General features: G+C 44.7%; 6 protein-coding genes and 1 long non-coding RNA gene across 13 annotated transcripts; 5 read left to right on the top strand and 2 right to left on the bottom strand.

The window, feature by feature from the left end:
* The first annotated feature begins 1780 nt into the window (after positions 1–1780).
* CSGALNACT1 (chondroitin sulfate N-acetylgalactosaminyltransferase 1) lies at positions 1781–38358 on the top strand. Its single transcript, XM_054824831.1, has 14 exons — positions 1781–1865; positions 7164–7210; positions 8589–8842; positions 10487–11408; positions 18837–19053; positions 20269–20370; positions 21161–21339; positions 21750–21844; positions 24341–24422; positions 24784–25850; positions 25934–26696; positions 27447–28168; positions 37594–37808; positions 38248–38358. The coding sequence occupies exons 4-10, from the start codon at positions 10775–10777 to the stop codon at positions 25065–25067; spliced, it is 1593 nt and encodes a 530-aa protein (XP_054680806.1). The 5' UTR covers positions 1781–1865; positions 7164–7210; positions 8589–8842; positions 10487–10774; the 3' UTR covers positions 25068–25850; positions 25934–26696; positions 27447–28168; positions 37594–37808; positions 38248–38358.
* SH2D4A (SH2 domain containing 4A) lies at positions 28214–39871 on the bottom strand. The gene is made up of 9 exons (XM_054824832.1): positions 39128–39871; positions 38185–38344; positions 37520–37679; positions 35390–35455; positions 34986–35124; positions 33509–33725; positions 33010–33140; positions 31965–32185; positions 28214–30430 (listed from the first exon to the last, which is right to left on the bottom strand). The coding sequence occupies exons 1-9, from the start codon at positions 39300–39302 to the stop codon at positions 30338–30340; spliced, it is 1362 nt and encodes a 453-aa protein (XP_054680807.1). The 5' UTR covers positions 39303–39871; the 3' UTR covers positions 28214–30337.
* A 3921-nt stretch (positions 39872–43792) lies between these two features.
* Positions 43793–46363, top strand: LOC129206412 (uncharacterized). The gene is made up of 3 exons (XR_008577125.1): positions 43793–44058; positions 44642–44694; positions 44997–46363. It is a non-coding gene; the product is annotated as an uncharacterized LOC129206412 (long non-coding RNA).
* A 4311-nt stretch (positions 46364–50674) lies between these two features.
* LOC129206411 (sulfotransferase 1 family member D1-like) lies at positions 50675–52735 on the top strand. The gene is made up of 8 exons (XM_054825500.1): positions 50675–50751; positions 51055–51280; positions 51361–51486; positions 51592–51689; positions 51786–51912; positions 52012–52106; positions 52191–52371; positions 52498–52735. Exons 2-8 carry the CDS (start codon positions 51136–51138, stop codon positions 52608–52610), a joined length of 885 nt encoding a protein of 294 aa, XP_054681475.1. The 5' UTR covers positions 50675–50751; positions 51055–51135; the 3' UTR covers positions 52611–52735.
* Positions 52736–55691: 2956 nt separating this feature from the next.
* LOC129206214 (sulfotransferase 1B1-like) lies at positions 55692–60879 on the top strand. 2 transcript variants are annotated; one of them, XM_054825076.1, is made up of 12 exons: positions 55692–55789; positions 55895–56021; positions 56108–56202; positions 56281–56461; positions 56536–56955; positions 57762–57910; positions 58135–58263; positions 58365–58462; positions 58641–58767; positions 58854–58948; positions 59027–59207; positions 59282–60879. In XM_054825076.1, the coding sequence occupies exons 2-12, from the start codon at positions 55984–55986 to the stop codon at positions 59392–59394; spliced, it is 1626 nt and encodes a 541-aa protein (XP_054681051.1). In that variant the 5' UTR covers positions 55692–55789; positions 55895–55983; the 3' UTR covers positions 59395–60879. The 2 variants fall into 2 exon arrangements, with proteins under 2 accessions (XP_054681051.1, XP_054681052.1); XM_054825077.1 differs by lacking the exons at positions 55692–55789; positions 55895–56021; positions 56108–56202; positions 56281–56461; positions 56536–56955 and adding an exon at positions 57096–57285.
* Positions 60880–67196: 6317 nt separating this feature from the next.
* On the top strand, positions 67197–85132 carry LOC129205595 (UDP-glucuronosyltransferase 2A2-like). Of its 5 annotated transcripts, none has more exons than XM_054823329.1 (7): positions 67198–68034; positions 69854–70502; positions 76270–76418; positions 77488–77619; positions 78039–78126; positions 78880–79099; positions 80394–85132. In XM_054823329.1, exons 1-7 carry the CDS (start codon positions 67306–67308, stop codon positions 80668–80670), a joined length of 2244 nt encoding a protein of 747 aa, XP_054679304.1. In that variant the 5' UTR covers positions 67198–67305; the 3' UTR covers positions 80671–85132. The 5 variants fall into 5 exon arrangements, with proteins under 5 accessions (XP_054679303.1, XP_054679304.1, XP_054679301.1 ...); XM_054823330.1 differs by lacking the exon at positions 69854–70502 and adding an exon at positions 73858–74246 and having other exon boundaries at positions 67210–67655; XM_054823326.1 differs by lacking the exon at positions 69854–70502 and having other exon boundaries at positions 67204–68041.
* Positions 85133–86554: 1422 nt separating this feature from the next.
* On the bottom strand, positions 86555–106726 carry YTHDC1 (YTH N6-methyladenosine RNA binding protein C1). 2 transcript variants are annotated; one of them, XM_054823324.1, is made up of 17 exons: positions 106592–106726; positions 102655–102756; positions 101702–102030; positions 101215–101569; positions 99886–99975; positions 99329–99382; positions 98650–98744; positions 97206–97314; positions 96989–97106; positions 95840–95924; positions 93823–93989; positions 91213–91295; positions 89699–89735; positions 89567–89606; positions 89400–89462; positions 87680–87814; positions 86555–87028 (listed from the first exon to the last, which is right to left on the bottom strand). In XM_054823324.1, the coding sequence occupies exons 1-17, from the start codon at positions 106617–106619 to the stop codon at positions 86804–86806; spliced, it is 2115 nt and encodes a 704-aa protein (XP_054679299.1). In that variant the 5' UTR covers positions 106620–106726; the 3' UTR covers positions 86555–86803. The 2 variants fall into 2 exon arrangements, with proteins under 2 accessions (XP_054679299.1, XP_054679300.1); XM_054823325.1 differs by lacking the exon at positions 99329–99382.
* Between the last annotated feature and the right edge of the window lie 34111 nt (positions 106727–140837).

Genomic DNA, 140837 nt, shown 5'->3' on the forward strand with positions numbered 1-140837 from the left:
ATTTAACACGTTTCTAGCTGAAAGGCTGGCTTTTGAGAGCTATTGACAACTGTGTAATAACCGCAATTAAAATCTCCATAATAAACAACAGTTTTAATCCCAGGTACAAATAGAGTTCATTGCGGGAGCTGAAATTTCTTGATGACCAATGAGAATTTAAACTATCTTTATGGCTGTAAATTAGTATATCAGACAGCGGTAAACTAGTGTATCAGACTACTTGTTTGAATTGAGGTATTTTATACAGAAATTGAAAGCATAGATCCCATTTTCAATATGATTTGAGGATCAGAGATGAAATCTTAGAAACCAAAGTAACTGTGAGCAGGTGTCTCATTAATACTTGAAAATGTGGCTTGGATTACTTAACTAAAGGATATAGAAATGTGATGACATTTTTCATAAAATTAAAAAAAAAATAAAAATTTTCTCATAGCCATTTGACCAAAAGCCATGTTTTCTGTGGGCCTGTGTGCATTCTGTTATTTTCAAAGAAACCCACAAAACCTGACATGAAGTGGAAATTTGAAGCACTGTGATTTGTTAAGTTAAAACAAAGTAGACATTCTCAACCTATTGAAATATTTTATTTAAAAATAAATCCATATGAGTGATAGAGTATCATACAAATATAAACATCTTCATTCTCTTGAAATCAATTGACCTAAGTAAAACATTGTAGATAAATGTGTTTTGCAAGATAGTTCTTTACTTTTTGGTTGTCTTCAGTTGTTTGGGTTTTTTTTTTTTCAATTCTTTTTTGGAAGAAGTATTTCATGGTCCAGTAGATAGACCGTACAATATGAAATATAGAAAGCCTTCCTTTCTTTTTCCCCTCTGCCTGGATCTTTTCTGCAGTGATTTTTTTCTGCTGTGATTTATCTTTTCAAGTTCCCATAATAAAGAATTGGCTAGTTTAATGATAAAAGTGAACTCAGTGAGATTTGAATACTATGTGAGCCTCAAATAAAAAAAAAAAAAAAAGAAAAATATATTTGGAAACTTTCCCTAGAAAGAGAAAAACTGTTTTACTGAAACAACCAAAAAAGCTTAGGCTTTTCAAAGAATTACTAGGAGACTCTTTTCTGATATAACAAGGAAATCCTAGGTCTTTGACCAAAACCACATATCAAAACAGTGATGACGAGCTACATGGAACTCTGTGGCACGTGTTGTTTCATGGTAAGGGCTAACCTGGAGCAGGAAGGAAATGGGGGCTGAGTCAGGGGACTGGCCTCTTCCTGTTGGCCAGTACTGACCAGGCTGATAGGGAGATGCAGATCAGCAGAGCTGGGGGGTCGGTCTGTGAGCTATGAGAGCTATGGACGCTGCATGTTTTAGGGCTGTGTGTGGAGCTTGGGTAACCTGTCTCGATACTGAACCGGGTTGCAGTTATTTTCTGGACTCCTGGTTATTAGTTTGTAGTCTGAAACTTGATTTTCTTTTGTAATGTAAGCCACAGCTGAACAGTAGTCCTGGTCCCTATCCTGATAATTCTTGCTTATGCTAGATAACATACCAAGCCCTTTATACTTTGTCTACCAAAATGTGTTTTCTTTTGTCCCCTTTACTCAATTATTTTGTTTAAAGCAATGTCTTGATACCACACTACCCAGCAAATTTCATTTGAAGTACAGGGAGCACAAAACTTAGGGCTCTGCATTACCATGACAATGTAAAATTAGACATGTGGGAGCCAGATGTCTCTCCTCAGGTCCCACATGCTGGACTTGGGAGGGAGGAAACCTTCTCTGCTCTCAACTCTACCGGAGTTAATGAAGTTCAAGTCCACCATCTAGCTTGGTACAGGGGATTCTACCTGTACCAAGGGATTCCTGGCAAGGAGAAGAAGAGAGAATCTCCAGGTCAGACCGGATTGTTCAGACATCTTAAAACTATATTGCTGCCTTACAAGGACTTTGATAGAATAGGGACCTTAAGTCACTGTTATTGTACTTTATCACTTAACAACTTTTCTCAAAGCAATGGCCTTTCATTGTGTCACTGAAATTCAGGAATAAAAGAAAACTCCTTAACACCAATTTAGCATTAAGAAGCAGGCATTTCCTTTTATTGCAGCGCTGGGTGTCAGGAGGATAGTTCCTCTAATCAGGCACACCTAATGCTGGTTCTCTTGTCATATTTATACACAAATGTTACAAAGATTACAAAGTGGTACACTCCCCGTTACAATAATGGGTTCATATTTCTTTGCCTAGTATGCAAACTAGAACGCATGCTCAGTTCCTTTCGCCACCTCTATCTTTTGAGTAGGTGGGATAATTTGGGTAGGGGGCTTATGGGTCGGTGGTCGTGGGGACCCTGGCCCAAATTACCTTTCCCCTAGTTTCTCAATATTTCGGTGTTGGTAATTGTTTGCTGTACGCCTCAGCAAGATAAGGATGTGGCTGGAGGCAATTAATGTCCTCCCTTTCTGAAAAGTATGTACATAAGGACCCTGAAGTGTCTTGTAGCTCCTCCTTTTTCTCATGATGTGCAGCAGGTGCTCATTCTAGGAATCGTTAGCCTTCTACCTAAAGTAATAATGAATAGTTTCTTATCACCTATAATACAAGTAGGCCTTCATTACAGGCCTTTCTTCTTGGCTACGTTTTCTTATTATGTATAATATAAGCAGGCCTTCGTTACAGGCCTTTCTTTTTGGCTACAATCACACTTTGCAGGTGCAGCTGAAAGGCTGGTCTGATGGCAGCTAACCATATGAGTGCTTATATAGCCCTGACTAATGCAGTCCTAGATAAATACTGTGACATGCACAAACTGCTTTGCACTCTGAAGTTCAGCCTAGCTAGGTTTCCCTGTTTCTGAACACAACTTAGTTGTGCATGTTTGCACATTTTTATCAATGGAAAAATGACTCTCCTGCTTAATTAGTTACATACTAAGCCATTCACTGATTCATGACCTGTGTCACAGGTTTGTGTGCATGCACTGGGCTCCAGATTTCATCAAAAGTCTGTCTGTGGTACTGTGTGATGTACATCTGGCAGAAGCCTTAGGACTCCTGGCATAAAGTGACATTAGTATCTACTTTGTACAAAAAATATTTTAAGTAAAAATCATGTGACACAATCCTGAAGAGGGGGGGTATAAACCCACAAGCATTCATAGTGTTTCCCTACTGGTATTGTTTAGCCCCAGCCGGCAGCTGAGCACCACGCAGCCACTCACTCACTCCTCCCCAGCAGAATGGGGGAGAGAATAGGAAAAGTGAAAGTGAGAAAACTCACGTGTTGAGATAACAACAGTTTAATAGGTAAAGCAAAAGCTGCACACACAAGCAAAGCAAAACAAGGAATTCATTCACCACTCCCCATGGGCAGGCAGGTGTTCAGCCATCTCCAGGAAAGCAGGGCTCCATCACGCGTAACGGTTACTTGGGAAGACAAACACCATCACTCCAAATGTTACTGGCCCCCCTCCTTCCTCTTCCCCAAGCCCCTCATATGCTGAGCATGACGTCATATGGTATGGGATATCCCTTTGGTCAGTTGGGGTCAGCTGTCCCGGCTGTGTCCCCTCCCAGCCTCTTGTGCACCCCCAGCCTCTCGCTGGTGGGGTGGTGTGAGGAGCAGCAAAGGCCTTGGCTCTGTGTGAGCACTGCTCAGCAATAATGAAAACATCCCTGGGTTATCAACGCTGTTCTCAGCACAAATCCAAAACATAGCCCCACACTAGCTACTGTGAAGAAAATTAACTGTCTCAGCTGAAACCAGGACACCTACATAGGTGTAAATCCCTCCATTTTTACAGGCCCTGCTGCTGCTGACCTGAGCTACTTTTGTCAGACTGTGGTCATCTTTCTTTGTTCTTAAAAGGAATGACTGTTCATTCCTGTGGTGGCAGTCAGTTTTCTTTTGCTTGTGTAAATCACTGAGCATGCATCTGTAAACATTTCAAAGTGAAGTAACAGCATTTTTTCCGGGTCCAGACTTAAATGGATAAGCAAAAATTATCCTATTATTTGTTTTAATCAGGATATACTAAAGGATTTTGTGTTCTATCCATCTTATTATGCTGACTCTCAGAGCCATTTCAGAAGCTGGTATAGCTTGGTGTTATGTTAAAACTGAGTTTTGTCTTTCTGGAAGCCCTCTGTATGCAGAGCAGTTGTTGAATTAGATCTTAAAATGAAGTAAATTAGGGTAGTATCTTTTAGCTGTTCCCTGGCTGTAGCTTGTCCTTGTTTTGTTAGCTAGTTTCCTGCAAAAAGAAACCTTTCTCCATTAGCATGCTGTTATCCTTGATGTACAGGACTGTTGCAATGTCACGTGATTGGAGTAAAGTGCTCCTCTTTGACACATCTACAAAACCGAGATGACATTTACCTAAATGAAATTTAATTGAAGGTCATGTTCAGAAGGTGCCGGTCTTCCAGCGAAGTTAGACATCTCAGCTGTCCAGCCCAACCATTAATTTTTAGGACTGGCAACTATGATGGTCTGTTGATTTACTCTTAAAAGACCAGGCTGAACTCCAGGTCAACTCAAACACATATTTTTAATCTCCATTTTAGCAAAGTTCAAAACACTTTTGGAGCAAATGAATTCGTAAAACTTCAGGTCAGAGCTTGCTAATGAAAAATGGTCCTTTAGAGAAAAGCGTCATTGTTTCTTTCCTGCGGTAGCATGGGTCGGTCTTTGTGAGTCACAGAATCTTTGAAGCAGCATGCTTGTCATCTCCTCTCTGTATTTTCTCTTCGGAGCTTGACAGGGCATGCATCTGTCACATTGCTTGCTGGAGGATAAACAGAGTGATGGAAACTTCCAGGAAAGTCCTGTAAAGTCTTTTGGAAGTCTCCTATAGTACCCCCAACTAACAATTGTACTGAGGATGTGCGGGTTGATATGCCTACAAGTCAGTGTGTTTAGCAGAGAGGGGTAGTGTGTTGTGGTTATGAGGTGGAAAACTGAGTGTCTCACACAAAAAACAACATTCCTAATACAGACACCTGCAATTGCTGGTTATTGATCTGTGGAAAACTGCCAAGTCTGTTCTGGGGGAGAGAAAGCTGTTCTGGGAATGTTGTTGCATTTACTTAATGTAATAGTTCTTTTTTATAATAATGATGTTATTGGTGTGTGGAGATAATTTTAGATGTTACCTTGATTTTCAGGTGTAGTTAGAACTTAATTTATGTTTAACTTTTGTGGGTCTTTTACTTTAAAACTAGTTTGAGTTACAGTGGAGAGTGGAACGCAATGGCACTTTCACTCTTGTGTGTGTATCCACTTGGATACACTCCCACACAGAATGTGTACGTGCTGGGAGGACAAAGGGACCCCAATATTCCTTTTAAGTGGGTTTTTTTTTTAAATAGAAATAATGATACTGTAAAATAAATAATTATTACTGGATTTCTACTGTAATAGCAATAATGGCTACTGTAAAAGCTGAAACAACTCTGGCATGTTTACTGCACAGTAGAGCAGAAGGCTTTCAGAGTGCCTCTTGATTTCTGTTCTGGACTGTCTTTGGGAAAGTCACCTTCAACAGCAGTGAGACTGCCTGTGAGTGGATGGTCTGACACAAGTACACACGGACCTCAGAACTCCGCTGAAGTGGCGTGGCATGGCAGACAGAGGAGCTGTTAAGTTACTGATTTACCTTGATAAAAGGGGACCAATTAAATTAATAGCACTGGGGTCCAAGAGTACTAATGAAGGGAAAAGTAGTAACTTCTGCATTGGTTTTGTAACTTTCAGAGCGAGAAGCCTACAGCAGTATCTTGAATGTAAAACCAGCCACTTCTCAGTTCCCTCACAAGAAACAAAAATAGTATTTCCAGGAATGTTAATGCTTTTGAGGGTTTCTTGTTTTGTTTAAGACTGCTTCTAATAGTTGTTGAAACCTATTTGCAAGATGATCAGATTGTAATTGTTGATTTAGAGAGGAACAGTGTAATTGTCTTTCTGTGGGCAAGGTTAGATACTGAGACTTTTATCTCTGAGAGTATGTGTGGCAATGCAAGTAAGATTTTCTGTTGAAGATGGCTCTGGAATCAAAGATTAGGAAATGAAGATTTTTACAGTAAGTTGTATACTGTCTTCAAGTATTGGCATTTAGCATTTTGATTCTGGATGCTATTTTTTAACAATCCCTTATTTCTGTTTCAAGTGCTCTATCAATTGCAAAATAGATGTTAGGATTTTAAGTGGTTTGTTTGGGATGTGTGTCAACCCAAGAGGGAGCAGTGGTGTGGTTTGTAACATGGGAAAATACAGGAAGACTATGAAGGTGTACCCAGTCAGTTTATCAGACAGGTTCTTTTCTTTATCAGGCCTTTTGTTTAATTCAGCCCTGGGCAGATGAACTGGGCTGCAAAATAGTTGAGAAATCCTGATTTGGCAGTAAGGAGAAATAATTTCTTTTTCCATTCCCTCCACATGCACCTTAAACACTTGTGTAAGACTAGATTTTAATCCCCGTGACATGTGCCATTGTCCTGAGTGGCTTGAATTTCTGTCTGGGGGCTAATGGGGCAAAATCTTGTCCCTAATATTTAAAGCAGACTGATTTGTCTGCAGTGCTATGTGCAGTCCTTGTAATTAAAAAGTTCAAGGCAACTGCCAAGAGGCCGCAGAATGTCTTTTTTTTTTTTTTTTTTGGTAAGGCACTTAAAGTCTGGGTGAAACATCTGTTTCCGCCTCCCTGCAGCTCATTTGGGAGATTAATATGATTCTAGTGAAATCTTACTGCAACATGCGCTGCTGTTCAGTGAAGATGTTTCAAACACCTACACAAAACCTAATTGCAGCTTCTGCCATTCACTGCCTCTATTAAAAAAAGAAAAAAAAAGGGAAAAAAAAGGAATTTCAGAAAGTTTTGTGAGCTAAAATGGTAGTTGCCAGTCTCCGTTACACCTGCAATAGGAAGCTGTGGCAGAAAGTACTTGAAAACATGGAATTATTTGGCATTGCCCATGCCATATGTGCTGAGACATCGCTGCCTCTGCAAACGTGACTGTTCTTTTGCCATCTATTTCTGTCCTCAACATGAAGAGTGAGGAGAGTGTAGAGCTCAGAGGGGAGACACATATACAGGGATAGATTGGTTGGAGTCCCTTTCTTCTGCACAAATTCACAGTTTGGTGTTTGGGAGTCAATAATTCAGGCTTGAAATGAGTTGTCTTTTCTGTGCAGAAACAAATTTCCTGTATCTCTACACCCCATCAAGAATCTGGATTCTGGTGAGTAACGGTGGTGAGTGCATACCATTTAAAATTTCAAACCAACCAACTTTCTTAAGTTTTGCCACTCCCTATGACTGGGTGCAGCACCCTCCACTACACAGAGCCATTTGCACAGCACTTACAGCAATGACAGAACCTCTTTCTGTGTTTAGATCATTTTTGGGCCCCAGGCTCCTTGAAAACAAGTGAAAAGCACCTCTGTGAGCTGGGCTGACCTCTGGCTGGGCTAACGGGTCAAGCTGAGGTTGAAGATGTTTTTGCAAACAGAGGCTTTTTTAGAATTAATGTCCTTCTCCTCAGCTATCAGACTAACCACTGCGTACTCGTTAAAGCTTCTCTTTGCAAATAGACTAATACTACTTGATGCAGCTGACCGCAGTGAAATACAGAGGTGGTTTTGTCAGTTCCTGGAAGAAACTGACATTTCAGTTTTTCTCCCCTTCATCTCAGGCTCTCTCAGTTGGTGTGAAACTGTGTAGGTCTGGTGAAATCAACAGAACGGTTGTTAGGAGGAGTTACCATCCCTAGCTTACTGGTACTGTCTGTGCGGCTGAGATGCCTTAGCCATGACCACCTTCAGTGTTGACTTAAATAACCTGCTTTTTTTGGCACTGGCATGGATTGGGACTGCTTTCACAAGCATGTCCATGAGATACTAGTACAGTGGCAACTGTATATTTAAATGCCAGTCACTGTAAGGCAATGTCACCGAAGCCGCCGGTAAAATTTAATCAGACAGATCTAGCAACAGAGGGCAAGTAATGAGTGTTTGTTGTCAGGATGCCTCCAGTTGTGGTGGTAAAATCCCCGTGAAGAAGGTGGAAATCCCCATGGCTTGAATTTCCTTTTATGGGAATGGTGGTGCAAAGGACAAAGTAGCTCAGTTAATTTACTGTCCTGAAGTGTTTTTAAAGATGCATCTTTGATGGGTGAGATTACAAACCAGAAAACTAGATAGGAAAGAAAGACTACCCTGAAGAGAGACCCAGCATGTTTTATTGAAGATAGCTATATATACACACGTATATTTTAAGGTCAACATTTGAAGAGCTCTTTACCCAAAACTCAAATCTGTTGCTGCTTATAGAAATGAAATTGTGTGTTTATCTAAGCCATTGAGATGTAATTTCAGTTTATACCGTGTTAGCACAACTAATCCTTTCAGTGATGTTCAGCTTCTGCCAATTCAGTCAATGGACTAATTGTGTGAAGTGAAGCATACAAGCACAGCAGTGTTTTATGTACTACATCTCACCACTTCCTGACCCTGTCTCACTGCACACTACCTTCTTGCAGTCTTCTAGCCAGATCTGTTGTAGAGTTAGAAACTCTCAGATTAATTTTCCCTGCTTTGACAAGCTCCTTTACATTGCAGGAGGCCAGCTTTTATAGCGCATCCATAGGAAGCGTCTCCACTACAGCCTTTCACCACACAGGAGACAGACTGAAGATGTAGGCAGCTGGCAAATGTGAAAGCAATGAAGAGGTGTTCCGAGGTTGACAGTGCTTTTTATAGTACGCGCGTTTTCTGGGAAAGGCATAAGAAGGGAGATAAACAGGAGATGATTGTGGCAAGCTGAGAAGTAGCTGTAGCAGACCAAGATGTTCCAAAGAGATCACAGCAATAAGGTAAGGGCTCCAACTTCATCCTGTGCTTTTTCCTGCTGCTTGTACATTTTCTTCAGCATCAACAATTCTTCCTTTGAAAACGCTGACATTTTCTGGAGAATCCTATAAATACTATAATAGCCATTCAGCGTTAATTTGACAAAAATACAGTAGTATTTTTATAGCTCACTCTAGCCCCCTCAATTCCTACTCTAAAAGTATTTTTTTTTTCTAGAAATTCTGCAAACTGATAAAATATTTTTAACAGTTTGATGATCAGAAATATCTCTGCATAACTGCTGTATACAGCGTAATAGTCAACCAAGACACAGGGAGGGGGAAGTCATGTAGCAGTTGATAAAAAGTCCTACAGAAGACTTTGACTCAGGACTAGAAATAACTGAAAATTACTCTGAAACTCTTATTCTTAGATAAACTGTTTTTACTTAAGGGTCTGCCAGCAAGGATGTGTAACTAAAAGGACTGTGAATCTCTGTTGTCAAAAGCAGTGTCATAATGTCATGCTTGCATCCCAGGGGAGAGCGTCAAGGGGTTAATTTGATTGTGTTTACAGTGCAGCGTAACAGTGTAATCTAGGATGTTACTCAGCCTTGGCCTAAGTCTACTGTCAGCTGAGTAAATGATGAAGTTCCTTGCATTGGCATGGGTTTGGGCCAAAACTGAGGGATTTCAAAAATCCCACTGGTAGTGTTCTCAGCTCAGTTGTTTCAATGTAGCTTACAGCTAGATCAATATTCATGTTCAGTCATCTAATTTTTCTTTCCTGTTTCTAAGTATACTTGAGGAATTCTTACTAAAAATTATAGTGTTCACAGTTTAAACTTCTCTTATTTTAAAAAATACCTAAGCCAGATTTCCCTAAACCTTCTCTGTGGTCTTCGCTCCTGGGCAGAGAGCATATGTGGAAAACACAGTAGTACTGTACATTGTTGCAAGACTTTTTGTAAAGTTATGAAAAATAGAAAAGGACCTTAAAATGATAACATAGTGTGCAATGATGACAGCCTCCTAGATGGAAACAAAGCTTCCCCTGATTTTGAGTAAGACTGCTCCTGAAAAAATCTTGTCTCTAGTTCTTTGGGCTTTATGGGAGCATCTGGTAGGATATCTCAAACAATGTTAGTGGCAGAAATTGGCCTTGATAAATTTCTGGTTTCTTGGTTATCAAATTTCTGCTCCAGGTCAGGCTTCATTTGCCACCTAGTGTTTTGGAAAAACATACCTGGAAGCTGAAATGTATGCGGTAGCTATGGGACTGACTGCCTTCAAAATTTGGGTGCTCGGAGAGTTGAGGACGCTTGAAGGGCCATCGTTGCTCAGATGAACTGGGCGCCTTAACATCTCACCAGAAAGTAACAGATGACAACTTGTTAATATTTCCAAAGCATGGCAGACGTTGAGGCCTGGGCTAGTTTTTCACTGGCAATGGGCCAAATCATGTTATTAAAATTAAACATATGCATACAGGATTTCCTGCGTAAGGGTCTTGGCACCTTTTGGGTCTTAGCACAAGCACTTCACAGCTCTGAGATCTACTAGAGGAGCTGAGAAACAAAATAAATTCTTAGAACACTCTCAGTGGTCTGGACTGAATGACCAAATTCTAACATGCCTGAATGAGTGTCCTTGTCATTTGTCTTTCAGATCCTCAGGCTCCATCAGCCACCAGCTGATCACATTGCAGCAGCGTAGGTGTTGCCATGAGGATCAGGAGATGTCCTGTCTGCTTCGCAGCTTGTCTTTTGGTCCTGCTGGGTAAACACCAGAGAGAGCCCAATATAGAGGCAGAGCACCCATTTTAAGAGAGCTGACAAGCCAGTTCCTGCACATACATGCATCTGTGTAAGAGTCCTCCAAGTCCAGGGGCCTCAGTGGCACTGTATGGATGTAAGAACTGTTGCCTGTGTGGGGTTAGACTCTGCTTTTTGAGAAATGATGCTCCGACGAGGATTTATTCTATTTCTCCCCCGACTTGTAGGCCTGCTGGTGGTGGCCTGTTGCTCGGTGTCTATTGTTTATATGTTGGCTTGCACACCCAAGGGTGACAACCAGCAGCTTGCCTTGCCCAGGGTGCACAGTCTGACTGTGAAGGAGGGATATGAAGCCATTCTGCAAGAACGAGAAGAGCAACACCGCAACTACATCATCAGCTTGAAGAAACAAATTGCCCAGCTGAAGGCTGAGCTCCAGGGCAGGAGCGAGCAGCTTAAGAACATGCAGGACCAGTACCCAGACCCCTTGGACATTCAGCTTGACCACAGTAACCCAGAGAAGGCCCAGGCTAACCTGCTGGCTTTCCTCCATTCCCAAATAGACAAAGCAGAGGTGCACAGCGGTGTTAAGCTGTCCACGGAGTATGCGGCCGTGCCCTTTGAGAGCTTTACCCTGCAGAAAGTGTACCAACTGGAGACAGGGCTGACGCGCCACCCAGAAGAGAAACCTGTAAGGAAGGATAAGCGAGATGAGTTGATAGAGGTGATTGAGTTAGCTATTGGGAGTTTGAACAATCCAGAGGGGGCCGGCAATGCCAAACACCGTGTATACACAGCCTCCGACTTCGTTGAAGGTTTGTATGCAGACAGCAGGTTGGAAGGTCCACATAGTGCTGGTGAGGGGTTCTGGTGTGACTGCGTTGCTGAGGTAGATGGGTGTCACCTCAGAGCACAGATGTCTGGGACGGTGTTAGTGCTGTGACCCAGCGACGCTGTCTCAGGCACAACTGCAGAATGGCAGCTTTCCTGGGGAATGGGACTTTGTGACAACAGAGCCTGCCAGGCTCTCGTAGTGGCCATCAATGTGTGCTCACAGCAAGTCATGCGCTTGCCTCAGAACTGACAAAGCAAGGAGTGAATGACCAGGCTGCAATCCCAGATCTGGTACTAGTGTTAAGACTGACAACTGCAGTTCAAATCCAAACTCCAACATTACCCTTACTTCCACCTGCACAGTTCTGCCAGAGTCAGAGTGGCAAGATAGGTTTTGAGGACCACAGCTAAGGAGCTCAGTAACTCAGCTGGTATCACCTATAACTTCAAATGACTAGGAAAACTTAACCTTTACAGGGTATCTCCTATTCCAGGAATGGTGCACCTTAGCCCTTGGATTCTAAAATGAGCTAAACAGTCTTTACCCTCACATGTAATATTGAGGCAGTAAGTGTGGATTTTTAAAGTGCCACTTTTAATGGCAACCAGTTTTACTTCACATCTTCTGTCACTAAATCCAAAATGCTCACTCGTTTCCAGTCAGGCTGCTTTTTCCCAGCCAGGCAGAGAAACCAGATGTATTCCAGGAGTTGTGATGTCTCTGTGGTTGATATCTGTTCAGGTTACCCCTGCTGCACAGCAGCTCTGAGTTAAAAGGGCAGGAACATGTGCAGCAGAAACATGACATGAGGCAAGATTTCACAGATCTGGTTTCCAAGGGCTCATGACTGTTTCCCATTCAATGAGAGCTACATTTTTACTTTTAATATGGCTGTTCTAGTTTCACTTCACAGGAAGTGGCATATTCCCTGCTTGTTGTTCAATAGCGTTGCCTGTAGATGAGATTTAATCCACAGCTGACCTAGCTAAATTTAGTATAGGAGGAAAAACTTGTCTTCCTCATCCTCAGGTGCTTGTGCTGCAGACTTAGAGGGTATGTGGGTAAGATGCCTACCTTTTATGGAATGATTGCCCTAATGTGCTTATCCCAAATCACTAGTGATTATACTGTGGATTGTTTTCTTCATCTAACATTTATGAATAGAGCAGAGCTAAATGCATCCTCCATGTGATGGGGACAAACTATTGCTGTTGTGCAATGGCCAGTTATTCATTTCCACTCTCCGTATATGTTTCTCTGGTGATCATGGTGAAAAGACAGTAGGTTCTTGAGGCCATGCCAGGATATACCTGCCAGTTGGGCAAGTACCTCCCACAGCGGGGACACGAGTTGTTCAGACTGTGGAGACCTTGTTGAGGCAAGTCCTGGCTGCCATCTGGTCCAGGCACTTCTTCCACATCAAATTCCTCTTGCTCAGACATGGGACCAGGGCATGGGCAGGGAACTGGGAAGTGCTGCTGGCTGCCAGCATTTGAATGCATCATGCAGCTATGTGCTTCCAGTCTCCTCCTTTCTGTTGTTGTTTGGTTTATCATTTCAAAATATATTTCTACTCTTTATTATAGGAGCTGAACAAGCATGTATGACTGTTTGGCACCAGCTTTTTCATGGGGAGAGGGTGAGGGGAAAGGAGGAGAAGTTTCCTGCCATACAAGCCTTTAGAGCCTGCCTTTATACACAATCAAGAGTCTTTTCCTGGGCACCAGTGCTGTCCTTGGGGAACAAGGCAGAATCTGATGTGCAGAAAGGCATGGGGAAGGGATGCACACTGCAGTGCTGGTTCTGTGGAGGTTCTTCATGCAGTAATGGCCTTGTTGGCTTTCACATACCATGGCGAAATAATCCAGAGGCAGGAAGCCCTGCATGTGACTCAGAGCTCAAGAAACTGGAGCCCTGCATACAGCTCATCTGGGTTCAACAAACCTTCTTTGTGTCCTCCCCTGCAGGGCAGGCCCTTGCTTCTGTAGGTCCAAGGTAACAAATTCTCATTCTTACTCAGCAGTGAAAACCAATTTGCAAATGCAGGGATCCGTGCATCAGGACTGGAAACAAAGAGCTGACTTGGCAGAAGATTTCCCTGCAGAGTTCCTCTGGAAGCCTCTGACATCTCTTGGCAGTCCCTTTTCCCCCATCCTCCATTCTCCAAGACTGGCAAAAACTGCCGATCAAAGCACAAACAAATCCATTGCTCTGTATAACTTGAGCAGGAGAAGGGAGAACTGATTTTTCTGTTCCAATTCTGCATTTCAAGTATGGTTTGGACTCAGAAATTGTTTTGGAGACAGTGTTCTGCAGGTGCCACTGCCTACACATGAAGTTAGTAACAGGCTGGATTCCATGGCTGCTTCTGGCAGCTTTGTACCAATCCAGCAACACAACAACTGTGAGTGGCATTACCCAGCCAGCAAAGCCAGCTGTTTTCATTTTCTGGAACTGCCCAGGGTAGCTGGAGCATTCTGGGAGAGGTGGCCCGGGTCTGCACTGAAAGTCATACCACTTAACCCCGTAAGCTTTTTATCTTCCAGCTGCTTTAACAACAACAGCACACAAAAGCTGTACGCATCTCTTACGTTAAAGGTGGGGCTGCTGCCTTCATCTTAAGGTTGAGCAGGAGGGATGTGCTGAAATAAAAATCAGGTAATGAGGATCAGAGACAGGATTCGAAACCTGAACTGCTGCTCTTGTTATGTGAGAATTGTGTCTTTGTTTCTGCCCTATACAGCAAAGCCTTTGACACCGACTTCACTCGAGTGTGTTGCTGATCCTGAGTCTTACTAGCATATCAAGTGGTGCAAGTTAATCTTGTTTGCTTGGGCCTCTTGTGTCAATTTTTCTATTCTTGTGGGTCACATGTGGTGCTTGCTATCACTAGTACTAGTTCATTGCTAACATATGCCAGCAGGCAGGGTGGTCGTGTGGCACAATAAATTTGATTAGGGTCTGTATCTCTTCCTCTTTTCCATTTCATGCCTTTATTCTTGTCTTTGCAGAGGAAAAATGCTTCTTCAAACACTTCTTACATTTAAGGAGAAATGTTTTGTCTCCGTGGCTGGGATCTCTTAAAATAAGTGTTGCATCCTCTGCAGTTTCTAGACAGAACCACTTGTGCGTGGGAATTAGACTGTGACCCTAGTACCTTACATCTGAACTAAACTTCTCAGCAGATTTGCTGTTACGTGAAATTTGGATAGGATTCTCAGACAGTTCTCCTTCCAGGAGTAATAGCTGACACATGGTGGAACTTTCCATTTTTTCTTATTCAAAACCAAGAGAACCACACCTTCTCCCTGGGGCCTGAAACATATCCATCTGGCTGCTGCTCTGCTCTGCTTCTCTCTTCATGAAGGCACTTGGGTTGGTTCAGCTGCTATAATCCTCCCCTCTCCCCCTTATTCCTCCCACTTCTATACCAAGTTCACTGGTTTTCTGCCATGAGGAGTTAGTAAGAAACAATGTGGAAAAGATCAGGAATTTCTGTGTTTTATAAGCAGGCAAAGGACTGCTCTGTTTCCAATAGAAAGCCAGTTGCTCAGTGGGCAGTATAACAGGTCTGGTCATTAATTTATATAAATGGAGGCAGAGCTGAATAGATTTGGAAGTCATTCATATTCTCAAAGATGGAGATAATAATTTGGAGAGTCTGACAAGCCCAAGCAGTGTGTTCCAAAAGTGAATGTAACCACTGTCTGGTGATACTCATTCCCAACAGGAACAGTTCCAGAAAATCCCTGGATTGCTTCAGAAATGCTCTGCCATAGCACTGTCAAATATGCTGTATCGTAAGTTTTCCTACCTGAAGTACGTGGCTGTCTAGTGACTGGAATTTTAAGGTCTCAGAGACAAATGAAAAGGAGTAGCTCTGCTTTCTCAAATTGCCAGCTACTGGTGGTGGGCTACCTGCTGCAGTTTTGCCCTGGAAGCTTACTGGGAGAAAGGATGATGCTCTTCCTCAGAGGACAAGATGCTGTGTTTTACTGCATGTGAAGTGGGAAGACCACTGTAATATTGAGTTAAAATGGGGACAATGAATGCTCATAAATCCTAATAGTGGTTCCTACGACATCTAACAGAATATAAGTAATGAGCACGGGTCCAGGGAGTGTTTCTATTGACAGTGGAAGCCCTGAAACCTATGCTCTGTGGAACTGAGGCTAAAATTGTCATCCACTCAACAGCCTTTTGTTAAGGTTGTGTGGCTGTTCGCTAGTTACCAGTTCCATGTAGATCTCTGAAACTTGTTTGCCTGCCCTGCTGAGTAGAGATCAGGCATTTTCCATTACTTCAGAGAGCCTTGGGAATTGCTGCTCTGAAGACTGGACACTTACGGCTCTTTAGTCAATCCTTCAGCCCAGGTCTTTTTTTGCTTCTCACTTGTCCTTTTCCTTCATTTTAGGGTCAGTTTCTCTGCTGACCCAAAGCTCCTGTTCACTTTTTTACATTGGGATTCCAAAGGCTTTGACTTTTGTCCCTGCCTCTGAAAGGAATGGTGCATATTCTGAAACATAGCTGCTGTAATGGGAGCAATAGATGATCAATTAACCTTCTTTTATCCATAGTGAACATCCAGGCTTTGCATGCTTTCCAAGGCTTTCGTTTCAGTAGCAACCTTTTCAGGAAAAGGGTTTTTGTTTTACTTTTTTGAGACTACTTTTTCCCCCTCCTCGTAGCTCAGCTTTTACAATTGAGGCTGCTTGATGTATCTTTCTGAATCACGTAAATAGTCCTGATGACATGAATGAAGTAGTGCCTTCAGAAATGGAAGAACCTTGTGAAAGGCAGGATGTTCTGCTAGGTGAGTCCCCAGACTGACTCAAGACATTCAGGCTTATTTCCAAGGCTCACTGCCTGACCTTGAGCAAATCACTTTGTTCTCTGCTTCTAAAATGAAGATGCTTAAAAATGGAAAGAAGATGCTTCAAAAGGAAAACATAGTTCAAATGTACATCAAGAATAACCATATTTAATTGCTTGCATATAATTCTCTTAAAGATAAAATGTTAGGATTATAAATTATTGGGTTACCATCTTGCCCAAGGGAACCTTGCCTTCACCTAAGGTGCTTGTTTTTAGCTGTAGTAGAAGTCCTGAACAAGAACAAAACTGCAGGTTAGAAGCAGCTTCTGTTGATGTGTGTATAGCACTAGGAGGGAGCCCCTGAGTCACAGCATGAATTCTTCTTTAAGGTGCTTCTTGCTTATTTGGGAAAGCTTTCTTTATTCTACAAAGGTAGTACATATCTCTGGGGAAGTCATATTTGTGATGTCATTGTTTCTTCACTGTGGTAGAAAAGGATGTAGAAGCAAAGACTTTGAGATGTTGTGTGGTAGATATTATTAAATTGGTTAATTTAATTTAGATCTTTGTTATTATGAAAAATGTCAGTGCACTACGTCAAACATGTGAAACAGTCCTATCTATTTCTCTCTCGAGAAAATGCAAATCAGATTTTATTTAATTTTTTTAGCTTAATGTCAAAAGGCTACCTTAATGTTCCACAATACAAACTTCCTTGGCAATACCTATGTTCAAAAACTGCTTGAGTAAATGAGTGCACCCAGCCACACACTCAGATGATCAGCAGGCCTTCTGTGAGAATAAATGGGTCAGCACAATTCAAAGCCCCGGATTTCCATTCTCTGGCCACTAGGAGGAGGAAATACAGGCACTATTAGGTGATCCCAAGTGCAGGCTCAAGTTCAATAACAAATGCAGTTCATGGTCTGCACCTTGGGCAAACTATATAGAGAAAGCTAGGGAGAGTCAAGGGCAAAGCTTTAAAAGATTGGCAGTAAAAGAATGATGCAGCTGCTATCTCACTAGATTCATCTGCTATGCTGGAGGGAGGATTGGAACATTTGTTGAATCAGCATATATTAAAAATAAAACACAAAGTGGATAACAGATCAGTAAATCTGCATATAGTATTAACCAACTGAAGTGTTCATTACGATTAAAACTTTTACCCAATGACAGTGAAGATAAGACAGTCCACAGAACTCTGGCCAGATAAAATCACACCTCATTAATCTTTTGGAAGTTCTGGACATACCAATGTAAAAGCTACAATACAAGATGAAGAGCTGATGTCACTTTGGTGTTCAAAGAAACTTTTGACCCAGACCTTCACAAGAAATACAGACAGAGCTGACAGTCTATGGGTCAGATGCACAGCAATGCTACGGATCAGGGAATGACTAAGATTTAAAAAAAAAAAAAAAAAGGCATTCTTTTGGTCAAACTGTTCTTCATAACCAGATAAGGAGAAAAAAAGAAGAAATAAGTGGAGGAGTTTTCTTCCAGACATGTTTTCCTTGTCTCTTGAGTTTCTGCAAGAGGTGGAAGGCAATGCAATTATACTCTTCTACTGATGAAGTTGTTAGGGTATTTACAGTGGCTTTACAAGTAGTTAGAATTAACATTTAATTATTCCTTCTTAAACCTATGAAACTATGAAAAAATTTCATTTCAGTATGCACTGTAGGGACTGAAGTGTCATTTAGAGTGAGGAAAATCTATAGCCTTTTTGCTAACTTTATCTCAATTAAGGTATCAGAATAGTGTTTCAGTGGGGCATGACCAAAACTTTTATAGTTCGTGCAGCCCTCAGCATGGGACCAATTTCACCCATCGAGTATGTTAAAAGTTCACTCCATACAGGAAATCAATACATGCTTGTATGAATTAAATATCCTTGGAGATTGTCTAATGCAGTCTCCAGGACTGTGGCCTGGGTCTAGCCTCTGACAAACTCCACAGTGTCACCCTTGCAGACCATTACTCGGCCAGGAGTGGGCATCACTGACACAAAGAAAAGTCTCTTGAGAGTTGAGCAACAGGAGAATTATGTCCTGACTTGCCATGGGTGAAGTCAATGGCTGCTGGGGCCTGGTTGTGTAGTTTTATTAGGGGACTTTCCAGAGAATCTCCCAGAAAGGAGAAAATTAATGTGCCCATCAGGAAATTGCTTTTCTGGGAGATGGCCTAATCACTCATATTGCAGAGAGGCAGGCTGCCTTTTGCAGTCTCTCTGCATCACCATTACCATGCATGCCTGCAGTGTGCAATTGGAACAGTCTGAAAAATAAGGACAGCGTGTCTGCTGGGTTATACTGAGTGTGAGCAATTGGTAACCTTCAGGGGTTTGTAACTCAGCCAAGCCTAGGAATGTGCCTGTGAGAATACCAAATAGCTCCTGCAACCCAGGGCTGTGTCCCTGCCAAAGCGACAGCCTCCTACAAACGACGGTCGATTGCGTACTGGTTTAAAAGTAAATATCTCATGCCTCCACTGCCTTTTTAGCTTAGTTGTAATACATGAAGACTGTATCCTTTTTTTTCCCCCAGGAGCCCAGCTTTAATCCAAAATCTCCTCTCTTGTTTTCATGCAGGGATCTACCGCACAGAAAAAGACAAAGGCACATTGTATGAGCTGACTTTCAAAGGAGACACAAAACATCAGTTCAAGAAGATTGTTTTATTCCGGCCATTCGGTCCTGTAATGAAAGTGAAAAATGAAAATGTCAATATGGCTGACACACTTATTAATGTCATTGTGCCACTGGCCAAGAGAGCCAGCAAATTTCGGCAATTCATGCAGAATTTCAGGTGGGTTTCCATTCCAGTGCTGCCTTTGCTTTTTCTTACTTGGAAAGTAAGATGCAACTTCAGCAGTTATCAAGGCCTCAACTCAGTAAAAAGCATGCTACTTTTACTTAACATTTCATTGTGCCACTAAAGTAATTTTTAAGATTACAGAGACCGAAAGGCATTTGGCTGCTTAATGCATTGTGATTAGCAGTAAAAGCAGTTATATTCCGGTCATCAGGGTTTCTGATTTGCATGTACCTGGCTTACGTGTCTCAGTCTGTTTTGTTGGGGCACACTCAACTGTGGCAACATAAGAATTTCATGCCATTAGTTGCAAAGGAACATTTCTAAGAAAAAAGGGAATTAGTGCCCCCAGACGCTTTGCCAGACCCTATGAGAGAAAAGATTAAGGCAATAAGAGGCAAGAAGGAAATGTGTTTGAACTTTCAGGGTAGTTACTTTTAAACTTCTTTTATTTTTCAGCACAGAGATGATGTTTGGAGAGAGATTTTAACTAGAGATGTAGCTTTAAATAGCTGCCCAGAAAAGACTTTGGTAGCAACAGGTACCGACTCTTACAATGGGATTTGTTTTGCCCAATTACAGCCATCTAAAAATAGGCTCCTTGTCTATCTGATAGATGCTTGGTTTAGGATGGGAGGAATCACCCTCTGGTCATGCTGATCTCTCTGCTGATTATAGATGAACTCTTGCTGACTAAACCTTGTACAAGTGAGGCATGATGTCTACCATTAGTTCAAATTAGTCCTACCCTTAGGCTACTGGCTTGATCGCCAGTTGATACTTAGATTTTAGTAAATGTTTCTCACCAAAATGCCAAAAATCTGACGTCTGGAATATCTGTTACAAAAAATCAAGGTTAAGAAGTAGGGTATGTATCGCTTCTTTAAAATCCCTCTTCTCATATTCTCCTAAGTGATGGAGTTATTGCCTGCCTGATCATTCTTCCTGGGGCTGGATGGCCTCTTTTAACAGTGTCCTCCTGTTAATATAATGAACACCACTTAGAGAGTTTTTTCCTAATCTGCTTGAAAGACAAATTTTCTGTCCCATCTAACAGAGGCAGTGAGCTCCTTTGTCAGGACAAGGATCTCTGTCAATGAATCAGGAGTGCCTTCCAAGGTTCACCCTACTCTGCCTTCTCCAGTGGGTGTAGGTTATTGAAGAAAGCTAACTTCTGGGACTACTCACAAATCTGTCTCTCTTCTCTAGGGAAATGGGCATTCAGCAGGATGGGAGAATTCACCTCACTGTAGTTTACTTTGGAAAAGAACAAATGAACGAAGTCAAATCGATACTTGAAAATACCTCCAAGTAAGTACCTGAATATCTGATGTATGCTGTTCATACACAGCGATCGTACCATAAATTGGAGACTAGATAGCTGTCCAAACTCGTAGTTGTGCCAAAAAGTTCTGAAGTGCATTGGAGAAAATGTCTTTCTTTCCTTTGTATCAGATAAAAACGGTGTTACACTGACAGTCCCATATCTGTGTTTTTATGATGTTGAATCACAAAGCAGATTTTACTGCATTTACCTCAGTGCAGCTTTTTTTTTTCCATGCTGTTAATTTCTTTAGTGCTTTTGAAAGTGTCTTTAACTGCTCGGACTGAAAGTTGACTTCTAAAGGCAGGTGCAAACAATTTCAGTAGAGCACACAGGAACTAGATGCTTTTGGCCAGGTCTGGTGTATTGTGTTTGCTTGCATAGCTGTGTTTGTCAAGATCATGTGGCAGTGTAGCCTTTTGTTATCATCTCCATGTGGGAAGAAGACCCTTGTATGGATACAGTAATAGGTCCACATGTATTTTATTTTTGTCTACTAAAAATGTTTTTGTCCATCTAAGCATTGTTGGGATTTTTGTGAGGTCTGCCCAGAGAATGTCTGTGACAAGAATGCTACCTTAGGAGTACACAGCTCAAGCTCTGAATGTGGACATAGTGGAAATCTCCTCAAGACTCAGAGAACATCTTTTCCCTCAAACTGCTCTCAGAACTGTGATACTACAGATTTCTAGGTTAATTGTTTCATATTGGGTTTCTGCCCCGGCTTGTATTAAGAGCCGGAAGGAAAGGGTAAGTTGCTGATTACTTTCCTTCTAGGTCAGCCAACTTCAAGAACTTCACGTTCATCCAGTTGAATGAAGAATTTTCCAGGGGCAAAGGATTAGATGTTGGTGCTCGATTTTGGAAAGGAAACAATGTTGTTCTCTTTTTTTGCGACGTGGACATATACTTCACAGCTGAATTCCTGAACTCCTGTAGACTGAACACACAGCCAGGTACTGCTACTCATGAAGTGCATTGTCTTTCAACAGATTTTTACCCATTATGTAACAGCCTTCACCAGAGTATTCTTGCCTTTGAATTGGTAATGAAGCTGCTGTAAATCATTCTTGAAACTTAGAGAACTAATTAAGACATGTATAAAAATTCCATTGCTCGTTGGCTTTTGAAAGGTTTTAACACTCCTGCTCCCACTGTGATTGAATTTCTTCCCCTCAGCACCTGGCATTTCTGGAACAGGATCTTTTGCTTAATTATATCCTCACATTCTCATCAAAAATCATAGGCTCAGTCCAAAACTTGTGTGACACTGTCTGGATTTGGTCTGGCCTGGCCAGCATCTTGTAATAGAGAGAAGTATGGTTTATACAGCTTAAAAAAAACCAAACCCCATTGTCATTTCCAGGGAAGAAGGTGTTTTATCCTGTTCTCTTCAGCCAGTATAATCCCAGTATAATTTATGGCCACCATGATTCCATCCCATCTTTAGAACAGCAGCTGGTAAGTACATGCTTCTCTGAATGCCTGCTTTTATATGGACAAAGCATTTTTTAAAGCTGTATGTGCTCTTGGGTAGCATTTCCCTATTCCTTGTGCACAGCGACTACCACACAGACAAAACTAACTACTGCAGTCACCTTACTGTGAGTTCTGCAGTTAAGCTTCACAGGGACGTATCTCGGTACCATTTATTTTAACCCTTGTTTGATGTTTTATATGTGGAACCTAAGAATTTAAACCATGTCTGCTTCTCTACCAGAAGGGATTTGCTAATTAGTGAACAATTCCTCCCTGGTGTGCTGTCTTGTGGTGAAAGTCCCTGATCTTGCTCTTATTGTTTCTTTGCTTGCATCTTGAAGAGCTGACATTTGTAAAAAGCATAGATATCTGTAGATGAGTCAGTGAAAACAGAATTCCAAAGGCTGTCACAGTTATTCCCCCACTTACTTGAACACCTACAGTGGCTTTTCCCATCCCACTGTTCATGATTAAACTGCCTGTGAGCAGACAGTGTGTTTCTGAAGTGTATGACGTTGTCTCAGTCAAATTACGTGCTTGGAGCTGTCCCTTCTGGCTTTAATCTGGCACTGATAAACACCGCATAACTTCACTGATTTCCATCTCACCTGCATATTTTTGGTGTGAGAACAAAGCATTATTTTTAAAAACATTGCCATAAGGCATATGATTAAAACATGTAGTTAAACCCAGGTGAATCTCCTTGATGAGGAGGAAGCTGTTGTGAGGAAGAAGCAGAGCATGCAGATGAGAGGTTCACTGTGTTTTTTTTTCTCAGAGGAAACTTGTTCTGAGAATACCATGGGATTCATGTTAGCTCTTCTCTCTCTGGTGAGAGCCCATCAGGGATCCTCAGGCTTGTAAGCACTGTGTTTAGGAAATGAAATAGAGTTTAGCTCTCAAGCTAGCATAAATTCCACAAAGTATGTTGAAAGGATTGTGCAAAAATTTGTACCTAACATTTGAATCGTAAAATGCGATGCTTATGTCAGAAAAGCTTCTGGATTTAAAGAAGTACTGCCAATCTCATTTTGATGTAGATTTTTATATTTTCAGCCCACATTAGCTCCTAGGCATGAGGCCAGATCTATGCCATTAGCGTTAGCTCTCTGTCCTGGTACTCGGGCTGCTGAGAAAAAAAAAAGCCTTCAGAAATCTTTGAAAGAATTTGATTTGTGCAGCAGCAGCCACTTGCACTAATGGGAAATAATAATGCTAATGCATACGAGTAGCTTGCTGTAAGGGCATCGTTATGGACATTTCTTGTTACAGTGCAGACCTGACAGATACAATCTTGTTTCCTTTTAATTGGCTTCTTCAGTGGCTTGATTGTTTCAAGGAAAGGAGAAATGAGAAAAGAAAGGAGAGTAACATGAGCAGTAAAATAAAAAAAAGAATCCATTGAAGTGACAAGGGTTATGAACAAAAAGGGGAGGCATGAGCAAGAAATCAGGAGAGACTGTTTTGGAAGAGGATTTTTTGGTAAAGGAAATGCTGGGATTTGTAAATGCAGAGATGGAAATTCTGTCTCCTCATTTTCTGTAACTTTGTCACAAGTGAAGCCAAAGTTTTAAAAAATAGCTGCTAAGGGGTAGGTTTGTAAACATACCTTCAAGAGTGAAGTACTGCTGACTTGCTTAGAGGATTCAAATACCTGTCCCACTCCCTTGAAACTCTTGGATGTCTCACCAGACTGGGGTAGGTCACTCACACACATGAATTATCACCTTAGGGATCTATACTTGGATATCTGCTTTTGAAAATGATAGCCATGGTTTCTCTCTGCTCTGATTTTCTACCCATAATACATAAAGTTGTCATGGTCCGTCTCAGTAGTGTAGACTGCATGTTCGTTATTACAAAGGCTTTTATGGGATATATATCTACCACCTAACAGTTCTGGACTTCAATTTTAGCTGGATTTAGCAGTTCTGCAATGGGAAACTATTCTTACCACTTTCCTAATTTTTGTCAAAAATTAAGGTAATCAAAAAGCTGTCAGTTGTGTGATCAGATTAGAACCACTGTTTTCTTCCAGACCTCTTGTGGTCCACAATCCAGATGCCACCATCTGCTTTACAGCAGAGTCTGGCTTCCCTGGTTTGCCAGTGTGTTTCTTAAGTCAGATTTGAATCCCCGAGAAACTAACGATTTTGAAGGATGTTTTGCCTGTGAAAAACCAAACTCCAGAGAGTGATGTGATATTGCTCCACTTGGTCTACAACAGCAGGAGTGGAGCGAAACCTGATCGTTCCAGATCAAGGGGTTTTTCCATGATAGCTAATGACATGGCTGTTCTTTTGGGGCAGAAACATACAATGGGTATCTACAAAAACTGGTCCAGGATCAGCCATGGATTTATGTGGGGAAGAATAAAAGGGCAGTTGCCTCTATCTCTGACCACATTCAGGGAGTTTGCTGCTGCTCACATGGAAAGCACTTCTGCTGCCATATAAATTTTCCTTTCCCTCAATGCAGATTATTAAAAAAGAAACTGGATTTTGGAGAGACTTTGGATTTGGGATGACTTGCCAGTACAGATCTGATTTTATCAACATAGGTAAGAAAAATATACTCCAATACCTCTGCCTTTTTACTGAAACATAGAAGATTGTGATCAACTTCCCTTTCCTTGGCCAGTGTGTCTGTCTCTAATTTGCAGCAGTGCTCTGGATAGATGTTCAGACTATTCCTAAGTGCCATAGAAGTTACCAGTATCTAAGTGCTGCTCAGTATAAATAAAGCAATTTTGCCTGATAATGAAAGATTTGAAGCTAGGAAATTTGGACGCTTTGATGTTGGCAGAACGTATGGCTGGTTTAAAGGGCTGACTGGAGCCAGAGAACAGCTGTAGTGCAATTAATAGCATCGAGTTTGCTAGTATATATTTCTAGTTTTATTTTGGATTTTGTTTGTGTCAGGTGGCTTTGATCTGGACATTAAAGGCTGGGGTGGTGAAGATGTACATCTGTACCGCAAATACCTTCACAGCAACCTCATCGTGATCCGAACACCTGTCAGGGGTCTCTTCCACCTGTGGCATGAAAAGCAATGTCCAGATGAGCTGACCCCAGAGCAATACAAAATGTGCATGCAGTCCAAGGCCATGAACGAGGCTTCTCATAGCCAGCTCGGGATGCTTGTTTTCAAGCAAGAGATTGAGACACATCTGCACAGACAGAAAGTGAGCAGTAAGAAGACATGAAGCCAGAAAGGGAGGCAAAAAGCCTCTGAATTGGACTACAGGGTGTTTTGGAAAAGAGTTTCTAACAAAAAAGACAGTATGAGTCTGAAAGAGGATGGAGATTCCAGCGGGATGGCAGCAAAAGAAGATGAGAGAAAGTGCTTGGCCTCCTTTCTTCTGTTTTGTTTTGGTTTTGTTTTTTTTTTTTTTGTAATAAGGATTTTAAGCACTCCTTTAGCCTGACTGTTCAGCACTTGCTTCTGGGGGAGACTTGAACACTTGGTGAGATTTAAGGTCACAGAGACAATGAACATTACATAAATGCCAGTGTGGTATTCACAAGAACAAATGGATGTGCTCTTCCGCTGAAATGTTTATAATGTGTACAGTTATTTAAAGGATTGACCCTTTGGTTGGCCAATAATAATGAGTTATTGCCTATATCTAACCTGACATATCTGAAAAGGGTTATTTTTGAATAAGTACAGAGCTCCTGCTCTGAGAAGCACATCTGATTGTTAACGATGGTTAAGCTGGAGTGACCAAAAATCTTTTTCCCTTCAGGGGCTGGGGTGGGGGGACAGCAGCAGTGCACTAACAGGGTATTTCTGGTTCATTCAGAGACAAGAGGCATCTCAGAAAGTGCTTTCTAAAATTCCAAAAGAGAAAGCCCTACCGGTCAAGTATGATGTTTCAAAAATGCTGGAGGGTAGCGTTTGTTGTCTTCTGTGGACAGTGAACCAAAAGCAATGAGCCATGTCTGTATTACATGAATCAGATGGTATATTTCTACTTTAGAATACTGTAAGTATCTCAAGATTTATTTTTAAATGAAGTTGGTTTTGCTTGGGAATTATTATGTCATACTTCAGGTTTTCTACTTCTAGCCTTACTAGGAAATGGTACAGCCTTCCAACACTTGGAAAATGCTCTGCAGATCTGTGTTTCCTGTGGATGAGAACTGGGTTCAGATAAGTGAAGTGATTTTTCTACACAACCTGGGTGCTGGAAGGCAGAAACTTTACAATGCTGAAGAAAAGGAAATACCTATCAACTTGCAGTACTGATTTAGCAGGAGGCTTTAAACTCTGAATGTCAGATACCAAAATTGATGAACACTTTCTGACTTTATACCAAAGTATTCCTTCTAAACCAAATCTACAATCTTGCCGAGGGCATAGCAAGCTTTTTGTAATTAACAAAATAAATTTTTGTGATGGATTACTGGGCCCTGCAAATTATCTTCTGATAATTATAGGTGCATCCTAAAAATTAGTCTCCTTCTTAATAGATTTTTTTCAATAGCCCAAAACTGTTGAAAGCATGAGTTACTGCTCTTATAAAGCATTTTCTTTTAATGCTGACTGCTGTTTATCATTTTAATATATACTAGTCAACAAAAACTGCGTGAGCTTGGAAATCCCATTTGTTTACCTAAAAACTGTTTCTCCGAGTGGTCTCTTTGTTTTATAGCTTCAGATTAATTCAAGGCAGTCTGAAACCAGATTCTAATTTGGTTTTTGGCTTGTAAAAGCTGGGGGAAGAAATATGCAAGATGGCACTGAACAATGAATAAAACGCTGTTTGTCATGCCACTGTGTAGTAGGAAGAGTGCTTATTGCATGCAGAATCTGCAGAGACCATGCTACTGTAAGTACCTTCTCCCTTGACACATGTTTACATGTGTTTATCTTTTGTTGGATGCAAATGATCTGCACTGCACTTCCATTGCAAATCACCAAATGTCCAAAACCACTGCAAAAGTACAAAAAGAATGGAAACTCTGTATGCTTAAAAAAACCCAACCCCGAAATAGATCACTTACCATAAAAACTTCAGCAATAACTCCAGTAGGTCCTCCAAAGAATTTTTGTGTTCCCAGAATATATGATAAATTGTTTATAAAGGGCTTTGTTTTGATGGAGTAACTTTACAAATATGCAGTAGGAGGAGACAGGCATGGCTTGTTGAATGCATCTGACAGCTATAGTAACTGAGCTGCTCCAAGGTGATAGTTGTTTCTACAGTCCCACTTAACCTGAATTTGAAACTGGGTGATGTATATTATTAAAGTTTCATAATCATAACCTGCCTCAAGCTGAGCCTTAACTATTTCCATGATGTTTTTTGGTTATCTTCCCTTAGGTTTCCCTAAGCCCTCAGCAACTTAATGGAACTTTGAGGTTGGCCACACTTGTAGGGCAGGTCTAGACCAGATGATCTCCAGAGGTCCCTTCAAACCTACATTAGTCTCTAATTCTAAGCACTGGGCACCTGTAAATTCAATACTTTGTTACTCTGGGTACCTTAGCAAGCAAATGATCCCACCCCTGTCAGAGTTTCACAAGTTATGTTTTTAAATAGCACCTTTGTGATTCTCTTGCATGTCCTTTTCCACAGAGATGCTGTTCCTCCTGCCAGGAATAATACTGTCTTTGTAGTTCCTGTTTCTTGGCTGCAGAAGCCAGTTTGGCAAGAGGTGAGATTGAATCAATGATGGAGAGAGCCAGCCCACAGTCATTGGCCACCTCAGTGATGTGCAGGAGAATCTAATCACAGCAGAAGTCTGGCAGGGCTCTCTTAAAGGTGGAGACTGCACTGATATGAGAGGTGAAGAACAACATGAGAACAGGAAGCTGCTGTTAGCTACGTTTCTAGAAGCTAAGGGGAGCTGTAACAGGTCTTTCAGACCACTTAGAAAAAGGTGGAATCCAAAGAGAGCAGCCAACAGAACCATAGCTTTTGCCAGGCAGCTCTCTACCTTCCTTGTCCCAGAAACAGCTTGTGATCTTTCTCAGAATGGCAACTGACTGGATCTCAGTTGGGGTGGGAAGACAGATCACCCTGTGTAGACGGGGAGGCCGTATGGGGACTCCTTGCTTTAATTTTTGACGATTGTTGCATGCTCTGGCTAAAGGCATACAGGCATGGGGCAAAACAAATTTCCATATCCTTCCAGGTGTCATGAATTCCAGCAAGCAATTTTCAAATGTGATTATTCCTGTAATCCTTGCACAGCATCCCTTGAAGAAAGAACGATTCTACAGAGAAGCTCCCCAAGACAAGCCAGCGCCCTTGATTCCTGACCACTGCAAGTCATCCTTGCTCCACAGACTTTCAGGGTAACTAGATTTCAGAGCAACAGAAGACCCAGTCTGGAGGGCATCTGATCTGGCAAGGGCATCTATTCCTTTGCAGTCAGTGCAGTAGTCTAAATATGTAGGTATAAAACTTCAGGTTTCTTCCCTCACAGCAAAGTGAAGCTGGGTGTCTTTAAAAAAATGAGTCATGATTTTCAAACACGTGAGGTAGGTGTGAACACTGATAGTGGCTTTCCCTGGGCTCTAGTGAGCCAACATTTGCAAATAAGTACGTATACTATAAAGGTATGTGAAGCTACCCATCCCCTGGTCAGCAGGTCAAACCCTGAGGAGTTCCACTCTAGATTTGGAGCTAAAATTGATAACGTCCTGCAGTCCTGCTGTGTCCATGACAGATCAACCTGCACCTTATTTCTGCAAGTTAACACCCTGCCTCTCAAACTGCCTTTTTAAAGGGGACTTTGTCTCCTCTCTTTACCAGCCCATAGGTATACAAAACACTTTGTGATCTGTCTCCAGCAGGAAAACAGCTTTGGCATGCTCTTCACATGAGAACAGATGTTAACTTTTCTCGAGGATCTCTGAATGACCTTTCATTTTGGCCATATTTTTCACAAGAAACAGTTCATGAAGAGGGAAGGAGGGATTTTTTTTCCCCTACAAATAATCTAGCACCCCCTCTCATGATTGACGCACATTATGTTGAAAATATCTCTTTGACACATGTGATACAGTGCTCAAGAAGCTCCTTAGGTCATTTGCCCTGCCAGAGTGTTGTTACTTTCAGAATGTCACTTTACAGTAAGGTTTTATCTCTAGCAAGTTAAACCTGCTGTAACTGGAGTGCAGTTAACCCATCTTTCCTTGTATGGAAACTACCTATCAGCATAGCTGTAAATTTTAAGACCAGATGATTACAACAATTTCTTTTAATCTGTATTCTGCAAAATGCAGATCAATAGGAGGCTGAAGTTTTTGACTGCTTCCTCAAGTTAAGCAGAGTAGCCCTGGTCCAACAGAAAGAAGGGAGCAGGTAAACAACTGAAACAAGATCAACTCTTGTTCACTATTTGAGGATCGCATCTCTAAAAAAATGATGTTAGCAGATTCGCACCACAACCCTCAGCTGTACAGTTTGTCACGTGCAACAACATGAGGTGAATCTGGGTGAGGATTAATTTGTTATGTGATTCTGTCCCACCTCTCCTCCAATATTCTGAATTATGTATTTAGAGAGCAGTGTAACAGATACAAAGAGAGAACATTACGTTGAAAGAACAAGTTCTATGTTAAAGTTTACACCAGATGCATCTCAGTAATCTGGACAAAACTTTCAATAAATAGCTCCATTTTGGAAAACAGCATTCTTTACTGGCAAACACACTTCTGTAAACTGTACTAATACTGATATAGGTGTTGCTTCTTACATTTGTTTAGGCTCTGTGCATGTGGTAGTCTTTCATACAAATTCTTGTATCCCTTTTCCTTTCCCTTTCAAAAGGTTAATCCATCTCTGTGCAGAAAGGTCAGCGTGGGATTTAAATACAGGTGAAAAGAGTGAGTTACTATATTCAGAGGCTAAAGGAGTTTAAAAAAAAGGTCTTTTCATGAAAAATCTCTCTTCACAGAGAACACCTTTCACTGAAAGGCACTGAGGGTTTGCTTGGATGTTTGGCTTGGACATCCTTAATTCTGAGGGCACAGCATTTTACAGGATTAAGCTTCATATTATGCAAATTACTATATCAAGATCGATTCATCTCTCCAAGTTATTTTGTGCTTTCTGGAAGGTATGATCTCATTCAACTGTAGATACTAATCTGTTTCCCAGATGGCACACAACCTTGCATTCAACAACAAAAGGCAGCTCAAACACAGAAGTCCCCCAGGAAATCTGCAAAAAACCCCACTGAAAATACATGGCAATATCTCCCTGTTCAACTGATTACTTCATCACCTCATTCACTCCATTGCATGGGAAACATCCAGGTGCTTGCAGCTTGCTGGGCTGATGCATCCTTTAACTCAGCTGATAAGCCCACAACAGTACTTATCCTCCCACTGCTTCGTTGTGAAGGATATAAAATAGAGACACTTGTGGCAAATGTTTCAGGTAAGCATCAGTAGCTCTGGTTTGTAGTCTAGTCTTTGTGAACACAAGCATGGGGCTGCAGAGCAAGGCCAGGAGGTTCACTCAAAGAGAGAGATGTAATCTGGTTCCTGGTCCTCTTGGCCACATGGGTAAAGCAACAGCTCCTTCCCCAAGGAAGTGATGGGTTCATCCTGTTGATATAGGATATGATTAAACACCACCTTTCAAACAGTCCCTACCTATCACAACATCACGTGGTGGACAGCGGTCTCTTTGCCTCTGTTACGGTGTGGACTTGCTCATCTCGCAGTGTGATACAGCTCAGTGCCCTCGGGAACTTGGGGAAGGACCCACGTAGCTGACCTCTGTCTTCACAAAACAGTGTCTGTGCTTGGTGCAGAAACCCAGTGACACGACTCCAGCAGTTCTTGGAAAGAGCTGTGCTTGTCTCGTAGGCAACCACAGCTTCTGTGGTGTGAAATGCTGCCCTGCCTAGAAAGTGCTGGAGCGAGGACTGTGCAGCATGCAGGTAAGCAGGACAGGGTGGTTGTGGACTGTGCTCCTGGCTGCGCTTGTAGGAGGGACAAGGGTGGATCCTGGAGTGAGCACATGCCCTCTGCTCAGGCAAGCCCTGTTCTAACAAGGGAATTCCCTTATAGTACAGTCTCTGCTTCCCATCTTGTTCTTTACTCTAGCAGCAGATACATGGTGGGAACTTGCCTTCTTCCGTGGTCACCTGGTGGGTGATAAGCAGAACCCACTAGAGCACTTCAGCAGAGTGGGTTCACCCTGCCCACATCTGCTGCAGTGCAAGGGCTCTGTAGGATTCTTTGCAGACTGTGGGAACGGCTCTGTCTAATATAGATACGCACAGTCAAGCTTTAAATCCTGTGGCTCTGGTACCAATAGTTGTATAGCTCCTGCTTTCAACAATTTCAGCCTGAACTGTGAAACCCATGCAAGAAGAAAGTTCAGGTAGCCCAGGCAGAGCTCCATATAGCAAATGAAGATAGATATTTTCCTCATGTCCAGTTTTGTTTAGTTATGTCTGTATTAGGCTAGGCACTTTACTAAAAGAAACATGGATTTTAAATAAACTTCAGGCAAAATGATTGTCCTGTCCCTGGGCGGATCGCACAGTAAAGTAATGAACAATCCATCTGGTCCTTCTTGGAGCCCATGTAACTGTAGTCAGTGCTAGTAAACACTGCTGATATTGTTGCAAGAACCTGCCAACCTTCTTTCTTCCCTTCTATTTTTTTATCTTTGCTCAGTATCATACCTTGCCTGCTTTGAGATTATAAAGATACCTTGTTCTCTTTCATGGTGAAGCTGGAGGCAAGCAGGATTTTCTGCTTACCCAGCTTGCCGGGACCCCACAACCAGAGAGAGAATCACAAAAAAAGGAGTCTGCGTGAGTATGCTGCCACCTCTCACCTTACCAGCATTTCTACTAGGTAGTGTGTAAGTACCTTAAGCCCTGTGTGCAAGGTGTTCTGCACACTTGAGGGGGGAGACAGTCAGGTCTAAGATGTTTGAGATGTGTTAGGTCACCTGAGATGTACCCATCAGGCTGGCATACCCTTCTGGAGCAGCACACAGGACACCCAACAGCAGCTAAAATCGGTCTAGTTACCTACTTTAAAACAAATGAATCTATTATTTCTTATTTTGAAGTGTCCTGAGGCAATTAAATAGTTAATGAAGGCATTGCTAGAAGTTTACCTTGTGGTAGTCTACAAGGTCAGCCAGTGTTGAATGTTGTAGCTGGTCCACTCCAAGGAAGCTGTAGGAATCACTGGAGGCATCAATGAGGAAGTGTTTACATCCTTCCACAGACCGATAGGAGAGCACATAGCCTTTGATTTTCTCACTGAGCCGGATCAGAAAACTCCCCGGTGCTGTTTTATTCAGAAGCTCTTCTGCTTTCTTAGAGGTTAGGATACCTGTTCAAAACCAAAACACAAAACTGAAAGGAGAAAGCATTTGTGCAGGACTGGATGGAACAGTTCTCACAAGAAATCTGCTTTACTGCTCTGAAACCGATCCATGGCACTTCTATCCCTTGCATTCTTTTCTTGCCCAGTAGCCCAGGAAGAGTCTGCTAGTAACAGACTGTGGCCTCATGCTAACTGTACTTTATGTTAACTGTTCCAGACTCGGCCAGTTATGAACCATAAATGTGCAGGGCTCAAAAGGACAGTTTCTGTGTTATGAGAGAGAATGGCATTGCAGTGTGTAGTATGTTGGTTCCAGTATAACAGCGCTGTGCAGGCAGTGATCATAGGTCCCGTCAGAAGGCCATGCAAGCATTGAAAGCCCAGTTACAAGAGGATAATGCTTTTGTTGCTGCAGTCTCAGATTGAAAGCAATGGAGATGAATGGGATCATGATGACCCATTAGATATGGGATGGAAAGGTGATGAATGATGAGCATGTATGGAGGGAGAATGACCTGGAGCCAAGGATGAGTAGGATGAGGTGTGCCCAAATCTCTCTCACCCTGGTCCAAACAGTTACCAGGGTGACCATGCATTCAGTACAGGGTGGCACAGAGGTACAGGGTATTTTGAAGATCTGGCCTCTGTTCTAACACTTTAGCTTGCCCTTTGTCATAATGCTAAAGAAATTTAAACTGCGTTCATAGATATTTAAAATAAAAAACCCAGCCACCTTTGAAAAGTTCCCAGGTCTAGCCTGTGGCAGCAGCCATGTTAACAGAAACAACTCCTTAGAGAGTTGGGTTGGGGCAGAAACGCTCAGGACTCACCGTGGAACCAAGGTGCTATGGTGTCTGTGGCTTTCTGATAGCCAGCTCGGAGAGGGAATTGCTCTTCTTTGAACCACTTGATGATGCTTTCTTCGCTGGAATTGGAGATTGTCCTCTGGATTCCCTCTTTCCTGTTAGAAAAGACCATGGTTTGTGCATTAAGTTCAAACAATAGCTTTTGAGTTCTTGGCAGGACTTGACCTTTTGTTCAGGATGTTAAGACAGCCCTAAACAGAAGGCTTACACTAGTGCAGCTGTCAGCAATATTATGGTTTTCAGTGGACACCTTGCATAGAGGCTGTATGCACTCTAGGCTTAGGATGCTCTACTAAATAAACCTGTACCCACAGGGCTGGAATATAGCCTAGGCTCTGTATTTTTCCCTGTGGGGTGTCTCCTCCACATGAGGAGAGCTAACCATTCCCATCTCAACCATCCCACGCTAGAGCGGAAGAATCTCATCTCTTCTCCCCTCCACAGTGCATGGAGGTTTCCTTACCTAATTGCTCTCCCATTTGCCATCACAGGATGTAGAAGTTTAGGCTTGGGGGGGAGAGGTGGATATTGGAGTGGTCGCCGATCCCTTGCTGTAGCACCCTTGGAAATATCTGCCTGCTTCCCTCTGTGGATGCCCTGCAGTGAAAGCCTCCTGTAGTCATCCCTGGCTTGCCGTGCAAGGGAGCGTCTCTTCTCATCTGCTGCCTTGGATTTCCGCACTGGAACAAAAAAGGAGTCCTACAGGAGCGAACAAGCAGGCAAGTTTTAAGCTTGCCGCCCTTTGGCTATCTTCCTGCTTGATGAAGTGGAAGAATAACCCATTTCACAAGGTGAAAGAGGCACTCAATTGTGAGACCATTTGCCACACGTCTCCCATCACTTTTGGGCATCTGCTGCTTAACAGGGTCCAGTTTTTATTCCTTCAAGAGACTAAAAATCTGTTTTTTTTTCTGGACATCAGGTCCCTTTGTACTTAGGGTCTACTTGTTTTTGATGCTGACTCCTGGTTCAGACATAGATTTCTGTAGTGCTTTTCATGTGAGTCAGAGGGGGGATGGTGGTGTATGGAATAAAAGCTGCTGAAATGACCCTAAATCAATCCTTTGAAGGATTTGAAAGTGCTGATCATTTTTTGAGGGTGGGAGGGAGTCTTGCTCCCACAGAAAGTGGAGAACTTGGCTGGTTTGTTTGTTTGGGTCTTTTTGTTGGGTTGTTTTTGTTTGTTTGTTTTTTTCTGTAAAACTGCCTTGATTGTCTAGATCCAGCTTATCCTGGAGTCTGTAGGAGTAACCAGCTCTCTGGTCAGTCTGAGTGAGGCTAGTTCTTTCCTTGCTTTTGTAATCAACTTCATTTTTTTTATCACTAAGAAAAATAAAACCCCCGGCCTGAAGTGGAAACAATTGATAGTACAGCATTGCCATCTACTGAGAAGCAGGGGAGGAACTGGGAAAAAAAAAGTATCAGGTTCTCCTTCAGGAAGTATTTGGCAGCGGTGATGGATGCTACTGCAAGTCTGATACTGTTTGCCGTTTTCCTATTGTTGGAACTGGTTACATGAGACAGTGCAGCAGGGCTCTGCTTAAGTGGGATCGTGCTTAGATGACAGGGAAGCCCTTTTTAGTTAGTCCCTGTCACCCGTTATCCTTATCCTCAAGAGCAATGGTTACTGCAAAGGCCTACAAAAGGCAAGCTTCTAGTTTAAAATTAATTATCCTGGCTATACTCTTGTGGTTCCTATTTGTTGTTTGTTTTAATACAGTATCTGTGGGAAAAATGTTCCATTTCCCTGCCCAGTTCTAGTCTCAATGCTGCGTGGACTCGGAAGTATTTCTGATAATACAGCACTGTATTTCTCGGCAGTACTCTGCACCCACTGGCCGATTATTCAGTTCCAGAGTGGCAGGAGAAGGATTGAGATGAACCCACAGATCCCTAGGATTTCTCAAGCCCCATAGGAAAAGGTCATCCAAAGATCTTACAGGATTCCTGCCATTCAGGCTCATTCTCATCCGATTTCTGCAGTGTCCTCTGGCTCTCTGAGCTGGGGTGGCTTTGTGGTACTGCCTTCTGGGGGGCTGTGGTCTCTTCTCCTGAATTTCTCTTCTCTGCTTCCTTCATCTGTGAAAAACCAGTATGTTCAGTTTTGTCCCAGGCTAGTTTTGACCCTGCTTTTTACTAGCCTTGAAATACTTGGAACTCCATTTTTTACTCTAAGTCCCTGTGATTTCAACAACGTACAGACCCTCTGTCTTTACTGCAGGTGACAACAGAGGAAGTAAGGGAAAACAGGCTGGGTCAGATGAGGCTCTGAGGCTGACTGGGACTCTAGGGTAAAGTGTGGGCCCCATTCAATGTGTTAGGAGCATCCTAGGTTGCCACGTACCTGTTGGAAGCCGTGCTTCCTCATGTGGCAGTCTGCCAGCATCTGGTGAACATCTCTGGTTTCCCTCTGGGTGGAGGAAAAGAGCAGTGAGAAATAAATGTGGCATTAGGACCATTGCTCTTTTTTTAATGGAGGTGTTTAATGCAGAAGCAGTGATGTGACATTTACGTTAACAAATTTTTCCAGCCTCCTCTGAAAAGCATTGGGTTTTTTCACCATATTAGGCCTAATATGCCACAGAAGGAGAACTCAGGGGTGTACAGATTGTCGTAAGCCTGCTTAGTTTTGCTAAGCAATGCTCCCAAGTCCTCCCAGGGAGCAGTCCCTTCTCTCCAAAGCAAGCCCTAGCAGAACCTGCTGTCCACAGCTTTACCTGCCTGAACTCATTTGCTGCTGTGGCTGGGGTGCTGCAAACCCCTGCTCGTCAAACTGACCCAACTACCTGCATATCTCATGTTCACTCTTGCCTGCAAACCAGTCTAGCTACCCTGGCAGCAGTCGCTAGCTGAGACCTGCCTTTGAAGATGAACAGTTAGACTCGTCTTTGAGCAAACACCCACCCACCTGCACATTGGACCCAGACTGCCTCCCACGGCACAGTGAGCAATGAGTTAACTGTACCACAATGCTTACTAAGGACATGCTTTGTTTTATCTTCATCACCACTTGGCTAATATTTAATATGAACATGGCTTTCCAATTTCCCTCTCCTTGATGGGAAACTAGGAACTTCAAATGTGTGTGAAGCCGCTTGTTTTCTTATCTGTCGGGTGCACCAGACAAAGCACGATGCCTGGATCACTCAGGTTAAATGGGGACTCGGAGAAAGTACTTTAATGAGGGAGGTGAGGAAAAAAACCCTCTCCAGGCCTCAAAAATGCAACAGGGTGCTTTGGTCTGGATCCCTCCTTCTAATAGCAAAAGCCCCAGAAACCTGGGAAAAATTACTAATAATACAATGACAGAAAACAAAAGTAAAACATACAACCCCCCTCTATTTCCATGCACAAGACTGAAAGGGGTTTAGATTTTGTTTTGGTGGTGATGGTTGTATTTTTGGTTTGGGGGTTTTTTGCCTTTTTTTTTTTTTTGTTAGCTGTGACTAATAGCTTCCTTTGAGAAAGAAAAAAAAAAAAACCCTCCCACATAGTTGCTCAACTTCAGCAAACAGTGCTAAGAAAAACCCTGTGTGACTCAGAGGCTTTTGATAAAGGAGACAGCCGCTCCAAATTCCCTTCAGTATTTTGGTAGCAGTGGGAGAGGTGCTTTGCCAAAACCCAGCCTTCAGTTATCATGCTTTTTATACTGAAATACGGAGTGGCTGTGTAATAAATGAATGTAAACTCATAGAAGCTAGCAGCAAAAGCCTGAATGAAAACTCTGCTGAATGAGATTGGACTTCTCCCATTAAATTGGCAGGGTGTTCTGTTCCTTCTGTTCAACCGTGGTTGCATGGGTTTAATTTAAATCATCTTTTTCTCAGTTGTCTGCAAATGGCCTTTCATAGCCAGTTAAAAAGTAAAAATGTATTTATTGCTGGAAAAAATATTTCTGTATTGAAACACCACAGCAAAGCAGACACTGTAGTTACTGCATTTGGAGTTCTCTCTGTGCTCTCCAGGTCATAAGCTATTTTCTAACTATTTTAGAAGACCAAAAAAAAAAAAAGAACTACCTAAAATATGCATGTCACAGGGTGCTGGTAAAATTATCTTCATCTGTTCTTTTATACAAGTAGATGATTTGCCTGAGGGCTATGGCCTTGCATGTACAGATCCTGAGACAGCCTCCCCAGTCTTGCTCCAAAAGCCATCCAAACTAGCCACAGAGCAGGAGGGAAAGTACTGCGACCTTGCTTTTACCCACAGAGAATGGAAGCAAAGGAATCCAGAGTAACTTATCCATCGTTACAGAGCAGATCTATTGCAGCTGAGAATAGCACTCGGACCTCCCGAGTCCTAAAGAAGGATATAACAGCACGGCTTCTTCTCTGACTACAGAAGAAAAGCCTTAACAGTTAGCTGCCTTTTTTTTCTTCAGATTTCTATTTACAACAACCAGGATTTGCTGCAGTTCCTAGATCTCAAAGCACACGTTTCTGATAGTTATGGAGAAAAGGGGGAAAACTACCTTTGTGAGCTCCTGGCTTTTCCCTGTTGTAGCAGCAGCAGTTTTTCTCCCACCTTCCTTCTTTTCCTCCACAGTACATTTTGTATTCCCATGAAGATCTGTCTCACCTAGGACTCCTGGTTGTGGATGTACAGACCGTGTTACAGAAGAGTCAGTCCCTCTGAAATGCAAGAGAGAGAGAACATAGTCACTGCTCTCTGAGCATCTTGCAAGGAAGCTGCACATGAGCAGAGAGCACTGCTGCAATGAAGCAATGTGTATGCAGGCAGCTATCACATCTCCAAATCAGGTAGGTAGAATAATTAAATTAATGACTTGTGGTGAGTAACTGTCGTCCTGCTGTACACGGGCATCCATCAGTGAATCAGTGCAATCCAAAGTCACCACCTGCTGCAATAGCAGAGTTGGCATTTCCTGTGGTCTACAGAGGGTACCGCGCAGGAGCCGTGTCACGGGAGGCTCGATGAGCCAGGGCAAGCCTCTGGCCAGAGCTGGTCTCTGCCAGCATTGTGCGTACTCACAGAAAGCCTGTGCCTTTGACCTGCAAGTCGAGTGTGGCAGTGGTAACCACAACCCCTACAGAGAAAGACTCCAGCCTTTGGGTCCCTAGAAATGCCCTCTCCTCCGTGTCTGCCCACAGAGTCCTAGAGCTGAAGGGTGCTTACCTGTCCTCCTTGCCTTGCTCTCTCACTAACTGCTTTGCCCTTTGTGCCTGGATCTCTTCACAGATGGCCGCATATGATTTATCTGAAGGATGCTCGCCCATCACCCAGACCCAGACGTCGTTGTCAGCGCCGAGCTTCCATGTCACTGACTTCCCGTTGGCTGGAAAAGAAGCAGCTGGTTGGTAAGCACTGTTTGCCCTGTGGCTCCGTGCAGGGCCTGTGTCCTGCCTGCTGTGCCCTCCTGGCTGCTGGTGGTGGCAGAGCCTCCCCAAAAGCAGCTGTATGTGGGGAAAGCTTGGCTGGCCAGCGCGCACCTCCCATTTCATTTCACAGTACTGAAACCAGGCCAGTGAAGGAGGCATTTCTGAGTCTGGGGGCAAGCGAGAAGACTCACCACTGTTTCCTTTCTTGCTTTAATTCCTTGCCACTGCCCTCCCCAAACTGTGTGAGGGTGAACCACCCACAAACAGAGCATGCGGGGGAGAGCTGGGAGAAGAGTGCTATCTTCCTAGCAGCCAGCGTGCTGTGTGATCCTGGCAAGGGGACTTCAAGTCTAAAGGCACAACAGGAATCCCCCTGCAGATCTGGTGCTCCAGGACAGATGTTCAAGTCCATGGTTATTTTATAGACAGATTCAGAGGCTCCATTTAGTGGGAAACTTAGAAATGCATCTCCTGGGGGCAAGTAAGCCCTGTCTTCCCAGCTAGGGGAATTGAGCAATTTGGTCGAGGTCAGAGAGCCTGGGCCAGGGAGTAAAACTATTGCGGACCTGGCCAAAACTACCCCATTGCAGGTAGGTTTAGTTCGGTTTGGAAATACAACTATGATATGTCCCTGGTAGAAGAAATTTACTCTAAGGACACATCACCTCCTATTTCTAGGGAGCAGTTGACCTGGCCAGATCTGTGCCAGACGGCGAAGCAGCCAGCAGGCAGAGACTTACCTTTTCTCGGCAGTGGCTTCTTTGCTGAAGCCTTGTCCAGAGCAGCTTCTCTTTCCTCCCACCGTCTGATCTGTTCCTGCCTCATCTTGAAGAAGAGGATCTGCTTCTGCTCCTCGTTGAGTTCTGCCAGCAGGTCAGGATCGATGTACATGTCTGATAATATCTGTTTCAGCATGGTTGCAGGTTTCAGTTACACACGTTTGTGGCGATGATCTCCAGGGATCAGATCCTCTTCCTGGCTCCGACAAGAAAGAGTCCCTCCCCGCCTGAGCCTGGAGCAGGAATGCAGGCGTGCCAGAGTAATTATACTTCTGTCTTTTTTTTTTTAGCTCAGACTTCCTGCACAGGCCAAAAAAGTAAATAAGTAGCTTAAAACCTGCGGTTAAGATTCCTTGAAATAAGAGGTGAACTCAGCTCCTACACAGTCCCCGCCTGCTCTGCAAGGAGAGCTGGCCAGAAGGGACGAGTCCTGGAGTGAGGCAGTTGTGTTGATGCTCTGATAAACCTAGCTGATAGTATATCAAAAGAGAGAGCACTGCCTGTTACAGTCGGCAGAGGTGTGGCTTGGCTGTGCCCAAGCAAACATTCCTGCTGGGCAAGGAATCAATGAACCCATGACTAGACAGCTCCTCCTCCTAAAGAGGAAAACTTTGATGATCAAAAGCCCAGCCTGCCTCATTTTACCAAAGAAAGATGGGGAGGGCTTTCAGCTCTGCTTTTGAGGTGGGAGTGGGAATTTTGGGGTGCTCTCATCCATCAAAGGCAGCTTCATGGCAAGTCAAGGGAGTGCAAGTAGTGCAGCTGGTTTGAAGAAAGCCAACCTGGATGGTCAGCAGCTGAGGAGCTGGGGCAGCTCCCATTCTGACACATCTTGCTGACACACCATGCCCACGTGGTGAGCCTGGCATGGGACACCCCTGTCTGACAGGATGAAGTGGATGGTGAGAAGGAGCACTCCTGTTCCTGCCCAGGGTGCCGGGTCATGTCTGGTGCATGCTGGCAAGGTACTAACACACACAGTTATGCCTTGTGCCCGTGGATTTACATTTACAACAGGGGGTTCACTGAAAAATTGGGAGCTCTCCTGTCACTTGGGAAGGTGCCAAATGAGAAAATATAAATGTGGACTAAAGACCTTGAAACCAACTGTTTTCCTTATCTTATCTGGATAAACTCGGGCGACCAGGAGGTTGGTTGGCAGCACTTGCTGTGACACAGGGAGGCTGGCAGCTGCGTATGAAGCGCAACACCAGAGCAGGGTGGCTGGCTGGCCAGGGGCAGCAGGGGCTTTCTGGACAAACTCTTGGGAAATGTTGCCGGCAGGCTACAAGGAAATGAAGCTACTGGGATTATTCTGTGCTTCTGCACAAATCCTGGGAGTCTAAGGAACAAGCACGCTAGGACATAGCGCAGTAGGTGGGAGGAAGGGGGGTGGTGGGGCAGTAATGTGGAGGTACAAAGGACACAAACATGGCAGAAGGACCTGTGCCAGGGTGAAATGGGAGTATATATTAAATCCTGGAGTCAAATCAATTAACCATCTTACAGGAGAGGGGCTGGATCCCTTGGGACCCAATTGTTGAAGAAAATTGTTGGGAGCACCTTCAGCTTCAGAGTATGTGCTTAGCTTCTGCCAAATAAAATAACAGAGAAGGAGGTGGTAGAGGAGCCAGTGAGTGTAATACTGAAGCTTTCCAAGGAGCACACACCCAGCACATTTAATTAGTTGAAATGGGGCAGCACAACAGCAACCTTCATAAAGTCAGACTGGCAGGACAAGATCTGCTATGTTGGTGCACCTTCTCCCGTCTCACCCCTGTGCTGGGATCAGGCAGGCTGTCCCAAGCATCCCCCCCACTTCTGAACGTGGCTTGCCCTAAAACTGCTGGAGACAGAGCTGGTTGGAGCCCCAGTGCAGTGAAGTCTGCATGCACTTTCATCAGGGAGAGCCTGAAAGGAGCTTGGAGCAGCTGGCAGAGCTGTGGGCAGGGGGACAAGGAGCTCCTCAAGGATCTCAGGGCATGGAGAGAGCAGACCAGGGTCCCAGCATTACCTGCAGCAGAGACCAGGAGTCCCTGGGAAGGTGCAGTGACCAGGAGTTGGGGATGAGCCTTCTCATTTCTGTTTTGTTTCTCTGGTTACTTTATATTTTCCCTATTAAAAATCACAGAATCATAGAATCATTACGGTTGGAAAAGACCTCTAAGATCATCAAGTCCAACCGTCAACCCAACTGGAGGATTGCTGTTTAAGCTTCACTGTCTCTTGCTCCTAAGCACTACATGAAAAAGAAGCAGTTGGCAAACAGATGAGGGTCTCAGAAAGCACCTCTAACCAGAAATAGGTCCCTTAAGCTTTTAGCTGTGTTTTTTAAGATTAGTTCAACACAGGACAGTATGAAGGACACACAAATGTTTTGAGGCTTATTTTAGGTAAACATGTCTTCAGAAGGTACTTGATGTTGCTCTGATTGTAGGGGACATGGCAATCTCTTTGTCTGAGCCCAAGGTGGGTTTTGTGTGGAGAAATCACCAGGGTTGCATCCTTTGTGGGTCTGAAACAGTAACTGAAGTGGATGGTAGCTCCGGGCATGGTCTGAGCTAGGTGGTCTGGCAGAGATGCCTTCCATGGGCTGACAGAAATTAATCGCGATGTCTAAAATTAGAAGGGGCTTTTAACAGAAGAGCCTTGTTGCATGCAGGGAGGTGAAACACTTTTACTCCCTTTGGGTGAGAACGCATCATTTGTGGTTTGCATGGGCCAAATGCCGAGTGGTTTTGTTAAACAGAGGGCACTCGATATCTTGCCTGGGGGAAAGAGGGCCAGCTAGCTGGTCAGGCTCTGCCTTTTGGCTCAGGACCAGCAGAATTACTTTTTCCCCAGAAACTCTTCAGGAGTCGCAGTTGAATAGCCAGAGGGATGCTTGGAAAAGAGGATGGCCAAAAGTCATCCTGTAAGGATGTCCTTGCTACAGCTGAGCAGAGGTCGTGTGAGGCTCCGGTTCGCAGGAGCAGCTGGAACTGGCTGGAAGCACAGATCATGAACTTGAGTCCTGCACCCTGCCTCTTCATACAGCCATGAGCAGCTTGAAACAACCTCACCACCACGTCAGCCCTCCTCCTCACCCCCTGGCTGCACAGGAGTTATTGGACACGGCCCAGAGTGGTTTATGTTGCAGAGTTAAGCTTTGCAGTGAGCAAAGCTGCGGTGGTTAAGCAGTGTTTCTCTCTCCATCTCTCCCAGTACCGCCTCTTGGTGCTTTAGGTGCCCTTCCTCACTCTGTGTGCTTCTGTCTTTGAAGATTCCTTTCCATCTTCTGTATCCAACCTGACTCCTCCTGCCTGACCAGGTTATCTGTTTCCTCTAAAGCCCTTGGGAGACAGAGATTGTTTGTCATGATTGCAAGTCTTTTCTTTAGGCTTCCTAGGACATGACAAATGAGAAACCATTAGCAGAATGCGTGCAGCACGTCCATGCTTTACTTAGGAGGACATGATGTCCTCTGCCATACTGTCCTGGTTTTGGCTGAGACAGAGTTAATTTTTTTTTCTAGTAGTGGGTATAGTGCTGTGTTTTGGATTGAGTATGAGAATAACGTTGATAACACACTGATGTTTTTAGTTGTTGCTAGGTAGTTGTAATGTCTACACTAAGTCAAGGACTTTTCAGCTTCTCATGCCCTGCCAGGTGCAGCAGAAGCTGGGAGAGCACAGCCAGGACAGCTGACCCAGGCTGGCCAAAGGGGTATTCCCTACCGTAGAACGTCATGCGCTGTATATAACTGTATATATTATATATTTTTTTTCTTTGTTATCCTATTAAAGTGTCTATCTCATTCCATGAGTTTTGGGGTTTTTCCCCATTCTCCTCCCCGTCTCCCTGGGGGGGAGGGGGTGGGAGGGGGGTGTGAGTAAGCAGCTGCATGGTGCTTAGCTGCTGGCTGGGGTTAAACCACGACACATACGCAGCGGTGACAAACTGGTCTACCTTTTCATGCCTGGAGACATAGTGTTTTGGCGAGGTAGAAGGATGCTCAGCAAAAAAATTTCACAGTATCGATGCAGTTTTGCAGAGTTGGGTCTCATTGTACCATTGCTTGTAACAGGAAATTTACAATGCTGTGTCCCAAAGGTACCAGCACTGGGTAATCACAGCAGCACTTTGAGAGGTTTGCAGTATTTTTTAGCAGTCACTTCATTAAAGATCTTAAGAGCTGGAAGTCCTTGTAATTTCAGTCATATGCTGTTCCCAGAGTTTGAATGAAAGCCATATTACCGACACTTGGCCAGAAGTGTTTTTGCTGATGCTGTTCCAGCCATAAGCTGTTCCAGCCATTTACAGCTCAAACTTAGGGAAGCCAAGGACTGCAGTAATGGCAGTGGGGCCTCTGAGCAGGTAACTCGTAGGAAAACTCTGGTAGAGGTCTCGTTAAACTTTCTACTGCTTGTAGTTTTTTTCATAAGTGATAGATAGGAGCTGGTTTTGTGGAGGAATAGAAGAGTAGCCAAAATAGCAAAAATTAAGTGGGGGGAGGCTGGAAGCCAAAACAGGGCTTTTGGGGCTCTACCACTGATGTATAAGATAGTTGACTTGAAAGCCATAAGGGTAAATGCAATTCAAAGGGTAAATGACCCTTCAAAAAGCAAGGTCACGCAGCATTTAAATCACCTGCCGGGGAGCAGCCTCTACTGCTCCTGTAAATCATCTACCATTAACGGGGGGAACATAAGCCCATGAATATACATAAAGGCACAGTTGCTTTAAGAAGAGCTGGCAGGAGTTCTGCTCACATGTGCAGTGGGTGACACTTCAGCCACCGACAGGCTCATGGGACACCCCTGCCTGGCATCCTAGTCCTGGTCCTCACCATCAGTGTTGCCAGCAGAGGGAAAGGTTTGCCGAGAAAGCAATAGATGAACATACATAGACAGGTATTTGATATTATTTACACCAATAAATCAAATAGGAGGGTGTAAAATGAAATAGTGGACAAATTGAATGGTGGTTCTTGTGCTGATTTTCTGGGAGGCTGCTTCTTCAACCTGCTACACTCATCTCTGCTGTAAATGTGACAGTAGTATTAATCTAAAAATAATCCAAGAAACTGAAAGATGAGAAGAGAACATGAGGAAAAGCTGCTTCAAGGTACAGCCTGATGAGCTAAGAGCATTTCTATTGTCATGAAGTAGCTTTTCCCATAAAAAGCAGATGAGACCAAGTTGTTCAGAAAACAATGGGACTGCATTGCTTTGAATCAAGAGCTTCTCCTTGGAGCTGGTCTTCTGCTCAGCAACAAGTGGCTATAGAGGCACCACTGGGAATTATTTTCCCTGGTCAAGAGGACGGGCCACGAAATTGCAATTGAGTTTTCTTTCCCTTGCCAAACCAAGCCCTGCAGTACCGAGAAGGTATTTTGCTCAGGTTTTGCTGGATTTCTCCAGGTCCAGCTGCCCCAATGCCATCAACTCCCTGCCAGGCTTTAGGAAGGGCTTTCTGATTTTTTTTTTCTTTCAGAAGTTGAAGCAAAACAGAATTACCAAACTCACCTCAAATCAGCGCGGCCAAAGGTAATCGCTCCCCAAACCTTGCACTCATTGCACAAGCCTTCATGGGTTAACTGTCACACATTGGTTCATAAAATGCACTTTTGTTAGAAAACATTTATGTTAGCAGCTGTACTGGCAAGATTACTACCAAAATATCCTTCCGGGCTTTGGGGTTTTTACAGTCTTTGTTGGTTAGTGGTTTATTTGGGTTTTTTGTTGTTGGTTTTTTTTTTTTTTAAATCCTCATCCTGTTCTAAATAGGGGAGTGATTCATTTCTCTCTTTCTGTTTAATCTTGCTTTAGCCTACTGTTTTCTGTTTCAGACAGAAGGAAAACTCCTGGTTCGGCCATAACAGAAAGAAAATACAACTTTGTAAGCTTGGTCCTCAGAAGACAGAACTAGACCTGTTTGTATCTTATTTAGCGTAAATAGATAGATTCTGTGTAAGGCTGGCATGTAACACTTGAAAGAAGAAAACCAATGAAGTCACCACAACATGAACTACCTTGAAATTACCTATAGCTGAACTGATTTCCCCTATAGGTCCCTGATTTTGCTGGAGGGGGCAGTGGTTTTCTTAGAGCAGGCAAAATGGATCGGGATGGCAATAAGGAAAAATAATTTGACACGGCAGTGGTTACTGAACATGGTTTGAGGCCACCTGGCTCTACTTTCAAGAAGATTTCTTCCCTGCTAGAATCAAGTACAAATACTTCTTGATCTATACATAGTGAGAATCAGCTTCCTATATCAAACTTACTTAAGGAATTGCCAATGAAAAGGTCAGTGTGGTGAAAAGGGTGAGGGCTTCTATAGGTTAACACAGAGGATCAGCTACTCAAATCATAGCATCATTTAGGTTGGAAAAGACTTTTAAGATCACTGTAAGAAAGTTTTTCTAACCATGACACCTAATTTAGTCTGTTTGCAGGTTTTGAACAACTTTGGGCAACAAGCTTTGGGGTTTTTTTGAAACACAAACGGCAATATTTATGTTTGCTAATTGCACTGGGTGGCTTTGCTAGGGGAAAGATTGTTCTTGCAAGCAGAAGGAAGCTATTATGAGTAGCACTAGGCACCCAAAGCTGCCATTTACATTCTCCATGTAGTTATTCACTCTTCTAAGCCCACAGTTGCTCTGCACTGATGCAGTTTTGCCACTGGAGGCCACAGGGCAAATGAAAAGCATTGGGCCAGAAGCAGCTCTGAGCCTCTCAGCCCTGGTGAGCCCAAGGGCTGTGCTGGCGGGACACAGGGCTGTTCGAGCTCTTCGGTGGGGACTGCTCTGGGGGGAGAAGTGCACCCTGATGAGTCTGATCCTGTCCCAGACCTCTGATTTCAGAAATTATTTGCTGTTAATGCATTGCTTGGTATTGCAGAAACACATGATAAAACACAAGTTGTGTGTTGATACCAATTTTGTGAGGAGAAGGAAGGACATTTAGTTCTTGCCTATAAACTGCTTTTAAAACTACATGCAGTTATTAAATTGTGTGTACTGCTAAGGGGAACAAATTATTTGCGTGAAGACAAGGATCTGAGTCTCTGTAATGCCCCAGGAGACTCTTGGGGAAAAAAAGGGAATATGGGGAGAGAGAAAATACGGCGAGAGGCACGTAATGGGGTGGAGGGGGCCGTGTTAGGTGACAGGGGCAAGGCAGAAGCTGTTCTGGAGGAAGAGAGAGGTGGAAGTCAGTTTTCTTGCAAATAAAGTATGTTACACATCCATTGATCTCCCCTCTCTGTCAGCCCATGTATGACATCCCTCATTTGCATGGGTTTGGTGCTTGATGCACAGCCCTGATTGATTGCTGTTGAAAGGACTGAATCCATCAACCAGGAAGGATAATGAAGCCATGGGGTTTTAGCCAATTCTTGGAAGAGTGAGTATGAAAGCCGGTCTGCTCCCATTTCTGTTTGAAACGCTCAAGAAGATGAAAGCATCACACCACTTCAGTGGTGCTGGGTGTCCCCCATGTGTGTCCCCATGTCACCGGCAGCCATCTGCGACGGGCTGGCCACAGTGTCCCTCCCTTCTCCCAGGCACACACTTGTTCCCACGCCTTCCCCATCCTCACCAGGCCCCTCGCACCTACCTCTGTCACCCCACAGCCTCGGGAATGGCTTCCTGGGCTCCTACCCGCCTCCTACCTGCCAGAGTCACTCTCCCCATGTTTTTTCACAAGGAAGCCCCAGCAAGGGGCAGAGCCCAGCCTGGAGCTGCCCAAAGAACCATCCTTCTGTCACAGTCCTGGGGTGCTGAGGCCCAAAGTCTGGGGGGGTTGGTATTGGCGTCGCAGCTTACCGGGCCCCTCCAGCTCGCTGCCTGCTCCCGTGCCCTTGTGTTCCTCCTGCTTTCTCCAGCCGTGCTCTCTGCTAGTGTCACGGGTGCTGCACAATTTCCAGACCATCCCCAGTGAACGTCCCAGCTGATGCCTGCAGCTCATACCTTGTGTCAGCATCCTGGAGCTGATTTCGGGGCAATGGGTCTCCTTGGCCCTGGCCCAGTGGGTGAGAAGTGCTGGGAAAGGTGCTCAAAAGGGTTCAGGGGAGAGAGACCCTCCAGTGGGGAGGGTTTGGGCCATAGGTCCTGTGCCTGGAGTGCCCAGGGAGCCGAGAGCACGGTTTCTCTCCGATCCCTCTCCACACCAATGCAACCAACATGGACCTTGTTCCTGCAGCTCCGGGATGAGACCTTAGTGCCCAGCACAGCCCACAGCACATCAGGCTGCAAGGTGATGGAACCGAACTGGAGCTGCAAATAAGCTGGAGATTAAATGAAGACAGAGAAGATGAAACCCAACTGGAGCCTAAAACATGCTGGAAGCAAGAACAAGCTGGAGCCTGAAACAAACTGGGGGCAGAAACAAATGACCTGAAGCTGCAAATGAGCTGGAGAAGTCCATGAGCTGGACATGAAACTCGAGCTGAAACTAGCCAGAGCTATCCACGAGCTGGAGTCACAAAAGAACCGGAGTCATCCACAAGCTGGACCAGAAACAAAATGGGGGCAGAAACAAAACAAAACAGAGGCAGAGCAACTGACCCAAAGCTGCAACCGAGCTGGAACCACAAAGTTCTCATGGCATCTCCGGGCACGCAGAACTGGGCGGGTGCAGGCAGGGCTGGGGGTGGCTCCTGGCATGACTGGGGCTCCTGTCTCCATCTGTCTGTCCATTCCTGCACAGGGAGAGACGTGGGACAGTCAAAACTCCCAGTGGCATGGCATGGCCCAAACAGCTCCCGGAGCTGCTGCCCCTGCAAACCCTGCTGCCTCCTGGGTATGAGCAGGTCTTCCCAGCCTCTTGCCAGCTCTTTCTACAGCAGCTCCCCAGTGCTGCACACTTGCAACAGGAGGGGAAGGAGAAATAGGGATGGGACACCAGGAATGTACCATTTCTCCCTGGGAAAGAGCCAGGATCTGGCTGAAAACCCACCCACCCCATGCAGCAGCAGCAGTAGCAGCGGCACAGACTGATGACCAACAGCCCCAGGCTGGGGCTGGTACCACATCAATGCTGGCAGGGTCTATACCAGACCCCGACAGTGCCCACCAGCCCCAAGGGACATGAACCAGTGCCCGCAGTGGCCCACTTGTGCTGCCCTGCTAGCGCCAGGACCCTTCCTTCCCCACAAAGGGCCCTCTGAGGAGCCCTGCTGGGGGACAGCACCTGCCATCCCCATCCCTCAGCTGCCCTCTGGCAGGACAAGGGGCAAAGCCAAAGCGGCCGAGCGCAAAACCACTCCCTGAGCTCTCGCCAAGCCCAGCTCTGTCATGCTCGCTTGGTCCTGGTGCCCACGGAGCACGGTAGCTACCAGCACCCTGCTCCCACAGCTGGGGACAAGACCCACGGCCCCTGCCCACCCCTCCGTCTCCAGGGACCCTGCAGGGACCTGGCCCTTCCAGCAGCACCGGAGATCCCCTGGGCCCTGCCAGCACAGCCGGCCCAGGAACCGAGTGCTCCGGTCCCATTGCACAGGTCAGCTCAGCCACCGCCTCGGGGCACTCCCCTCATGGGCACATCCTCGCTGCCTCAGGGCCGTGCTCCTTGCCCAGGCATCGGGTTGAGCCTTCCCCATGCTTGGGCACAGCCACCCGGCTTCGCCTGTGCTGCCAACACCTCCCGAGGGACCGGCAGCACCAGGATGTCCATCAATGCCTGTGCCTGGCCAGGCTGGCTTCACCCTCTCACTGACAGGGCTGCACGATCCTTCAAGTGGCCTCTGTTCCCACTGCACATGTTTTGAACTGAAAAAAAAGTTTTCAGTAAAAGCAGGACTTCGCACAGCACCCAGAGCCACTCTGAGGCCCTGCCCTGGCAGCAACAACGCTGCCGGCTCCAGCCCTTGGGCATCACCCATGAGGATGATGCTGGGCGGGGCAGAAGGGCTGAACCCCAACAGAAATCAGTTCCCCCCAGCAGCAACTCCCACACTCACTGGTTCGAATTCTCCCCAGCTCGGGCAGAGCCAGCACCAGGCCCGAGGGGTTTGTCCTGCCAGCAGCTGCTCCAGGAAAGAGCTGGGGAGAAGAAACCAGCCAGTGCCTGCACTGGGGGGAGGGAGCCCGGTGGCCGGAGGGGTCACTGGCTGCCCCAGGAGACCCCCAGCCCTGCTGGGCCCCCTCCTCCCCCAGGGGACATGTCCCCCCATTGCAGCCCAGGGACAGGGCCTCTCTCCAGGCCCAGGAGGTGCCAGTGTGATCAAGCCGTGGCTGATCCTGTGGTGGAAACTGGGAGCTGCCGGGGACCCCCAACCCCAAAGGCTGAGCTGCACCTGCTGCCCCCCCAGAGGGGACCCCAGAGGGGTCACTGGGCCCCAGCCGGGCACCCATGGGGGAGAGGAAAACAAACCACTCACCTGCGGCTGCCTCGGCAGCACAGGCAGGGCAGGCAGCACAGGCAGGGCAGCTCCCCTCACCCTGCGGCCAGGAAACCCAGTGGGCAGCAGCCAGTGCAGTGCCTGCCCAGGGTCACCCGTGGGTCCTGGCAGGAGCCCCCAGCTGAGAGCCAGGGGGTCTGGGAGCAGCACCACGCTGCTTGTGGGGACAGGCAGGTGCACCGACACCCCAGCAGCTGCCTGCGGGCAGGGCACGGACCTGATCTCAGGCAGCACCTAACGGGCAGCGGCCGGTGCCCCCACTCCCACAGCAGAGCCAGCGAGCAGGGGAAGAAGGGAGGAAACGGCCTCCACTTGCCCAGTTTTGGCCCGGTTTTCACCCATTTCCCCCTAATTTTGCCTGTTTCCCGCCGTTTCCCTCACCCAGCATCGCCCCCGGTTTCCACCCGCCGGCTGTGGCCGCCCTGCGCCAGGAGGAGCCCCGGGGAGACGGGACACCCGGGCGCAGCGCAGCCGTGCCCAGCACAGCGGCAGCCCGACCCTGGCCCCGACCCCGGCGCGGAGCACCCCCGGGGGCGCCGGTGTCCGCTTGGTCGCGGGTAGAGAGACGCGGCGGCGGCACCGGGAGCAGCTGCGGCTGGGAAGCCACCCCAGCACGATCCCCAGGCCGCCCGGAGACGGGCGAGACGAGTCAAGACCCCCGTTGGCCAGAGACCCGGGAGCCGGGACCCGGCTTCCCTCCGGCCCCGGCGCCACCGATCCTGCGGCGGCAGCGCCCCCTGGCGGCCGCTAGAGGACTTTGAAGCATCGGGGCCGCCGCGCGCCTGCCCCGCACTGTGGCGCCCTCTGGCGGCCGAGGGCGGCACCGCAGCCCCCCGGTACCGACCCCGCGTGCCACGTCCCTCCTACCCGCACCCCCGTCCCTCCTGCCCTGCCCACGTGCCTGCCATAAGGGTCCGTCTGCCTGGCCCTTGCCAGTGACCAGTTGGGATTGGGGTCAGGGAGGCCCCACGGGCTCCCGCCGCTCCCCCCGATGCCTCCCCCGGGGGTGCCCACCCCAAAACCGCCCCATGCCCCGGCTGTTGGCCCTTTAAATCTGCTTCCCATCTTCCGTGCCCCTTGGCCGAGCCGGCCTTCGTTAACCATTAACGTTTGGGGAGGGGCGGGAGGGGTGGAGGTGCCGAGGCCCCTGGGGCCGGCAGTGGCGCCACCAACCATCGCCCGCAGGACCCGGGCAGGTACGGCCGGGGATGGGGATGGGGATGGCGGGCGGTGGCAGAGATCTCCCCGCGGCTCTGAACCCCCGTGGCACCCATTAAAGGGGTGACGCAGGGGGAGAAGCGCGGCCGGGCGGGAGGAGAGGCGATGCTGGGCTCCGTTCCTGGCCCCTCACGGCTTGGGCTTAGCGCATGGCCGGCACCAAACATTCGGTGGAGGTGTCCTGCCAGGGAACGGGCCACACCCCCGCTGGTACCGGCACCACCTCCGCCACCCGTGATCCGGGGTGGACTTTGCCTAACGGGGTGCTGCCCTGGCCACAGTCCTGCCACAGGATCCCGCCGGTGCCGACGTTGCGGCAGCTGCCGGCAAGGAGGACAGCCAGCGGGGACCCGCCGTCCGCCATGGGGACGGAAGACATGCTCAGGGAGGAGCTGGGCAGCATCCACGGCATCCCCCTCTACAAGTCCTTCGTTGAGGGCTGGCCGCAGGTGGAGGCTTTCCAAGCCCGGCCAGATGACCTGGTCATTGCCACCTACCCCAAATCGGGTGAGTGGCCCTGGGCAAGGGTGCAGGGGGAACGGGGACGGTGTGATGCCAGCCCTTGCAATGCTGTCCCTGTGCTGCAGGCACGACATGGCTGAGTGAGATCCTGGACATGATCTACCACGATGGCGATGTGGAGAAGTGCCGACGGGATGCCATCTTCAACCGGGTGCCCTTCCTGGAAATGAAGATCCCCGAGATGCCGAGCGGTGAGCCCCCCAGCCCGGCTGCTCCCTGGGTTGGGTGGGGAGGGGGCTGAGCCGGGCTGGGAGTGAGGTGCTGGGGCTCACACCACTAAGCCCTCTGTCCCGCAGGCATCGAGCTGCTGGAGAAAACCCCATCCCCACGGCTGGTGAAGACCCATCTTCCAGTCCAGCTCCTCCCGACCTCCTTCCAAGACAAGGACTGCAAGGTAATACCATGGGTGCCCCCCACCTCTCTCCCCGACTAGATGGCAGGGAGGAGGCACTACTCTGCACCCCCCAACCACATCTTTGGCTGTCCTCAGGTCATCTATGTGGCCCGCAACCCCAAGGATGTCATCATCTCCTACTACTACTTCTACCAGATGGCCAAGATACACCCCGACCCCGGCACGCTGGGCGAGTTCCTGGAGACCTTCATGGCTGGCAAAGGTTGGGGCTGAGTGCCAGGGTGCCCACCCTGAAATGTCAGTGGGGAGAGCATCCCCCGCCACCCCACTTTTTGGCTAACCCCTTGACTGGATCCCACAGTGGCCTATGGGTCCTGGTATGAGCACGTGCGGGGCTGGTGGGAGAAGAAGCAGGAGAAGCAGCTCCTCTACCTCTTCTATGAAGACATGAAGAAGGTGAGGGTGGGATGGAGGGGAGGGCACCTCGGTTGCTCCCCCCCCAGCCTTTTTGCCAGCCTCCCCATGTTGGCTGTCTCACAGGACCCACAGCGGGAGGTGCAGAAGATCCTGCAGTTCCTGGGCAAGGAGGTGACGGAGGGGACGTTGGCAAGAATCCTCCACCACACCTCCTTCCAGGAGATGAGGAAGAACCCTGCCACCAACTATGAGACCATGCCCACTGTTCTGATGGACCACAGCCTCTCCCCCTTCCTCCGGAAAGGTGGGATTCGGCCAGCAGTGGAGCGCTTGGGAGGGGTGTCCTTGGGCTGTATTGCAGCCCCTATCTGTGGCTGCAAATATTTCGGGGGTGTCAGGATTTACCCTGCTTGCTTTCTCACCCCCTCAGGGATCTCCGGGGACTGGAAGAACCACTTCACCGTCGCCCAGAATGAGCGCTTCGACCAGCACTACCAGGAGCGTATGGCAGGCTCTGACCTCCACTTCCAGATGGAAGTGTGAGGGGCTTATCCCCCTTCCCGGAGGGACTCCACTTCTCCCTGGTCCCCCGGCAGGGAGGGTGGGTCCAGACGGAGCATCCTCACGCCAAATTGCTTTTCCTCCTGCAATAAATTGGGATAACTGGAGGGTGAGCCATTGCCTGTGGGGAAAGGTGAGGGGGCTGAACCCCCTAAATCCCAGGCAGTGGTGGGGGCACCCCCATGCTTGGCAGGTGGGAGGGTGGGCATGCAGGATGGATTTTTAGCTGGTGGTGGCTGGGCATCTTTGGGGATGGGCATCCTCCCAAAAAACACCGCTGGCCCCTGCCACCTTTGGCCACCCCAGCCCCATTCTACCAAGGCGTCTGGAGGGAACAAAGATCGGCGAAGAGTGGAAAAACCCCAAAGCGCTGGCGAACCCCCTGCCCCCACAGCTCTTGCACGCCCAGGAGGTTTCATGCCTCTGGGTTGTGAGTTTCTTGACAGAGCGGGCGGTGGCGGGGCTCGCCCCAGGCTCCCTGGGCGGGCTGGAGCTCGTCAGCCCATGGTTTGCAGAGCAAAGGTGAAGGGAAACACCTCCCTGCTGGTGTATCGCCATGTTTGGGAATATCGCTGTCCTTGCTGGATGGGGAACCCACCCTGCAATCTCCTGACCCGACTGCGCCAAGCCCTTGCTCAGGGACGGCTGGAGCAAATCAGTCCCCATCCCACTGGGGGCAAGGGTTTGCTTTGGAGCCCCAAATTCCCCAGTTTTGCCCCATTTCCAGCCTGTTCTTGAGTTTCCAAGGTTACAGCTTTTTGGCAAGGTGGTCTTGTGGCGTTGTTTCATCCCCAAAGAGATGCAACCCGGATCTGACTCCTAAAGAGCAGCAGTGCTCTCCTGCAGGAATAAATCTTTTCCATGCATTTATTTAAATGCCGAAGGAGATCCCTGTTTCCCCAGCTCCTGGCTTTACCTACAGGGTTTGCACACGCAGCCAATTTTGCTGGCATATGGACAGATGAAAGGCAGGGGCATGTTCCTGTCTGCAAAACACCCGAACGCCCAGCACAGCATGTCCTGCCTCACTGGGAACTCGGCCCTGGTGACAAATCAGAGATGTTTTTGTCAAGGCTGCCAACAGGCAGGCGAGCTGCACCCCTCCCCGCCCGGCTCCCATCTGTCCTGCCCTCCATGCTCCCTCCCAGCTCCCATTTGCCTGTGGGAAGCAGGTAAGGAGGAGCATTCCCCTACTGGTGCCTTTAAACCCTTTTCCCAGAAGCATGGTATCAGTTGCACTCGTGATTTGCAACCCTGCAAACTTTGGACCTATATTTTGAGTGCCTTGAAAGTGGGGGGGTTGACCAAAGGCTGACCCCCACATCCCACTAGCGAGCTGCGCACCTGTGCGAGGAGCTGGGGACATCCACGGGAGTGACCCCCGGATCAGAAAAGGGTGATGTTCAAACCCCCCCGGGACGTGGGTTGGGATTTCCTCCCTGTGTTTACCTCTGCGGGCAGAGGGGGAAGCTGTGAGTTCCGCCCCGCCGCCATCCCTGTGTTTACCGGGGGTGCTGAGCACGGCACAGCTCATCACAGGCGAGTGGGGACTGTCCATGGGGGGCTGCGTCCCCATCCCCATTCGCCCCTTCCCTGCACTTCTGCTTCCGCAGCACCAGGACCAGGTCACTCCGAGTCCCTTCCCTAGTGACGTTCCCCGGCCTCCCGCAGCCCCAGGCACCTCCCCGCGCCTCCATCTTCCACGCAGGAAAGGGAAAATAACAAATCCGCCCCCAAGCTGCGGGCAAAGCTTTGCCTCCTCCCTGCCAGAGCTCCGGACGAAGAGGCAGGTAATGGGGAGACCCCGGCCACGGTCTGGGGGCTCAGCCCATTTTGGGGTACCCCAGCCTTGCAAGTGGAGGGCCTGCATGGGGGAGTGCGGGGGGCTCGGAGGGGGTTCGTGTCCCCGCGAGTCCCTGGGAGATGGAGGCGAGCCACAAAGCTGCTCTTTAAAAATTACAGCATGGGGGTTTCGCAGCCAGCATCTTGAGTGTTTCCATCCCAGCTGGCGGGCGGAAGGGTTTCCTGGGGAGAGTCCTGCGAGCCCCGCTCCTCCTTCCCATCTCCTTCAAACCCTCACGTAGCCCCCCACAAGCAGTGCTTCCCTGCGCTGCTGTGCAACAGAGAGCCAGGGGAAACAAAGCTGGCGGGGGGGGAGAGGGCAGAACAGCCTGAAACTGCTGCCAGCAAAGCCCCTGTGAGGTTTTACAGCTCAGGAACAGCACTGCCAGCTTGGTACCGGCAGCTGCCCACTACCTGCACTGACCTGAGTCCCCCAGGGCCAGCTGTGCCCCTCCTCGCTCCCTGCATCACCAGTTGGCCCCCAAAATTCCTGCGGGAGTCAGGTGCCACCTCCCAGGATGCCAGCAAGCGGGGGATGGTTTTCTTCCTGTGGCTGGGATGGCTGGACTCAGCAGGGAATTTGGGGGCTCCCAGGGGATGAGGTGGCCCTGTGATGCTCCCCGCTGCCATCAGCCAGCCCCCACACAACGTCCCCGTCCCCAGCAGGATGGCTGATTCGGACACTCACCTGCGGCAGCCCTGGCGTATGGTGCACGGCATCCCCATGGTCTGCGCCTTCGCCCACAACTGGGAGCGGGTTGATGCCTTCCAGAGCCGCCCCGACGACATCGTGGTGGTCACCTTCCCCAAATCCGGTGAGTGTCCCCAGGCACCAGAGAAGGGAGGCGCCATTTCCCCCAAGGGATTTGGGTAGATGCCGAAAGGCAACGCTGGCAGACAGTGCCACTCCGGTGCCTGGGATGGGGCTCCAGTGGGAATGGCGCCAGACGGATGCCTGACCTCTCCTTGCCAGGCACCACCTGGGTCAGCGAGATCGTGGACATGATCATGAAAGGTGGTGACCCTGAAAAATGCAAGCGGGATGCCATCATCAACCGCGTGCCCATGCTGGAGTTCGCTGCCCCTGGAAAGATGCCAGCAGGTAGCAGAGTGGCAGGGGTGGCAGGAGGCAGGTGGTGCCGCATGGGGGGCAGGCTTGGTTTTGGGGGTGGGGGTACCCTGCTGGCAGCGGGAGCGCTCCTGGGGAAAACTCCTTTGCAGGCACAGAGCAGCTGGAGGCCACGGCGTCCCCTCGCATCATCAAGACCCACATCCCAGCTCACATCTTGCCCAAATCCTTCTGGGAAAACCACTGCAAGGTAACAGGCTGGAGGGGATGCACCTGGAGGACCCAGCAGAGATAAGGGGGGGACCTGCCCCGCTGGGACCTTGCAAGCCCCCATATGTCACCAAGCCTTCTGCAGATGATCTATGTGGGGCGCAATGCCAAGGACGTGGCAGTCTCCTTCTACCACTTTGACCTGATGAACAAGCTGCACCCGCACCCTGGGACATGGGCCCAGTACCTGGAGGAGTTCATGGCTGGCAGAGGTGGGACAGGGCGCCCGTGGATGCATGCGGGGACCCTGTGGGGTGCTGTCAGCCCCTGACACCCCCTGTTTGCTCTCCCCATGCAGTAGCATATGGCTCCTGGTACGACCATGTCAAGGATTACTGGGAGCGGAGGAAGGATCACCCCATCCTCTACCTTTTCTACGAGGACTTGAAGGAGGTGAGGGACTGGGATGGATGGTGGTGTGGAGTCTGTGGGGATGGCAGGGGCGGGTGAGCATCGGCCTCTGCCCTGCAGGACCTCCGCCGGGAGGTTGCCAGAGTGGCCCAGTTCCTGGGGCGGGAGTTGTCGGAGGCAGCGCTGGATGCCATCACACGGCACACCTCCTTCGAGGCCATGCGGGACAACCCCACCACCAACTACAGCATGGTGCCCTCCCACCTCATGGACCAGGGCATCTCCCCCTTCATGCGCAAAGGTGAGTGGCCCCAGGGGGTTCCTGGCACGTCATCCCCCCCAACTCCCACTGATCTCCATCTCGCCCGGCCCCAGGCACCACTGGAGATTGGAAGAACCACTTCACTGTGGCCCAGAGCGAGCGCTTCGACCGGGACTACACGCAGAAGATGTTGGGCACAGACCTGTGCTTCCGCACCCAGATCTGAGGAGGCACCACTGGACACCCCCCCAAATCCAATCCGATGCCGATGGTACCACCACTGCCCTGGGTGCTGCTTCCCCTCTCCTGGGACTGCTGGAGAGAAATAAAACGTCCTCCCTGACCCCCCCCATGGGATGCTCATTGCCCTGCGACTGCGCTGACCCTGACCCCACCATCCCCCTGGGGCCACTAGTCTCTCCTCGGCTTGGGAACAAGCCAGCGCCGCCCCATGTCCTCTCGGCCACCGTGGCAGGGGGACTACCGCCGGCAGCTGGCGGGATCGCAGAGGATTTTGGCAAAACCACGTCAGGGTAAGGCGCGGGCTGGGCGTGGGCAGCGAGAGGTGGCCTCCCCGTCCCCACGCAGGGGGACACTGCTGGGACCTGTGGGCGGGGAGCGGGGCCGGTGGGGCCGGAGATGTCTGCCGTGGCTCAGTGCCTGCCAGCTTCCCCCTGCGCTCGCTCCTCCCTCCCGGCAGCTGCAGCGCTGGAAAACATTGCTGCCTTCGCTTGCCCTGCCTCTTTCCTTCCCCTCCCTCTGTAAACCGCTGCGGAGCCCCGCATCGCCCTGTCCTCTTGGGTCACCCTCCCGGTGTCACCCTCCCGGTGTCACCCTCCCGGCACAGAGCAGCACGGAGTTAGGTGAGCCGGGGCGCTCCGTGGGTGCCCTGCCCATGCTCAATTGCTTGGGGCAGCATTCTGTGGGGTCCAGGGTGGTGGGTTTGGTGTACTTTGGCGTGCAGCCAGCACCCCTAAGCCTTCCCCTGGGGTGGGGGCTGCTGCGATAACCCCAGGGACCCGGTTCCCTGTTCCCCTAGGGTGCTGAGGCAGGGGGAGAGGTGCCTGGCCTGGGTGATGCCAGCACCCCGCAGTCACCCCCAGCCCTTGCTGAGGCACGGGGTGGGCTCCTGCCCCTGCAGACGGGACCCCCATACCCAGCGGCGGGCGCAGAGGCAGGGCTGCGGTGACCTCTGGTCCCTGTGCTGGCGCCGTCACTGCCACTCCCCGACAGGCACGGTGCCAGGTGCCTGCACTCCCCTGGCCGGCGGCTGCCCTGGGAGGGCAAGGGGACCCCCCTGCCACCAGCCAGCCCCCCACAACATCCCCATCCTCATCAGGATGGCTGATCCAGATGCCTACCTGCGGCAGCCCTGGCGAACGGTGCACGGCATCCCCATGGTCTGTGCCTTCGCCCTTGACTGGGAGAGGGTCGACACCTTCCAGAGCCGCCCTGAGGACATCGTGGTGATCACCTTCCCCAAATCTGGTGAGCATCCCCAAGCCCACCAGACGTGGTGGTCCCAAGTGAGTGAGCGTGTTGCATGGCTGGGACCCACTGCCTGGGGGATGCAGCACATTTGGGGCTACCGGGACAGAGCCATGTGGGATTTCCCCTTGTCCCCATGGAACCCAGTCAGGGTCTGGGGGGTTGTCAGTGCTGAGCCCCCCAATGCTGCCCTGCTCACCACCCTGGTGGGTTGCTTTCCTCAGGCACCACCTGGGTCAGTGAGATTGTGGACATGATCCTGCAAGGTGGCGACGCTGAGAAGTGCAAGCGGGACATCATCACCAAGAGGGTACCCATGCTGGAGTTCTCTGCCCCTGGGGAGATGCTGGCAGGTAGTGGGGTGTGGGGGCTCAGCCACAGGTGCTCCATCAGAGACTGAGCCCAGGGGGACTCTGCCGAGGGCCCACTGGGGACATGCTCTGGGGTCCCCCAGGAACAGACCTGCTGGCCACCATGCCCTCGCCCCGTGTGGTGAAGACCCACCTGCCTGCACATGTCCTGCCCAAATCCTTCTGGGAAAACCGCTGCAAGGTAACCCCCAACCCTGATTCTGCTCTGGGAGGCATTGCAGCTCCCTGATTCCCATGGAGCAGGACCCTGCTGCTGCTCCCACCAGCATCCTGAGTGGGGTTGGGAGCCCTAGGGGCTGGAGCATTGCCCCTGTTGGGGGTCCTGGAGCTGCTCCTTGTACCCCATGGCCCCTGTGCAGATGATCTATGTGGGGCGCAATGCCAAGGACGTGGCAGTCTCCTTCTACCACTTTGACCTGATGAACAAGCTGCACCCGCACCCTGGGACATGGGCCCAGTACCTGGAGGAGTTCATGGCTGGCAGAGGTGGGACAGGGCGCCCGTGGATGCATGCGGGGACCCTGTGGGGTGCTGTCAGCCCCTGACACCCCCTGTTTGCTCTCCCCATGCAGTAGCATATGGCTCCTGGTACGACCATGTCAAGGATTACTGGGAGCGGAGGAAGGATCACCCCATCCTCTACCTTTTCTACGAGGACTTGAAGGAGGTGAGGGACTGGGATGGATGGTGGTGTGGAGTCTGTGGGGATGGCAGGGGCGGGTGAGCATCGGCCTCTGCCCTGCAGGACCTCCGCCGGGAGGTTGCCAGAGTGGCCCAGTTCCTGGGGCGGGAGTTGTCGGAGGCAGCGCTGGATGCCATCACACGGCACACCTCCTTCGAGGCCATGCGGGACAACCCCACCACCAACTACAGCATGGTGCCCTCCCACCTCATGGACCAGGGCATCTCCCCCTTCATGCGCAAAGGTGAGTGGCCCCAGGGGGTTCCTGGCACGTCATCCCCCCCAACTCCCACTGATCTCCATCTCGCCCGGCCCCAGGCACCACTGGAGATTGGAAGAACCACTTCACTGTGGCCCAGAGCGAGCGCTTCGACCGGGACTACATGCAGAAGATGTTGGGCACAGACCTGTGCTTCCGCACCCAGATCTGAGGAGGCACCAGTGTATGCGCCCCCAACGCACCCCCATTAATCGTGCTCCCCAGCAGCAGCTCCAGCACTGCCCCAGCCTGCCTGCATCTCACTGGCCTCCCTGCACCAGAGGGACTTTAGCAAAAATTAAGAGTTTATTTCTGCATCTTCCTCCCAAATTTGCACCCATGTGGAATGTGCCGCATTGCTACAAAGTGCTGTGGAGCCTCATCACACCTCGCATTGCCCCAGCCCCACGTTGCCTGCCCAGGACGTGTGTAGGATATGCCTGTGCGGCTTTTCTTGGTGGAATAAAACAGCCATCATGCGGTACAGAGGCGTTTCCAGCATGCGAAGTATAAAAGTTGTTAGCAGCTCCCAATGCTCATCTCTGCTGTGGCTGGGGTCCCACACCCACCGCCTCCTGCCTCAGAAACCCCTCCACTGATGTCACACTTCGAGAAGACACAGGACAGGACAGGGCATGGTGATGGCCATGCCCCTCCCCTGCTGCTGGGACCATGTGGAAGAGATGAGGTGAGCAGGATGGGGACAAAACCAGCCCGAGGGTGGCCGGGAGATGGACGCAGCCTGGGGAGGTTGAGATCAACCCTTCCACCCAGGAGCATCGAAGCTGGGGGCAAAAGGAGGATTTTGCTGGTCACTTTTGTGCTGTTCTGCTCCCAGGGACCTGGAAGCTATTATGCTGTGCCAGTCTCCCTGCAACCACATAGACCTCCAGGTACGGCGGGTCCCCAGGGGGTCAGAGGAGAGGGTCCCCTCAGCTGCTCCTCCTCCCACCACCACCAAAAAAAACCCAGGGCACACTGCGGCACCTCAGCACATGTTGCAGCTAGGGAGGTGGAACAGCATTGCTGAAAGCTGGAACTTTTAAAATAGCTGTTTTTATGTTGCAATCATTTAAGAAAAGGAAACTGTGAGTCGGATGGTTATTGGGTGCCGGTTGCTCAGATGCTGTCCTCTCCTGCCCAAGTTCATCATCCTTTCTTCTGTTTGGTACACGTGCAAGACAAACTTGCCTGCAACCTGGAGGAAATATTCACTGCTTGTAGGCATGGAGCATCTCTGAAGGTGCGATTTCTTTCTCAGGAGTGGGTAAAATAGACAGGTTAAAAAAAATGAGCGGGGACCTGGGGGACAGGGAAAGTGACAGGGATGCAGCCAGGAACAACCCAGCGCTGAAACTGGGGCTATCGGATGTGAAACAGCTCCACTGTGCTCCAGGAATGAGACTGACAATCAGGTGGGACATGTCCAGGAATACAGGCAGCAAAACTGAGTTAAATCCCCTCGTTCAGCAAAATCCTTGGAGTTTGGCCATTAGGTACCACAAACCCAGCAAAAGCGGGGGTGGTGGGCGTCACAGCAGAGATAGGTCTTACCTACCTGGATGGGTGGGAAGAAAACAAGGACAAAAAGAGAAGATATAGAACTGTGATCTCTCATTGGAAGAAATGTTGTTTTAAGTCATAATAAAATAATTGCAAATGGTTCCTGGTTCTCTCTCGGATGCTGGGGGCTTCTCTGTGCCGCACGATGCAGTTTGTGCATTGCTTGGTTATAGCGATTTGTTACAGAACAATGCAGCAGGCTCTGAACCTTGCTGCCCCTTTTACCCTGCAGTCTCAATACAAAACTGAGCCAGAGATGCTGGAAGAGGAGACAGTAAAAATAATCTAGGTAAGTACAGACCAGATCAGAGATATCTGAACTCATGAGCGGTGGCTTCAGCCACTTCTGTCATACAGAAAAGATGCCACGCAGGAAAGCAGCTCCTGTGCCAGGTGTGGTTCCCTGTGTCTGGTCACTCTGTAGTTTTTTGTTTTCTACACATATGCCTTTGAAGCCCTGACTGTCATGACATCCACCACATCCCATACCACGTTGTACCTCTCCTAGGGATTTGCTCCCCCTGCAACTTGCTTTTTGGGTGGGGTTTTTTTTTGAGGTCACTTCATGCACTGAAATAGTACCAGCAATTCATCTACATCGATCTTCCCCACCCTTTGGGAATCTATAGGCTTTCCTCACAACACAGCCTCCTCTAGCTGTGAATTTTTAGGCTGAAGACATATTCAGGCACTAAATTTCCTCTGCCAGTCCGTCTCTCAGCCTCTTGACACCATGATGTAGCAAGGCTACAGGAATTTCCTTTCATTCTTACTTCAACTGCTGTGACTCGGCACCACCAGTGTGCATTTTGGCCCCACTGCTCTTGCCAAGGACTGTTCCTCCACTAACATCAAGACCTTGTTCCTCTGTAATTTGTTCCAGGTATTTTCTTCCCTTCCTAAATCTCTTGCACACCTGTTTTTTGCTGCTTGGATATAAAGCCAGGCCTTCCAACCGCCTCTGCTTTGCTCCTTAGATGTTTGCATTTGTGTGCAAGCACAGAGATTTATTTTTTGTTTCCCCAAAGCATCTCTGGTCTGTTAGATTACTCTTCAATGACACGTCTTTCCTCTTCATAATTCAGACAGCAGCTCCTGTGAAATGTACAGGGGCATAAAACATGCTACAAGAAGTGCTTTCATTCACCACTGTTGACGAGAACCAGGTTGGTTTTTTTATTTATATCTTTTGTCCCTGGGCTCAAAGTACAATCCTCTCAGCACCTGCTCTCGCTGCTGTTATGGTGCTTGTTAGCAGCCAAAGAGATGCAACATAACCAGCTAGGGGAGGCTGAAATGCTGTGCCCCAGAAGTTTTGTGTAGACTCAAAGTGCTAAGACCCCAGGAAAGAAACAAGTATTTCGTTATGACGCCAGAGGAGGGATCGCAGAAGTAACTTTGCCCTTAAAAGCACCAGCTGGCAAATCAGGGCAGGATGAGTACAGCTCCTTTGTAAACACCCTTGTAAACCCAGGACTTTGAATCCCTTGATGTGAACGCAGTGCCTTTCTTCCCACTCTTGTCGATGCGGAGGTGTACACATGGCGGGTGAAAGACCTGACAGGGACCGAGGAGCCTTCCTCATGGCCACGCGCAGATGCCCAGCAGCAGAGCCATGGACCACAGAATGGGTTTGCTGCTGGCTTAGAGGCTGGAGCTCAGGTGAAGTCCTTGATGTTCACAGTAAAAGTGGCCAAGGGTGCTCCTGCATGGCATGCAGAGGTTCAAGGACCCGAGCTGATGATATCCAAAGCAGAGGATGATCCTCCCTCTCAGCCCTCCAGCCTCAAAACACTCCAGGCACAGGCTACAGCAGCCCCAGCTGAAATCCCACTCGTGCCTCCAGTGCAAACAGAGGAGGAAACACAAACCTCTCCTAGTGAAATACCCCCAGGGATGAAATGGCATCCCTCGCAGTTACAAGGTGAAGCCCAAGTCCAAACCTCCAGACCTGATTTCCTGGGAGCAGAGGGGTTGCCTCTATTTCCCTCCCAGACAGACATGCAGAAACATTCCCCCACGCTCTGATTAGCAGCTGATGAGGTGCTCCCCTCTGCATCCCAGACCGAGCCACGATGGATCAGCTCCAAACCTGCAGTATCAGAGGAACAGCAGTCTCTGCCTTCCCTGTATGCTGAAACACAAGAGGAGTGGTGGTCACGGGCAGTGCTGGCAAGGAGGCTGTCTCCAAGGACGCGTGCCAAGACCAAGGTGCAGACTTCCCACTTGGATATACCTCTGGGCAATAAGCGGCAGGAGTACCGCCTGTGTACCGAGGCCCAGGCAAAAACCTCGTGCCAGCAGTGTCAAACAGCAAAACTTTGCTCCTGCAAGACACAGATGTGGCTTAGGACCTTAAGCAGGTTGCATCCAAGTAAGAAAAAGTTATTTCTGATAAATTTCCCCTGGCCAGAGATGAGGTTTGCTCTGTTTCCAAATTTCTTTTTTAGACCAGAAAGCCAACAAGAAGCTACAGTACAGCAGCAGGGTTATGTACAATTGGTGGGTTCAGCCAAAATTTAGCAGGGATTTCAATTTAGTTTTCATTTCCCTGCAGAGATATGAACACACAAATGCATTATAACATGGGAATACATTACTACGAGGCTTGATGCAATGGCTGCTGGCCAACCATTCCAGGGGACCCCTACTCTGTGATAGCCTTGTCTTTGCCCAACTCCTCCCTGGCCCGGCAGCAAACTCATGCACTAAAATAAATCATTGTCGAGCTGACCTGGCACAGGGAAAGGCTTGGCGTAGGGGCATGAGCAGCAAACACACATGAGAAGGTGGGAGGGAGAGAGCAATTGCCCCTTTCCGGGCTGGTGAGCCATTAGATGAGTCCATCATGTCTATACCCTCAGCATTTGCAGATTTGCCTAGCTGCATAGCACTCAGCTTTCCCTTGCCAGTTGGACAGATGCTGACAAGATGCTGGTGTGCTGTACCTGCAGGCAGCTTCGGCAAGTCTCTGCTGCTGCACCTCACTCTGTAGAGCTGGCAAGGACAGGGTGCAGCACCTCTTCTCCACCAAAAATGCACAATTCCCAGCAGGTCCAGCTTGGTCTGGACCTTCTCTCATTTCTTTTTTTGGCTTTGCAGAGTGGAAATTGCTCCAGTGCAAGCCACCCCGGCGTCTATACGTTTACATGTTAAGGCATCCCTGCAGCATTGCAACAGCAGTGAAGAGAGTTCATAAACTCTTAATCTGAATCAATAAAACCAAGTGAAATGCTATAAACCTAGCCCATGGTATTTTTGTCCTACAGGTGCAAGGTAGAGGTATAAAGATACAATTTAGCTGAGAAAGGTGGTTATGGTAAGGCTATTTCAGCTCATTAACTTTTGCTGGAGTTTCCCTATTACACCTGGGGATTACATGGGAGTAGCCGTTTTACTGAGCACTTGCACACGTGCCTCTGCAAAATTGCTCAATCCATTCACTTCTGTCTGTATTCAGGGATGAGCCAACCTTGATATTTTCCCCATCCAGCCTCCCCCTGCCCCCAAAAAAACCCCAAACTAGTCAAGACTTTCAACTCTGCTTTCAGTCCAGAAGCTGCTTTATTGCAATAAGTAAAAGGAAAGCCACAGACTCATTTGGTGCTTCTCGGGGCTAAAGCTTCCCTTTTCTACCCTGGGACTGAATTTCTGAGGTGGTGGCTGGCATCAAAGTTTTATAGAAATAAAGGTGCCATGTACACCATAACCCTCATTCAGCAAAATAGCGAAGAGGCCCATATGTGGAAAACACTAGTTTGTATTGCCCAACTTTTGCGTAACTCACCTTCACCTCAAAAATCCTGTTGTTATTTAACAAGGTTGGAGGTTGCATCAGTGTCTGCAGCAATTCTACTTAGTAATGCTAGATGTGTGAAATACAGACACTTAACACCATTTAGTTTCTTGAACCCCACTTTTCTCTCATTTGCTGGATTTTGTCCTTTAATCCTCTCAAAATGCTTATCATCTCTGCATTAAGAGTAATCTTAGTATCACCTTTAAAAGCTGGCCATGGAAACAAGACAAATTTAACCCTCTGGTTCCCCTAGTAATAGCTCTCATTTGCTACGGAGAAATTAGTTATTGAGGGGATAGAAATGAAAGCCAAGTTTCCATCTGCTCTAGCCCATGTGAACATGCTGGAAAAGCTTTACGTTTCTTATAGGACTTTCTCAAATAAACTAAATTAGCCTGAAAAAAGATATCCTGAATACAAAGGTCTCTGGAGGGATCAAAGTGAAACTCCTGGCTGTAAGGCCAAGTTAATGCTGAAATATGCTGGCATAATTGCCCTGAATTCTGAAGGTTTAGATAAAGTCAGTTTGAATATTATGAACAATATTTAAAAACCATAGAGGTGCATCTTTAAATTCCTATATTTTCAAGTCATTAAAAACTTGCCTAGATCTCTGGAATCAAGGCCCACAGACCCAGCACAGGTAACACAGCAACTTTTGAAAAACTCTGCAAACAAACCACAAGATTTTATCTTTGTTCCTGTGGACAGTTTTATAAACAAGTCTATTGTTTAACATTTTGTTTTGCCAGCTGGGACCCTAAAGGGAGTGAAAAATCTTTTTAGCAGGCAGGCACTGTATTTCTGAGCTACAGGACGCAAAGTCCTTCTGAGAATCTGGGTCTGTAATAACATTATAATATACCCCAGCATCAGGAAGACCATCTTGACTATTAAATTACGGGAGCATAACAAAGCAATGAATAATCCCAGAATACATGCCTTGTTGTGATCATCCTGTATTGTATTACTTCCTCCTTTTGAAAAGCCCAGTTCAGAGGGTAACTTATTTAAGCTCCTTCTGCCTGATACCCAACCTTGCCAGAGCAGCCCAGGCACAGAGAAGGTGAGCAGCAAGAAATAGAAGCAAACCAGTGTAGCAAATTGTACCTTGCAACTCAGAGCATGATGCTTACGTGCCTTGGAAGACTCCGCTAGGTAAGAGTCTTTTGCTGCATGGCATTCATTCCCCAGATTGTGTTGGATCGAGCGTATCATTATATGCACAGGTTTTAGTTGTCATTTTGGCTCCTGGTGCTTCAGAGCTCCTTCCAGGACATAGTGCCTTACATTCAAGTGCTGACTTTGCAAGTGAGAGCCACCCCAAAGATGTGGGTTTTGCTCTAAGAAGCACCTTTAGGGGCCAGGAGGGCCCCAGACCCACATTTAGACACCTGAACGGAGCCCAAAACATGACCAGGTTGGTGGTGATGTGCCCCAGACAGTAGCAATGAGTTCCCTGGGTAAAGAGTTGTCTAGGAACAGTCAGAATCTACCTGTCACATGTCAGAACCAGAACCAGCTACATTATTGGCATTATCATCACCCAAATGAAGGATTTGCTGCCTTCTCTCGGCATGGAAAACATCAGCACTTCTAACATCTCACCTTGAAAAAGGATGCCACTTCCAAGTCAGCCACTTAAATGTACTCTGTGGTCTGTCCTTCTTTAGTCTGCCTCTGGCATCGCTGGTTCATGGGTGCAACGCAAGTGATTTTTTTGAGCATCAGAGTTGGCATCCAGGGGATTGGCTCACTTGGCAGTTTCTTCCTCTGTAAAGATGGACTTGAATCAATAGTGAAGCCTGGAGATGCGGTGGCTCTCCGCAGGGGCTGGGGTGTGACTGTCAGTAATACATATTATTTACCAGCAGGGACATGGCTGTAGAAGGGTTGAGGAGGCATAATGATGCCTACGGTATAATTTGCCACTGCTAGTCCCACCTTGTGTTGCCCAGGGCTCTTGCCCCAAGTCTAGCAATATCTTCAAGCAAGCACTCCTGTAGCACTGCTGCCTGTCAGCTAAGTAAGCCTCTGTGCTGCTTCTGGAAAGCAAGGTGGAGAAAGCTGGGAAACTCTCACAGTAAGAGAAATATATCTTGAAGTACAGGTAGGTTTGCTGCCATAAGTAATAGAAACATTACAGTATACAGATGCCACGGCTGTTGCAATTGAAAACAGGGATTTTTAAAAGCAGATGTGGTCATACATTCTCCAGCAAATCTCAGTATTTCTGCAGTGTTGGCAGCAGTGCCACTTATTTTCTAATACTTACAGTAAATCTGCCAGCATTTACTGATCCAGTAATTAGACAGCAAGCAGAGACCCACTGTTATTTGCTTTTATTTCATGGTAAGACTTCCTCAGAAAAACTACAAAAGGTATAAAAAAATAAAGGATCAAATTCTTCTTGTGCAAAGAGAGTAGCTTGAAGGCAGACCTTTGGCAGCAGTGGGGATTGCTGCCACCCTGCTAACCAGGGAAAGGAGCTCCCTCTGGGGGAAACTAACAGGGTAGAAGGCAGAAAAGTGGATCACCAAACATCCTTTTCTGTCTTTTCAGACCTGAGACTAAACATCAGTTTTAAAGGCCCCACCTGTGCAACTGCAAACTCTTCCATTTGCTAAGAGTGCTAGTAAAGATCCATCAAACACAACACAGAGGTGCAGCACTCCCAACCGGAAGGGAAAACTCCCAGGCTATCTGGTCCTTAATCCTGCCATGGCCACGAAAGTCACTGGTTCTAAGAAATACCTCCAGCTGCTCCTGTTTCAGGTCAGTCTTCTAGGGTCTGTCTTCTGCGGGAATGTGTTGGTCTGGCCAACGGAAGGCAGCCACTGGCTGAACGTGAAGATAGTTATACAGGAGCTCACCCACCGCGGGCACAGCGTTACTGTCCTGGTATCCAACGCATCCCTCTTCATTAAACCCAGGGCTGAGGCCGCAGAGAAGTTTGAGGTCTATAATGTGCCCTTCAAGAAAGACACTGTGGAGAACCTGATTGAGGATGTAGTGGCACTGTGGCTGAATAACAGGCCAACCACCTTGACCTTCTGGCAGTTTTACAAGGAGCTGGGAAAACTGTCCAAAAACTGGCACCAGATGAACAGGCTGATGTGCGACGCGGTGCTAACCAACCAAGAACTGATGGCCCACTTGCAGGGGTCTAGCTATGACCTGCTGCTGTCAGACCCGGTGACCCTCTGCGGGGACCTGCTGGCTCTCAAGCTGGCCATCCCCTTCATCTACTCCTTGCGCTTCTCCCCGGCCTCCACCGTGGAGAGGCACTGCGGCAAGATCCCAGCCCCACCATCCTATGCGCCCGCAGCCCTGTCTGAGCTCACTGACTGCATGTCCTTTGGTGAGAGAATAAAAAACATCATGTCTTACCACCTGCAAGACTATGTTTTCCAGAGCTATTGGGGAGAATGGGATGTCTACTACAGCAAGGTCTTAGGTAAGCCTTCTGCTACTTCACTTCTCATTACGCAGCCTCCCGCCTTACGACCTGCAGAGCTAGGAACCTGGCAGGGTGGCAAAGTCAAGGTCTGAGCGATGTCAGCAAGAAGTTTGTCATTATGTCCCTGTGTGGAAAAGGGAATGAGCCACCAGAGTCCATCACTTGCACCCGCCCCCTTGTCAGGGTGCTGTGCTGCTATGCCATTGCATTGAGACAGGGATTGGTGGTCAAGCCAATTGATGGGTTTGACTTTTGCCATAATTATTTTTAATGTGGAGGTTGAAACGACTTCCACACCACATAGGGCCCTCAGCAAGGGAGCTCAGCTTGCACATTTCCCTGCCCAATGACCGCTTGTACAGAAAGTGGCCAGGAACAGAGCTGTTTTCCTAATTCACAGTATCATAACAAGGAAGAGGGAGCTGGTGAATTACAAGCCAACTCTGCCACCCTCAGCAGCAATACTGAAATGCATCATGGCTTTGTAATAGAGACTTCACTTACATCACTGGTCATATGAAACCAATCCTCTCTGCACAAAGCAAGTTTTATTTAAAACATATCCTCCACCCACAACCAAACAGCAGCAAATCTTCCTCTGCAGGTTTTTCTTCTGGACTGTCTTGAGTATGTAGAAAAATATGTTTATGTAGTATTAATCACGTGTTCAACATACCATTTTTACTAACCTCACATTGAGCTCACAAAAAAGAGCACTTGAAAATCATTCAGGGTTCAATTGCCTGCAAATACGTGCATGCTGCAGGACTCCACAAGTACACCCAACTGTTGTCATGTGCACAGCAGATGGGGTATCTCAGCTTGGCTCCTCATAGCCCAACTGCTTCCATCGCCCTTGTTTGCATCCTGGAAAGGATGCTCTAGGCAGCACGGAAGCCATAACAAAAGTCTTGCACAACAACATTAGGAAAACATTGCATAACAGAGCTGGGCAGAAGCCCAGTAATGATGATTTTTAGCACAGTGAGGAGGACTACATTATTTCTTAGTTGTACATCAGAAGGTTTACCATAAATAAAACTGTTTAACAGATTTTCTGGTTCAACTTATAGTACATAATTGGCACCTAGTGACAGGCAGGACAGCCCACACCATCACTTACCGGCTCTGGCATCCCGCGATGCATGCTCTGGAAGAGACAAGTTCACATGAGGACAGTCTTACTCTGACACTGGAGTCACTTGCTGTGTAGTTTCTTCCACTGTGAGACGCAACTTTTTAGCTGCAGCCCTGGATCACCACCTTAAGTGCTCTGTGAACAGATGCCCAGTGGCTTTATAAAGCAAAAGGGTGCCCACGCAGTGGGTGAACATCTTCACTGTATACCCAGCCATGCTTCAAGGAGCCAGAAGAATGAAAAATTCACCTCTTCTACCAAACAAGTAACATAGAGACTGTAGTTAGGCAGGAGGGCCGGGATGACCAGCAGGACACAATCCTCACTGGACTGAGCCCCCCAGGGCTGACAGCTCCTCCCGCTGCTCCAGAGGAAGTACATCTTCCAGCTTCAGCAAGCTATTTACCACCAGATGGGGCCAGCTCATCCTAGTCACCTTTTCCTCCAGGAAAACATGCCATTATCCAGGACAGGATTTCACACCAGCTACCTCGGCTCCCTGCCCTCCAGGAGCAAAGCAGTGTCACGCATGCCCAGCCCAGCCTGGGAGCGCTGCTGCTCCCGGCAAAGGAAGGCCACGGGGACATTGACACGCAGGGCAGGCTATGGCTGGGAAGGAGGTGGCGGTGCTGTGGCTGCTGGCTGTGTTGGGCTGGGGATCCGGGGGGAAGGTGTTGGTCTGGCCGGCTGACAACAGCCACTGGCTGAACATGGAGTACATACTCCAGGAGCTTGTGGTCCGGGGCCACGACGTGACTGTGCTGCTGCCTTCGTGCTTCCTCATCCTCAACCCTACACAGCCCTCACCCTTCCAGTTTGAGGTGGTTGAGGTGCCGATCACCAAAAAGGAGATGGCTTCCTTTCTGGAAGAAGGTTTCTATTTTTGGTTTTACCAGGAGAGAGCGCTACCTGTCTGGGAAAGTATTTACAAGGTATCTCAACTGATGTACAAGCTGGAGAACGTAACCAAAATAATTTGTGACGAAGTCCTGAAGAATGAGGCGCTGCTGGAGAGACTGAAGGCATCCAACTTCGATGTCCTCTTGGCAGACCCACTGGTACCCAGTGGGGAGCTGTTTGCCGAGAAGCTGGGTATCCCCTTCGTGTACACCATTCGGTTCTCCATAGGCAACACGGTGGAGCGGCTCTGTGGGACACTCCCAGCACCTCCTTCCTACGTACCAGCCACCCTAAGCCACCTAACAGATAGGATGTCCTTCCTGGAAAGGCTAAAAAACCTCTTCTTCTACAATGTGCAGGATATCGTATATCATTACCTTCTCTGGGGAAGCTGGGATCAGTACTACAGCGATGTTTTAGGTAAGGCTGCTCTTACTTCCAGAAATTACATCTGCTGTACACACAAGAGTAAATACTCAGATCCTGGAGGTTAAGGCACAAATTAGGAGCAAGACAGCCCTGCACTCACTCTCCTTCCTCCAAAATTCTTGTGTCAAATCAAACAATCCGGGCAAGTACAAATGTTACCTGTTAATCCTGACCTGCTATACTAGTACAGCTAAGTCCATACAAGTACTTCTAGGATAGGTAAAGTGGTGCTAAAGCCACTTGAAACAGACCTCATCAGGCATATTCATAGATGAATCATAACAAACACTAAGAACAGCAAAATAATATTATAAACTCACCAATAACTACTACTGAATTAAACCTTTTGAAGTAGAAATAAAAAATGGGTTTTGGAAAGCTCTACAACACCACTACTTTTTTTCCCCTAGCACCCTTCTTGCTTGCTAGCTTATCTCAAAATGAGAGATAATGGCCGCCTCTGGTCTTTTAAAGGCTTGGGAGAGCAGCTGAGCCCCAATTTGCAGGATAAAAGGCCCTCAGCAGAGACAAGGTTCTTTGCTTTTCTGGAAGTGTCTAAAAGAAAAAGAAGATGTATTTATCTCTAAGGTTTTTTTCTTTTTTAAATAATAGCTGCATAATTATTTTCACATTTTTGCTCTAAGTGATTATTGTAATGCTCAAAAGGAAACAGGGTAAACATACATGCATTGCTGGTGGGCAGATAAATCATAGAATCATAGAATCATAGAATCACAGAATCATAGAATCACAGAATGGTTTGGGTTGGAAGGGACCTCAAAGATATCTAGTTCCAACCCCCTGCTGCGGGCAGGGACACCCTCCACCAGGTTGCCCAAAGCCCCATCCAACCTGGCCTCGAACACTTCCAGGGAGGGGGCCTCCACAGCCTGTCTGGGCAACCTGTTCCAGTACCTCACCACTCTAACAGTAAAGAATTTCTTTCTAACATCTAATCTAAATCTACCGTCCTTTAGCTTAAACCCATTACCCCTTGTCCTAATATAAAATGGATATTGTTTCAATGAGACTTTAAGTGTTTTTATTTATATTTCACTGTTAGGGTGTAATTCTGCTAAGAGAGCTGTTGTTAAGATATCCTACTATTAGAGCACCTAGCTGTGTGTTTACTTGTGTTGCTTATCATGTTTGACAGAGACTAGAGAATCTTGTGCTGACAGAAGCATGGTTTGCTCATCTCCTGTGGTGTAAGCCTCAGAGCTGCCTGGATCTTGTGTTGTCTTTTTTATTGTTAAACGTGGGGTTCAGCATTTAAGGGTCCATGTGTAATACCTGTTTTGCTAGCTGTGTTAGTTTAGCTGTTCTTTACCCTGACTGTGATATGTTTTGATCTGGGGTGTATCCAGTCCTGAAGGAGGTGTGAAAGGAAGGGGTAAGCATCTCACAGAAATGCGGCAATGTCCCAGCTCCTGCATGTATGCATGCACCTTCTCTTTCTCCCTCGAAAATCCTCTTCAGGGTTCTTATTATTCTAGTTGCTTTCCTAGAGCTACCTAAAGGCTTTTTCAAGTGATGACATTGAAGCATGATGAAAGACTGCTTGCTCCACTGTCAGTCTAGTGAGGGGAGCTCATGTGGCGGTGCTGAGCTCCTGCAGGAGTGCTCAGGCCATGTTTAGACTCAGTCTGAGCCTCATTCACCCTCTGCTCAGGAGAGAGCAGCTGCCTGTTCTTTTCCCTGAACACATCAGTAGCACCAAGCATCTCCACTACATCTGCAGGATACAGTCAAGAGAAGAAGTCAGGTCTCTTGTCTTGGCAGTATCTGTCCTGGACTACATGATATGGATACACTGATGCCAGTTTGCAGCATCTTCCCAAGAGAAGGCACAGAAGCAGCAAGATGAGCAAAACCTGTGCTCCTCACCTCCTCCCATTTCTCTCCTTGGGTGGCCTGATGCTGGAGTCATGTCTACCAGGTTATAAAGAGGACAGAACTAGAGCACCCAGAGGGTTAGTTCTGAAGCCCTGCAGGACATATTGCACCTAGTAAATGAGGAGATAAAAATTGTAACCAGCTTCACAGGTAGGCTGGTTCTCACAGGGCAAAGAAGCAAATCTAGGTTGCAGTCAAGTGATAAGATAGGATTCATCCTGTAGCTGTCAAAAAAGTCCCATGGGCTGCTCATGTACTTTCCCTAGCCTGAGCTCCTGCTTGAAGATCTGGTATGGAGTATACTGATTTTGGCTGGAATAGAATTGATTTTCTTCATAGTAGCTTGCACAGGCCTGTATTTTGGATTTGTGATGAAAACAGTGTTGATAACACGGAGATGCTTTAGTTACTGTGAGCAGTGCTTATACAGCATCAAGGCTTTTTCTGCTTCTCACACTGCTCCTCCCAGCAAGTAGGCTGTGGGTGCACAAGGAGTTGGGAGGCGACACAGCTGGGACAGCTGACCCCAAGTGACCAAAGGGATATCCCATACCATGTGATGTTGTGCTCAGCAAAAAAAGCTGGGGAGGGAAGTCTGCCAGGGCCACTGTTACTCAGGGACTGGCTGGGCATTGGTTGGTTGGTGGTGCGAAATCGTTCTTTATGCATTACTTGTTTTTCTTGGTTTTTAGTTTTTGCTTATGAAGCTGGCTCTATTTCAACCCATGAGTCTTCTAACTTTTGCTCTTTTGATTCTTTTCGCCTCCTACTGTGGGCGAGTGAGAGGCTCTGTGGTGCTTAGCTGCCTATCAAGATTAAACCACAACAGAGGGAAAGGGCTTCTGGTTTTCACATGCTGTGAAATGCACTTTGTAGTGAGCAGAAACAGGAGTTGCTGTCATTTCGAGATCAGCTGTGGCTCTGCATGGGACTCCAGAACAGGATTTGCTGTTTGCCCAGACCTCCCATGAGTGTTTTTTTGTGTTCTGATATGCCCTCTTGCCAAGCTTGGCACTAAGTGGATCTCACTTTTATTGGCTGGCTCTAAAGTGCTTACATGCTGGAGCAGTGAACTTCCAGCTCAGTCAGACTGGAGTTGTACATGGACTGCTGAGATGATGGGGCCAAGGTTCCCCTGGCTCCTCTGGGCCTGCGCGTGCTGCTGGAGCACTGGCTTGTGTGGGAAGGTGGTGGTCTGGCCCACCGATGCAAGTCACTGGATCAATGTGAAAGTGCTGCTGGAAGAGCTCGTTGTCCGGGGTCATGAAGTGACTGTGCTGGTGCCCTCAAGCAATCTGCTCATCAACTACCAAGACACCTCCTCTCCCTTCACCTTTGAGGTCCTGCAAGTCCCCTTTACCCAGAAGACCCTGCATGCTATCATGGAGGACTTCCTCAATTTCTGGATTAATGAGGTCTCTAATTTCTCCCCCTGGGAGATCATGTGGAGGATGAAAGAGGACCTGGAAGCCTTTACCAATATGTCAAGGCAGACCTGTGACACCTTGGTGATGAACCCTCAGCTGATAGCAAAGCTGCAGCAAGCCAAGTTTGATGTTCTGATAGCTGACCCCCTGTCTGTAGGCGGGGAGCTCGTAGCAGAAATCCTAGCAATACCTTTTGTCTACAGCTTCCGCTTCTCTGAAGGGAATGCAGTAGAGCGACTGTGCGGTGGGCTCCCATCCCCACCTTCTTATGTGCCTGCTAGCACGAGGGGGATGACAGACCAGATGTCCTTCATGGAAAGACTACAGAACTTCCTCTTTTACTTTTACACAGATTTATTTTTCTTGAAGTTTTGGCAAGACGAATGGGATTGGTACTACACTAATGTCTTAGGTAAGGCAGCTGTTGAGTGGCTTCTCCTCTTGCATAGGTTGTGATTTTGAATGTTTTGGGACCTCAATGCTGTTGTCTCAAAATACTTTCTCAATGGCCAGCAGAGATGGTAATCTTTTGAATGTTTTGGGACCTCAATGCTGTTGTCTCAAAATACTTTCTCAATGGCCAGCAGAGATGGTAATCTTGTTTTGGTCACATGGAGGCTGTGCTTTCCCTTTTAGGTCTGGTCTGGTCTAGTCTAACAGACGCCAGTGCAGTCTTGCTCTAGTTCCTCTTGTGGGTCTTTAGAGTACATAGTTCTAATTTTTGTCAATGATGATACCGCTGGTGAGCTCTTGCAGTGAGCTGTATGCTCATTTTAGTGCTTTCAGAGGACAGTTGCCTCTTTATCTTGATGACAGGCACTTTACAATTAAGATGGTAGCAGATAAAGACTGGAAGGCAAAATCATTCCTTAACTAAGTGCAGAACACTGCAGACAGCTCCACTGACAACAAAGGGATGGAGTTAACCTTGTTGTAACTAGGAACACTGGCTGTCTCTGGACAACTGCAGAGCAAGAAAAACACCCTTCATTCATATTGCATGCATCATCTGGAGGTATCATCTTGCAACCCTGCGTAGTACAGGATGCTAAGCATGAGTTCATATTCTCTAATAATAACTGCTAAGAACTGTCACCTTTCCCTTTCATCCACCATTCAGAGTTTGAAATAGTCTCCTTAAAATACATACATACCTGAAATTCTTGTTCCAACCTAGTACAATTCAGGCTTGATTCAAAGTCTACTAAAGAGACCTTTCAGTTCAATGGACTTTGAATCTTGTACAGAATATCTATGTTCAGGCAGGTAATGAGTGAACAGCAAGAACAAGGGCATCTACTCTGTTGCCCTCCAATCTCTTCTCTTCCTGTGTTTCTCAAGAATGCCTCTGTGCTCTGCAAACTAGTCCCTTCTCCCTGGATTTTTTTTTTTAATACCACATAAGACTTAATTACACCTTTATATCACTCTACTTGTAATGCAGGCTTAATTTTCACTCTAGTAACTTTGAAACTGACTCATTGCTCTTTACTTAAAATAAAAAAAAAATTACTGGTGTAAATTGTAACACTGATCAAGTAGTATAAGAAGATGCCCTACAGATAATTTTTATCTTGCTGCTTATATTCCTTGGTTCCTGCTTGCATTAGGCTGGCTTTGGACAATCATTTACCAACACTTCTAACCGTTTTACTCCTCAGTTCCACTTTGTGGGGAAAATAATGCAAAGACAACTTGCAACATGTACCTGAGAATATGTATTTTTCCAAATGGGAAGCTATAAAACAGTTTTACCCAATGGAATTTTTTTTCTATAGATGGATTTCTAGAGACATTGGATTTTGCATAAAATTACATTCAAAGCACCTATGGATTTGGCCAAATTTTCCCAATATGTGTCAGAAGGAGCTGACCCAGTCCCCAGGAGAAGTAGAGATGGCTGTACATGTCTTTTATAGTAGTCTGAGCAGCCACTGACTGAGTCACCATTTGAAAAATGCCACAGAACTTTGTTTGAAAACTTTACTCCTTCCTGACTGGTGATCATCACTTTGCAATTCTTCTTTTTTTTATTTTTTAATTTGGAACTGAATTTTCTGTGATTGTTCTCTTCCCCAAAGTGCGTCTTTATTACAAGCACAGGTAATGAAGTCTTTCAGTGGTACAAGAACTGCAGTTCTGTACCACAGAAACTAAATGCTTCCCACTTACTCTTGTACCGCTCTAAATTCATCCTGAAGATCCAAGATCCTTTTAAAGATTGTATTGCCTTATTTTTGGCAACCTGCCGAGGCCAAAAACAGGACAGGGCAAGGAATAGGTCTGGATTTGTCCCTGTTTTCATTTCGTGCATGATTTGATAGATTACACTGACAAGGAGTGCCAAAAGACAAAGGTAAGGCTCCTATTTTGCAATCTACAGCAAACAAGACCACTCCCGTGTGTGTTGTAAACCCCTTGTACCTTGTCCATAGGAAGGCCCACAACCCTGTGTGAGACGATGGGTAAAGCAGAGATATGGTTAATCAGAACATACTGGGATTTTGAATTTCCACGCCCTTTCCTGCCCAACTTTGAATTCGTTGGAGGACTTCATTGCCAGCCTGCAAAGCCATTACCAAAGGTATCCCAATTTTGTTCTGGTGTTGGCTGGCACTTTGCCCAGCAGAACAAAAACTGTTTATCTCCCTGATCAGCCGTGCAAGCCATGTCCTGAGAAACCTCATTCTTAAAGATGATGCTCTGCTGCCGGTGGGGAGTAAGGAGCTATTTTAGCAATCTGTACTTGTGCAAACTGAGGGCTGGGTTTACAGCCTGCTGTCTTAAAGGAGGATAGCTGAGGTCGGCAGGTGGGAACAGAGTGTTTGTTTTAGGAAAAACAGGTGCTACCTCAGAGTAGTTAACTGTAAGACTTAATTCTAAGATACAGACTTGCAGCCCATGATAACATTGAAATACCTGACACAAAAAAGCACTGTGACAGGAGAAATTCCTTAGACAAAATGGAGTCAAGACTTGCAGAAAGAGAATAATGGTAAACACTTTCTCTATTGTTGCTTAGTTTAAGACATCTTAAAGGGAGTAAAACACTCAGCATCTCCAGCCTGTGCTCTGCTGACTGGCAATATTCAGGTGCAATTTGAAACTCCCAGATAGTTATGATGGCAACACAACAAGCTCTGATCTAGATTATCACTCCTGTAGGAGCCTTAGAGGAGGTAAGGTATTTTCAGTGCAAGTTGTCTACTAAAAGAAACATTCTAACTTTCTTCCTGCTCCCCTGTAGCACTGTCCATTCCTGCAAAGCTGTGAAATGCAAAGTGCTTGTTCCAGGAAAATCCAAGAACCATGACTGTGCTAGGGAGGGTGTCACAGGGTATGGCCCTCTCACGCCAGTGCCAGGATCCATTCCTGCTGCTTGTGCTCTGAGAGAAAGGTGTCCTGAAACTGCTTGACTTGCTTTCACATAGTCAAAGCTTCTGTCACCTGTCTCAACTTGTCCTGCTCCTTCTTGGGGAGAAACTGTTTTGCACAGGGCCAGGTCTATCTTTGTAATGCCCTTCTGTCAGCGGAGGTGCTCATACATCATGATAATTTCCTTGATAATCTAAAAAAGTTATGCTCTTTGTTTACAGAAATCTGCGTAATCTGCAGTACATAATTACTCTTAGTATGATTCCTGCCTCTCCTAGGAAATGGAAGAATTTGTTCAGAGCTCAGGGGAACACGGCATTGTGGTATTCTCTCTTGGGTCGATGGTCCACAACCTAACTGATGAAAAAAGTAATTTGATTGCCAGAGCCCTCAGCCAGCTTCCACAAAAGGTGAGTTTCCTTTCAAGTCTAAACCAACGTGCCTTGTTTTTTTCATTCCTATTGCCTTAAGTGAGCCTTTTACGTTTGGACTGGCCTGATTTTTATCTGCATCTCTGCTGGATGTGCCACAGCCGGGAAGCTGGGTTCTGCAGAGGCAGACTGCTGAGTCACTTTATGGGGAGTTGTGGTGTTTCTCCTTTTCTGAACCAAATGACGTGGAGGCGTGTCAATAGGCCAAAGTCTAACAATCACTCTATAACATTTTTATAATGAGCAAATACTAACTAATCAGAGTTAAAGTGGAGCTAAAGCTATTTGAATTACTGGGAAAAGGTACGTGGGTTTGAGATAAAGCCCTACGTTACATGTAACAATACAGAAGGGTACATCACATGCACTATGTTTATCTTATTCTTCCTTTGTTCAAGGTCCTCTGGCGCTACAAAGGGAAAAAACCAGAAACTCTGGGCTCCAACACCAGGATTTATGACTGGATACCCCAAAATGACCTGCTTGGTGAGACTGATTCTATCTGGGATGCATTGCACCCTTGGAAAAACTGTTTCCTTGTTTTCCCACTAAAATGGCTTATTCAGGCAAAAGAACCACATAACACTTGTGGCTACAATTAGTTTCACACCTTAAGCAGCAGAGGTTTGCTCTTAGAGCCTTAATTTCCTAGCCTGCTTTTGACCTTAAGGTGAGTGGCTGTACAAGAACCATGGAAGATACAGACAGGCTGTCAAGGGAGTAGGGAGCAGTGGTTCAAGAAGGCAGCAACTTGAACTTAGCTATAAAGATGGATCTCCAAAACAAAAGCCTCTATCTTACAGAGCTAAGTGGCAATTGTCTGGAAGGGATAAGAACCAGCTGTAGGCAGGAGTAAGTATCAAAGTAGACATGTACTCTGTAGCTGGATTTGGCCTCTGCACTTAATCTCCAAGGCTCATTCTTCAAAATGCTTGACCTAAGCAAGTCTGTAGCAGGGGGCTGTTGTGAACCTGACACCATGTAAAAACTATAACTGCACAAAAGCAGAAGGGCTGAAGTAACTCTGGGGCAGTCTGGAGGAACATGCTGATTCATACATTGCATTAAAATAAGTATGTGTGAAAGCTAAGTGTGCAAGCTCTGATGCTGATCCAGAGGTCAGGGCTGTTCCCTTCTCAGGGAACAGTGCATTTGCTCAGGTAGTCTGCAGTGCTCACATCCCAGTGAACGCCATCTGCCACAGCTGCTCTTACATGTGCCTCTCCTTCCCTGTTCCAGGCCATCCCTTGGCAAAAGCATTTATTACTCATGGTGGGACCAATGGGATCTATGAAGCTATCTACCATGGGATCCCAATGGTTGGGATTCCCATGTTTGCCGACCAGCATGACAACATTGCTCACATGAGGGCAAAGGGAGCTGCAGTTGAGCTGGATTTCAGCACAATGAAGACACAGGACCTAGTTGATGCACTGAATACAGTCATTAACAATTCCACGTGAGTTTTGTTCTTGCCTTACAGTAGGATGAGGTTATTAAAATCTTGGGCTGCTGATGTGAGAAATTCTGCTGGTTCTTCTGGGAATCAAAAAAATTGAGTAGCTGGAGTTTGGGTTTCAGATGAAAATCATCTTTCATTTCTGAGAATCCGCATTTCTCAGAAAGAAGAGATCAGTAATTTGATTTTCCTTATACTATGTTTTATGATCCCTTTGAGAAAAGTAGTTCTTGGAAAGCCCAAAGCAGCTCCTGAGACAGCTTTCTGCTCTCTCTGTCTCTTACTTGTTCTCTGCTAGTATAAATCCTCTCGAGGTTCTGGGTGACCATTCTAGTTGTGTTATGTCTACTCTGTAGCCACAATTCTTTCTCCTACCCCTGAGTTACCAATATCCTTAGGTTACTGTACCTATCAGTCAGGAATCAGAGGGTAAGGATCCCTTGCTAAGGATAAGGCCATTGACAAAGGGACTGGAAAAAAGGCACAAGTCCTCCGTCTTTGGCAGCAACTCCTGTGAAGTGTGAAGGACAGGTATCCCTTCAAGGAAGAACGTGCAAATTCCCAAAGCAAACGGACCAACATGGATGGAGGTATCCAGTATCCGAAGGAATGTGCTGTGGTGGACATGATCTATAACAACCTGGATGATGACCAGGCATCCAAAGACCCAGATAAAACCCAGTGCACGCACCCCTCCTGCCAACCTCCCTCTTAGTTTTATTGCTGAGCATGACATCATATGGTATGGAATATCCCTTTGGTCAGTTGGGGTGAGCTTTCCTAGCTGTGTCCCCTCCCAACTTCTTGTGCACCCCCAGCCTACTGACTGCCAGGTCAGTGTGAGAAGCAGAAAAGGCGTTGACACTGTGTAAGCACCGCTCAGCAGTAGCTAAAGCATCCTTCTGTTATCAACGCTGTTTTCATCACAAATACAAAACATAACCCTATACTAGCTACTGTGAAGAAAATTAACTCTATCCCAGACAAAACCAGCACGCTGTATTATATTGGCACAGAAAACACTGCAAATGTTTCCATGCTGCTTTTTTAAAAGGAGTATCTGGAATAATTTTGAGTAACTTTTCTTTGTAAGAGATTGGCTTTCCCTATTACTGTTCATAACCCAATTTTATGCAGACAGGAGTAAATTGGGCCAGTTTCAAAAATATTTAAACAACATTGATGAAAGTAAAAGCAGGGCTTTCTACCTTCCTCAAGAGGACTGCCAGGTGCTGAATGTGTTTTTTCAGGAATCAGTGACAAATCTCCTTGGTTTCTTCTTTTTTTTCCTCAGCTATAAGGAAAATGCTCTAAGGTTATCCAAGATACACCACGACCAGCCAGTTAAGCCTCTGGACAGAGCTGTCTTCTGGATTGAATTTGTCATGCGTCACAAAGGAGCAAAGCACTTGAGACCAGCTGCTCACCATCTTACCTGGTACCAGTACCACTGCCTGGATGTTCTGGCATTCTTGTTCACCTGTGTAGCCATTGCTGTCTTCGTTCTTGTCAAATGCTGCTTATTTTGCTGTAGGAGATGTGGCAGGATTGCAAAGAGGAAGAAAGAATAGACAGCTTCTTCTCATCAGCACTTTTTCTTCTCCTAGGCTGATTCAGCAAGACATTTATGCACATTCCTTAGTGAATAAAATTATTAGGATATGCTTTAAGCGAGGCATATCATGAAGCACCCTGTTGAACTGGGTCATCCTAAAAAGCTGTTGTGGGGCAGAGCTGCTTGCTTAGCCAGCAAATTCCTTCTGGCCTAAATAAGATTGAATTATAGTTGCTTTATCCCTTGAGACCCTGTTAGCTGATCACACACGGTCCCTAGAATGATAACTGCTGCTCTAACTTATCAAATTAATTTTGGTGTATTTCAGAAATTCATAGAATCAGAGAATCATAGAATAGTTTGGGTTGGAAAGGACCTTAAAGATCACCTAGTTCCAACCCCCCTGCTGCAGGCAGGGACACCCTCCACTAGACCAGGTTGCCCAAAGCCCCATCCAACCTGGCCTTGAACACTTCCAGGGATGGGGCATCCACAGCCTCTCTGGACAACCAGTTCCAGTGTCTCACCACCCTCACAGTAAAGAATTTCTTTCTAACATCTAATCTAAATCGACCCTCTATTAGTTTCAACCCATTACCCCTTGTCCTGTCACTACTTGCCCTTGTAACCAGTCCCCCTCCAGCTTTCCTGTAGGCCCCCTTCAGATACTGGAAGGCTGCAATTAGATCTCCCTGGAAGCTTCTCTTCTCCAGGCTGATCAACCCCAACAATCTCAGCCTGTCCTCATAGGAGAGGTGCTCCAGCCCCCATCATCTTCATGGCCCTCCTCTGGACTCCCTCCAACACGTCCATGTCTTTCTTGAACTGGGGACCCCAGAGCTGGATGCAGTACTCCAGGTGGGTTCTCATGAGAGGAGAGGGGGAGAATCACCTCTCTTGACCTGCTGGTCCTGATGCAGCCCAGGATACAGTTGGCTTTCTGGGCTGTAAGTGCACATTGCTGGGTCATGTTGAACTTCTCATCAACCAACACCCCCAAGTCCTTTTCCTCAGGGCTGCTTTCAATCCATTCTCCACCCAGCCTGTAGCTGTGCTTGAGATTGCCCTGACCCACGTGCAGGACCTTGCGCTTGGCCTTGTTGAACTTCAGGAGGTTCACACGGGCCCACCTCTCCAGCCTGTCAAGGTCCCTCTGGATGGCATCCCTTCCCTCCGGCATGTCGACCGCACCACACAGCTTGGTGTCGTCGGCAAACTTGCTGAGGGTGCACTCGATCCCACTGTCCATGTCGCCGACAAAGATGTTAAACAGTGCCGGTCCCTATACTAACCCCTGAGGAACGCCACTCATCACTGATTTCCATGTGGATATTGAGCCATTGACTGCGACTCTTTGAGTGCGACCATCCAGCCAATTCCTTATCCACCAAGTGGTCCATCCATCAAATCCATCTCTTCAATTAAGAGGCAAGGATGTCATCTAATGCTTTGCACACATCCAGGTAGATGACATCAGCTGCTCTTCCCTTATCCACCAACACTGTAACCCTGTCACAGAAGGCCACCAAATTTGTCAGGCACGATTTGCTCATAGTGAAGCCATGTTGGCCAATGGACTTGTGAACCTTCAGGTTCCTTAGATGGTCTCAAACCTGACCTTCTCCTACAGTGGGCAGTTCTTCATTCTCCCAGTCCCTGCCTTTGCCTTCTATGAGTTGGGCAGTGTGGCTAGAGCACTTGCCGGTGAAGACTGAGGCAAAAAAGTCATTGAGCACCTCAGCCTTCTCCATATCCCGGGTAACCAGGTCTCCCGTATCATTCCGGAGAAGGCCCACATTTTCCCTGGTCTTCCTTTTATCACTGACTTATCTATAGAAGCTTTTCTTGTTGCCCTTGACGACCCTGGCCAGATTTAATTCCATCAGGGCTTTAGCTTTCCTAACCTGATCTCTGGCTGCTCGGACAGTTTCTCTGTATTCCTCCCAGGCTACCTGCCCTTGCTTCCACCCTCTGTAGGCTTCCTTTTTGTGTTTGAGTCTCTCCAAGAGCTCCTTGTTCTTCCATGCAGGCCTCCTGGTGTTTTTGCCCGACTCCCTCTTTGCTGGGATGCATCGCTCCTGAGCTTGGTTGGAGGAGGTGATCCTTAAACATTAACCAGCTTTTCTGGGTCCCTCTTGCCTCCAGGGCTTTGTCCCACGGCACTCTACCAAGCAGATCCCTGAAGAGGCCAAAGTCTGCTCTCCTGAAGTCCAGGGTGGTGAGCTTGTTGTGCACCCTCCTCGCTGCCTTAAGGATCTTGAACTCCACCATTTCATCGTAGTCACTGCAGCAAGGCTGCCCCTGAGCTTCACATTCCCCACCAGCCTCTCCTTGTTAGTGAGAACAAGGTCCAGCATGGCACCTCTCCTCACTGGCTCCTCTACCACTTGGAGAAGGAAGTTATCATCAACACATTCCAGGAACCTCCTGGATTGCTTATGCCCTGCTGTGCTGTCCCTCAGGGTGGTTGAAGTCCCCCATGAGGACCAGGGCTTGTGAACATGAGGCTGCTCCTATTTATCTATAGAAGGCCTCATCCACTCAGTTTTGCTGGTCTAGTAGCCTGCGGCAGATCCCCACTATAGTGTCCCCTGTCCCTGCTCTCCCTTTAATCCTGACCCATAAGTTCCCAGTTGGCTCCTCATCCATCCCCAGGTGGAGCTCCATGCACTCCAGCTGATCATTGACATAGAGGATGACACCCCCATCTCATCTCTCCTGCCTGTCCTTCCTAAAGAGCCTGTATCCTTCCATTCCAACGCTGTAGTCATAGGCCATCTCACCAAGTGTCTGTGATGCCATCAAGATCATAGTGCTGCAGGCATGCACACATTTCTAACTCCTCTTTATTCCCCACACTATGTGCAATTGTATAGAGGCGTTTAAGTTGGGCCTCTGATGAAGCTGACTTACTGCCTTCCCACATGTGGTACTGTGAGTCCCTCAATCTGCAACTAATCTCTTTACCTTAACTCTGTCCTCTCCTATAATGTCACCCAGGGTTGGTGATTCAAAACCAAAATGCCTCTCCTGTGAGAACAGCTCTCTCCAGATTGGACAGTGACGCCAAGATCACAGGCTCCTAAAAAGCACCCATCTGAATAGCCAAGATCATGAAAAACTGGGAGCTGCAAGCAGCTGGTGAAGTGCCTGTATCATCCCATTTTTACAAATGCACTGACTACTTGGGGGCTGAAGGGAGACCAGAGCCCTAAAACCAGGAGAGAAATTACTTTAGTGAGAAGCATTTCTCTTTTCCATTCAGTATATGCCTGGAGTCCTCCTGCACAGGCCATAATTCTAACTGAAACACTATACGTGTGTGAAAACCACCTGTCAGTAACTTGTCCATCTTAACCCCCAGATGCCTCTGAGCAATGCTAAACGATAAATGCAGGAATACCTCTAGAGATGGAACTTACAAAGAAGTAACAGTGCAACAGTCACTTGCCTTGCCTGAAAAGTTAGAGGGAAAATAATGCTGCTCTTGGCTCAGATAAGAGTAGTAGTAAATGCAGCACTCCTGAAATTGTTCAAGGTGCACTTACTGATGAAAGCCTACCAAAAAGATGCTCATTCAGGCCTCCTGTTCTAGGTAAGGTTATTCCACTGCTGTGCCAGTTTACTCAAGAAAGAACCTGCCCCAATTTTATTGTGGGTGCTGCAGAATTGTTTTCCAACAGAACAGCTGAGAAAGCATGTTGTATTTGTTTACATAATAAAATTCCCTACACTACACTAACTTTTTTATTAGCATTGTCAATAGTTTCAACATCTGCTTAAATCTCTTCATACTACAACATTTATAAAAGCTCAAGTGAATTGTTTCCAAACTAAAGCAGAGTTAGAACAAGACTAGTGCTTCTCATGGTAACTTTTGGTACACTGTTCCTATGGTTGTGATTGGATCGTATGCAGGAATATGCATACTGAAATATGCATAGTGAACAGAAAGTCGAACAGCATGACATTCAGGCCCCAGATCTGAAAAATTTTGCTGTAACTGTTCATAGAGCTGGGTCCTTAGGCACAGCTCCACCAAGCTTCATTCACCAACAACCACTTTCATCTAGCTTCTGTAAGTAGATTTGCAGAGACATGAGTTTGGTTGCCAGAAGGCCAGTAAGCCTCCTAGCATACTGTCTAGACACTGGTCAGATAGGGCTAATGGGATAAGGACTCGGGAAACAGGACAGCTGGGAAAAGCTGGACAGATAAAATGCTCTGCAGTCACTTTAAGGAGGTGCTTTCTTTTCTGTAACTTAGAGAAATTAGGCTTCTCTAGTATTGAATTTAAAAAGTAAAAAAGAAAATCAACCAAAAGCCCCTCTTCTTTCTAGAATCCACATATAAAGCAGAGAAAGACAGCAAAGAACGAAGGTGGTCTATGATGTATTTCTCCAATTAGACACAGTATGAGAACTGAATCTGATTGATCTAATCCTACTGCTAATGGGCGTACCTCTCAGTGCAGAATAAAGTGTTTTGAGGAACCCAAACTTCTTGTTCAACTTCTTGTAGTGTTTAAAAAAATCCCAACATACTTGCACCTTGGAGGTCAAACTTTTTGCTTAGCGCATGTAGATTTTTACTACAGTTGTGTTGACTAAAACATACAGAGCACAAATTAGTGTCAGATCTAAAAAACAACTGTTTCCACAACTGCCACACCGTGGCCGATCCTATATTGCAGCTTATAAAAAAACAGCTACAGCACTCCATGCTGTGGAGTTGGAGGTCTTTAAAGCAAATGCTACAATCTGGCTTTGTTACATGAGAAGACACTGAAGAAAAGTTATGAAGAAGTCCACTGAAGCAGTGCTACTCATACAAGTTTTGAGAACTAGGAAATTGCTGGAGAAACTGAACAGCTTCCAAGTTGTTCAAACTACAAGCTTTACTTTTCTTTTTTCACAGCTTTACCATTAGCATTAAGATTCAAATATTTCCAATTTAAGAGAAATAACACATGATGCAGTAATCACTGCAAAGAAAACATGAGGAGAGTCTGGATCTTGCAGGACTAACACACTCCTGGGAAACAGGTATGATTATAGCCAAGGACTGCTTAATCAAAAGATCTTCGAGCTATTGATAAGTTGAACATGTAGGGCCTTAAGAACTCTGGTTAGCTGCAGGAGCTATAAGTTGACTACTTCACTGTGGAAGCAGAAAAGCAATTACCTTTTATTTCAGCAGTCCTTTTCCTAAATTCAGGCTTTGGATCACTTTCACCTATCACAAGAACCTTTAAACTATTTTTGAACACAAATACTTTCCTAGAACTGCCAGAATCTATCAAAACTGGCAACCTTAGAAGACCAAGAAACCCGATCTGGAGTTTTAATCATTTCAATAGTTAACAATTTATTTTTATATATATATAAAAAAAAAAAAAAAGGTAGCAATGTAGAATACAGCAATGTTTTCTGGTTCCACACACAGGTTCACAGGTTGTGAACATTCCAAGCAATGTGTACATTTCGGAAGGAGACTAGACAAGAGAATTGACCAAAATGTTACTGAACACGGGAAGATTTTTTTAAAAAAGGTTAAAAATTAGGTATCAATAGTGTCTTCTTAATATTGCTTTCATTACTGAAGACTGAAAAAACACTTGACTTTACAGATAGGGTTAAAAAACGGTTGGGGGTAGGGAAGTGGGAGGGGGAGAAGAAAAAAAAAAAAGGCTGCTACAACACTGCCATACAGTCAAAAAAAAAATCATACTTCAATAATTGCATACTTGATAGCAGCATTCTCCCACTGAACCATGTGAAACTACTGGAAGAAAACATCAAAAAAAAAAAAAAAAAAGGCAGTTATCCATCAGTATTCAAAAACCTAGAACAAAGTCACTAAGTAGATGAACACTTATTGAGAATTAATCAATATCTACATTCTTAGCTGTTTCCCATTCTGCTCCAATAGAAATGCCAAGTTGAGTGTCAGCTTTGCATATTTTATTTTTGGCCGATTTGAGTTTTTCCAGTTCATAGTTCACTGCATGCTTGGAATAGAGAGAGTCTTTATAAATCCTTCTACACAACGAACTTTAAGTAGACAGCTGAAAATAAAATGTACTACTTGTAAACACACAAAAAAATACAAGCTTTTTTTGTTTCAAGTGAGCACTGGTTCCAGATAGATTATCTTCGGTATCTACCTCTTTCACCTCTGTCTCTGTCCCGGTCACAAATCCTTTCTCTCTCCCTTTCCCGATCACGGCCTCTGTCACGTTCTCTGTCTCTTCTATTATCTCTAGGACGGTCCCGTTCCCGCTCTCGGTCCCTCTCCCGAGGCCTGCTCCGCCGACCGCTGACAACTGCTTGTGTGCGGCGAAGAAAGTCATCTACTCTCATGTCGTAGTCGTGCTGTGGTGAAAGGACAGCTCTGTTTATTTCCTTTCCCAGATTTAAATCCTCTCCCTTCCCTTATCCACAGGATTGGCTGTAACTCTTGGGAAAGCCCAGCATTTAAAAAAAAAAAAAAAATTACGTCCAGCACCCATAAGCACAAGTTTCTTCTTTCATCTTCAGGGCAGCACCATGTCTGTGCTTCCACTGTGCAGAAGCTGGGGTTCAAATGCCAGATACCAGCAAGAGACCTGAAAGCTAAGCAGCCTTCAAAGCCAACTAACAGAAATTATCTAACAATCTGCCTTGTTTTTTGATGTCCCTGTAAGAAGTTATAAACCACAGACTTTTCTGCTGAGTAATTTGTTGTGCATGAGCACAAGCAATGTTACAAGCATGTCCTTATTCAAACTGGGCTTCAGCATGAAAAGTTCAGAGCTAAACAGCTGAGAATTTTGCACTTCTACATCACCTGTCAGAGAGAGGCTTCTCAAAGATGCTGCAAGTCTTTAGTCAATCCAAATAACTGATTTTTCCAAGGAAAACTAATACAGGTCTTACAAATGCAGTTTATCAAAGTCAACCAATCTCGGGTTAGGCTACACCTGTACCCCAAATTCCTACTCTGGCCTGCAGACTCGTGTCCCCCCCATCTCTGTGGACACTTACTACTCGTTTGTCTCTGTATCTTGCTTCATGTGGTACAGGATGATGTCCTGAGTATGGAGGGTGAGCTTGAGGTGGAGGTGCGTGGTGCTGATAGTAAGGGTGATGCGGTGGCTGCTCCATACCTGGATAGGGTGGCTACAAGAAAATTACAGGAAGTCTGTTGAGTGTTTCAAAACAAAAGAATGCACACAAGGCTGAGTGCTGGGAATTAAGAGCAGCAGTTACTTTCATTCAGATGTTAAACATGACATCTAAATATATTCATCACAGCCTCCAAACCGAATGGCAGACTATTTTTCATTAAGTTGGCATGCTTTACTACTTCTCTACCATTGCTTCTTTAGAAGTTTGGCCAACACCCTCCCTAAACATGCCTTCTTTCCATATCTGCCTCAGAGTGATACTGTACATAAAACTTCCGCTACTTAAGTATGGTGGGTGTTGGTTTGTTGTTTTTGTTTTTAATCTATGCATATGGAATGTGAATTTTAATGAAACCAGCAAGCTCTTAGAGACACGAGTCTTTTTGATGCCATTCCTTATGAATGTATTCCTATTTTAAATGAACAAACTTACTCTGCAAGACAAATTATTTGATAAAAGGCTAGCAGATTTTTTTTTTCTTAACAATACATCTCTTGGCTGTTCTCTTCCATTTCTTCTATCAGCAAGGCCTTTCTTTCCTGTATTACTGAAGCATCTTTGCTCGTTTGTCACAAAGGAAGTAGGTGGAAGTGCTGGATTTTAGAATGACTACTTGGATAGCATGCAGAATGGGGAAGAAGGGGAAAAAAAAAAAAAAAAAGCGAGTTTCTGGAGGCTTAGCTGTGCTTAAAAAACCATTTTCTTCCCAGTCTGACAACTTTGCTCACTTCCTTCAGTTACAACAAACCAGAGTGGTGTTTCAGCTGAGGAAAATAGGAGGCTGTAATAGCATCTCTACCTTTGGCGCTGCCTGTTGCTCACTCACAGTACACACAAGAGCCAAAAGACACATTACAGTTATCCAAAATCAGGACCCTCAGGGCTAGAATTACTGAATATAACCAAAATAACAACTAGTTATAATGACTACTTCTCCTGGCATCATGGCAAAACCACAGCTATACAAGTAAACTATCAGTTAATTTCCATGTATGTAGCCACAGATACGTGTATTCATACACATGCTCATCTGACTAGGAAAAAAGTGCATTTCAGTGGAGGCTGCAATATAGCATGACTTATTTTGATTACAGTGTGCAGTGCATTCTGCTACTTTCCCACATGCTTCACTGCCATAGCCAAAAGCAAGCCACTGCACAACACTAGAGCATAAGCCTCTGCAGCAAGTCCACCTCTTTGATGCATTTGCTGTTTGAGAGAAAGTAAATTACTATGATTATTTAGCAGAATATGAAATTTCATCAAACCCTCCTGTGTAGGCTAAAGGAGGGTTCTGCTACTTCCTCAGAGCCTTCAGTTTCTTGTAGGTTCAAACCAAGCCAGATTCCTGCTGCCGTAATGCTTACTAGCATGCTGGACTATTGCTGAGAGCTACATAAATTACAAAATACTTGATATAAATAATTTTGTTCCCTAAAAATTTTATAGTTACAGCAAAGATATACTTTTGGAAAAAGGAAGAGTTGAACGTACATCAAATATGCTAGGCTCCTCTAGAGGGGAACAAAAAAAGCCATATTCTACAGAGAAAAATTGAATTCAACAAGACACAAACCATTCCTTGCCATGGTGGTGGTGGTCCCATGTTGTGGAATTCCCTCACATAATCATTGTAGGACTAAAATGAAAGACAGTAATATTAACATTTGTGATGAGTGTTCTTTGGAAGCGCTGAAAGCTGAATATAAAAAGTTCCCCAAAAGTCTGCATGCACCAACTTACCCCATTTAAAAATACATCTCGTCGAACTCCTGAAAATCGTCTGTTGGGAATAAAAATTTGTAGAACTAAATCCAATTTATCCATACAGATAAGTTATCAGGGCATAAAATTAATAACATGAACACACCTTACCTGTCTACTTCAGGATATCTGGGATCCTTTATATACCCTGTTCAAACATCAAGCAGTATTAATTCAATTTACCATCTCATGATAAGTCTTAAAAAACATACTCATTAGAAACTGTCCTTTCATTTGTGCCAGCTATGAAGTTGTGTCTACCTGCCACTACCCTCACTTTCAAAATAACCCTCAAAAACTTAGAACTTCTTGTAGACAGCACAGAAGAATAGTATAATGTAGTAACAAAAAGAAAATTATACAGATATACCCATAGGAGCTTGCACACAGTACAAACAAATATGCAAGGGGGTATCTGTGCAAATAAAGACTTGAATTTTAGTCAAACGAATCAGGAATGCCCAGTAGTTTGAAGGGTACTACCCCTTGGCAGTCAGCACATGGCTGTTCCTACTTATTAATGTGTATTTGGCAGAACGTGTTCATCTGGGCAACTCTTATGGCTGATTTCCTAATAGTTTTGGATACATTGTTACACACAAAATTAAAAACAACCTAAAAAACATCTGGAAAAGGCCACAGGGCAAAGAATTGTTACAGCTTCAGTAAATCCCAGGAAGTAAACTTTAAAGAGTTCAGTAAAATTGTGCAAACAACCAGGCATGCTTATGCTAATAAAATAATACTTCTGATCTTCACTATTTGAAAAAAATTTGTTCTGTACTCTAAACAATGGTCTTGGAAAGCCAGGGAGCAGCAACAACACTCTTCTCACATCACAGAACACAGGCTCTGCAGTCAAACTGGACAGATAAAGGTAGGTTCTTAAGAAAGATTTAGAAATCTACTACTGAAATAATGGAATACATACTTCTAATGCAGTGAAGCAAGATTTAGTAGATTAAAAGTGACAATTTCTTAATAATTGCTTTCTGAAGAAAAAAAAATAATCTGCAGTATTACCAGTGTTGTTGCTGCATTACCACTGCAAACATTTCTTTTTGGAGAACAACAAAAATCCTTTCTCAAAATCATCATTAGATCCTCTTGTAAAATGCAGTGAAACTTCCACCTCCCTTCCTTATGTGAAGCTTTAAAAAAAAAAAAAAAATTTCTCTCTGAAAACATAACTGAATGTCTACAGTCATCTCTAAACACAAGCTGCTAGTCAGGCAATCTCAGCTGACTTTTCCAGTTGGAAATTTCTGATAAAAGTTTTAATTTGATGATTAGTGCACTGACAAGTAGGTCAAACCAATTCTTGTGCCCGTCAGGCATTTCAACTACCTGTATTAACGAAGCGCTTGAGGATCATTCACAACAATGTACACAAATCTGAGGCTTTTAAAAGTGTGCAGCCTAGATTAACCCACCTCTCTCTCTCAAACTAGTGAAACAGTGTCACTGACTTCTGCGAGAGATGGGTTTAACCAGTAGGCAGCACTTGGGACAAGTCCCATTTTTATATCCCAGTCATATCAATATTTTACTTTTGAATTAAATGAGGACACACTAGAAAACACTTGTGAACTGGTGAACACAAATCTTCATAGTAAGATATTAACCTGGTCTTTGGTGAAACTCAGGGGGATAGTCAATCCTTGGTTTCTTTCTGCTGTTATGAATATCATAATCTTCTGGTCGACGCCTACACAAATTAGATATCAGAGATTAAACAAGGTTGCTTGGAGCATTCGTCACAGCAGAATACCTCACAGGAATAGCCTGAGCTGCCCAGGATCTCAATTTAATCATTCTGAATTCCATCTGCTTCAAAATGTTCTACAGCTTTAAATTTGAACTCAAATAATCAGGAACAAGTCTGATTAAATACTCTCCACTGTAATGTTCTGTCTACAGGTGCTATGGTAGTTAAGGAAGGAAATCTACCCAACTGTACCTTCGTACCAAACAAAGGGTAACAAATTTGTTTAAAACAAACTCAGACTTTAACATTACACTTTCCATATTACATTTTGAAACAACCTATTGGACAACAAAAGAATTTACAGAACTAAATACAGTGAAAATAGATGGCAAAATGTATCATTAAACTCACAAGGCATGGACATTGCTGTATTTGCTAGCTATGGGGTAAAGAATATTATAAAAGATCTATTTCCATAACCTTTATAAATGAAACTGTGCCTGCTTTGTGAAATTGCTTCTTTCACTGTAGCTTTTCTAACTGGGTAGGACAGTGATATTATTTCTAACGATTCCTGTTCTAAGCAATTTACCAGCAATGCATCAGTGCCTTTTACAGAAAGTTTAAGGATGCTTAAGTTTCCTAATAATTAAAACAATTAGGGCTCCTTTCTATACAAACAATGCTTTTATGGAAAAGATGTTATCTGTAAGAACTTAGCTCTCAGGGAGGAAGTTCAATTATTAAAGTGTTACATTCCAGTTGCTGTTATGTTTAATAAAGAACTGAAAACTGGCTGCTAATTTTGCTCCATGAAGGTACATCAACATTAACGGCAGACTCCAGTGCTAACATAAGTGTTTCTAAACACAAAGCAGCTACAAATCCATTCCCCCCTCGCCCACCCCAGCAATATAATTTCCTTATGACAAGACAAGAAATTGACACTTAAATCGCTTAATTACTGTGCAACTTGCTGAGTAACAAGCTTATATAGTTTTTAGTTTTATAAAGAGTCATTTGTCCTCCCCCTTCCCGACTTCAGTCTTTAAATCCCACCATACCCACTTACTAAGCTTTTTAAAATGAAAGCAGATTCTTTACTATGAGCAAAAAGCCCAAAAACCAAAGCAGTTGCATCTACAGCAAAATCAGATCAAGGAAAATAAAAGCTGGTGTAAAGAATAAACATACCGCTTTCTTGTAGTTTTGAGAGTGCATTTACGACCGGTATAAAATATGATAGAAACAGTTCATATAGTAGTCCAACTACTGACTTTAAGCTGTAAGCCACATACATAAATGGAGGCCCTGGCAGGCTTGAGAAGGTGTGGTGGTGTTATATGTATAGTTTGCAGTCCATTGCAAAACCTTCACTTGTATATACTTTATTGCACTGGAAACCTCTTAGCTTAACTTCAAAAGCCATCTTGGTGTTCAGTCCTTTAAAGCCAAAAATAGGGGGGCGCTGCCAGGTTTCCTCCTACCTACTCGTTACAGTGTCCTTTTTTTAAGCTCAAGGAAATGGGGACTCTTGTTGGGTATCTGTACCTACCAAAGATGTTTCCACAAAGAGGAAACTTAACCAAAGGTTTCAGCCCAAATCATACATCAGTCTGTATGCAAAGTGGCTACACGGGGAAAAGGTGTTTGGCAGAAGGGCTAATATCAGTTCTTTGCAAAGACTTCTCCAATTCTGTAACAAGTTATACCCCCTTTTTTTCTGGAAAATGATGTTAAGTTCATATAGCAGTGATCAATAACCATGTCGATCCTCTAAAAATACTTTAAGTCCACAGGTACTGCCAGCATCTGGAAAGGTTGTATATACAGACACAGCAACAGCCATTCTTTTTGGTTTGTTGCCGGGTCTCCAAGGGCCACTTGATCCCTTTTGGAAAGAACCTACTGTTTTCAGAAGCTCAGCAAGATGTGTGAATTCAGTGGTTACATGTTAGAGAATATTTGGCAATGGGGTTAACACATCACGGTGACACAATTTGAAACAGTCCCAATAATGCTCCTCTTGAATATCAAAATAACTTAAATATTTTATCCTCAAAATGAGGCGGCATCTTCTGCAAAATTCTAAGTGATCCTTATAAAAGTCCCATATTTGATAAGGCTTATCCAGAGACACACCTGAAAGAAAAGGCTTTTACAAGATATTAACACATTTTTGGCATATAAATATTTCCTTCTCTCCATCTAGCCTGCTCATAATCAAGCCAAGCTTACCTACAGCTAGCATTACATGTTGCATTATCTCAACAAATGATCTAGTCTAAACTAGACAGCACTTTAAGAGCTTTTTTTTCTGCAAAAGCAAAGATCCCCATTTTCCTCTTGAAAAATGACAGACCGGGGAACCATGTGAAATCCTCAATGAAGCCACAAACTTGTCCATGCAGCTTGATTTGAGGATTTTCTCTCTTCTTTATCGCAGGGAAAGCTTTGACGACTCATATTCCTCCATCACGTTATTCTGATACATGTGCCTATTATCAGTCCAAAGAACGTTTCTAACCTTCCCACGTCCCGAACGGGGTCTCGCCGGGATGGGCGTCCTCTTGATCGGGGTTGTGAGTGCATTCTTCTCTTGTGCCTCATTTTATGAATGACTTGATACAAGTCAATACTTTCATCAGGAGGGAAGAGAAGACAAAGTTGGGTTCCACATTCCGGCTCAATTTCCTAGAATTAGTTAGAAGTTCAGTAGTGGTTTATAAACTGAAGAAATGAAACTCTCCCCAAATACACTGACAACATACATTAAAAAGACACATGAAGAGATTTCAGTATCACTAGAGACAGAGCAAAATTCACTTACATTACCTTTCACTCTTTAGGCACTACTTAGAATTTTCATAAAATAGTCCAACACTTGGGCAACCATATCTTCCCATGAGACATACAGGCCACATCACTGTTTTGCTACAAAATCAGAGGACTGTTTTTCATCACAAAGAAAATGACCACCTATTACAGAGAGAAAAGTGACACACGTAGGAAAAAAAATCCATCCCAGCTTCACATATAAAGCCATGGCCTGACGAAGCTGCCTGTTACCACTCAAAAGTGAGTTCTTCGGTGTATGACAGACGGGTCCATGAAAATATCAGCTCAATGCTTGAGAGCAGTCAAAACAAGCAAATTGTGTGTTCAGGATTATTAGGAAAGGAACACAGAATGAGAAAGTCATTATATCACACTGAAAGTTCATGTTCCACCCGCACCTTAAATACTGGGTGCAGTTCTGACCCCTTCATCTCAAAAAATGGGGGGACAGTAGAAATGGAAAAGCTTCAAAGCAGGGCACCAAGGATAACTGAATGAGTGCAACAATTCCTACATGCAATGACTGAGGAGGTCAGGTGTCTCCAGCCTAGAACAAAAGAGGAGTATGTGGGGTAAGGGGGAAAGATGGATACAATGAGAGTGACAGAGATCAACTTGCTGACTCCCTCTTCTGGTACAAGAACTTGGGGCCATCAAATGAAGCTAGCAGGAGCCAGGTGCATAACAATCCAAAAAAGTGCTTCTTCAACCTGGTGACTAGCAGGCCTGTGGAACACCTTCCCAAAGGATGTTGTAAACGCAAGCAGCTCAGTGTATACGTCCTCAGAAAAGAGATGCATTCAGGGTTACACAAAATGTAAATGGATAAATGACAACCACTTCATGAAATAACCCGAGTTAATAAGCGAGGAGAGCCAGCATCAGAGAATGCTTGCCCAGTACAGCAATTTTATGAAAAAAAGATGAAACCCACATCTGGATTGCAACTCTACAGTGAAGTGGACAAAACATTAAAAAAATTATTTCCTTGACCATTTAACAGAAACAAAGTTTAAAAAAAAAAAAAAAAAGGTATTTCAGTTAGGTTCACACTAAATTAAAAACAAGCCTGAAAATAATATTTCACTTGTGCTACCCGAATTGAATGTGTCTATGGGCAAAATAATGCACAGAGTCTACATTTTCCATACAGTATGGGGGTCATGCAACTTCCACCTTGCCTTAAGCAAACAGAACCCATTATTTTAATCAAGGCTGAGGTACTTGATGACAGCAGCAACACACCTGCATTTTGGTATGTTTGACAAGGCAAAGAGCCACCCCACTTAAAAATTTACTTAGCATAGACTCTATCATTATAAAGTATATGCCCTAAGTAATACAGTATATATATATAAAAAAAGCAACACAGAACACAGCTGGAAACACCAGAACTTGTTCTTAAAATCTGATGCTATATAGGTTTGCACACCATACAATTCAACGCATGTTACATTTCAAATCCAAAATATCACAGTTTTGAAGCACCAGACACTGTTTATCACAAAGATGACAACAGAATTGGCACCGTGTTGTGTTCTGTTTCCTTATTCCGCAACAACATTGGAAATAAGCTGAGTGCCTTTGTCACAGTACTCTAGTGCAAGTAACATCTGATCTAAAAAGATTTCAAATCTTCTGTACATACAAAGCTGAAAGCAAGCTCTAGAAGATGTGGGTTATGGAAAAAAAAAACCACCACAAACCTGTCCATCGCGTCCAATCTTTACTGGCTTATGTTCGTTCCAAGGATTGGTCAGGTGAGCAGACTTAGTGAACGGTAATTCACGCCTAAATATGCAAGTGGCATCATGTATAGTTTTAACTCAGTTTTTCATTTAAAAAAAAAAATTAAAAATGCATACAGCAGGACACTACACACAAAATAATCCTATTACCCTTTGCACTGTCAGGTACATATTAAGTATTAGTAACTGAAGATTTCACTTTGACTTATTTCAATATTAAACAGTATACTCCATACTATGACAGCCTATCTTATTAAAGAAATTTTTTGGGTCTTTGTACAATATCGAGATTGTGCTCAGATCTCACCGTCTGAATACACTGACCAGTCTTGACATAAGGTGGTAGCTCCTGGTACCTTCTGAAATAAATCCCTGAGCACCTGACTTAACTATGAAGCTAGAACAGCTTTGAGCTGGAGGCAGGAGTCAGTAACTTCCAGAGGACCTTTCCAACCCAGGTTTTTCTCTAATTTCAAGTCTCACCTTCCCTGTATTTACTCTTTCTGGCAGCCCAAAGTGCTTGTACAACCATGCAATCTATCTCACAGAACTGATAGAGCTCTTTTCCTTAAGAGAGGTTTAAAACCTCTTCTGTAAGACATACTCAGTTAAATCAATGAACATACTGCTCGGAACCTATATGTTATGCAAAATCTGTACTATTTCAGATGTTATTTTAAGGCAGTAGCATTTTCTTTGTTCAGTCAGATGCCAAGATGTCAGATGAAGACAGATCTGTCCTCACAGGATTTTTTTTTTCCCTTTTATTCACAGCTGTCTATTCAAGTGAGCAGTTGTTTTTACTCAAAGACTTCAGAATAGAGTTTTCTGGTTTCAGTGCAAGAGATCAGTGAAGGAACACAAGTGTTAAAAATCTCCAAGTTGTCTACATTAAAAAACAAAAAAGTAGTATCTTCTACAGTGCATGTCAGGTATAGACCTGAGTCCCAAGCTCAGTAACATGGAAGCACGGATTTGGGAAGACTGAAGACAGATCTTTGGTTGAATCGAGTTTTCAAAAGGATGCTGTCAGAACTCGAGTAATACACAGAAATGGTATTATTATGCCTTGTTACTAAACAGCAACATAGATGAACAATTATTTACCTGCAAATCCAGTCAATTTTAAAGACACCTCCCAACATTTTTGCATTCATTCCTGCAGGCAGCACCCAGTGTACAGGTGATCCTCCATGATGGGACTCTGAAGATAGTCTTGCAAATCCTAGAGATTTCATATGAATTGTGACAAAGACACAACAGAAAAGCTACTGCACATAAAACTCACTTTCACTTACCTTGATAACAGCTCGCTTTCCCTTACCTTGAAATTTGCCACTCTCTCTTACGGAAAATATCAAAATAACACTCCTTGCTGATCTAAATGCAGCATTAAGCTTCTTCTCATTCACTGGAAGTGTTGACCATACTCCCTAAAACAAAACAACCCCCACCCCACCACCAAAACATAAGAGTTCATCTCAAGTGATTTAGCTAACGTAAGTATATAGTGCAGATGAGGAAAACAAGACCAAACTAGTATTCTGGGATAGAAGATAACGGAAAGAGAAAAGTATTGTTAAATTCAGTTCCTTCAGAAAATATTTTCAGTCTGCCCCACAATAAAACTTTTGAAACATTGGCCTTTCCATCTTTTTTTTTTTTTTTTTAACACTGCAGATGCATTTAGACCATCTATAAGATTTCATTTGTAATTATAATGGGCAGATACATGAACATCTTTGCCTTTAGTATTTTTAATGTATGTTTTTAAGTGACTTTGGGAGTTAATGTATTATATAACACACACAAATTATGAAAAAACAGCAGCATATATACTGAAAGGTGGGCAAGCAGACTTCAGTAACCTTCATAGTATGACAGATTTGTTGACGACAGATTGCAAACTTCAAAACTCTTTCAGTGAAAGGCCAGAAATATGAAAGACACCAAACCAACAATTAAAATTGGCAAGACAACTTAAAACAATTTGTTCAGCCTCCCACATCCCCATCTACTAATTTCTACCTTTTCCCTTTCACCAGCCATTGTGCAGCCATGCACGATAAAACCTAATCTGTTTTAAGGTACCAACTGAGCTGAGCTATAGAATACCAGTTTGCTGTATTACTTTTCAGCAAGATCAGCTCCCCAGTCCATTCTCTGGGCAAACTCAGAGGAAGAAGCTTATGCTGGTTTAACATGTTCAAACTTCAGCCTCAGAATATGATCTAGGATCTCCCAAAGAAAATGTTCCTCCCCTCCCTCTTTTATTGAGGATATGTTCTTATGTCCTACTCTGTTCAGATTAGAGCTTGCCTGACTGACAATTTATTAGAGTCACCAGAGAAGTATTTGGTTTTTGTATTAGCTTTCAGTCAGATGCATGCTGCTTTAGGCTGCTTGTGAAGCCCTGCTGTGAACTAGAACAACTTACTATTGTGCCAATTGCATTGGTACCACAAAAAACAGGGAAAAAATACCTTCACAGCATTCCCAATGGAGGTTGGCTTAGGACATTATCAAACAGACCTTAAGGCCCCTTTTCACTCCTCCTCTTATTAAGATAAATGACTGATGGTCTAGAAACTTTTCTAGGTTACAGTGGAAGCAGAATAGCTACCCTTGAAGGCTCAAGGAGCAGCAGCTTTCATTCCTTGCCTCTACCAAGATCTGCGTGATGGAGAGAAGAATGCATCTATCTATATGCTTTTCTAGAGCAAGGTGGGTGTGTTTGAAAATAGACAAAGTGAAGAAATTCAACATACCTTTGCTTTAGCAAGTGATACGTTTTCATGGTTATTACTCTTGATGAGAAAGAATCTTGCATCTTGGAGAATGTATTTAAGTTTACTTGTTTGGTCTGAAAAAGCAAAGTGTCAAATAAGCTGAACTGTAAATATTTACAGTTGTCAAAAATGTTGCTTTGAATTGTTTGTTTCCTTCAAAATACACTGTATCCCACCCAGTTCCTACCTATGTATTATCACAGTCAACCACCCAACTTGAAGTCTAACCTGTAGCGCACAAAATGCCAGGGGAAACCAAATCAAAACTAAAAACTTAGATATTCAGGTAAAGAAAAAAATTAAATCAGCATGATTCAGTGATGTTCCGATATACAGGACTTACTTCCTTGCTTAACAATCTTTGGATAAATACTGCGTAACATTCATATCAGCATGGCTCGTCCAATAGAGAATGCTGAAATGTTCCTCTTTTCAGGAGCAAGTACTTTATTTTTTTGCTTTGCCACCTCTGCAAGGAGCAAAGCAACTGAGTATCCTCTCAACACATGCAGAAGTAGCTCAAGATTCACTTGTTATGCTCAGAACAATTATGTACTCAAACTGATTGATATCGGAACATTACTACTTACAGGTAATTTAATGAAGAGACAATGGCTTGCTATGGGGCATGCATTAAAAATTCAAATTTAAATGATACCTTTTTGGACAGCACGAACGGAAGATGATAATTTCTCATGCTTCTTTTCTGAACCTGTGTTTAGCCAAAGTACATTTGTTCAGATTGAGCCTTAATAGAGATAATATACAATTTCTACAGCCTTGTCACATACAATTTTCATTCATGACAAATTATGCTTTCTAGCGCGCACCCACACACACAAAAAATACTATTCAATGTGCACGAGTGTTTTGTTTTGGTTTTTTTTTGGTTTTGTTTTTGGGTTGTTTGGTTTGGTTTGTTTTTTTTTAAAATAGCATTTGAACAATTTCCTACTCAGAAAACTAGTCACTGAATCATCATCTTCCAAGTTTAAAAAAAAAAGTGAAAATTCCACTTAAGCAACAGAATAGCATTAAAGTAACAAGAAAGCCTACTTCCCCCCAAAGGTATCCACACACAACATGCCAGAAGTCAATACCAAATTATACAAAGCTACATACCCCATAAATCTCTACAGCCAGTTACATTTATTTTAGATTACACATTAAAATTTGATGCAAGTCAGGATGACAAGCAATAAAAGGAAAGAATACCTGCATATGATTCTGATGCAGAACTTCCACTTCTGTCAAAAACAATTGGAGAGATACCTCTAGCCCTCTTCCTCTCCTTCTTTTTCTCATCTAAAAAAAACCCCATAACAAATAAAAGCAATATTTTAAATATCAAGTGGCAGTCAAAATTGAGATAAAAAGTACTGAGATGAAGAAAACATCTGTAATAGTGAAGTTAGCATTTGGCTTGCATGTGAAAATTGTGCTTGCTGCCCCAATACTATCACGCACAAAAGAAGCTAATGCTAATTTCTCAAGCTTTTCATTCACAAAAGGAAGACAAACACCACAAATCTCGTAATTCTGTGCAAAGTTTAGAGACAGAATTTATCTCCTAGGTATTTTAGTAAGGGTGGTTTAGCTCTTCAGCCAAATTTGCACCACAGAGCACAAACTGTGTTGCAGTAGTGATATAGGCTCATATGCTCAGAGCTCAACAAAATGGCAAAAGGTATGAAAACAAAACACTGGCACACAGGCAATTATTTCCACTCTTAAAAGTGTTATGTTATACTATGGAGCTTTTTAGAACAGTTATTACAGCTTCACTTGTCTTTAGGTTACACCTTTCTGTTCTCAGCAGAGCTGAGCCAAAAAAGACATTATGTTAAGCAGGATGACCACCTATGGAGACTTCAGACAAGGAAGATACACAAGAGGAATCTTAACAGTATTACAAGCTGCTTTCTTAAAAAAAACCCAGCCAAACCGAGAAGTATTTACTTCATTAACACTTCACATCAATAAGTTAGGACCAGTTATAATACACAACTATGAAGCATTTGTTTCTAGTTTCTGCTTAAAACATTTCTCTCTTTTTAAGTTTGCCCTAATAGCTAATCATTTCAACTTAGACTTCCTATGCTGAAGACACCCACTATTTCAGATTCAACTGTCCTTCCCTGGGGAGATGGTGCTTTTACTACATCAGTTTACCTAGTCACTCTCATCTATATGAATACAGAACAGTTCAACACCAACTTAAAATGAATTGTATGGGAACCTAGACCATTTAAATACCTCAGAAAATACTAATTCTAACATTTCAAAGCATTGAACAGCAAGGCCAAAACAATCAAGAACACTACGAATCCTCAGCATGGTAATCCTGATATCAATAAATTTTGGTGTAAGGAAATATCACTTTCCCGTACATTTTTTTCCTTGCCTATGTTATTTCATAATTAACATCTTACTGACTTGCGCTACTAAGGCTTACTTTTGACATAGTCAGGAAGTAGTTATTTTTAAAAGTAGCCAAACTTTTGATGGCAAGCTATTTTCGTTAGCATGCAAGGTACTACCTACCTGATGCATCTGAACCAGTCCCAGATCTGACTGACCCATCTGTGAAAGAGGCGGATTCAGAATCAGAATCGCTGGCTTCACTTCGTGTGTCATAGTCATTTCCTTCCTTCTGATCTCTCTCATCCTGTTCATACTCTTCTTCATCCTCCTCCCCATCTTCTTCCACCTCTTCATCCTCCTCCCCTTCATCATCTTCCTCTTCTTCCATTCCCTCCTCCTCATTCTCTGTATTGCCTTGTTCAGAGGAACCACTACTGCCAGTCTCGTGATCTGAACAATATTCTTCAGAGTTCACCTCTTCTTTAGAGGAATGGCTGGATCTGCTTGGCCTTCTATCCACATCATGCCTGATTCTCTGATGTTTAAAGAAAAAGTGAATCAGCAGTCATATAACATTGTCAGGATGCACACACAGTCCTAAAAGAACGTGCCTTACACAGGTCTCATATAATTGCTTTATTTATAAGGCAGCAAGAATATTTAATACCTCTGAACCATCTGGTGTAGAAGACTTTGCTCTTCTGTCAATATCCCTTTTCCTTATGCAAGTTTTTTCTGGTTGTCCTTTATAAGGTTCCCTGGAACTGCTTGACATGCGTGTCTTCCGATCACCATCTGGGCGCTTGTTTCTGTCAGACCTCTGATACTCCTCATTCTTGTATTCTGATACTGGTTTTCCTTTCGTACTCACTATTCTCTTGTTATTGCTAACTGATGAACTAGGAGGCTTTGGCATCATCTGCCTCGATGAATGCACAGAAGGTTTTTGTCTCTTGCTTTCAGCGTTTTCCATCCTGTCAGTTTTTCTTTTTGATCCTTAAATAGAAAGAGATACCAAGTTCAATGTTATTTTGTATATCAAACCAAAAATTGTATAGAGACAGCTACTTTCTCTACTTAGAGTAATTCCCCTGTTACAGTCATAGGTAGCATCTTCCAGTTGTAGGCTTTGCAACAACACTCAAAACTGCTTGTTAGGAATAGCTCATGTTCTAAAATATATTTTTTGCTTTAAAAGAGCAATCCGTTAGGTTTCGGTAGGTGGTGTCTAAATTTTAAATATGGGAATGCTATCAATTGCTTATGGGATTAGCCTCAAGCCAAATCAAGAACTGAGCTAGAACCAGACTTTGGGACCCCCTTGCTCCATTTCCATTTCACTTCATTGATCCAAAAAGGAGAGTAATTTTCTAACAGCAAATGAATTCACAAGAAGATATACTCAGCAACTGCTTTTGAGACAAAAGAAAACCTAGTTAACTGTTTGCTTGGAAGGTCCAAGTGAAAAAGCAGATGTCCATGAAACAAAGTCTTTTGGAATTCTTTCACTCTTTGAATAAGGTTGTAAGAGCCGCTACTTCAAAGACATTAACCCTAGTAAGAAAGATGGGTTTTACCATTTACATTCCTGCAAGACATCCACTTGCCAAAGTCACCTACCCTTTTTCTCACTTTTATCTTGCTCGCTGTCAGGGTTATACAACTCATCATCTTGGTCAGGAGCATCAGTCAAAATGTCATCCAGAACATTCAGTTCACCATCTGAAAACAAACAAACTAAGTTAAAAACAACTATAAAAAGTCTGGATATGCAAACTACAGTAGAACTACTATTTACAACGCCAAACATTTCTTTTAAGGTTACAGATGTGCCACAAGACAAAAATTAATGTCATCTTGATTTATTTCCACAATTTCAATTGGAAGGATCACGCAAAGACAATAAAAGAATTAAAATACGTCACAGGATGCATTTAGGCCTCTGAACAAGGTCCAACTTGGGTTCTCATGTCACACAAGCTTTGCAGGAAAGCTGACCTACAAATGAAAGCTTAACATAAAAGCCTGTACAAAATTTGAGAAAAAGGAGACTGGAAGATAATCTGAGCACCATAAGCAAAGAGTAGGGACCTCTCTCCTCAAAATCTTGAGGAACTTGCACCTTAAATTATCTCCCTTCCTGCCCTGCTATTTTTGTTGGGAAAGTAGTACTTATTTGCTGCATAATTCATTCTGAGCTGCTCTGAAAAGAAACGCTACAACTAATTCGCCTTGATCAAAAGGGCAAAAGTTTAAGAAAATTCATGCTACAAGCCATAAATGACCACACTTGGTCACACAACTTTTAAAATTTATCACTGTTTCCAACTTTGTTTCACTTTGCTTAAAACCAAAGGTGATTCCGGTAGAAGGAGGATTCACTGGCTTTAAGATAGCAGATCTATATTCCAGCACTTTAAAAATAAGAGTTAACTAAGCCCAAGCATGCAAAGGGAAAAATAATAGAAAACGTATTAATTTTGGAATCTCATATTTCTTCTCCTAAACTCTGGAATTCTTAGCTCTTTCCCCTTTCTATTACTATGATTGATTCTATTTTCTGTGTTCAAGAGAAGGAAAGCAGAGCAAACTGAAGGATTCAGCTAGTTGACAGTATCAGTAGAAGACACATTGTACGTTATAAAGCAGTAGGTAAGGACTCCTGTACTGGACAAACTTGGGGTAAGGCAGCAAACAAAGCCCTCCACAGTTTGGCAACTTGTCTATCTCAGAATCTTGAGCTGCACCACAAGAGAAGTGTTACAGCTTGATATAAAAAAGAGACACAATCCACACCAGAAAAAGTCAGTATTATAGTTGAATCTCTACTACATACTACTGAATCTGAAGTCAGCATTTGTGATAGCTTTCCTGTTGGCACTTCTCCACATTTTCTGTGGTAGGGGAATGCAGAAGTGGTCCCTGAACTGCACAACTGCAGTAGCTGATGCAAAGGAAACGGTGCAGAGAGGCAGATCAAGCCTTTCCCTGGCAGTTTACAGTTAGAGGGCATTTAAATATAAAACAAGACTGCATCATAATTCTCTTGGGAACAGCCCTTTATGTTTGTAGATATCTATATACCCACAGCAAATATTCTTGCTGTTACTGATGAGATGTACGAGAGTCAGATTCATGGCTGTGCAGCTGCTAAACATGGGCTGCAATTTCCTGGTTTGCATTCTGCTTCCCCACAGAAGACAAGGCAAGTTGAGAGCACGAGATTTTTTTTTACTGGAGACTAATGAAAAAGAGGTGCACCAGGATTAGAATATTAAACATATCATCTGTCTCAGTGATATGACATATTGAACCTTAGCTTTCCCTTTTGGTGAGGCAACAGCACGCCTGAGTAAACTAAATTTAACCTAGCTACTGCAGTAGCACTCAGAGGTGCTAGGACTCATGTATCAGTGGGTTCATAAATAAATGACAAGGAAAATTTAATGGAATAAATAAGTCACATACTCTCTGATAAATCTCTTCCAGGTTAGGTGCTCCTGATTTATAGTTGGAACCTTAAACAAGTATACAAAATACAGGAGCAGGATCACTGTGTCGTGTCCCCCCCATCCCCTTCTGTAGATACATCTATCCGATTTATTTAAAAATAAATTTCCAAATTTATTTAGCAGCCTGCTGATGCAAGAAGGGCAATCTGAACGCACAGTTCCCCTCTCTCACTTGCATCGGGTATACTGCTCAACTCACTTCCACAAGGTGATTCCACTCACTGAACTGTCAGTGTTCAACCTGATGAGCTAAATTAGCTCAGACAGATCAAGATAAGCATCCAAAACAGCTTAAAAAAAAAAAAAAAAAAGGTAGAGGACAGATTTCCTACAGTTCTTCAGTGCTGAAGGGGGAAGGTCCAAATAAGTCCTTTTCATTACAGACACTCCCAACTGGGCTCTCCTGCAACTCATCTTTTGTTGACTCTGGGGTGTGTTGGATCCTTCCATGAACAAATTTAACTCACCTGAAACAGCAAGAAAGTAACCTGGGGAGGCCATTTTTCCTCTGCTGGCCATGAGCATTAGATCTATTAAAGAAAGGGTCCAAGCAAAAATCTGATTTGGCCAACGGAGGAGATAAGACCAGGCAATTTTGAACTAAAAGGGTATTTGAGATTTATTTCCACTTCTTCTAAGCAGTGAAAGCATTTCTCTTCCAAAAGGAGTATAAAATAACATCACATTTACAGTAGAAATAAGTTCAGTTACAAACAAATGTGCATTAACACCTGCTATTCAGTCATCCCCTTCACAGGACAGAAAGTTAAAAGAAAATTAAAATGCAAAACATAAAAACACTTCTTGTCTGCCACTCATGACTTGACCACTGTCAGTGATTTAAAAAAAAAAAAAAAAGGAACAAAACCACCAAAGAATAAAAAAAATCAAGCCCATCTGGATAAATGATTACATGAGTAGAAATTTATGGATGACAACGATAAACGTTTCGATTTCACTGCTCATCCACGGTGGCAGCTCACATCTGTTTCAACACAACCTGATCTTATTCTATCCCACTAGCCTTACAATAATATTGCTAAGAATCAAGCACCAGAAATAATTTTACTTATCGGGTCTAGCAAAATCTAGTGGGAATTTTCCACGTGATCCAATCTCACAATAAACATTAGAGACAGTAAACTTTGACCACTCTGACAAAAAACATTTTATGGACATCTATCCTACAACAAACTTTACGTGAAATGTATTCCATAGAAATCCAAAACAATGTAAGTCAAATCACATCACCACAGTGATCCTTCACCTTTTTTAACACAGCTATTATCTGCACTAACCATCAAACAGCAATCTTCTACATCTAAACTTTGCTTTTACTTCTTAAAGGAATTATTTTGCAAGGACTGACTCATATAACCTCATAGACAACATGCGGATCACTTCAGCTTCCGTGTACAGTGATGGGCAGTTATAAGAGTTCTGAATATACGTTATCCTGGAAAGGTTCTATTTCTTTAATTCAAACTTATTTAGCCAGCGTGTCCAGAAAGCACGGCTAACTGCAAAACGCCAAGCAAAAATCACCAAAATGATATCCCAATGTCAGCTTCTGCTTGCTAAAGTAACTAAGACCCCAGGCAAAAAATCCTGCAAAAAGTACAGCTAGGGATCCGAAGAGAAATAAAGAAAATTAGATAACCAACAGCTAACTCACTGCCAATAGTGTTAAACTTACGGGCCACAAGTTTATTCCTATTTCCGCTGCTCCAGTCACCTTGCCCTGAGCCCACTGCCGCCGGGGCACCACGGTACGGCACCATAGTCCCACCACCTCCAGCACCCCGGCGCACAGCACGGAGCGCTTCCCTGCACGCCGTGTCTAAAGACTACGAAAATCGTCCTCGAAGAGAGCCTCCCAGCCCGCCACCCCACTGTTCTCCTCACGGACATCTCCCAACGTGAAGGCCCAGCACCCAGGCAGGCCCCCGGGAAAGAGGGATGACTCGTGAGGGGGGATCCCCCCCGCCCGAGCCATCTCCCCTCCCCGGGGCCTAGCTATTGCCCCCACCCTTACTACCGAGTACCTTTTTCCTCCCGGCTATCAGCCGCCATCCCGCCGCCGCGACGCGTCGAGCGCCTAAGATGGAGGCTCCCTCTTCCTGCACGTAGCGATTCCCTCTTCCCAGAGTGCACCGCTTTGTTTACGCTCCGCGCGTCATAGGGCGCCGCGGGCGGAGGAGGCTGACAGAGACCGGGCGGCGCATGCGCGATGGAAGTGGGGCAGGCCGAGGGAGCGCATGTCAAATCGTCTTGCGCGGTGCCTTCTCTGCGCATGCGTTGTGTTGAGGAGAAGCCCGCCGTTTTTGTCTGTCGGTGGTGTAGGATGTTGGTGTTCGGTGTTATTGTTCGGTGTTATTGTGTGGTGGATCTGTCTCAACATGCAGCCCTGAACTGTTTCCTCTGCTGGGGAAAGAACTGTAGGGAAGGAAAGAGGTTTCTGCCCTCCTAAGTGAAGCTGAGGAGAAGCCCCTATCTCTGGGTGTTCCCATGCTGTTGTCATAGCTGTGTGAGGTGTTTGAGCTCTTGCTGTGGGTCTTGAGTGGGGCAAAATAACCATGGCCTTCCCCAGTTTCATGTATTGCTGTTCCCTGGGTTTTGTTTAGCTGTTATTTTTTTTTTCTTCAAGCAAAATTGTTTTTTCTTTGTCCTGGTGATGTTCAGCTTGTTTTGTAATATATTTGGTCAAATGTGAAATAAGTGTGCTTTATCAATCCAAACTAATTTTTGAAAGAAATTTGTAATTAGGTTATAGCAGGAAAGATATATGCCTTAGGTGAAAACTTACTGCTTTGTCTTAGTTACCCTTTCAGGCAGCTTGTGAAGAGGCCTGGCCACTTGAGTGGCCTTCAGTACTTTATTAAGGCTATGTGTAACTTGCAATTATCAAGTAAGAGCTTGTTTTGTCCACTATGGTATTTTAAATCCTGTCAGCTGGCATGCTACTGTTACAAAAGCTCTACCTGCTTTCCCTGACCATCTCTCCCCCCTCCTTTAACTGGAGTAGATGCATAGCAAGGTGATTGGTGCTGTAGACTAAATGGTAATTCTAGTTTTGAGGCTGCATGTATTAGTAGTCTGATGTGTGCAGCTAGTCAGCTCAATGCCTTGAATTTTGCCCTCCAGAACAATGCAGTTCCAGGATGCTTCACTCATGATATTCAGTGTGTTTGCCTGCACTCACACAGTGGAAAGATGAGTAAAAATGTCTGGTGAGCACAGTAGCTGTTAGTTAGCTTGAGGAAGCACCTTTCCTTTCCAGTGATGAAGGCTGGAGTGCAAAAGGCACTCTATAGCACTGGGCGGTATTGTCCGTCTTGCTTCAAAACTGTGAAAGCAAAGCCTGAAAAGAGGATAAAAGCATCCCCTGAAGAACTGAAATATTTCTGCAGAGAGACAATAGGAATTTGAATTATGTGAAGAGATGAAAGTGATGACATGATTGTGAAACTTACAGAAAGAGATAAAGGTACCTGTTCCTCAACTTTGTATTGACTTCTTGATCTGATTAAAGCTTGTTATTGCTGCAGTGCTACAATTGATTCAACATTTGCTTGTCCCACAAGTCTTTGGAGTTTTAGTTTGTTACATATGCAGAACTTGACACTAGTAGTTTTACTGGCACTTAACTTCTTGATTCTGTAGTCAAAGACTGAAGCAATTCTTGTGTGTCTGTGTTCCTATCCCATCAATTGGGTAAGCTGATTGTGGAGTGTCCTTTCAGCAACTGGCATGCACACCACAAGTTTATTTAGCTTGCGTTATTTATAAGCACTACTTGCATTCTTTAATTTTACTAGAAATTACTCTGTGGTATTACTTTACTGGGTGTTCTGTTACCAATAAAAAAAAGTTGTCTATCTGATTGTAATTCACTAGATGGTGTCATTAACATGAGTTAAATAGGAGGGCACTTAAACAGAGCTGCAGTTTATGGCAGTTTCTGTACTTCTCTTTGAATCTGCAGGTGCACCAAGACAGCATTGGAGAAGGCTGTGCTTTAAAGCCAAGCATTGCTCTTTGGGTTCCATGCCTTTCATGTGGCACAAAATTAAAATATTGGTAGCATGAGTCTAGCACCTTTTCAGTAGTATGTTTTGGGATAGGGGGAAATCTGCAAGTGAGGATAGCTGCTGATGCTTTTTCTCAAGGATGTAGTGGCTCTAACTAGACTAAGCCATCTCCAGAGGTCCCTTCCAACCTTAACCCTTCTTCTGTTCTGTTATTGATGGGCTCTTGTTCAAAAATTACACAGTAAGAGAAACTCCTTAAGTGCAGCAAAGCAGCTGGTAACTGACTTCCCATGTAGACTACTATATAGCAAATCCCAGTGGAAAGGAGGGGGAGGAAAAAAGCGTGCTAAGCTTGATAATGGGTTTCTTTTTAGTTCTTGCTGTGCCAGAGATTTGATACATATAGTTTTATTTTAAGGGACAGATAATTGCTTTGCCCAAATCTATTTTAAAAGGAATGTTGAAGAATTCCCTTGGTGTCTGCAGAATGCCTTTCAGAACCAGGTTACAACAGTTGCTTGGAAGTTCTTCCTTTAAAACGGTGTTTATAACTCTTAATGTTGGCCCATTTGTCCATGTTTTTTGTGCAAGTGAATGCTGATGGGCATTCTCTGAAGACGTGTTAAGAGATGGGCCACTGTCGAGGAATGACTAGGGTGACTAATTGTGTCCTACATTAGAGACAAGATTTGTGCCTGCTTTTATGTCCAGGCCTTCTGCTGTCTATCATGGGACTGAGTGGGGATGGTTGCCCACTACTCAAGAGGTATATTTTTGAAAATTATTTCTTCATAGGCCTGTTGCAGCCTGTATAACTTGGAACTGTGGAGAACTGAGATGAGGTGGGAATATCACTTTTGTAAAGTCACTTAGCTTATCTGAGTTAGATTAAAACGCAAGATCCACTGATTCAGAATTTGTCTTGCAGATTGAAGGATAAGACTTGTTACTGCTCCTGCTCTTACCAAAAGGCAAACTTTTATGATACAAGCGAGTGGGGAGCCATTCATATAGCTGCATCCTGGTATGTAAATCTCTACACTCATACATTCGGCTGGTGTTACAATATATGTGGTTCCCATAAAGTCTGATACCTTTCAAAATGTATGCACATTAACCCTTGTCATCTGCTTACAGCCCTGCAACATTAAGGTGTAGGTAATAACAAAAATTTCCTCTATCTTCCTCTAATCTGCTTATGCCTAAAAGCCTTTCTAAAGCTACCCTGCAATGCCTGAAAGTATTTTGGTTATGTCAGCCCATGGAAGGTGTTTACAATTAAAAAAAAATAAATTGTGATTTTATTTTTTTAAAGAAAGCTGCAGAGAGAATGCTGGCAAATGCTTGTTGGCATAGATAGCCATAAAGTAGTATTAGTATTTGATTTAATTTCTGATTTGCACTTCAAGTAAGCTGCAGGAGGTGCTAGTGCAGAAGTATAACTTCTGTGTGCCTTTTGTTCCTGCATGTCCATACATTGGCAGTAGTGTGCTTCCTGTTTACAAGGTAATTACTGTACTCTGGACTGAGTGTGTGCCAAAGCGAAGTACTTCAGGCCACTGAGTTTATTGGCTCACAGAGTTACTGCTATGTAAACAGGAAACTCCCTATAGGTATTACTCAAAAATATATTTTTAATTAGTTAATAAGATGGAGGAGGTGGGAAAAAAAAAAGAGGGAAACTTAAGTTCTTGGAAGTCAACAAGTTTTTCCCCTGTCTCCCAGAAGATAGAAGTTTGGCTGCTTTTTCCCATCGTTTACTGTTTGTGTTCATTGCCTATTTTCCTTCCCTCAGACGACTTTCTCCTCCCCTTAGGTAATATGATTCTCATGCTTATAGTGTTAAGGGTGATATCTGTTTGTTTGTACTGGATTTCAAGGAGGATGAGATTTTTCTGAATAAATAAATAAAATCTGAGAAATTATTTTGGAAGTGCTTGTTGCAAGGGCAGACTGACCCTGGAGAGTTGAACAGTCACTTCAGTGATAAAGAAGTTAGGACAAAGCTGAGTTTGTTGGGTGGTCCCATTGATTCTGGTTCTGCGGAGAGACCTGAAGAATCTGCATTTCACAATCATTGCTGCAATCTTCCCTTGTTTGAGCACTTCCACTTTAGAGAGTAGACTATTTTTCCAATGCTTGTCTTTTCAAATCCCCTAAAGTAGAGTTAGATGATATAGCTGAGGCAGTCAGTGTATTTTTGCTGCGGGATGCGTTGACCCTCTCTATCTCTCCTGTTCCTTGCTTTCAGTTGTGCTGCCCCAAGTTCTCATAGTCATCACTGACTTGATTTAAATTGCTAATCTAAAAGAGAACAGTTTCATTTTTCTTTCCCAGATAACTTTCCAGAATGTGAGTTGAAATGGCTTTCCAAGAGGCAGGATGAACACAGAGAAAAGACTAAAGTTTCCTTTTGGTAGCAGTGAAGTAGTGTTTAGATGCACTCAGTCCAGCTGCGACTCGATACAGCTTTGTGGGTTTTCTAGGTCAGTCCCTCACTGAATCAGGAGGTGGCAGTATCTTGCATTTGGTGCATATTTTGATCCCAGACCAATGTGAACTATTTTATTTTCTTTGCTGCAGGAAAGTGGTCTACAGCAGTTATGGCTAGAGGAAAGGAAATACAGGATTCACTCTAGATCACTGGCATGAAAATGCTGCTTGGCCTAGCTAGACCTTGTCTGGAGAGGGCAGTGTTTGTTCTAGGTGATATTTTAAGTGGAAAATTTTTGCTCCTTATACTGTGTCTGTTTTGCTGGGAAACAAGGAGAGGGTGTAAGGCTGCAATTAAGGTCATCCCTAAGAGGTATTTCTCAGATCTGTTTTTGACACTTCCATTTGCTTGGCCTGAGTTCAGCTGGCTGAGCATTTACAGAACTATGAGAGCTCCTACCTGAGCCTTACAGAAGCCACGAGGTCCTAACCAGATCCAGATACTTGAAGTTAAGCATAGCCTTATGGTCCTTGCTGAATGGTGTTACAGTTAACTCTTTATTGCCACTGAGCCCTAAACTAGCAGCTCAGCTTATGTGATATGCTGCACTGAAGGAGTGAGGAATATATCTGGTATTCCCTACTCACTCCCCTCTGTCTGCCGTGATTTATAGTTGCTGAAAAGTACAGCTCTCTTCTTAGTTGCATTCTCACTGGAAGCCTATGAACAATTACTGTGTGGTACAAACTGTCTAGCCCAATTAGACAGGGGTTTAAAGAACAGGCTTGACAAGACTAGGTGTCTACATGGTACTATGATAGACCCTATCATTAGCTAGATAGCCCTACCTTAACTTATCCTAAAATAGATGAATACCACCCTGATGCAAACCAAGGAATTTTTTTGGTCACAAAAATAGTGTCCAGTGCTCTGCGAACAGTAAGTATTCACCCATTGGCAGCAGCATAGTTTAAAGCTCTATGTGATGGACAGATAGCTTTCAATAACATCATGGAGAGAACATATGTCAAGTTTCCCTGTCTCATACCAGTTTATTTTCCCTCTGTCCTGTCCTGTCTGAGGAAGAAATGCAGAGGGCTTTCTTTTCTGATTGTACAGACTTTCAAACAAGAATTGCAAGAGGGGCAGCGCTGTGTGCTGCTTAGGTACCAGACTGTAAAGGTCACCTTTTCCAGCTCTCGCTGTTGGAGCCAAGTACAGCAAGGCCTTCAGCATGCTGACAGTTCTGAACATCTCCTGCTTGGTTTCTGGCTGTGCAGAGCTGTTCAGGGTTAGAGGTCTGAATATAATCATTGGGATAGTGTTACTGGGAAGTCATCTTTAGAGAAAGAAGGAAGCTTGTGTTTGAGTTTGTAGAGGGGGGTTCTGTTACTAAGTAGTTCTTTGGGAAGCCTAACCGAAGGAAAATTGAGTTGCCCATCTGTCTTTAGTGGAGTTTCTGGTGTCTAAGAAGGTGTGAGCATAAATGTCTTTCAATAGGGGCAGTAGCCTGTCTTCCTACCCTACTTGCTCCCTGCCTCTCCGCCCTTCAAGTTCTTAAAATTTCAGAGTCTGTTGAGTTTGTTGGCAGACACTATCTGCATTAATGGCCTTTCTTTAAGAAACCAGGTTCAAAATAGCAGCTGCTCAGAGATTTAGACTATTAGAAACAATATCTGAGGGAAATTGAAGGACAGGAAACAGCTAATAAAAAATGCAATCCATCTCATAATTGTAGAAATGTTTGTTTAGTGTGCATGTCTGTGTTTTTAGGTAGATATTATGTATCCATCCATCTCTTGACCCCAAAAACATGAACCACAGCAGAATGGGACCAAATGTTATGTCATTCATAAAAAAAGAGGCAGCGTGCAGATAGACATTAGCAATTGCATAATGAGTTACTGTCTCATTCTGCACATATAAGCATGTGGATATGGTCAATTTGAGACATATGCCTGTTCTACTGTGGCAGGAAATTCCTTTGCTCCCAATATTGTTCCCTCTGTGCATCTGCAGTCTTTATGGTCAGGCTCTTTGTTGTGAATAAATGTCTTGGTTCAAATTACAAAAGCTGTGCTGATTTAAAAAGTTACTTACTGTATTTGTGGATGGCTGCAGTGTGCATCAGTATTGGTTGATAAGCTGGTAATAGCCATTTGTGTTGTGGTGGCTTTTGCTTCTGTGATGGATATAGTTTTTCCTATGATTTGTTTCCATGAAAGCCAAGTTGCCCTGTTCTTAACCTCTCGTTCCAGCACCAAAGGAGCTGTTAAGGCTGTGACTCTGTGTGTTGTCATTACAGGGCAGGTTTTGGCTTGTCTCTTGCTTTTGTACTCTCCTTGTCTTCCAGGTGAATCACCGCTGTTATCTGGTATCACACCCAATTTTTGAACCACAATGCTTTTCTGTTTCTAGGGCTGCTGGAATACTTGTACTTCATAGGACTGGAGTTTAAACTTGCTCATTGTGTCCTGTTTCAATTATTTTAAGTTTTGTTTTGTCTTTTTCTGTGTGAGTTTGTTCATCAAATGGTTATCTGTGTTGCCCTCATTGGATGCTTAGAATCATGAGTCATATAGCAAAACTATGAGGTTTCATAAACAGTAGAGCTATAATAGAAGCTGGGGCTGAAAGGGTATTGGTGGGTCTTCTGATTCCTCCTCCACCACAGGCATGATCAACTACAGTTTAAGTGCTCCTGACTGTCTGTTTACAGAAGCTTTAGAATATCTGTAACTGAAGCTTGGAAGAACAGGTTAGACAATTAAGTTCTCAGGTACCATAAGGGTGGGTATTCTGTTGCCTTTGAGTTTTAGAAGTAGGATTCCTACTCTAGTGCTTTGCTTCACTATAAATGTTAAAGGAATGAAACTACCAGGAAGCATCTTGTCTACAGAAGATGAGGCAAAAGGTGGAATGGTGGAAGGAAAACACTAGACTCTGAATCAGTAATCAGAATCAGGATTGGATTGCATGTGTTTGACGCCTTGATCTCATGTAGTAGGTTTCAGTATAGCTGTGAAAAAATTGAAGCTCAAAGAAATTGTTCATCTTTCTGAGGAAATTGTCCATGAATTGGATTCAAGAAATGTCTCTTCTTCGATACTGCACTTCTCAGCCTGTGCGTATGTCCCTCTAGAATAATTCAAACTAATAATATTTTAAATTATGTCCTGAAGGGCTTCTGCACATTGGGGGCCTTTAAGTTTCCCTCAATTACGCATGTGCCCTCCACTCCCCCCCCCCCCCCCGCCCCGCCAAAAAAAAACCCCAAACAACCAACTCCAACATTGTAAACCAGAATACAATGTGGATGACCCCCTCTCGTTGTCTGGCGTGTGTTTGTGGTACAGTGCTTTGGCTGGATAATGTACGTGAGCTAACTCTTAATGACTGAGTCCTGCTGCTGGAAGCCATGGCGCCAGCTGTGTGGCAAGGCTTCCTGCAGTGCTTCATAAGCTTTGCTGAAAAGCAGTGGTTTTCAGGGACACGGCACATGTCAGAGGCAGCAGGAGGGGGCCTTAGGCAACTCCTGTGTGTTCATAGGGTTTGTCATAGAGAGGAATTATTGTGGGAGCAGGTAATGAAATGGAATAGAAGAGATTTGAGATGCAGGCAATGGTGGTTCACTCTGGAAAAGCTTAAAAACTTGACTTAGCCTCTCAGATTTTTCTGGGAAAATCATCAAACTTCTTCATACAGCTCTGTGTTGATGCAGATGAGAAATTGCTTATCTTTTGGGTTTTTTTCTCAACCTTGTTCTCTATCTGTTGGTTGTTGGACTAATCTGCTTCTGCAGCTCATTGCAGCTGTACTGTGAACTGTCATTTGTTCTGTCTCCTTTCTGCTCTTCCTTTGCCACCTGGCTTTCTCTGCAAGGCACTGACAAGTTCTGCTGTGAAGCAAGGCAACTAAGTACAGCTCACCTTCTCTGACCCAGGTGCAGAAATTCTTGCATGCTGAGATACTTTTTTCAGGCACAGCTTGCTGGGCAATTATTCAGATGAGTCATAATACATAGGTCTAATTTAATCTGCAGGAGTTTTTTGAGTTTGTCAGCACTGTTGGGTCACAAGCTCCACTTGTCTGCTTGTTTCTGACATTTTTGCAGGTCTTGGACTCTCCAGCATAGACTGTGGGATCCAAACAGGCATATTTGTGGGTTTTGGTACTTTGAGTTGTGGCTCCTTTTTTTCAGAAGTACCTTGTATTTCCCTGAAAACAGTTAACAGAAGCCTGAGGACATTCTGTTCCACATCTCCTAAAGAGAAAGCAGATGCAGAAATATGTACTGTCACTGCACTGACTTTATCTGCTTTGTAACCTTGTCCTGGTAGTTTAGAAACCATTCAGCTAGCTAGCTTCTGATGTAACGGTAAAACTGCATGCTTTTTTTTGTTCTCTGCTCTTGAAATCACTAGATAGTACAATACTTTTTTCAATTCACCTGTAGTTTTTGCTTCTGGTGCTCTAAGTCTCCTATACTTTCTTTAATCTGACCTGCATGACTCCCAGTTTCTTGGTTTGTTAGGGGTAACTATGCCTTGTGTGACTCTAAGGAGACCTGACCCTTGCCAACTAATCACCCACCAGCAGGTGGCTCAGGCCCACCCAGTGGGATGAGGGAGAAAATCAGAAGAGCAAAAGTAAGAATAAACCTGGTGGGTCAAGGTAGTGGTGGGGAGGACAATAAATGATGCAAAGGCAATAACTCACCACCTTCCACAAGCAGTGGGATGCTCAGGCAGTCTCTGAGCAATGACTGCTTTGGAAAATACTAACCCCCAGTGTTTTTTTCCAAGCGTGATATTATGTGGTGTGGAATATCCCTTTGATCAATTTGGGTCAGCTGTCCTGTCTGTGACCACTCTTAATCTTCTGCGTAACTTTAACCTACTTGCTGGCAGGGAGGGGAAGAGTAGAGTGAGAAACAGAGAAGGCCTTGTTACTATGCAAGCACTGTTCAGCAATAGCTAAAATATTGATGTGTTGTCAACACTGTTTTGGTCACAAATCCAAAACACAAAGAAAATTAACTCCATCCCAACCAAACCAAGTATATTCTTCTGTGATAGTAATCTCTGCAACAACTTAAACTGTTTTAATTACCTCCTATTTTATTTTATAGCCTATTAACTACTACTTCTGAAGTTCTCTTTAAATTTGTATCATGTAACAACGTGTTAGTTCTTCCTCAGAGTATTGAAGTAGAAATATTAATTACATCTATATGATAGGTTAATTATCTTAATTATGGCTTCCTTGGGTATTATAGTTGCTTCAAATGTGGATATATTAGATAAAAACTTTACAATCCAAAGAACAGCAAAAATAACTTTGCTTTGGGAACAAAAAAGTTTGTGGTGGGCTTTTTTTTTCCTGACAATGCTAGATTACTTCAGTTTTAAGGCTTCTATATTTTTGTTAAAAACAAAGCAAACTTAAACCAGATTTTATTTTTTCAAGCTGTTCTATAGGGCAAAAGCATTGAGGGGGGGGAAAAAACCAACAAAAACCTAAACAGTATCTGAGCTACTCACTTCAACTTAATTCCAATTATTGTGCTTGTAATGCCTATAATTTTGAGATGCGGCCGAGGATATTTTGTTCAACTTAAGTAACTATCCCTAGTCTCAAGTCTGACAAGAAGGCTGTGACACTGAGGAAGCCAGGAACCTTCAGATGTGGTTCATGATCAGTGTTGTTGTCCCTTCTTAAAAGGCTGGATCACCACTGTTCCTCCTTGGAATAGACATTCGTAGTTTTTGGGGACTCCTTGGTTCTCAGCTGCCTTTTTTCTATGGGAGAGTGTGTGCGCCCTGTTTTGTGGCTCAGCTATTTTACAGTGCTAATGGGATTGTCTGTGAGAGGTACTGGTTTCAGTTCCTGTGTTACCAAGCAGATCGCATCATGTCCAGATAGTCTATTTTGGGCAGTGAATTAAAAACTCTTACATGGATGGAGTTAGATTCCGTACACAAATAGGGGCAGTATCAAGGCAACCCAGATGAAATGAATTTTTGTTTTCCCAAAAGAAAGAGAGGAACTGTACAAGGTCATGAAGCCTAATGCTTAGGACATAATCTCTGCTTGATTGATAAGTAGCAAAAGGGATACTAGAGCCCTGGGAGTCTGCCACTGATGGGGAGGTGCTATAGAATTGGGGAGCAGGTGGCCAGACCTCTTGTGATGGAAAGAGCAATTTCCTTGGGGGAAGGATTGTATAGGGTTTGCTGCAATCCAGAAACCCACCAGAGTGACCAGAATCAAACCTGCAAAAATGGAGAAGTCTCTTAGGAGACACCTGTCTATAAATCTGTTCTATTTCTGTTACATTTTACATAGGCACTTTGCTTTTCCTGCTTAAAAAGTTAACTTAGGTTCTAGTAAAACTTGTCTTTTTGAGTTGAGGAATCTCTTAAATTTCTGCAGAGCTTGCTACTCAAGAGATGTCTAGACAGATGCAGCTAGGGAGGCCATCTCACCAGGTAAGACCTGTTACAGATGGCAGCAGACAGTGTGCAGGCAGGCTGCTTGGCAGCCCCAGGTAGCCTGGGGTGCATAGATGCTGGCTTCCTGAGAACCTGCTGGCAAGGAATGGTGCATTGTGATGGCTTTCCCTTCTGCTATCGTATGGGAGAGTAGGACTTGGCTTTCTTCCGAATTAGAAGCTAGGCACTATTAGCGGATTAACAGACTAGGGGCTTTTGCTTGATTCTTGGATCAGAGGCTTTAGCTGGTAAACAATACCTCCATGCCTGTCCTGGCTCCTGCTGTTTGTGTGTCCAGATGGCTAGCACTGCTCACAGAGCCAGGGTCAGCATTTTTGCTGTCTCCTCAAAACACCATCTGTGTGCAGTGAGACTGAGGAAGTTTGGTTTGTATGGATCTTAATCCAACTGGCTTTCGGTCAGTGGTATTGACTGTGTTTTTGATGACCTTGCTCATGAGGGTTCCCTGGTGTCTAGAAGACCTGAGTTCAAACTCCAGCCTTTTCCTCAGTAGGGGTGAAATATCATCTCCCTTTCATTAACATGTGGTGGCATTGAAATATCGAGGGTAAATACAGAGAAACTGTTATTGCGGAAGACTTTTTCCCATAAAAAAAGCAGGCTGTGGTATTTTTTTCTTCCCATACCAAATAGGATGGGTATGATGCCAGTCTGGTACAGATCCAAAATCAGATTTGCTACTTCACTTGTAGTACAAAAGAAAAATGGCAATACTAGAAGTAGATATAGTCCCATGATCGGGTCATTTCAGGAGTAATGCTGCAGGAGATACTGTAAGGATATGCTTGTTGCTTGTTCTTTCTCTTTTCCTCTACAGCTTTGTAATGCAGTCATCTAAGTGCAAGTGGGGTAGACCAGAACAGTTGTACCTTACAGTGATGCAGGTTTAACCCATGTGGTAGCTTGTCTCTTAGTGGCCAATGCCAGTTGTGCAGGAGGTTATGTCCTTGGGAGATTCTTGTTTTTATGATGCATTTACTGATTGCTTTGCAACATGCGAAGTGAGGGCTTCTGCAGTGTTACCACAGCTGGAGACAAATTCCTTCCAGTTACAAGTAAGAGTGATGTCAGCCCAGAACTGGCCTGTTATTTAAAGCCGGATAGTCAACTGCTTTGTATTTTTCATAAATATTACAAAGCTGTTTGTCACATTCATATCCTGCAGCAAGGTAGTAATTGTATAATGTATAAAAACTCACTATAAACTCATTACTCTTAATTTCACTAGATGCCTGTAGCATTTGCATTGTCTGATAGTTTTCCAAGTGCTGGAACTTAAACCTGGTCTGTAGATGGTTAAGTCATGTCTCTTGCTAGTATGTGGAGACGAAGTAGTATTTAGTGTTTTAGATAAAGGCACTTTACAATTTCATGTTGTAAATGCCTATATTCAGTCACTTGTTCTCCAGTTTTGGATGTGATTTATTTCTGTGTCTGCTGTTAATACCAGTAATATGTTTGAGGTAAAACTCAGTCTAAACAGTTCAGTCACTTAAAGCCAGAGAGTGTGATTCTGTCACACTGCAGCTCTGTAATCACCCTCTAGAAAGATTAAAGGACTTAAAAGAGCAGGCAAGCTCTTTTCCCCTTTTTCACACAGCCAGTGTTACAGTGAGAATTCATATTGGCTCTGTTCATTTTGGGGCACAAGAGTTAAAAATGAGAATGATAGTAATAATCCTTTGGTCATCACTAGCTCTTCTGAATGATGCTAGGAATGAGATTCCTAGTGTACATAGTTGGTGGTGTTTCCATGCTGACCTTGTTCTGAGACTCTGACATCCAGGTGGGAGTCCCAGCCCTATCCTAGACAAGGCAAGTCTGTGGCTGCAAATACTGCAATAGGTTGAAGCAGCCTATTTAATGGTCTGGGGAAAGGCCAGATGCTGTACAGTCTTGTCTAGATCAGCGCAGTTTCTGACCTACTGGAGTTAGTACGATTTCCCCAACTCCTCTCCGGTGTGATATCTCTGCCTGTGTGTCATGCTATCTTAAGGAGAAAAATCTGAGAGGAGGTACTTCCTTTTTTTTCTTGAGAAAGAACGAGGCTTGTTCTGATTGCAGGTGCTTAGAAATGTTGGCAGAGTTATCAGAAAATACAGACTGATTAAAACTATCACGCTGCGTGGGCCTCTGCTGCTTTGGAGGCATGTTTGGTTGCTTGCCACCTTGCTAGGTGGACTGCTGAGGTTTTCAGGCCTCTGGGTTTTCATCCTGTTCCTTCTTGAGGTTTAGCTAAGAACCTGACAGAAATTTTGATGCCTGTCCCGCTTCTGCTCTTGTGTTTATTGCCATGTGCTGATGGTCTCTGATTCGCCAGCTACCTTATATGTGTGGAAGTAGCTTCTTGAGAACCAGCTGAAGTTTCAATATAGTAACTCTCCCTCCTAGGTGCCCTCACAAGTCTCAGGCTTCCAGAGGGGAAGCTTCTGTTCTGCCCTTCCTCCTGCTCCCCTTTGAAGGAGTTCATTTTGAACGTTTGGGTGAATAGTACCCAACCTTAGCAAGTGGTAATGTAAGAATGAGTAAAATCAAATTCTGTTCTGCTGATGCTTACTTTGGGGAGCAGGTAGGAGATAATCTATTTCAAAAGAGAGGTTCCAGAATACTAACTTCCCCAGGCTGGCGTGAAGAACTTTCTTAACTTTTTGTTTTGAATGCATTTTCTGTCAATACTCCTTTAATAGTCTAAGAGTCTATTGATCCTATGGACTTCCTGCTCCGACATGCTAGAAGAGGATATTTTAGTCAGATTATGTCTTGATCATACTATTCTTTGAATCTTTACCTGAGCCTTCGTTACGTTGTGTTGGCATTTTATGAACCAGAGCTTATTTTTGTCATCTGTCTTTGGACATATCTCCAGCTTCTTGAAGGGTATCTTCATAATAGACTCCCTTCCTCTGCTCTGTATTGTCTCTTTCTTCCCTTTTTGTCACAAGACAATAAACTTGGTCCAGACTTCCAGCATGGTAACCTTAAACAACCTTCATATTTTGTACAAATGTTAACCATTAGTTGTTGAGACCTGATGGGAGAGACTAAGAATAGGTCCAACACACCCACACTGCTGTCACTCACGGGACCGGATGTGTGGCAGACATCCTGCAGGTAGCATTAAATCGGTTAAACTGCATTCTGGAAGATGTCTGACCAGCTAAGCTCAGTAGAGGCTGCCAGAGCTGCCTAAGAGGCTGTTAAATTGAGTTGTTAACCTGCAATGGTGCTATCTATGTGCTTCTCTTCTTGTTTGGGTTGAGCCACTGTGGTGTGTTTTAAGATGGTTTGGTTTAGGTACCACTAGCTACCTAGAAGAAGTTCTGCACGGACATGGGTACGTGCTCTGTCTGTACAGTCACTGTCTTATGTCTGGCAAATTCTTCGTGGAGGGGGTTGCCTCTAGCACTGTCTTTTTGTTGTTTCTTTCCTGTTTGCTCCTTTGTTAGGAAGAATCAAAGGTTGATTTAGCCTTTCGGCCAGTTTTTCAGCATCCTTGCTCTGGAAAACTACTGCAAAAGATGGCCATGGACAACCTTGGTTGCTTCATAAGGGTGTGGAAGGAATGACTGGTGATAGCCCACGTGCAAGAGGCAGGGGTGACTCTTGGATACAGGAAGAGCATGGCTGGTGTGGCACTAGAGAATTTGAGCAAGGAAACTGCCTTATGTCTATTTTGTTGGGAAGGAAAAGTATTCATTTACGTGCACATGAGACTGACAATATGTCTAAACTTTTTTTTTGCTTGTGTGAAAGCATCTCTACCTTGTGCTTAAGATGCTCAGACCAAGGAGGAAGAACAGTTCTTCCTACTATCAGCTGTGGCTGGGCATCAGTAAGTGTGAGCTGTGTCAGGGGCAACTGTGGCCTTTCTTAATCCTTGCAGAGCTATTAGGTGAGTTCAGGGTTTAAATACCCAGATAGAGTGGCTGAGGACAGGTAAGCACAGGTGGAAGCCATAAAGAATAAGCAAAGCTTGCCTGTGTTCCCATGCTAGGCCTCACCACTTCTGGTTTCTGTTCTGCATTGGGGAGAGGTAGGTCATCAAACGTGTGTGGTGGAAGCAGGACTGCGGGGTAAAGAAGGGAATGTCGGTATTGTACTTGCTCTTGCTGGGTTTCCCTGTCCTTGCTCCCCTCCTGTAGAGCTGGGAAGTAGTTGGCTAATGCTTGGCACGTGCTCAGCAGTGACAGACCTGGGTAATGTTTGTAAGCTGTCACAAGAAAGGGCTTAGATTTGAAACTGTCCCTTTGAGATTGTGGGTATTGTGGACAGCAATATTGGAGTGCAGTAGTGGAGCACTAAGTAGCTTTATCCCAGGAAGGAGAGTATGCAAGTGAGAGGGGAAAACCAACAGCTTTAGAAATCTTAGTTTATTGATAGGATGTAACAGCTGAATATGAATTGCCTAGCTATCCACAGTATAAATCTGTAAACTCCAGACAGATCATCTCCCTGTTCCAAGTGTTCAATACCAGTACACAGGAGTCCTAGGAAGAGACTGGCAGTCAGAGACCAGTTCAGGTGTTGGGGTTTTATGCTTTAGCAACAGTAAGCCCTGGTGTTTTCCCAGCTGGAGCCAAGTGGCTTCTTGTTCATGACAGATTTGCATTGTTTGGTTTGACTTTCTTGAAAGAGAATTAAGAACTGAAAAGAAATAAAATACCCTTTGTTATTATGTATGTATAGATATGATTTATATCATGTCATAGTAACATGCCATTGCAAGCAGCAAACTGATTCAGGTTTTCCTTTCCATGTGGAAGTTGGTTAAAGTTTTAGGCAGTCAGAATCTAGGTCCTAGTGAAGTACCTTTCAACCAAAGCATATTTTGATCTTCCATTTCACTTTCAGCGGGTTTTTTCTTGACCCCTGTCTTAGACATATGTTCAGGCAGTAGCAGTTAGTCCTCTGCATCATGAACATGCAACTGAATGTAGCTGATAATCAAGCTGTCATTTTAAAACCTGCAATCCACAGAGGAAAGAAGTGTTGTTGCCACCGGAAGAGAAGGTAGGGGGGAAGGTCAAGGAAGACTGGTTTTCAAGACAGAAAGGTGGAGACCTTTATCTGGAATGTAAAACAGTGTAACATATGCTATTTCAGTCATGGGTTATGGTTAGAAAAAAGCAGGCTGCTTTACTTAACGGTTAGGAATGTCTAATGAAGACCTAGTAGCTTAAATTATATAAATGAGTCTTCACTCCTCACACAATTAAGTTTTCCATGTTATTGGCAAACATTACACTTGGAGTAGAGTAACATGAGTTTACATTTCCTCAAACTGATTATATTTAGATTTTTGTCAGGCCTTGGTAGAGTGTGTGGGAGAATTCTGCCTGTTAGGTTTTTATCTTAAATCTTGTGGCTAGTGACAGACTGCCTCTTGCTGTTACAACAGCAGCTCCACCTCTTTCCAACATTAATTAGATGTTACATACAATTTAAGTAAACTAGTCCTGGGGCTATTTGTGAGGATGACCACAAAGATGCAGATCATGGAGGGGAGAGGGAGGGAAGAAAAGATTCATGGTTAACAGGTTTCTTGGGTTCTAGTTTTTTTCAATGTATTTTCCTTCAGAATGGGGGATGGGGTTTATAGTGAACCACTGGTAGTGCTTCAAAGGTGCCGCACCCCAGTGTTACAGGAAAGATCACTGGGGACGCCGGAAAAAGAGGTGACCTTTGGATTGCTGTTATTCAACATGGTACAGCTCAGGTGAGTCATGTTGACTGCATGCTTGTTTCTATATTATCACAGCAGAAAGCAAGATTATATTAGCTTAACATGTTGTTATAAATTACCTGGAAGTAAGTTCAGGTTACCTGGCAACTGGCAGTTGACTAGTTAATACAGTTTAGCAGAAAATTAGTAGCTAGCTAACATGTGGTGACTTGCCTGTTAGCAGTCACCTCTCCTTAGCCTCAGCTCCTTTCAGGACCACCTCACAATACTTGTCCCTTGCAATCCTAACTGCCAACATACGCGGTTAAAGATGTAGCTTTGAAAGGCAAGTTTGTGTGTTCATACATAGGACTCTCAAAGGTGCTAGGCATAGAGATAGCTGTTTCTTTCAAAAATCCTTGGAGCTGTTTGTGCAGATAGATAAAAATGTGTACTTAAATGCCTACCAGGTGAAAGCCTTTGGTTTTGGTGCAGATTTAAGCCTGAATGACTTTAGCAGTGTTCCCCCACAGGTTGCTCTCAATGTAAGGATCCTGGATTATTTAATGTATAAACAGCACTTTCCTACCTGATCATGTCTGGGAATTAATTTTCCTCCAGCAGTGGTGAGCTTTCAGGGAGAATACTACCAGTGTAATGGAGATGCCTGTTCCTGCACTGGAAAGAGCAGCATCTGTTTGGGTTTGATTCAGTTGTCATATTGGCTTCTAACGCTCTCTGAGACACCTTGGGGTATCTGAGATGTCCTCTTGGGTCTGTCATGTAGGACTTGGGACCCTCAACCTTCCTGAGCAGCACTTGCAGCATGTGAACGATACAGATGTCAGCACAGGCATAGAGCTGCCTGCTCTTGGCTCCTTTGTCTTGAAGAGGCAGAAGAGCCAGTCCAGCCGTGGGGGGAATTGATACCTGTGAGTGCCAGCTACTACTAGTTTTATCATGAGTGTGTCAATGTTTGAAGTATGGCTAATAGTAAGAGAGTTTCTCCGTCCCTCTGCAGCCAGAGATGTTTGGAAATTTCAGGTTTGTTTTTCAAATGGATTAGCACCCATTCTGGTCTTGCTGGTGGCAGAGACAACTTAAGATATCTTTGAAAAGTTGTAATTTTTTTATTGAAGACCTTTCTTTCTCCAAAACCCACATCTTGCTGACTCCTGTGGGAATGTCGTGTATGGCTGAACATCTTGAATGCATGTTCATGATTTAGGGTTGCCAAGCAAGTCCCAAGGGTTTGGCCTGGGGAAGTTCTTGAGTATTTGAACTAAAACATGGTTTACAGTGGATGAGCACTAGTCTGTGCAAAGTCAACTGCCAAACCCCTGTAGAGTCACCATTATTGCAAAGTGTTTTTGTGGACTATGTCAGTGTGAGAGTCATGCTGACTTCCTGAATTAAAAATCATGCAACCTTCTAGACTTTTGCATTCTGCTAGTGCTAACACCTATGTTAGCTGAGCTTTGGATCAAGCACAGAGTCTGTTTGCATGCCTTCAAGTTGTAACATTATCGGCTATCTTTACTAAGCATCATTCAGTGTGGAGGGGAAGAGATTTCTTGTATATATTAGCAACTAAGTCATACTGTCATGAATGCTCTTGGCTAGAACATGTGTCTTGCAACACTTGTTTTTACAAAGCATATCTTCTAGAATGGGTGCAAGACCAATTTTTAATGAATATTATGCATTGACCCTGACAAATCCTTTATGTTCACCTTGAGACTCTAACTCAGTGTGTAAAAGCTTTTGAGAGAGGGCTTCACAGATGCTCCTGTGGATCAGCTGAGCTCACCTTGCAGTGAAATGGACTTGTTTTGTGTGCCATTGTAGGACATATTTCCCTTCCTCAGTGTGCCATTTTAGATTGGTATAGGGGAGTCCTTGACCCCTGGTGCAATTTCCTGCTATTAGGAGTACCTGTGAACACACACAAAGAAAGTGCTTGGTCTTGATTTGACCGGCAGATATTTGGTTAGAAGGTGGGTACTATGCATCTAGTACTAATTCAATGGAGTTTTCTGGAGCTGTTTTTCACTTCCCAAGTTTGAGTTACTAATTGTGCAATGTTTGGTACAGCTGCTGTTAAAGGTGCAGTATTGGGATTCAATCTCCTGTAATCAATTGTAAGCTGCCACTGTCTGTTCAGCTTTTTTACCAGCCAGACAGGAGAATTATAGGGGGAGTGCGTGTGAGTAATAATACCTCTTTTTTCCAAATCTGTTACCACTCCGTCAATGCCCAAATGTGTGGCTGCTGACAGAGGGTACTACTTTACATTAGTAATTTTTGATGGAGGTAAAGGTATAGACATTTCTAATAAGTTATAGCTTTAGGCTCATCTTCTTCAAGCCATGCTATTTCTCCATCACCATATCCGGCGAAACTCCAGACTGACCCATCAGGGAGTTTCCACGCTCTGCCATACAATACATCAAATCCCAATATGTTAGTACTGGCAGCACCGACCAATATTTCAGTGAGGGTCAATTTCTCTTCACCCGGGAGCCACAGGGCAATTTTTGCTGTGGGGCATTCCTTTATGATCCCATCAATCCCTATAAATTTTACCTTACGGCAACTAGGTTTTATATTTAGGCATTCTGCAGTTTCCTTGGTGATTACTGACATTTAAGCACCCATATCAATGAGGAAATCTGTAAAAATTCTCTGTGGTCCTACTGGAATAGCCATGACAGGTTAGTGATGCTTGTTAGAGAGCCATTGCATAGCTAGTACTTGCTGGGCAGGGTGGCTCACTGTCCTCCCTGGGGATGCAAGTTTTTTGTCGGGGTGGCAGGGGTATCTGTTAAATCAATTAAGTCCTGCTGCGGGGCTCAGGGCATTGATCTAGCAGGAATAAATTTCTTTCCTGTCATCTGGCTACTCCCTGCTGAATTAATTCTTTGGCTTAGTGATTGTTCCAGAGCTCAGAGTACAGCAGTGGATGTGCCATATGGTATCTGTTGTGGCACTCCCATCGCCAGGGCTCTATGCCCCAGATTGTTACACTTCTTATCAAACTTAGGTGTGCATCTGGTTTAACCTTAGTGCTATGCACCTGATGAACTCGCTGAGAGGGTGGTTCTGGCAGTTTCCTGGTGGTTGGTTCAATCCAACCCATGCAGTGTTTGTAACTCCCTAACTCTTGCACAAACTCATTCCAGGTGGGAATTGGCTGATTCCTGTAATTAGGTCTCCCTATGTGGGGTGCATGGTAAGGTCCAGCATCAGCCTCCTGAGTGGCTCTAATCCTGTCTTGGACACTGGCTGCGTATGTCTTTAGACTATCTGGGAGGCCACAGATAAGGGGAGTTAATTGTGTCGGATCAACAGGGGCTGGCACTGAGGATCTCCTTAACATATTCCTCTCATGCATCGCTTGTATGCAAGCTGCCTTTTGTACAGATGCAACCAAGTTGGAGAATCCTGAGGTTTTGATAACAAGGGGTCCTCCTCTGTCTCACAGATCTATGCCACCAGCTCAATCAGCAGCCTGCATTGTTAAGAAATAATTATGATTGCCCGGTGTAGTAGTTAAAAACACTCCAGGAGCCCAACAGCCTTCAGCTTCTTCCTCACTCAGTAAGATTTGATCTCCCTCCCCCTGCTTCCCCCCCTCCCCCCCACCCTGTAAGGGAAACTTGCCGCACATATTCTGTCTCGGACTCCTCCGAATGCCTGGAATACTTTTTCTGCAACTTGGCCAATTCAACAGGAGACCAGGGAATGGTGCGTATGGTAGTACAAACATTGTCATCCCACTCATCCGTGGTTTTGGTTTTAATTAATGGCCATATAGGCACGGATTCTGGGGTAAGATTGGAATTTGCCACCAATTCATCATTGTCGTTATTATTCCAGAGGTCTCCATCCCACATCTCGGGAGCTGCACAGCATATTAATTTGCAGACTTGTTTAGCCGAGACTGAGGACTGCATTTGATCTAGCAAGAAATTTAGTAACCTTTCCTGCAGCTGTTTTTCTTGGCTTTCAAATGAGGCTACTAGCAATTTAAGTTCCCTAATTTCTGTACTTAAGCTTTGGTTGTCTGACATGAGAGAATCTACTCGTGTTCCCAATTTCTCATTGTTTTCTTTTTCCTAAGTTAATGATGTTTCCAATTTCTCATTTTCCTCCCTTTCTAAAGTCAATGATGTTTTCAGTACTTCATTTTCTGACTTTAAAGAGGCATATTCTACATCTACAATTTGTTCGGAAGAAGGGAATGTTTTGATTTCTTTTTGCACGCAAGATAAACAAGACCCCAACACCACACAAACAATTTCTTTGCCTTTACCTTCTTTGATCTTTTGCTCAATTCTGCAGAGTTCTATCAACTCCGCCACTTTGTCTTCATCTTTCTAATATTTTTGGGCCCATTCTATTGTTGCTTGGGATGGTGTACAGTTATATTTTTGCAGCAGTTTATCCATGGCAATCTTGCTGACCATGCCAATTTTCTGTCACATAAAAGGTAAAGTCTGATGTGGGGCTGAGGGAAGCCCTCCCGTTGAGTCACGAGGTTCAGAAAGGACCCTCCTGCTTTCTAAACTCCTTCTCAGAGAGGAGCCTAGGTGTGGCTAGGTCCAGTCTTAGTCCCAGACTTGGTCAACGTTTCATGTTTAAAGGATTATATATATAGCCATATATCAGAGTTAATGTTTGCCTGTCAGAGCCCCCAAAGGACTTGCACTGACTCAGTTTCTCAAAGTTGAAACTAATAGAAAATTTATTAAAGTGACAGATATAAAGGGTTCGGAATTGCCATTGATAAATGCACTCACTGCAATAGTGCTAATATATGACTATGATTATAATGCTAGCAAAATACTATCCCAGGTATTTTCACTGAAAGGGTGAAATCACAATTGCACACCGAGAAGGCATCCCTGTCTTGGGTGGAGGAGAAGGAGCACAGCCTGTCAACTGCCTTTTCGGGGTCTTCAATTTCTTCTCTCCTCCCCCAGGAGCAACTTCCTCAATATCCTTTATACCCCAACCTTAGCTCTTCCCTCCTAGGGATAATGTTTAACATGATTTGGGTGGAGAGTCAAGTACTACAGTCATATATGTTCAGCATGTACTCCTTTTAGCTCATTAGCATATTTAGGGTGTCAACTTGAATATTCATTTTGCAGATAATGAAGCAAAAGGTCTCACTCCAGGCACCATGGCCTTCAAAATTCTGTGTAGAAACTGTCTATCTGTTTATTCCGCATTCTCTAGCCAAAACAGGGCCGTCCTGCTGCCCTAAGACTCCCTCATTCGGCTGCTTCTCACACCAACCTTGCGGATCTCCATCCACAATGTTTGTGTAAGAGATAAGCGGATAACTGTGTTTTTAACCTCTTAGGTGCAATTCTCACAGTGCCATCCTACAGGAAACCCAGCCTTTTGGAGAGGCAGCCTACAGATGAAGGGTGAAAAGTCACCCATTGTGCATGTTTTACTCTCCTTAAAAGCACTGTAGTTAGTCTGGCAAAGCTCAGAGTGCTTATGTCTTTAGCCCAGCAATGAAAACTGCTGGATGAGCTGAGGTGGGTTTACATGGAGTGATTTCTTCCTGCCCTGTGGCTTCAAGTTATCAGCTGTGTGCTGGAAGATAGTTTAGATAATTAGAAACCATGCAGTCAGTTTTCTTTAAACATCATGTATCCATTTCTTTTCCCTTCCAAATATCGTTCTTTTCCTCTGCTCCCCCCACTTAAGTTCAGAGAGTTTGGGGAGAGGAGGACTAGTCAAGAGGAAGCTGACTACTTGAGGATGAGCTACCATCCAGGAGGACCAGTAACATACTTTCCTCCCTCTCATATCCTCAAACCAACCAAGGAGTGTTTTTCCCCTGCCATTGAAGACTCTTGTCTTTCAGAATATGAGTAATGCCATGCAAAAGAGCACTTAATCACAGAATGGTTTGGATTGGAAGGGACCTCAAAGATCATCTAGTTCCAACCCCCCTGCCATGGGCAGGGACACCCTCCACTAGACCAGGTTGCCCAAAGCCTCATTCAGCCTGGCCTTGAACACTTCCAGAGAGCGGTGTGACAGTGTTGTAAACAGTGACACTGTCAAGGCAATGCCAAAGTATGGCTGTTTCCAGGAAAAATGCATGGCTTCCCATAGCGTTCGTGGCTGTTATTCCACTGGGTGGATTGGTGTTTACAGTACTGCAGCTGTTTCTAATTCCAGCCAAGTCTCATAGTGGAATAACAGATTTTGATTGTCTAGCTCTTGTCCTCCATGTCCTTTTAAAACAGATTTTGAGCTCTGTCTTGTCTAGTTTTTACCTCCCTCTTGTAATCCATTGCTTTCATTCTCTTGACAACTCTCTTCATGTCTGCATAGTTCATCTGTGGCAGTGAAATTGTACATGATGCTCCAGAGGGAGTCTGTGTCACTGTGCATGGTATACTACTTCTGTCTCAGAGTAGCTCATCTGCAATACTGACTAGATTTGTATTTTCTTTTTTGATGGCTGAATCACAATTTTGGGTCCAAGCCATTTCTGGATTGCCTACAGCATTCCCTCTTTCAGTGGATGATCTTTCAGAATTTAAGAGTTGTTGTTTAGTCTACGAGCATTTGATCTTGTGCTTCACCCTATTGCATACTTGATTTACTTCTGAATTAAATCCTGATTTAATTCCAAATACCTAGGACCCACTTCAGTATTAGTGTACTCTCACATTAGTCTATGACTGCTTTCAGAGCTGACTTTTTTTCTCCTCTGTCTTTACTTGTAGTAACAATTTTGATGAGGCCATACAGTTAGGTGTATCACCCCTTTAAGATCTGTTTTGGGTTTGCGTGGCAAGGTTTTGGTAGCGGGGGGGCTACAGGGGTGGCTTCTGCAAGAAGTTGCTAGAAGCTTCCCCTGCGTCTGATAGAGCCAATGCCAGCCGGCTCCAAGACAGACCCACTGCTGGCCAAGGCCGAGCCCATCAGTGACAGTGGTAGCACCTTTGGTATAACAGAGTTAAGAAGGGAAAAAAACCCTAGCAGCAGCTTTGACAGCCAGAGAGAGGACTGAGAAGATGTGAGAAACTCTGCAGACACCAAGGTCAGTGAAGGAGGAGGGGGAGGAGGTGCTCTGGGTGCCAGAGCAGAGATTCCTCTGCAGCCCATGGAGAAGACCATGGTGAAGCAGGCTGTCCCCCTGCAGCCCACAGAGGATGATGGGAAGCAGAGATTCCACCTGCAGTCCATGGAGGACCCCATGCTGGAGCAGGTGGAGACACCCAAAGGAGGCTGTGACCCTGCAGGAAGCCCACGCTGGAGCAGGCTCCTGGCAGGACCTGTGGCCCTGTAGAGAGAGGAGCCCACGCCAGAGCAGGTTTGCTGGCAGGACTTGTGACCCTGTGGGGGACCCACACTGGAGCAGTCTGTTCCTGAAGGTCTGCACCCTGTGGGAGGGACCCCACACTGGAGCAGGGGAAGAGTGTGAGGAGGAAGGAGCAGCAGAGACAACGTGTGATGAACTGACCACAACCCCCATTCCCTGTCCCCCTGTCCTGCTGGGAAGGAGGAGGTAGAGAATTTGGGAGTAAAGTTGAGCCCAGGAAGAAGGGAGGGGTGGGACGACAGTGTTTTAAGATTTCGTTTTATTTCTCATTGCTCTACTCTGTTTTCTGGGTAATAAATCAGATTATTTTTTTCTAAGTTGACTCTTTTGCCCATGACGGTAATTAGTGAACGGTCTTGACCCTGTCCTTATCTTGAGTTATGAGCCTTTCATTGTATTTTCTCTTCCCTGTGCAGTTGAGGAGGGGAGTGATAGAGCGGCTTTGGTGGGTACCTGGCCTCCAGCCAAGGTCAACCTACCACAAGATCTTTAGGATGCTGGCTTACAGTGAGGGCTGTGCCTCCAAAAGGGAGGGTGGGTTCAGTGTCTCTCACACTGTGCGTACTCTCTTTGCTCACTGTCCATGGAGGACATGGGTTAATGACTGCACCAGCAACAGGCCCTTCAGCGGGTCCTTGACTATCCACTCAGTCCAGCTCTTCTTCTGTGTCAACCTGGAGCAGAGAAGCAAGGGATGACTGTCACAGAACCTCACAAACCAGGCCAACTAACAAACTAAAAACGGAATTTATTTTTACAAGATGGTAACAAAATTAAACTAAGTTTTACTCTAACCAAAACCGCTTTGAGACTCCAACAGACATTAACAATCTACAAGTTCAGGATGTCAGTCAGGATGTTAATACTACACCGCTGACTTAAGAGCTGCTAAGGTTTATGGTCAATGAACCAAAATGCACATAATCACTCACCCATGTAAGATGAGATCTCTCAATCTGTACAGAAGATGAACTGTCAGTGGTGTCCCAACCCACGGGGAGAGCCTCCGACTGCAGACCCACTGCTCTGAGGGAGACCGACTCAAAATGGCTCTCTCGCAGGGCCCCATTTATACCCAATTTGAATCTGACCTGTGGTCATACATGGTCACGTAGCCCTCCCATTGGCTGAAGACCTTTCAACCGAAATGACCGCTACTGTGTGGGCACAATACGAACTGTGGTGGGAACATTTTTGTTGGATCTTTGTTAGGTTTTCGTGGGCTTTGTCGAGGTGGGTGCATCTGCAATGCAATCTACCCCATGACCACAGTCATGATTCCATTGGTTTTCTTGGAGTGGTGGTACAGTCACCTCTTGCACCCAAAGTTAAAAGGGAGCACAGTCTCAGTGAGTCTTAATGCACATTGTGGATCATCATTTCTCAATTGTTCTATGGCTATGCTGGGATATCATTTACATGAACAGGTTGTAAGGGAGTATATTTCACAGATCTTAATATTGCGCGCTTAATACAACTTATCATAATACAAATCACAACTATCATAACTACAGTCATTATCAAAGATTGAAGGAGGCGGGTTAGCCACCCAGAAAGAGACAATCCAAACATGTCAAAAACTTTCCCCAACCAGTTTGTTCCTAGTCCAGCAACTATCGCTTCTAAATTTTTGGCTACTTTCTTTACCTTGTTGTTTTAGTCTTGAAGTGGTATTGATATGTTCGGGTTGTGGACGCAACAGTTGTCCATTGACAGGTTCAGAACTCCATATAGGCCTTTCTCTTTCAACAGCATCAAGTCTAATACAGCTTGGTTTTGAATGGTCATCTTACTGGTATGTTGTAACTGATCATTTAAGGGCTTCAGACTGTCAGACATGGTGTTCGCTGAAGCTGATAGTTGTAGGCCTAGATCAAAAATGGCTTGTTGGTTTTGTACTGGGGCAATTCCTACTCTAAATAATGATTCCATCCACCACCCAATTCGTGTTAGGGCTTCTTGCCATCTCTTACGTACATCCCTTGGTCTATGATCCCACCGCTGTGTGGGTGCCACAATGAATTGTGCCCATTTGGCTCAGAGCTGTTGTCTCTGCATCTCTTGCAAATGTCAGAGTACTATTTCACCAAGGTGTCCAACCTTACCTAGATGGTCTCGGAAATGATCTTGCTGACTTGTCCCTGCACAGGCGCAACACAGGAGCTGGCTTACCCCTACCCAAACTTCTCACCTTGTAGTTGTTGCGGGCTGGAGTGTGCTGGCCCAGCTCCCTGAGCGCATGCTGCCTGGCAGTAGCAGGGATGATTTGGAAGAGATGGAGGCTCCTTCCACTTAAGTCCGGGAGCCTCATCTCTCCACAAGTAAGGGAGGTACCCAGACTGTAGTATGCAGACGCAGCCTGAGAAACTCAGCTGTCACCAGCACTATTTGATTCCGTCTCCCCACCCAAATGCTTTGTAAGCCTGGCTCCCTGCACCAGCCCTCTCTTTTTTTAGCAACCCAGACCAGGGTCTGGCCCACCCAGTCTTAGCAAGCCGGAAGGGTGGAACATCCTGAGAACCATGTCTGTCTGCAGGGAGATCACCCATATGCTCAGCACAAAGATGTTGCCGTGTTGTTATTGCAGCCCTGTTATAGCTAAGCATTCCATATGTATGTGTCCTTCTGTTTTAGTGTAAATATGTGAAAAAAGAGGACCCTGGTGCCAATAATATTTAAAAGAAAGAAAAAAATATCCTTAAAATGCTGTCTTCCCACTAGTAAAAATCTTGAAGCACTGTGACTCAATGTTTGCAGTGGCAGGTTGCTGGTTATAGAAGGATTGTCTCCTACCACTGTGTGCACAATCTATCTATAGTATTGAGTGTTACAGGGTGCCCTAAGCATGGTCTGTACCTTGCTCTGTTTCCTGTAGGGGATAAAGCCCCAGGCTTACTAGAGAAGTCATCTGTGGTTGCTGCTAGTCTTTGCTACTGGGACACTTTGGGTGCAGGAGGGAATTTGGATCAGTCTGGAAGAATAAGCCCTCACTGACTACTGGAGCTTGGAGGTGCAGGTAGTTGTGTACAGCCAGGGACAACACTGTGCTCTTGCTGGTGATGGTCTAGTGCACCTCTGCACAGCATGGACAGGAGTGATGAAATGGAACAGGCCATGGGTGGTGTCCCTCACATGCTAGTTGCTATTGCATGGTGTCTTTGCATGGTATTCCCTAAGTCTGGTATCTCTGTAGTACGACTGTGATGTGCCCCTCTGTGCGGCAGGAAGATTTCTGGATCCATGAGACTGCAGGGTCTGCTGGGCTAGTATTGAAGAGCTGTTCCTTCTTGCTGTCCAGCAGCTCAAACATCGGTATTCCTTTATTTGTTGCTGTAGTCTCAAATTTTCCTGACTCCCTTCTGGAGTCTAAATGTGGGCATGAAAATGACACAATTTTTTTTCCCATTTTTTTTCCCCTCTACTTAGCTGAGTTTAGATCCTTGTTATTCATGGCAGCCTCAGCCTTCATGGACAAATGCTCCAAGGTCTACTTTGCAGTATTTCCAGTTCTCATCTTACTGTTCCTTACCACCACATTCCCTTTCCCGATTTAGAAACCAGAGCTGTGCTCTAGATCATGTCCACTTCCATTTCCTTGAGTCTCCTTCTCCATACAGATGAATGAGAACCTGGAAATATTTTGTCCTGTCATTGACATGTTGCTAGTTTCATCCTTCACAATAGGAGTAAGTTAATTATATTTCTCTTAATCTTAATACTAGCTTTGTAGAACAATTGTGCTAAACAGAAAACATAAATATAAAATTGCTTTACTCTTTGGACTGGTCTTTTATCCCCTAGAGATGATCATAAATCCAAAAACAAATTATAAGGAGATATATTTTTGTCTTAATCTCTCTGTTCCTTCTCCCCTTTTCCACTTTGCCTTTAACAAGACTTGTAGCTTAGTCTCCAAGCACATGCATCATTGCCTGTACCTGCATAGCCATCCCTGAAGTAATGGAAAGAAGTCTTCAGCTAGTGGGTATTAGCACAGCTCAGTATCAGGTAACCCAGTGAAGATGATTTGAGTCAGGTGTAGACCTGTGCCTGCATATCAGTTTCTATTTTTGCATTAACTTCTACATGGGCAATTCATTACAACAGCAGATGATTGTTCTTGCTTCTCTGTGTTTCAAGAACTGCCCAAGGGAGAGGTTAAATACAATGGTTATAGCATGTACTGTAGGCATGTATATGTCTCAATATCATTTAAGGAAGAGAACGAGAGCTGTCATGGCAAACATGATGGGGAGGAGTCACAAGGGTTGTTGAAGCAATTCTGATGACACATTAGTATAGCAAGATCTTGTTAATGGCTTAATGTTTAAGACAATTCTTCAGCATTCTGCAAGTCAGGACAGTTCTGGATAATGTACATTTCTCAATTAGGGAAGAGATTGACAAGGCAGCAGGAGGCTCCAACCAGAAAATTACTTCACAGTAGTTTAATAAGGAGGAGTTTTCTTAAGATTATCCTAAGTGAGAGACTGAGTAAATGCTGCTTGACTCAGAGCCCTAGGTGAAACTATACAGTTTGCTCTTAAGGACACAAAAAGCAAAAGAAGTTTGGAAAAAAAAAAAAAAGTGAAGGGTCATAGGCATAAAAAATTACTTCTCTATACACTGACTTTGGATCTCTCCCCTATGTGCTTGCAATATGCCTGAGTTCAAGTAAGTTAGTAGTACAGCAGTAAAAAAGGACAGCTGAAGGCTTAAGTTTGCTTGTGCAGTAAGCTCTGCTTTAAGCCATTTCTAGCTTCTACACTAGCTATTTAGACTGGTTGCTGCTCAGTAGAATCCTGGATATTCTGTAGCTTGTGCTGGTACAGTTGTAGCAGAGCAACCTAATCCTGTTAGTGTTTTGTTACTGACAAATCAAAGCAGTGTGCTAAAAGGAGGTAGTTAGCAGGTGCCTTTCCAAAGGCTGAAATGGCACGTACCTTTGTTTGCTTATGACTTTCTTACTGTATCCTTTATGCAAGGAATGAGACTGAAGTCACAGGATGTTGGGATTATTTGGGTGACACTAAAGGTACCAGAATATTTGTGGACCAGGTGGGATAGTGAGTTCTTTGTGGGGAAACTCTGCTCTCTGTTCATGCCATGTAGGAAACTTCGATGCTCAAGTTGAAGCTGTGAACCTTCTCTGTGAGTTGGCTACGTGTCTGCCCCTTCATGAATTTCTTTCTTTCTTGTTGATAACAGAACCAGGGTTCATTTCGATCTTGTGTAATACATGACGTGCTGTTGCTTTTGTGACACCTCTGTAGGCACTCTCAGATCAGAGGAACACCATTCAGCTTACCTGGGGGGCCACAGCCCCTTTCTGGAGTCTGATGTGTCATCAGATACAGATACCATACAGATAGGGTGATCTGTAGCCAGGAATGCATGCTGCTGCAAAACACAAGCTTCCTCTGTAACCTGAGCTGAATGCACGGCTGAGTGCTGAGAAACATGGTGCCTATAGTTTCGTGGCAGTTGGACCAGAAGATCGTTGTAGGACCTTTTGAACTGAACTATTCTGAGAGGGCTGCCATGGTTCCTTAACTGTCCAAGAGCAAAGACACCAATACATCCTTCCTGTGGCTACTGATCTAGCTAGGCAGGTCAGACCACATTTTGCTCAGGAGATAGATGTGGAGAACATTGATCCCAAGCTGGCAGTTGTTCTATTAATGATAGGATTAATAAGAATTAATAATACTTCATTATTAATATGAAGGAATGCCTGGCAGCTAAATGAACTAGAGACTTGTGGAGTAGTCAATGGAGGACACCTAGGGAAGATGAGAACACAGCAGTCAGATAATGGTGCTTCCTGAGAGTTTTGTTATTTTTAAAAAAAAAAAAACTTCTAGTGATTTGAGTCAGGAAATTCTTAGATCACAAAGGTGAAATCATCATATTTAAGAGCTCTATGTGGAATTTTCTTCCAGAAAAGTAATTATTCCTTTTAAACGTGCAAAATATTTGACATTTTACATACCTTGCAGCAAGGAATCACATGCCTGACCTGTATATTATATGACAGTATCTTCTTGTGCTTGTTTTAAACCTGCCACTCTAGTTTGAAGTCCCCTAGTTATTGTATGAGAAGAAACAGTGAATAGTGTTTTCCTGTTCACTTTCACTACTCCACACATTACTCTCCAGACCCCTATCACTTCCTCCATACCTTTTTCAGGTTGCAGAATCCTGGTCTATTTAGGCATCCCGTGCACAGAAGCTGCTTTGTTCCTTTGATCAGCTGTGCTGCTTCTTTCAGGACCTTTTACGATTCCTCTGTATCTGCTTTGAGATGGGCAAATGGACCAGAATTTAATGCAGTATTCAGGATACAGGCATGATGCGGATTAATGTTGTGATACAAGTTTGTTCCCTTTTTGCTTTTCTGTTCTCTTTACAAGGAGTTTCTAGCATTCCTCTTGTTTTTTGACTGCTCCTGAGTTGATATTCTCATAGGAGACTCCGCCTCAATCTTACTCCTGAAAAGAATAACCAACTCAACACCTGACACTTAGTAGGTAAGGTTAGGGCCATTTTTTCTGTATGTGTGTCACTTTATACTTTTTCATTCTGAAGTTCATCTGTTGTCTTATTACATAGTATCTCAATATTATGAGATGTTTCTTCAGCATGTTGTAGGTTTTCTCTTTACTGTCATGAGTAGGCAGTTATCATTGGATGATTGTCATCTCAGTATTTCATTTTTCCAGACCATTTATGAATATAGCAGTGATTCCTGTGAGATAGTGACCTGGCTTCACAAAAAGCATTATCATTTAGTTTGTGTTCCCTCTCTTAAGTGGTGTTCCATCTCAAGCCTTCATATCCCATGGCAGCTCAGATCTTTTAAGAGGCTTTTGTGAGAGATCTTATTTAATTTATTTTGGAAATCCAAGCAGACATTATCAATCAGATCTGCCTCATGCACAAGCTGTTGGCCTGCTCAGGAACTGAGGTAGGTTTGCAAGGCAGCACTTTGCTTTACAAAAGCTATGATAATTCTACCCCATACAGCATATTTATAGAAATACCTGCTACTCTTTTTACTCAACTGCTTGTGCTAATATGGCCATTTTTTATATCATACTACACTGTCAAATGCTTCTAATACTTGCTTTGGAATGCTTTTTTGGAAAGATTTCCCTCGGTCTTCTGGCAATAAAGTAGTGTTGGGTGAGAGGCTGCATACCATCATGAATAATGCAGTTTTTCCATCCTTCACTCTGGTTGAGTGCTGCCTGATCTTGGTCACTTTGTTGTTGGCTTTTCCCCCAGTGTCTTATACTAATACTTTGCTCCTGAGAAATATCACCTAGATGGTTCTGATATGCTTCTGCCTAATTTTGGTGGAGTTTTTTGTTGCAGTTTGTGCCTGAGTTTATAACCCTTCCATTTTTTTTAGCTTTTCCGAAGTATACTTTCTTGCTCCCAGTGGTTTTGTTTGTTTGGGTTTTTAAAATACCATTACGTTTAGCTTTAGGCTTCCTCAAGGCTTTTTTTTCTTTGACAGGCAGGATGCATTTGCTCTGAGACTAACATGATGTCTTGAAATAATCTCTCTGTCTCCAGAAAACGCGTTTCTTTAAGGTTCCCCTTTTAGGTTCATTGATTTTTCTACTTTTGTGTGGTTCCTGTCTTTGAGCCTGGCAGTCATTGATCTTCTGGCTTTGGGGGTCTGTAGAAATGCTTAATCTGATGCAGATATAGTTCAGGTACATGGCAGAAATGTGATAAAACAATTGTATGTACTGGTCAGGATTGAATCAAGAGTTACTTTCCACTTTATGGGTTGCCTATCTGCCTGTTCCTGCAACAGTTGTTCACAGCATCTCGAAATCTACTATTATCTGAGTGCTCAATGTAAAGATTTCACATTTCACTTCAGAGTAATCAAAATAACTGGACAGGGTAGTTCCTTGAGATTTCCACATTCCATTGCCTTCCTGCCACCATGTTTCCTTTATACCCACTGTGTCCGTGTCTTTGTTTAAGGTAAGCATTCTGGGTTTGTGCCATCATTATCATCTTAGAGAATTCTGTGAAACACGGAAAGCATTGTTTTGACTTTCTGTCACTGTATCCTGTTCATATCAGACTTTACTGTTTTTGTTTACTATTTGACATTTGTCAACTTCTATCCTATTCTTTACTTGAGGTTGCAGTGTCTATTCAGAACAGTGCATCCTGCGTGCACCAGTCTGCTTTCTACTACTTGTCAGTTTGAAATTTCTGTATGTGAAATGAAGATCCCATTTCCCTCTCAGTTCAGGTGGAAATCTGATCGTCCTTTGCTAGGCTTAATCTACTCTAGAAGCTTCCCCAGTCCCTGATGAGCCTGAGCCTCTCTTCCTTACTCCATTGCTTTAGTTGTGCATTGAGACTTTGCCTTTCACCAGCTGTGTTATGATGGAGGTTCTGGTGTTTGGCATCCTATGTTCTGCCTCCAAAATCTCTCTTTTCTTTTATTTGGTACCAAGGTGGACCACAAATCTTGCCTCCTTCCCAGTATTTCCCAACTTGTCCAGGCTTTTTTTGAAGTTTGTCAGTGTAGCACCAGCGGGCAACATCAGTACACTGTCTCTGGGATCAGGAGCCAAACCTGTTAGGTACCTGGTAACTGACCCACTGATGGCTATTGCCTGTCCCTTTTTCTCAGCTGGGATTTCTGCCCCAGGGAAATACTGTCAGTACAAGAAGATACACAGATACCTTGTGCAGATCGGGGACCATTGATCAGGATTATTACATCCTTAATCAGTTTGGTGCCTTCCTGCCATGAAACTAGGGCTGGAAGAGCTTTTCAGTCCCCTAAAAAGCCTCCTCAGTTTAACCTCTTTTCTAAAGCAGCAATAGGTTTTTTTACCTGCACGTGAGACTGTTCAGAGATTGCCATGAAACCTGTGTCATGCATTCTTCCACCTATGCCATGATCAAGTCACAAGAAAGGGCTCTATCTCTGAGGATCACAAGCTGCCTGGAATAATTACATCTTCGCACCACCTACACACAGGTCAGGTAATCATATGACGCTCAATATTTCACCCTTGGAAACTGTCACCCTCTAGCTAGGCTTCTGACTGGATTTCTCTTGCATATCTGGACTGACTCAATAGAAGTGCTCCTATATGGGATGGCAATGCATCTTCCAGTTAAAGTATTGAGAAGCAATTACATTATGTGCATCATTAGCAACTCTATTAATTGTATTTCATAACAAATTATGCTGAGACAGTGACTGAATCCAAATTATGAGAAGCTGAGGCTTATCTTTAGCCTGTGTTTCATTCAAAAGAAGCCTGCCTTCCCAGAAAGGCAGTCTTCCTGTTACTTGGCTATGGACTTGATATAAGGCGGAAGGAAGAGCTTCAGCCATGTCAGATGTATTCACATCAGTGTGTTACTAAGCTGGTGATCCCTGAGCTATAGAGGGGTCAAATGAAGGTCATTAAGGTGGAGGAAAAGAGTCCCTAGATGTAGAAACTTTATTGCGGCAAAGCAAGTATGTGCCACGCACCTCTCTTGTTGTGCTGTTGTCTTCTGCCTTCTGAAACAAATCTGTGTGTAAGGCTATGTGGGCATATGTATCTTATAGTAAGTTTGATGGAACTGAGAAAACTTAAAATTAACAAAAGGGTTCCCCAAAAAAGATTGAGAAATGCTATTTTAGATTAGAGTTTGTGCTTGTGTTAACTGACTTGCCAGTTAACTTGCTGTAACTAGCACTAGTAGAAATGCTTATCTAGACAACCTGCAAATATTTATATCACAAATGTTTATGACCCAGGAGAATTTTTCCAGGACAGAAATGTGTGTGTGGCTAGGTGGCCACAATTAAAATTATTTTCTAAGGAGTTAAAGAAGAATGACAAACTTGCATGTAGCTGTCGTTGTGGGGGCAAGTTCTTGTCTGGCTAAATGACCAATTTCAGGGAAGTTCAAGGGGGTTAAGAGGCACATGCCACTGAATCTACATCAATTTATGTCAGCTTTGTATCTGGCCTGGGACTGAACATTGTTTCTTTAGAACATGCAAAATTTCTGAGTTGGTCCTGCCCATAATTTCTGATTTGTTTTTAATTATACCAAAGAAGGAAGTAAACTCTGTGTCCTTGCAAAATTTTCATGGCTTTTCTGATTTGGGGTGTTGCAGGGTGTAGTTAATGCTCTGAAAAGGCTTCAGGATTCCTGGATGAAAGGTGTGATGAAAGAACTGTATTGTTATTGTTTTAGGGGAGGAATCATGCCACTGGGTAGGCCTCTGTCACTGAGACTTGCTG

This window comes from Grus americana, chromosome 4 (genome assembly GCF_028858705.1).
Source record: "Grus americana isolate bGruAme1 chromosome 4, bGruAme1.mat, whole genome shotgun sequence".
NCBI classification, from domain to species: domain Eukaryota; kingdom Metazoa; phylum Chordata; class Aves; order Gruiformes; family Gruidae; genus Grus; species Grus americana.

Bases quoted from the DNA above. Each gene is read 5' to 3' on its own strand.
- LOC129206214 (XM_054825076.1), top strand. From the start codon at position 55,984: ATGGGCCCAGTACCTGGAGGAGTTCATGGCTGGCAGAG. The intron at 56,956-57,761 runs GTAAGGCGCGGG...CATCCTCATCAG, and splicing joins TTTGGCAAAACCACGTCAGG to GATGGCTGATCCAGATGCCT. The intron at 58,264-58,364 runs GTAGTGGGGTGT...GGGGTCCCCCAG, and splicing joins CCCTGGGGAGATGCTGGCAG to GAACAGACCTGCTGGCCACC.
- YTHDC1 (XM_054823324.1), bottom strand. From the start codon at position 106,619: ATGGCGGCTGATAGCCGGGAGGAAAAAG. The intron at 101,570-101,701 runs GTATTAAATATT...TTTAAACATCAG, and splicing joins CTACACCAGATGGTTCAGAG to AGAATCAGGCATGATGTGGA. The intron at 91,296-93,822 runs GTTAGAAACGTT...TAATTTGTGTAG, and splicing joins CCCGTTCGGGACGTGGGAAG to GCGTCGACCAGAAGATTATG.
- LOC129206411 (XM_054825500.1), top strand. From the start codon at position 51,136: ATGGGGACGGAAGACATGCTCAGGGAGGAGCTGGGCAGCATCCACGGC. The intron at 51,487-51,591 runs GTGAGCCCCCCA...TCTGTCCCGCAG, and splicing joins GATCCCCGAGATGCCGAGCG to GCATCGAGCTGCTGGAGAAA. The intron at 52,107-52,190 runs GTGAGGGTGGGA...GCTGTCTCACAG, and splicing joins TCTATGAAGACATGAAGAAG to GACCCACAGCGGGAGGTGCA.
- LOC129205595 (XM_054823329.1), top strand. From the start codon at position 67,306: ATGGCCACGAAAGTCACTGGTTCTAAGAAATACCTCCAGCTGCTCCTG. The intron at 68,035-69,853 runs GTCTTAGGTAAG...TCCGGGGGGAAG, and splicing joins GGGATGTCTACTACAGCAAG to GTGTTGGTCTGGCCGGCTGA. The intron at 70,503-76,269 runs GTAAGGCTGCTC...CCTTGTCCATAG, and splicing joins GTACTACAGCGATGTTTTAG to GAAGGCCCACAACCCTGTGT.
- SH2D4A (XM_054824832.1), bottom strand. From the start codon at position 39,302: ATGCTGAAACAGATATTATCAGACATGTACATCGATCCTGACCTGCTG. The intron at 33,726-34,985 runs GTAAGATCTTTG...TTTTTGTTCCAG, and splicing joins GCCTGAATGGCAGGAATCCT to TGCGGAAATCCAAGGCAGCA. The intron at 32,186-33,009 runs GTGAGTCCTGAG...GGTTTTGAACAG, and splicing joins CATAGCACCTTGGTTCCACG to GTATCCTAACCTCTAAGAAA.
- CSGALNACT1 (XM_054824831.1), top strand. From the start codon at position 10,775: ATGATGCTCCGACGAGGATTTATTCTATTTCTCCCCCGACTTGTAGGC. The intron at 19,054-20,268 runs GTGGGTTTCCAT...TCTCTTCTCTAG, and splicing joins CAATTCATGCAGAATTTCAG to GGAAATGGGCATTCAGCAGG. The intron at 21,340-21,749 runs GTACTGCTACTC...TGTCATTTCCAG, and splicing joins TAGACTGAACACACAGCCAG to GGAAGAAGGTGTTTTATCCT.